This window comes from Tasmannia lanceolata, unplaced genomic scaffold, assembly GCF_043159265.1.
Source record: "Tasmannia lanceolata isolate RefF3 unplaced genomic scaffold, GAP_Taslan_0.1 ptg000004l, whole genome shotgun sequence".
NCBI lineage: Eukaryota > Viridiplantae > Streptophyta > Magnoliopsida > Canellales > Winteraceae > Tasmannia > Tasmannia lanceolata.
Window position 1 is genome coordinate 14010642 of NW_027518681.1, and position 142620 is coordinate 14153261.

Here is a 142620-nt window from a genome sequence, read left to right on the forward strand (position 1 = left end):
CTCAACAGCCTCATCACCTAATCCATCCATCCAGGTGTAGTAGATCTGAAGAGTCCCCTTTAAAATCAGAGTCTACACAATAACTTGCACATCTTTAAAATTTTAGAACACAAACTATTGTCAAGAAGGAACAAGCTGCAAAGGATGACAACCCTACAAACTCAAGTCTTAAGGCTCAGAACACTTCAAAAAGCCAAAGAGAACTATTTCCAAAATGGGAGGTTCAAACAGTGTAACTGGTGAAAGAATTCAATCCGAACGTAGATCTCAATCTTGTGAAGTTTTCGAACAACGTGGCCAAAGAACTCAAACCCAAGAATAGAAATACAGATCTGATCTGAATCTTATATTGAAGCAAAATCCCTAGGCATATTTAATTTAGAACCACCTGAAGAATAAGATAACTAGTCGTATCCATGAACTGGAGAGGAAAAAATCAGCAGAGGTTGATAAACTGGGTGCTGAAAACTACAATCCCTTGATGACAATTAGAAGCTCCAATAAAAGTCCCATAAAACTTCATATAGCCCTTACTTGTATACAAAATAACACTTAGTCTAAAACCCATAAAATTCCCTCAAAATATGTTGCCAAAACACTTTTATTAAGCACATTTGAGGCACCAAAGGGAATTTTTCATCCCAAATATGAAGCATCTAAAACTCATCCTCCCAAACTTGAAAAATTCTAGAAAAAATGCCCAAACTTTCATCACTCAAACAAGGCAAGGGTAAATAGGGGGTTGTCTTTGACCACATGTAGACCTTCTCGGGATATCAACAATGGCATGCGCTGATGTAAGCATGATGTGACTAGTTTGGCATGGCTAGGCCCTGTTTTCTTTGTCCTTTCTGTTGAAATAAGTCGTAATGACTGATGTATTTCTCCATCAGTGGTTGCTTAGGTGACTGTCTAGGCATCACAGCTACCTTGGGATGGCTCTCATCTACCTAAGACCTAGGTGAATGCCTTTCGCGACCGCAGTACCCTTACCATTAGTTTGAACATCATGCACAATTACAAAAACCGAAGTTCCCTCTACAGAGTACTAAAACCAACTTACAAGAAAAAATTACAAGATGTATAATCTTCAGTCATCACTGCAGACTCCTCAAAGGTGACAGTCTGAACACTAAAGCTCAGAAATAATGGAAGCTTGTACCTGAGAGATGCTTCCACATAGATTTTAAATAAGATAAAATGGGTAGAACTCACATGGAAACAACACACGTAAAACACATCTTATTAGTTATGGCAAGGATAGGTGAAAGTTATGAACCCATATCATGGTCATGCCATTTCAACTACAATTTACAACAACTAAATAAAAGTAGTTTCCATCTTGGCCCAGAAAAATACTCACCATCCAGACATAAACTTTTTTTTATGCCCAGCTCCGAATGACTTTAGCAAATGCCTGCATAATAGCATTTGGCTTAAGCTTTCTAGGAATTTAAAAAACGAAGGCAACAAATCTAATACTATGAATATAATACATTTATAAATCATAAGGTTTCTATAGTAATTAAGATTCACAAATTCATGATGGAAGATAGCCAATTACACACTTAGTTTTAATGATGTAATGTATAGAAACTATATGGCAGATGTATCCTCTAGTTTTTGGTGGGGCTGTTGATATTCTGTTTATGTCCTTTTCAACAAACTCAACTTGGTGTGTTGAAAAGAACAGAAATGAACATTATCCGAGTTCAACTTCAGAGTTGCCAACAAGATTTAGCCTTTGGTCCAAGCCACTTGGAAGGAGCTCAAAAGTTAAGTTCTACCCCTCTCACCCTAGTCTACTTCAACCACAACTACATAAGAAATATGCCCAGTCACGTGGATTGAGTGTCCCTAGATAGGAGAAACAAAATTATCCTATGTTATGCATTGTCATTAGTTGAGAACTCAAAAATCATTAGTCACTAATGGTAAAACTCCTTATTCGTCTTCATCTCATCATCAGTTCGTCATATTGAGATCAAATGTCATTCTCTCTCCATATATATGCCATTCTCAAGACAAAACCGTGTAAGATTTTCGTGACGGATCTGTTCTTCAATGGTCCTTAGGATTCTCAAGACATTTACCCTGAATATATAAATTGGATGACATAGGGTATCCATCCCCACCCCAATTTTTAGACATTAACCCTGAATATCACGTACACATTCCAGGTATATCAAAAGACCAACAGAGTGGGAGCATCAATGTTGAGCTCCCTTACTTTTGGGTTACACCTTTGAGCTATTTTAAGGAGGATCTCTTCTTTATAGGCCCTTAAATCCTCAAACCACAGTATCACACAGTCATCCTATTTCACATCCTTCCCTCTGATAATAAATTTCATAAATACCAAATCCTCAAAAGAAAAGTTACCTCAAATCGTCATAATCCCATCGATCTCATTATCCTAACACTAACAGATATAGATCAATGCAAAGGAAAGACTTCCAATATGTCGGTATAGATGTAGTGAATAAGGAACGAAAATTCAAAAGAAAAGAGAAACTAGGCAAAAATAACAATAAATGAGAAATCCAATAGGAAAAAAATCAATAAGCTGCGAATAAAATTTGGTAACACTCAACCCAAACACAATCAAACATGTGAAGACCCGTAGCCAAAACCAGAAGTTTGTACCCACATATCTGCATGAGATTGACGAAAATGAAGAAAAGGAAAAACAAGGAGAGATACCTACCTCTCTGCCGGTGTGGTGGGAAGAAGAGAGAGGAGGAGAATGGGGTGTGGTTGGAAGAAGAGAGAGGAGGAGAATGGGTTGTGGGTGAGGAGGATTTGGAGTCTCCGTAGTCTAGGATTTCTCCCACGGGAATGAGAAGCTCTCGATCTCTCTCCCTCTCCCTGCTCGCTATAGCCTTAGACATGCTGCCACACTTGTTTTTTCTTCCCGCAGAGTAACCAACTAACTCCATCACCACCTTAACGACATACGAGACGCTAACGTGTGCATGCATGGAATTAAAAAATAAATAAATAAATTCGCCCCTAAGATTTTTCAAAAATCAGATCCTTTCTCTTCACACACGAAATTGAGGGAGTTTTGGCCATCCAGTACGGTGGAGATCCAAATCGTTCATCAGTTGGGGCCCAACCTGAATAGGCTGTGAGCTAAAAATAAACTACATATAGAATAATTCTAATGCTCTGATGTTTAAAAGAGGAGGAATGGTAGACTCACAGGCGCCCTTGCAAAAACGGGAGCAAAGGGCACTCTCATTGATCAGATTCCATTTAAGATGGCACAGAAAATTACATCACAACTGTCTTAAATGGAATCTGACCAATGGGGGGCGCCCTTAGTTACCTTATTTTGCGCTTGTGAATCTAGCATCCTTCTTAAAAGAGAGGTAGGGTATTAAAACCTAAACAAACCGGAGGGTTAAGATCACCCTATGGAGATGATTTTTGGGACACGCCCGCTTAAGTCTGGAACCAATTCAAATGAATGATTTGTATCATCAGTAAGGTATGCCTCAATCATTTTTTGATGCACTTGCATGTGCATGCCCCTTGTATGATGACTGTTAATCGGTAAATCCACAACCATGGAATATAGTGGGCCCCTTCTAATCTGCCAACCCTAAAACATAGGAATATAATGGGCCCTAATCCCGTGCCAAACGAAGGTACATTATGCTCGGCCTTATATGGAAGATAAGAGGAGTACATATTAATGATAAAGAAAAAGGGAAGTGATAGATCATATCCACACTTTTTTTCTCTTGGGACAGCCACATCGATTGTATCTATGGCTGCAGAGGAATTTATTTAGCTCGAGTGGGATCGTGGGAGGGATTCAATGGGCCTGATTGCTTCCCATGTAAACAAAATAAGGCGCGAATTTAATCATTCCCAAGAATAATGATAAAAGAAACACCCTTTATGCAGAAAAGACCGTTTATTGGGCCTCGCATATACATCCTTTGCATCATCAGATCCCATAAGCCTCCTAAAATGCCATTGAGAAGTGAGAACATACTAATCGGATGATTAAGATCTTTGGGAAGGAGCCAATCCCCCTAGGAACCCAAAATTTACCTTTTCCCACCGATCGCAAAGGTGACTTTTGTTTGAAAAAATTGAGGGTACTGTTCTTGATAGAAAACAAAAACTTGTTGCTTCAAGACGTGATATCACTTTCCTTAAGACAAGATTCGCCCCCACTAGTAGTGTGCAAAGGGGATCCGCGAATTGCCTCCAAGATACAATGAAGCCTAGTAGGGAAGCCCTACTAATGTTTGATGACGCGTAGCACTAGCGGAATCAAACCCGAAATGCCCTTCCGAAATTTCTAGGTACTTTTTCTGCAGAAAAATAGTATCTAGAACAGTAAACAAAAGAAAAACAGTATATAGAAATACTTGGGGATTTTGTAGGAATGTAGAAGAGAGTATAAAGTCTATCAGAATTGCCAATTCGTTTTTGTGTTATGAAATAACTGAATTCTGCACATTTTGTAGACCACTGCGAAGTGCAAAGTGCGCCTAAAAAAGCGCCACTATGCGCCCTATAGCCCACGCCGTGCGCGCGTGTGCGAACGGTGTGTTCCACCGTCCCGCAGGTCCAACCATGGGTTCAACCCAATGTACAATCAACAAGTATTAGAGAAGTGTAGTGCTTTATAAGCCTTTCTCTCATCCGGTACAGGACTATCTTTTCAACTACACTTCTACATCCTTTTGTAAAAGCAAATCTTTTCAAGAAAACATTTTCTTTTTTCCAAACGCTTTTGATAAAACATTTTCCAAAACACTAAAACATGCAAAATACATGATTTTGAAAATCCAAAATCACTAACAACTTTCTGCACAGTCGTTGTCAATGATAAACTAGGCCTCTATTATGTTGGAATCCCACGTGAGCGTATAATTAAGTAATTAACAGTGCAAGTAATGCTTTGTTTAAACTAAACAATGAAGGAGCAGAGGGGCCTACTTATATATAAATAAAATAGTTTCACTGCCAACCAACCCATGAAGGAAACATAGGAAACATAATGAAGCTAACCTACCCGTTTCCCCATCTTACACTTACATAAACCAGACAACTTAAGACCCCACCCACTTTTTCGATACCCAAAGGAGCATTATTACAGAAGAGATGAAACGAGATAGAGATGTTTTTCTCTTCCACACATCTAAAGAACAAAGGAACCTTACCCACCAAGTTAAGCATAACGCTACAAATACACCACCAGCATTGCATTTATTTACCCGGGTACACTTCAATAATAAAGTCCTGCTTTCCACCCCATCCTCTAAGTTCCGCCAGGGTAGCTACATGGTCCATAACCTATAGAAGGACGAGAGGGAAAAAAACAAGCATCAGAGAAGTAGGTGAGACCGTGTAGGATTAGATTATAGGGAAACAAACATTAAACCTGCTTAGTACATTAATTTTGTGTAACAGCAACAGTAACTCTACAGAAGTTAGGGTTCATTTGGATGCACAATCAAATTGCAATTTGCTGCTAACTCACATGACTAGAATCTGAAAAAACCCAAATGGCAATCTAGAGTTTGGGCCTTTCTAGATTGCACTCTATACATATAAAAATGCAGTCTGAAAATGCTCAATTTAACCATTAAGCTAAACAGCTGCTAAATTGTTTTCAAGGAAGCAGAGGAGGATAAAGTTGTCGTGTAGAGTAGTGAACTTACTAGGGTTAGAGGATGTGAGTGATGCAGTTTGACTGAAATCGCAGTTCCAAGGGTTGCGGCCGGCGGTCTGATAGAGGAGATTCATGGCATAGGCAGCATGGGATTTTACAGTGTTGGGCATGAAGCAAGCGCCCCCGGGTTGGATGGGACCACAGTCAATGCCTAGCCCACAAGCATAATCAAGATCTGCCTGCAATTGGGAATCCGAAATGCCTTCCTTGGGCATGCACCAAGCTGTTGGCTTTCCTGTTGAGGGTGATGGAGTGGCCGGACTCATCTGAGAAACAACCAAAATTCTCTTTAACATATATGAATTATTTTTATACACAAATACAAAAGAGAGAGAGAGCGTGTGTGTGTGTGTGAGATATTAAAAAGTTTTTTTCTCACATCGCCATTCTTAGAGAGTCCGATATCGTAGGTCATGGTGAGATCTGGCCTGAAAAGCCCGAAGGAGCGCTCGGAAGTTGGCCCGGGCTTCAAGTCTTCGTCGTAAAGTGCAAAAATATACGTGTCTACTGATTTTCCCGGCATCAATGGCGTTCCAACTTTGGATCTCAAGTGTGCAACCAAATTACCATTATATGCTTTTGCATTGTCAACACTCACCCCAACCTCGTTGCTATCCCCTCTGTAAGGCCACCCTGTCTCAGCCACCACAATCTCCACATCCTTGAAGCCCATCGCATTCAAGGCCGAATGAATGGCATCCACCTGCGCAACATTTTCATTAGCTACGTTTATTTTATGTAGCAAGAAAGAATCAGCCCAGGGATTATCAATCAAAGAGATGAGATTTCTTACCTGAGCGTCGAACATGTTCATATACGTGATCTTGGATCCGCCATCGAATCTACCCGCATTCTTTTGGAAAAGACAGAAAGCTAGGGTATCGGGCCTCGGATCGCTCCGGTACGCGAAGAAGGGGTACGGATTTATCGTGAAGGGCGAACCTGTCTGTTGCAGGAACCCTACCATCTGCTTCATGGTGTCTCCGAAAGCGGGATTGAATGTGCCAGACGAGGGCGGATCAGATTGCGTGAGCACGGCCATGGAATGGACGGTCGACACCTTGATTTTGCCGGCTAGGGATGCGGAAGCAAGGGCATTTTGGAGATTTTGCATCGCCGGATAAATCTGCGAGATTAGATTCCCGTCGCCGGACGTCAGGACCTCGTTGCCCACGCTGATGAGCGTGATGTTGCTGGACGGGTAGTAAGGGAGGACGTTGGTGGAGATCCATTGCATGGCGACCGTTGGATTGGAGGCGAGGGAGGGGATCTCTCCGTTAGATGCCCCGATGACGATCGCTATACCGGTATTGGCTAGGGCTTTGATCATGGCCGGATCGGTGCCGTACAGTCTGATCTTTCCGATCGAGGTTGACTGCAGGAGGTTCGCGGTCGTCGCCGGAGGGGGAAGATTGTCGGCGACCTGACCGTAATTCACGCCGATAAATGACTGAGATTCTGCCAAAAGAAAACACGTAAGGATTTCCCGGCGAGCGGGTCGGGTCAATTGGTCGTCCATGTCAGTGAGTTGACTCGGATGTCTCACTGAGTTGGCATCATTTTCTTCTTTATTATTATTATTATTTTTTTCCATCACAACCCTCCTTTTCTAGTGTAACGTATCAATGATTACGAGATAAGTAGTTATCTCGGATAGATTTTTATCGGCTACTTATGAACCAAAAATTCAATTATACATTTCTGCTATCGGATGATGAATATAAATCGTTGAAAATATTTAAAAAATTTATATCTCCTTTTTGCTCTGTTATATTAATTATTAATTAATTATGTTTTCTGCCCTAAGATGAGTCGGAACGGACACTTCTGATATCGAGTTACCGAGTTTCTTCGAAATCCCCATCTTGATAATTGGAAAATATCGAAGCGTTGGGGAAAAGAAAACCAAAATTTCGAAGATTGAATAAATTATCCACGGCAGTCGGCAGATAATAAAAAAAGAAAGAAGAATCCGACCGTTACACCATAAAATCATTTAACTGGGCGAAAATTTCAGCTTTCAAAAAATAAACGGTCGCCGGAAAACAGACGTTGAGAGAAGAATTTTCGGAAATTTGAAAGTCCATAATTCAATTTTTTTAACTAGAAAAAAAAAAAAAAAAAAAACTAAATCTAAAGGAGAAATTCAGAGAGGGAAGCAAGTATTTAATTTTCTAAAGACGAACAGTGTGGACAGACCTAAAATCCCAAGCAAATCCAAAGGAAAATGGTGTGAAGTGTGAAACATCGCGTGCCAGTTTTCAATTTTAGTCAAAAAAGTAATCAGCATTGAAAGAGAAATTTCTGAAGAAAAAGAAGGATTTATACTTTTTTTGTAGGTGATGTCAGTTTTTCCAAGACCAACGGTCGAAAAAAATAACAGAACGCATTGAGAAATTATCCAAGGAATTTCTAAAGAAAATGGATGTTTTATGTTCTCGGATGAGAATAAAAATTATTGTCGCCAAAAAAAAAAAGAAATTTCAACAAAAATCCAACGTATTACGGTGAAAGGAATTATTCGAACACCCAAATTTCAGTTGATCAATCGATCGGTGAGGAGAAGAAAATTGATGAAAGAAAGAAGGATTCTGTGTTGATGGATGGAGAAGAGGAAATCGAACTTACTTGCAAAGTAGAAGGCCTGTGAAAGAATGGAGAGAAGGAAGAAGAGGAAGGTCTGAGAGAGGTTCTCCATGGCCAAATAAACCTTTCTCCTGGGGTTTCACAGGATTTCTTCCTGCTGCGACAAATAGAGAGGAGGAAAAGAGGCGAGGATGGTAATACCAGAATTTTACTGTTGGGTTGAAAAATCAATAAAAAACAAAACAGAACGGATGGAGTCGAGTGAGCTGGATGCCCTCCGAGTGGGACCCATCGTCGTTCAAATTCGTCTCATTGTTTTTTGTCTATTCTGTTGGGGGCAAAATAGTCATTATATTCCTGATTAGAGGGGAGGGGCCACCAATAGCATGATCAAAGATCCTCGATCCAATGGCTCTAATCAGGTCTAGATTAATGGTATTTACAGCACTTATGTTGCGATTCGGATGAAAGTGGGGCCCAGTATGTGTCTTCTGGAAGCGCGGAAAGGTGACTGTCTTTTTAACATTTTCCATAAGGTACATTAATTTGTGATGAAGTAAACTTTGAATCGGCAAGCAACACGCAAACACTCAACTTTATTATAACTTGCTTTATTTTTAGTTCCCTAAAGTCCAAACGTCTTTATTAGCAGGTGATTTTGAAAAATCACTACATGTTAATGTTAGCACAAGAAACTAACACCCCTTTTCTCATCTTCTTACAACACTGCCAATCTTTACTTTATTAATTATGAGAAATTACAAACAAGTATAACTAAACAAATCTTCCCTCCCATCTATATAAATAAGTAGTGAAATTTAGAGTTTAAATGGTAGAAGCTGTGATTCTCATTTACCTGCAGTAAGATATATGACCGGAATCCTTCTAATTCGCCATATTTGCTTTCTTCGAGCCCTTTAAATTTCTCAGAAAATCGGAGAGGACCTCCGGTTTGAGAAATGATTACTCGTTCTAAGCTTGTTGAGCAACTCAGAGATTATCAGATTCGATCTCAGCACAAGTGGGCAGCGCTGACAATCTTCTCCTCCAAACCCCAAATCATTTGCCAGTATTTTTTCTTTGAATTTTGGAGACCCTTGGATTTTTTTTATTCCATTTTGGATGGTATTATTTTGGTGATTTAGTGCGGGTTTTGCTGTTTTGATGGAGATAGTGGTTGCTATCCGTCTTTTCACATGAATGGGAATGCCAGGTGTCGATGATTTTCTTTTTTTTTTTGAATGGTTATTGAATTCTTTTAGACTTTAGATGTTTTTTTTTTTGGATATTCTTGTTAATATGACGCTAGGAGTTTTTATCAAGGTTGTCAGGTCGGCATTCGAATTCGGGATTCGATTCGAGAATCGAAAGCGGGATTCGAAGGTTCTGGGGATGGTTGGGAGCGGGATTCGATTTTTCGTCGGGGATTCGCCAGGAGTTGCGGGAGAGTCGTCGGGGATTCACCGGGGAGTCGCCGGAGAGTCGCCGGGGAGTCGCCGAAGAGTCGTCGGGGATTCGCCGGAGAGTCGTCGGAGAGCGATAAAAAATTAATAAAAGATAAAATTTAAGGAAAAATACCTAAAAATCAAAATCTAAGCATTCAACTGTACACGATTAAACATAAACAAGATTCTCCAAATACTGAAATTATAACAGTTTTTCTTCATTCAGGAGCCAGGAGGCCAGGAGTCCAGGAACCGGGACTCCACCATTAAACAAAAAATTCAGTTTCCAAAAAGCGAAATATCAAAATTATTACAGAATTTCTCCAGTATTTTCAAATAAAAAGAAATAAAGTTAGGCTTTTCTCTTTCCCTTCGAATAAGCATGATCAGCTCGTCCTCTTCCTTCTACATTTTCTGTAAATGAAAAGTTCAAATAAATGAATTAATATTTATAAGACTAATATCTTCACTGGGAAATTGCAAGTGTTAAAGATTTTGTACCTCCCCTTGTACGTTCTCCACGCCCCAGGAAACTAGTAATACGACCTTGAGTGTTGGATGGTCGTCAAATTTCAAGTTCCGAGCTACTGACCACTCTTGGAGTCCCAGATCCTGCAGTTTCGTCATTGTCATCTAAGTCGTGAATAGTGAGTGAAGGACTTGAAAGTAATGACTGAGATGACGCACGAAATGTAGAAGGTCTAAGGAAATCATCATTGAGGTCCTGCCATCGCATATCCTCCATTCTGATAGAGGATTCATCCATAAGTGGGAGCTGTGATTTGATGTCCCATTTTCTATTTGGTCCTTCTTTGTATGCAGCCGCATTAAATCTAAATAATAGATTCGAAATTAAATAAATAATCTGACATAAATAATAAAAAACCTAAACAAACTGGAGAGTTTGGGGTGGGGGTATTAAAACCTAAACAAACCGGAGGGTTAAGATCACCCTATGGAGATGATTTTTGGGACACGCCCGTTTAAGTCTGGAACCAATTCAAATGAATGATTTGTATCATCCAGTAAGGTATGCCTCAATAATTTTTTGATGCACTTGCATGTGCATGCCCCTTGTATGATGACTGTTAATCGGTAAACCCACAACCATGGGATATAGTGGGCCCCTTCTAATCTGCCAACCCTAAAACATAGGAATATAATGGGCCCTAATCCCGTGCCAAACGAAGGTACATTATGCTCGGCCTTATATGGAAGATAAGAGGAGTACATATTAACGATAAAGAAAAAGGGAAGTGATAGATCATATCCACACTTTTTTTCTCTTGGGACAGCCACATCGATTGTATCTATGGCTGCAGAGGAATTTATTTACTTCGAGTGGGATCGTGGGAGGGATTTAATGGGCCTGATTGCTTCCCATGTAAACAAAATAAGGCGCGAATTTAATCATTCCCAAGAATAATGATAAAAGAAACACCCTTTATGCAGAAAAAGACCGTTTATTGTAAGGCTGCAACTCGGGTCGGGCGGGTCGGGTTTTGGAGAACCCAACCCTACCCGAGAAATATCTCGGGTCGGGTCGGGTCGGTTTTTTTTCGGAAACCCACGATTCCCAAACCCGGCCCTACCCATGATAAATCTCGGGTCGGGTTTTTTCACATTGACGCAATTTTTTAAGGAAAATTCTTGTTTGGCAAGGCAACTCAACTCATAGAAGTAGAAATTACACTCACATCACACTTGAATCAAACAATGATGTAATTACACTCACATTACACTTGAATCAAACAATGCTGTAATCAAACAATGTTGTAATTACAATCAAACAATGCTGAATCAAACACTTGAATCAACTCAACTCATAGAAGCAGAAATTACACTCACATACAATAACAGTGGGTGCGTGGGTTGTCACTTTTAACTTTTAACAAACAATAAAAAAAAATGTACATACTATAACTTATGTAACTCGGGTCGGGCCCCTTCAAACCCGGCTCGACCCGAGATTCATGCGGGCTTTTGAATGCTCAACCCGGCTCGACCCGAAACCCATCAAACCTGAACCCAACCCAGGCTATTTTCGGGTCGGGTCGATGCGGGTCGGGTAAAACCCGGCTCGAGTTGCAGCCCTAGTCTACATGTATCCTCAACTCAAATTCCAAATATTAAATAAAAAATATATATGCAACTCTATGATCCACAACCATGTACTCTGCTTTACCACCTTTTCTGTCTACCATAGGCTGTTTCTTATTTCTTCATGTAACTAAATATACTCTTACAAAGGAGAAAGAACTTACTGTTTCTTACTTCATGTAACCAAATATACTCATACAAAGGAGCAATAACCTATAATAGATCTATGATCATTCTTTGGTCTTGTCTAGTCTGCATCGATATATGCTTCAACCCGAAGATGCCCATGGTTGAAAATTAGTAAGCCTTTCCCAAGAGAGGACCTCATGTATCTCAATATTCTCTCAACAACCTCACGATGAGATGATCTCGATGCATGCATATACCATCTTACCCCACTTTCTGCATAAGCAATATCAGACCGATTAGTGATAAATATAGAGATGACCAACAAATCTCTTAAGAAGATCACCATCAATTTCATTTAACCTATGATTAGGTTCGATTGGAGTCTCTACTCTCTACTAGATAAGCACCCAAATTATCTGTCTCTCAATAGATCTAGAACATACTTTCTATTGGAGCTAAAGATTCCCCTTTTTGATTGAACTACCTCAATCCCATGAAAATATTTTAACTCTCCCAAGTATTTAATTTCAAATTCAGTACCCAAAAAAAATCTTTTAATCAAGGTACCTTAATCCCAAGAAAATATTTTTACTTTCCCAAGTCTTTAATTTCAAATTTAGCATCCCAAAAAACTTTTATCCAAAAAATCCTTATAGGTTAGTTTCATGTCACAACAATATCATCCGCGTAAATAATGAGTGCAGTGTTAAACTCCCCTGAATCCTTCACAAATAGAGTTTGGTTCTCATGGCATTGAATGTAACCAATCTTTTTTACATGTTTTACCAAATTAGTGGAATAAACCTCTAGGGATTGCTTTAGCCCGTTGATGGATTTCTTCAATCGACATACTTTCCCTTTATTTCTCAGAGACCGAAGACCAGAAGCTGGCTTCATGTACACTTCCTTCTGCAAATCTCCATGGAGAATGGCATTCTTCATGTCTAGTTGGAATAGTTTCCATGACTGATTTGCCATAAGTGAAAATGAGTATCGAATAGAATTCTATTTGCCATATGAGCAAATATCTATTCTATAAGTCCTTGTGTACGCTTTAGCCACTAACCTCACTTTACATTTGTCAACTAATCCATCAGCCTTGTGCTTTGTAGTAAACACCCATATACAGTCCACAACTTCTTTCCCTTTAGGTAGATCAACCATTTCCTAGGTATGATTTTTCAGCAAGGCTTCATTTCTTCTCACGTTGCCTCTTTCCACTTTGGTTGGGAGATCGTCTCTGCAACACTCGTCCAAGAATCTTTGACCCTGATCCAACGAAGTCTCATGCTGTGGAGTAAGGCTGGTCAGGCTTCCAGAACCATGTGTGCCATCTTCGACTCCTCTTCTTCCCGACGAGAGAGATTCCAGCGCATCCATTGGATTTCGACTAGCATCTCCAAACTCAGGGGATGAAGCCTTCAGGCTTCTTCCATTATCTGCAGCGGCGACAATAGAACTTCATCGCCGGGAAGATGATTGAGTCCAGCTGATTAAGTTCGCCACCGAGGAAGTGGGAGAACAGAAAATGTAACCATTTGGTGACTTCAAAGTTCAAACACAACGTCTCATTGAACTCAAAACGGAGTTGTGTCCAGCTCAACATGAGAAAATGCATGCCTTTTTATATCTTGCCCTATTTGGCAACGTCAAACCCCCCACCAGTGGAGGAGGATGACAAAGATGTGTTGGAGATGCAGTAGGCATCGGTGCATCTTGAGAGCTATTGATGTTAGTAATTGCTTGGATGTTCTTACTGTGGTTAACAGTAAGGTAGTGGAGGCGAGAGGATGAGATTTTTCATCGTCATTGGTTGGGAAGAATGTAAGGTTAGAAACCATTGGAACAAAAGAAAAAGGTGCTTATGACAAGCAAAATTCCATCATTGGATTCAACCTCAAAAAATTCGTAATTCCTTAGACTTATTAAAAAGATCATCACCCCTTATGGCTATTTATAATTGTTTCTACCTCCTCATGTAGGGAGTATATCTTTACTTTACTAAGATTATCCAATTACAGCAAGTCTGTCAACTCCTTAGCCAACTCCAACAAATTTGCCAAATCATGCAAAATTGCGGGATAGGATTTCCATTTCAACAATTATACCAAATTCCTGGCAAATCTACCAACTTCAGCAAGCTCTATAGGATAGTCTATCCATTTAAGAAAATTGTGCCAACTGCCAACCCTTATAAATCTCAATATGCTAGCATATGTTGGAAACTCGACATCATCTAGGCGGCACTGTAAAAGGGCCTTTTGTCCCTTTCTCCTCTTCTAATTAGGAGCTCCCGTGGGACCATCCATGGTCCCTAGTTTGAGGGTTTTGGAGTTGCAACAATCTCCTGCTGTTGGAAAGAATTCGGCTTCGATAAGTGCACTTCCTTGTATGGTTGATGAATGAATATAGAGCCAGGTGTGATTTTGGCCCTTAAAACAACCATACAAGGAAGTGATTCCAGGTGTGATTTTGGCACTTCGATAAATTCATCATCAGCCGAATTTTCATGGGGCTTCTATAACCCTACAGCCTACAACCAACAATCTTCACTTCACCCCCTTTTCCTACTATGTCATTAGCCTTAAAATTTCTTTCGCAACCCAGAAGACCTACTAGTTTCAAGAACTCATAAAAAATCTAAACCAACTGGCTGAAACCACCTTTATATCCTCATTCTAATACCTTATCTAGCTCTCAATCTAAGACCTAAACTCACTGCATGAACTTGTTGCAGGATCAAACTCCTGTCAAAATACTTATGGACCACTTCTACCAGCCTGCAATTTACAAACCCTACAGATCAGTCATATATTGACCTGTTTTAGACCCTGTGAATGTGTCAATTTTATCACATATCCATCAGCCCTACTCATGTTCCCTTGTATCTGTTCCAGAACTTTAAGCCTATCGATTCCTCTGTATTGATAGTTTCAAGATCTATTTCCTAGCCCCTTCAGTTACCTACCTTTGCAACAGTCCACTTAAATTTCTTTCGCAACCCATTACACCTACTAGTTTCAAGAACTCATAAAAAATCTAAACCAACAGGCTGAAACCACCTTTATATCCTCATTCTAATACCTTATCTAGCTCTCAATCTAAGACTAAAACTGACTGCATGAACTTTTGGATCAAACTCCTGTCAAAACACTTATGGACCACTTCTACCAGTATGCAATTTACATACCCTATAGATCAGTCATATATTGACCCGTTTTAGACCCTGTGAATGTGTCAATTTTATCACATATCCATCAGCCCTACTCATGTTCCCTTGTACCTGTTCCAGAACTTTAAACCCATCGATTCCTCTGTATTGATAGTTTCAAGATCTATTTCCTAACCCCTTCAGTTCCTTACCTTTGCAACAGTCCACTTCAGTCTTTAACTCTGTTTCTAATAAATACCTAGAATTGCTCTGCTTCTAATAAATACCTTGCCCACCCCACCTCCCATCGACTAGAATATCCTTTCCCTTTACTGTTATGTGCGTAATCTGCCATAACGGAAATAAACGAAAAGAAAATAGAAATGAGGGGGATAGAGGTTGATTTGAGGCAACCGGACCTCATAGCGGTTCAAATCGAGAGGAACCATGAATCCCCTACAAAGTTTCCTTTGCTATAAAATTCTCTTCTCCTTTTCATTCCATTAGATAACAGTCCTTTAAATACAAAAGGCTACTTGGCAATTAAACAATGCAACCACTACTTAAAAACTACCCTAACCGACTGACACAACACTACAACACATAACACCACTACTTTGTAACCACATGCATAAACTTACCCATTACAGACCCATTACCATAAACCACATTGCAAAACAACCAACAACAATACTACTACAACACATAATACCTAACCGCAAACGACTAACTCCACTATGCACGTTTCTAGAAATCTGCTGGCACGATCATAGATGTATCACTCCTTCCCCCTTAGAAACAACCTTGTCCTCAAGGTTGAATTGGTGGAGAAAATATTTTAATCCACCAGGGTCCCAAATCATAATGGAAATGATTTTGTTGAGCAGCATAATTAAAATTGGACTACCATCTTCAAAAATAACAGTTGCGATCTTGGGAACTCCACTTTCCAAATCCGCCGTGATACAGCTAGAAAAGAAATATGACTTTTCATCTTTTTTGGCATCAATTCTCGCAGTTTTCTCTACACGAACAACAACTTCCTCAAGTTTCAACTGTTTATCTTCTTCGCGCATTTCCTTGATCTCCATTTTGATTTTGTTCAAGCTTTCTGCAAATCGTCGGTATTCTTCCATCAATTTTAAAGCCAGTGATTTAATCTCCTGCAAATCTTCACGTATGGATTTCCAAAACTCCGAAGACGCAGCCATCGCGCTAGATCAACGGCTCTAGTACCACTTGTTACGTGCCTAATCAGCCGTAACAGAAATAAACGAAAATAAAATAGAAATGAGGGGGAGAGAGGTTGATTCGAGGCAACAGGACCTCCTAGTGGTTCAAATCGCGAGGAACCATGACTCTCCTACAAAGTTTCCTTTGCTATAAAATTCTCTTCTCCTTTTCATTCCATTAGATAACAGTCCTTTAAATACAAAAGGCTACTTGGCAATTAAACAATGCAACCACTACTTAAAAACTACTCTAACCGACTGACACAACACTACAACACATAACACCACCGCTTTGTAACCACATGCATAAACTTACCCATTACAGACCCATTACCATAAAGCACATTGCAAAACATCCAACAACAATACTACAACAAATAATACCTAACCACAACACACAAACTCCACTATCCACGTTTCTAAAAATCTGCTGGCACGATCATACATGTATCATTTACCCTGCGCAGAAATCCCTACATTTGCCAGTAACCACCAGCCCTTTAGCGGGGTTTAGTTGCGTAGGATTTTAAATCCCCAGGGGAATTCCTGGACAGTCACTCTAGGGAAGTCCAGTGGATTGCTGGTCACTCTAGGAATGCTTGGGACTTCCTCAAACAGGGATTTCAGAGTGATCAAGGCTATCAAGTTTTGTGTTAGACAATCCTAAAAAAGTTTTACATTCTAATTTTTCACCATTACCATAGGGAGTTTGTGGGCCGCCTTTTTTTTTCTTTTTGGGGTGGGCAAATAAAAATATTGCGGGCCCCACTGAAGTGGGTCCAAATATTTCTACTCACATTTATCGATTATCTCTTTCTGAACATATGGAACGTCCGTTTTGGCAGACCCTAAAATTAGTAATTACAGTCACACTTTTCCCTATAGTCCTCATCCATGACCCCAATATACCATTAAACCGGTAACTCTCATCATATCCATTATAACAGGCCACCTTTACCCCTGTTTACCTATCTTACCTTCCCTTCCTGTCCTGCATCAGAAGCTAATGGTGATGGATTACTTTTGTGCGCCCCCCCCGGACGCCCATCCTCCGCGTGTAAAAAGAGCAGTCATACATATTTTTTGTTTCTTTCATGGGTTAAAGATTTGCTTGGTTGCCATAATTCTTATGCATCTTATTAGCATGCCTTATTTCATATTAAGATTACTAGATGAATTCTTGATTAGCATGTCTAGAAATGCTGGTATCTCAGAAATTTCTAAATTGGTCAAGATATGCAGTGCTACTGCATTTTGTGAAGGTATAGTTGCAGCCAGCTTTCTTAATTAGGAAAAGTTGGAAGTATCATTCATAGTATTTTAGGTGTACCTTGTTATAATAGACTAAGTGGGGAAAAACTCAAGTTCCTGGTCATTGGAGATCAGTTGTTATATAACTATGCTGTCTTCTTTACTCAACAATTAGTGGCTTCCTTTTCATTTCCCAAAACAATAGGAGATTCTTTCAATTGCACCATCCATCATCAGTGCATCCACTACCTTTATTTACTCAAGAATTTCTGGATGCTTTCTGTGATGGTGAGTTGGTTCATCAGATGTACATAGGTCAGGAGACTGATGCCGAAGCAAAGGGATGGCTAATATTCTGAAGCTTGGAGCTATTGGGAAGGTCTTGTATTTATTTCTCAGCCAAAATTAGTAGTGGATAGAATGTGTACTTTGACTCTTTTTCCTCAAAATGTCGTAAAGTTCAAGAGATCTCCTTGATGTTTAATAATTTTGCATGTGTAGGCCCAATACGATACCAATGCTCATACTGAATATTTTTATTGGTTTTTTTTTTTAACTGGATCTATACTAGCAAAAAAAATAAATTCTGCCCGGGCATCTGATCGCATAAATCACATGTAAAATGTATTACGAGAAATGCCAGAGAATCCTCCCAACTTGCTATCTGCAACATACAACACTAAAAATGAACTTTATTTGGTTAAAGTAGTTATCATATTTGAATAAGTTTTCTTAGTGTCGCATATTTGCAAATATAATTTTGAGTATTTGAGTCTTATAACTGCTATTCTAAAATTTATTATTAATTCAATCTTCTAAGTTAGATTAAGTTAAATCATGATTTTTTAATACATATCCTATACCGTATGGCATTGGATTTCTGTTCCAGTGCTCATGTCCCTATTTGTATATGGGTATCATATGTTTCCATAGTTTGGGCACTGGTTACTGAATTGTCCAAAAATCCTGCATGATATATTACTGACATATTGTCATGCTGTTGTTTGTAAAAAGAAGAAGAAGAAGAAGAAAATAATGCTATTGCTTTGACTAATGACCATGGAGATGCAAACCATCGTATAGAATTAGATATGCAGATATTTAACATATTGTGGAATGTTATAAATAGATTTTTATATCCAACAAATTTTGTGCAAAATCTATGCAAAATACAAACCCTCCTTCCATTATTCGGTATTACTGATCACTAAATACATAGCTTTTGTTCACCTGGTGCAGGGCCGATAAGGTTGCAGCTCTTTTATGGGCCTTGCTGTTTTGTGTGCTCTTAATATCTTCCTATTTGACCCTTTACTTCAAATATTTTTGGCTGTCACTTAGCGTTACATGCCTTGGAATCCTTCTTCCTATAAGCCTATTTATTTCTAGGCAGAGAAAGCTGGCAAGGAGAAGGGAGAGAAGAATGCTGTTACCGTTGTCTATGTGAATATTTCTACAATACTTGTTGACAGTCCGAAGTTATTCTATCCAGAATTCTAACAGCAGTGGAAAATTGCCCACGGCCCAACTGATTTAGCACATGTGATATAACCTAGATCGGCAGGCACATGATACGTTTTGGGGTTAAGCATGCTCTCTTCTACTGCATACAATGAGGAGTGCTCATGGCAGAAAATGGTGATAGTCGACCCATGTATGCCTTCTCTTTGTTATGTGGTTCCATACATTGATATTGACTGACCATATTTGTTTTTAATACATTCAAATGAGTCTTCTTTTGAATGTGTTGTTAGATACATATTTTCTAGGTTTTTCCAATTCTAATTCAGTACTGCGGCATGACCATGAAATAGTAAGCATCATTAAGAATTAGATTAGGGGAAAAATTACAAATAAACAGCGACTGTTATCGTCTGTCTTCAGTTTTAGATGGGTTGATTGAGTGCAGGAGAATTCCAAGATATTTTTTTAATATAAATATCGGCATATTAGAGCTTTAGCGTGAAATGATATATTAGCTCCTTTTTATCTTACTTGAACAGCCCCCTCTAGTGTGAAAGAGTCTTCATAAATGAAAAATGCACTAGAGGAAGTTAAAAAAAAAAATCACTTTCCCTATTGACAAAACTAGGGCTGCAACAGGGTCGGGTTTTTCAAAACCCTAGTCCAACCCTGGATCCCATTATCTCCACCCTGACCCTGAATCAGGGCCGGAAAACCTCAACTCATTACCCGCCCTATGAGGTATTGTGCTGGCCTTGGCCCGCCCTGATTGGGCAGGGCCGGCCCGGCCCTAATTGACCCTAGTGCAAATACCTGTTAAGAGTGCCAAAAATAAAGCAACCACTTATCATATGGAACAAAATGATCAATAAACAGAGAAAGGGAACAAAATAAGACAATATGAATTCAACAACATGTGGGGACCAGAGACAATTAATAATAATAATCTAAAGAAACATCAATCCAAGATAATAGAAAACATTAGTGTGGACCCCGATCCGAGAGAGGCGGGGGACGTGCCCCCACGCGAGTCTCAGGATCATCCACGTGAAGGAGAGCTCCACCAAGGAACTCTCGAAAGAGTGCCCCTCACAGCATGAGCGGCGATGTAAAGTGAGATACCTCTCGATTCGGGGACCAGCCCGGATTCGAGACGCAACTTAAACAAAGAAAGAGTCGTCATCCAAGGAAGTAGGCCCTGGATCCCATGCTGTGCTCTGTCGCAACAGATAACCAGAGATACGAAAGGTCCGTGCCTGATGCGAGCACCTGGTCTCTTATGCCATTTATTATTAACTTTGAAGAGTTTTGGGCAAAAATCATGTGAAATGGGAACAATCATCCCAGAGAAAACGTCTATCTAAGCATGCATGACCCGGGGATGGGCAAAGAAAGTGAACATTCAAATCCTAACTCATCGCATCTAATCCTAACTCATCATATCTGAGAAAGCAATAAACAATCGCATGCATAGCTACAGCTAAGCAGATAATGACAGATATAATGAGATAAGGAAAGCAAATATTTAAGTTTAGACAGATAATCAAGCTAAGACGAATGGATAAACGCTATAGCTAAGGAATCAAAGCAGTAAAGTAAACACACTAGCATGCGAGCCTATGCAAGAGATAAGACCAAGAAAATGGCAATCGATCGCACGCTAGAAGAACAAACAAACTAGAATGCATGAGAAATCTAAGATAAGCACACAGCAAGCTAAAAGGTGTAAGAAAAGAAAGAAATCGGAAAATCAACAGCATGTGATAACCAAAAATGCCAGGGGAAAAAAGATGGAACACACGATAGGCTCAGAGGGCGATTCAAAAGGAATCAAGTCCAGCGATCCTAATCTGCTGAAGATCGGACAAGTCTCGCGGTCGTCATGACCTATCGTTGGGCTCAGCGAGGACTATCCCTGTAAAGGGACCACGCTACGTCATCGTCCGCCCCAAAACCCGATAAAACGTCAGAAAACCGATAGAAACCGTAAAATCACGATGAAAACCGAAAATGAAATGAAAGGAAGGCTCCGAGTGACCTGGTAATCATTCATCCTTGCCCATTTTGATTTTGGGTGTGAAGGTTTGAAAGATTTTTTTTTTTTTTTTAGAAAATGCTTGAATGATTTTTTTTAAGGGTTTAAATGATTTTATTGAAAAGTTTGACTGAACTTGGGATGACGGTCCCAAGCTGCCTACATACCTTGTGGAAAGGGATCAAGCCAACGTAGTTCGAACGAGATTTTCCTAACTACACTCTTAATGACTCGTGATTTTTGAGATTTTTTATGTTTTTTTAGATGTTTTTGATGTTTTTGACACAGGATGACAGAATCCCATCATCATAAGGGTAGGATAGACTCCTGATATCCCGCAAAGGTTGGACAACATCCAATGCTTTGCGGGGAATGGGACAGAATCACGACTCTGCAAGGGTTGGACAGCATCCTATACCTTGCAGGGGCGGATAAAATCACATGACTTGGTGAGAGGTTGGATAGAATCCTAACCCCTATGATGATAGGACTGACTCCTGAAAGATTGACTCCCTAAAACTGACTCTAAAGAGGAAGAAATCCCTTAACCTGCGAAGACTCTAAGGCAGGAAGGGAAGAGGGTTGGCTCAAGATACATTCTGTCATAGCCTGACTCAGCAAAATGCTTTTATCCTAGAAGAGGTCGTTCAAATGCGAATATTCTTCTACCAGGGATTAGATTCATAATCTTATTATCAAATCGACATTTAAGAAATAAAGACTCATGGAGAAAATCTGAGAAATTGAAGGGGGACCTAATCATGGGTGAAATTAACCTAAAAACATCTAACCCAAGGTATCAAAGGAGAGGACAATTCTCAACTGATGAAATAAGGGTACCAAGTGCTAAAACATGACTCCAAAAAAAATTGTAAAGGTCAACTTCTTGTTCCAAAATTCCCAATTCATAACAACCAACTAAGGGACGGTATGAACGCCAATCCCCGAACAAAACTAAGGAATGGTGTAAATTCCAGCCCCTAAGTCAAATGAGATTAATATGAGCATCTCCATCAATTAAAAGATGTGCAATTCCACTTCAACAGATAGAGCTTCCTGAAACATACATTCGAGCTATAAACGCACACTTAATCAAAACTCTTGACATGCATATAGGGCCTTCACACATATTTCATCAACACTTGGTATGCATACATTTTAACACCCTTCGATGAAACGACACCTTTTTGAATTCCACTAATCCCAATGAGCCCAAGACAGTGAGCTGCCAAATTGGTCAATCCAAATAGGTCACCCTTTGATTCGAATCACAGTACAAGTAAAAATCTTGTTGTAAGGAAATGGAGGCCAACAAATCATCCCATGCATTCATACCATGAGTTAATAGCTTGAATAGTTTACTACCAAAATCCACAGGTAATACAATAGGCCATAAGATGCATAATAGATCCTGTAAAACTATTTAACTCAAGCAGTGCGAGAAATCAAGAATGCAAAGAGAGCATTAGCATTTTGCTGCCTGTCTATGAAATAGGCCAATGACGTCAGTATTATTAGCATTTCCCTTAAAGAATATCACAGTCTCTATAAATGTCTAGATAGGAAATCATTTGGAATAGAGAAAAACAGGCTGAGTTTGCCATTTAACCAGAAATCAAAGCATTTCACCAAGGAAATTAGAAGACAAGGAAAAGGTTACCGGGTTGGGACGGCCTCGGATCGCCTTTGCCGGAGCTCTTTGACAGAGAACCAATTCCCACAATGCCAAGGCAAAATTTCCGAAGCGAAAATCAGGTTGGCGGCCGACGAAGATGAGCCGCCGACCCCTATCTCTCTTCCTCCTCTGCTCAGATTTGGCTCGAGCATAATAGAAGCCACACGAAAATTTTCAGAATATGATGACCAAATCCTTGGTCCTCTCTTCTTATTCCTGAACAGGAAAATTGATCTTTGATTGAGATAGAGGTGGGAGTGAGAGAGCAGAGGTGGGTTGCAAAGGTGTTGGTGACCGGATTCCGGCAGGATCGCCGGAATCAATGGCTGTAGAGGTGAAAGCTAGGAATGGGTTTGCAGAAAATGGGGTTTAAGAGGAGGTGAAGATGGGTTTCAAGGGGATGGCTGGGAGGAGTGAAGAGGGTTTGAAGATAAAAATCGAAGTGGGTTTTGATGAAATGGGTTTGGTAGTGGATGGGGATCGGAGATGGAGGTGATGAGGCCAAAATGGGTTTTGGGGGGAATGGCAGAGGATGGAGAAGACGGCTGAGGAGAATGGTGGTAGAACCGATGATGGGTGAAGGGAATAAAGAGGAGAAGACGTTGGTGGTGGTGGCTGAAGTAGTTGCAGAGGTGGCGGTGATGTTGGGTGGAGCTTGAGCTCCCTATCTCCTCATTCTTCCCTCAATTTCTTCCCCTCTCTGTGTTTTTTTTTTTGGAAAATGGCAGATGGAGGTTTTTTAAGGGAGGTAATGGTGAAGATGATGGGTTTTGGGGTGGCAGAGGAGGTGGAATAGGCTTGCCGAATTCCGGCAAGCTTGCCGGAGAAGAAGGTAGGTTCGGTGGATATGGGTTTGAGATAATGGGGTTTTTGAGGGGAAACGGCAGAGATGGTGGTGGATTTTTGGGTTTTTCGAAATGGGTTTGGATTGATTGGGTTTTAATGGCAGAGAAGATGAAAATCGAAGTGGGTTTCGGGAGGTGGAGATGGTGGAAGGGCCGGAAAGGGAGGAGAGTGATGGTATTGAAGGTGATGGCTTGATTAATGGAGGTGGGTTTGGAAAGAAAAACGGCAGAGGAGTAATGGTGGTGTGGGTGGTGGCGGTTGTCGGGTTCCGGAGGCCTGCCGGAGAAGAAGGTGGGTTGGGGATGTGGAGGTGATGCTCTCCCTGTGTCTCCCTCTCTGTTTTCTCAAACGACAATGAGGCCTCCTCTCTCTCTCTCTCTCTCTCTCTCTCTCTCTCTCTCTCTCTCTGGTTGCTTCTTATAACCTACATATTTTCATGGGCATGATCCTAGCCATTCATTGCAAAGCCCACGTGCCTTGTGTAATTTCAACCCTTGATCTCTTCCATTGCCTTTACAAAGCCTAATAAAAATCTTTTTCACCTCTCATCCTACCCACACACTTTCCTTGTTGATCCTATGGCTTAGAATTATTACTTCTCAAGCAAGCAATGAGAACATCCAAGAATACCCTTAAAGATGGGTTGATTTCCTTCTTGCCCAAACCCCTATTTTGAATAATGATATACTTGACCCCCCTTTTTTTACTCTAGACAGCCCCATCTAGTGTATTTTAACTACTCTTCTCTTTACAGGGGTGGCTCGGGTAGGAAAAGGGTAATACTAAAAAAGTAATGGTAAATTTAACCTCCCATGCACTTACCTTTGATAGCTACTTTCTAGTGTATTTCACTCTCTTTTTACTCTATTCAGGGGGGAGGGTTAAGAACATCGATCAAAAGGCTTGGCGACAACCGTATTTTTCAGGTTTTCTCTTGTTGGTTTCGCACTTCGAGACCTTATTCAACCTCGGGATTTTATTCGAATACGCGGGTTTAGGGCCTTGTCAAAATGGGGTGTCTACAATTAGCAAAAGAAACATGCACAGATGGTTCAATTCTATAATAGAAAACTCAGGGTCGGGCCGGGTTAGGGTACCCGAGGCATTAACCTAAAACCTGCCCGACCTGAGTTAGGGTAAAAAAAACATGAACACTGACCCACCCTCAGGGTTAGAAAACTCAGCCCTGACCCTGGTTCGGGCTTAGGGCAGGTCAGGGCTGACAGGGCCAAACTTGCACCCCTAGACAAAACTGTGGTTCCATTAAACTAATGAGGTCGTGGGCCTACGATAAGTTGAGAAGATGAGAGTACGGTACCGGACCCAATATTGGTTGTCAACCCGAATATAGTAAAAGCGTGTTTAGGAGGCCATGCCAATAAACAGTCTATTCATCTTTGGCTGCAAAATGGCCGCGCAGTCATCTTTAGACTCGTGCAATTTTGTACGCGTGGCCATCTCCCTCCCAATATTAAGAGTCCCGCACAAAAGGAAGAAAGAAAAACCAGTATGAAATGACCTAGTCAACTGATGGAAATGCCACTGCGTTTACAAAAAATTACATAATAAGGGCTTTTAAATTTTTTAAGTGTCCGTCTAAGGGGTGTAGTTTTTAAAGCGTAAAGAAATGTTGTTTTAATCAAAATACATGCAAGACATTCATTAAACGCACAGGGGGTTCGAATATTTTTTACGTTTTGAAGGGGTGCGAATTATCCCATAGGGGGTTCGAATTTATTACCACCAAAATTTTATTTAATAGATTTAAAGTGAAAAAAAATCATCGAGGGCAAGTAGGCTTGTGATGACCAACAATAATAGTAGACCCTATTGTCGTAAAAGTGGCAGTGCGTCTATGCCATTTCCCTTAATTTAGACTATGCTCATCTACGGCTGGCAATTTCACCCTTGAAACAGGGGATCCGCTCCGCCCCGTTTTTACTATGCAAACCATTATCAATATCCTCTTATTTTAGTATTGTTTTAGTGTTTTTTAGGTTAACAATAAATATATTTTTTTGCTAGTGATATTGGCACTACCGTATTTTGCTAAGTGCACAAATATGGCTTGTCTTTTTCTTGTCTTTTTTTTTTATGTTAAAAAGCTTTTTTGAGGTGTGGATTTTTGTGTGAGGCAGGGATGGGGATTAGGTATTCCCAACAGGGCGGGGACGGAGATTCCCCGGCATCCCCCAAAGCGGGGACGGGGAATGCAACATCCGGCACCGCCCCGCCCCGTTGCAAAGCCCTAGCTCATCATAAAAGATATTTTATTTTATTCCTGCATTTTAGATATTCTTCCTCAGGATTACATTTCAAACAAAATAATAAAAGAGAAGATGGTTTAGTGCAAATATCAAAACGCAGTGGTGATATCATTTATTTTCCCTGTTTCAACTTTCAAACACCCACTAGGTATTTTCGTAGTTTTCTCAGAAAACAAGGGCATTTAAACAGTTTTGCAACATGGTGGCTTCATATATACAGCAGCATCTCGTCGTTTGGTTTTCCCTTTTCCCTTTTCCCCGTCGCCGGAACAAAACCCAGAGGAAGAAGCATGTGGCGCCGCTGCTTGTCTGCTGCTGCCAGGAACAGATCGTTTATTGCAGAACCTCCTCTTTCCAGATTCCTTTCCACCGAATCGGTACCCTATTTCTTTACCCCTTCTCTCTCTCTCTCTCTCTCTCTCGTTTAAATCTCTTACAACATCTCGAAATTCATTCTGCCAGTGTTCGCATTCGCTTGATTTTCTCTTCTAATTCGTGGGTAATGTGCTTTTTCTATAGTTTTTAGCATGGTTTTCGTCGATCGATTAGTTTTTGCGTTTCCTATTAATTCGCTGATCAAGTGCTAGCTGTCGACAGACAGACATCTTCATTTTTATGCTTTCTTTTAACAAAAATCTTTCCTTTTTTTCCTATGTTTGAATTAATAGAAATTATTTAATGTTATTTTGTGGTGAGATGGGGATTTCTTCTTCTTCTTCTCTTCTGTTTTGTTTTATGCATTATCTTTGAAGAGTTTGTAGTGTATGTTTATCTTTGGATTTGAGTTTCATGGAAGATGTTTGCTGCAGGTCGCTGGACGATCGTCGTACACTGTTGTTGATCACACATATGATGCTGTTGTTGTAGGAGCAGGTGGTGCAGGGCTCAGAGCAGCTATTGGACTTTCTGAGCATGGGTTCAACACTGCCTGCGTTACGAAGCTCTTTCCTACTCGTTCCCATACAGTCGCAGCACAGGTATGTTGAATTTAAGGGGGTCCTTGACATTTCTTCTGCTTTCTATACTACCTTTTCTTGCCAAGTTCACTATTCCTCACCTATGCTGTGAATTTGCATGTAATTTTTTGCTGATTATTGTTCACTATTTTTGTTTTATTGGAATTGGAAAATGGCATTTATCAGCTGATATTGTTGAATTTTCAAATGCTTTTGAGTTTTAGATGAAGAATTGGAAACTGTCATTTACTGAGTTTGGCAGCTTTTCTTTTCTTTTCATTTTTACTCACCTACCTATATTCCATGTTTATGATTTCTTTTCTTTTTTTCTTTTTACTGCTTGTTTTTGGTTAATGAAGGTTGTGGTTTGTGGTTACTGATAATATAAAAGAAATAGACAATGCGAGAATTCTTTTAAACTAGGAAAAGACAACATAAACTAGTAAAGAGAGGTCTGCTCGAATGTAAGAGTATAACTCCACTCAATTATGCCCATCATGCAGTCTGATCCTTATGGGCATCTGGAGTTCTGTGATGTCAACTGTCATCAGAGTGTGAAAATTTTGACACATTTTCTGTGGAGAGTTGTCATCATTTTATTGAGAAACTGAAGGCATTCTCCATATTTGGAAACACTTTATCACTCAAAGTTTGTGTTTTTTCTGCCCAAAATGGGAATGGGCTGGAGTTATGAACTTATAATCATGGAATTGACTCGATCATCAGATTATAAGTTCATTCCATACCGGACCAGACCGGAATAGGGTTATGTACATTCTCATTATGAGAAAGGGTCATTCGAGTGCATGTAAATAGATACTATGTTTACGGATCTAAACAATCTTGTTTTTTTTTTTTTAACATGAAGAGATAAAGACGCCATTGCAATTGCCGGAACTATGTGAGACCTATTGCTCATGCTCGCCTTGCATGGGTCAACCAACAGTAGAAGTACCCAAGGAGGTGCTCCTGGTCTAGTCAATCTTGCTTATTCCGGTATTTCCCTTACTAATAGGGGGCTTCTGTGCTGAAAACATAGAAAAAATGAATACAAGAGACAAGGATGCTAAATGGATGAAGCGGTGACATGGAGCTTCATAGGATTAGTTTTTTAGTAGCTTGTGATTTAAACTAGCAAGAAGATACACACCATTGATATGAAGTAGTTTACCATGGATGGAATTGGAGATGTTTGGAAGCTAATGCTTGGCATGATAGAAAAATTACCTACTATGTATAATTTGTTTATTGCTGTTGTCTTCGTTGTATATGCAATGAACATGTAACCTGGGCCATCTTTTTTTGTTTGTTTGTTTGGTTGCGCAGGGCAAGTGTTGTTATGGAGAATAGTGTATCAACATTAGGTCACCTAACTGACCTCATCATGGCCTCTGATATTTAAATGGGAATTTCTTGACTTAAATTACCGAGGCATGGGTACTCAGCCTGGAAATTTAGATGGCTATGTTAGAAATCGCACTATAATGTAACCAAGAGTAATTTGAACAAAGAAAATTGTTCCATTCTTTTTCTCTTCCTGTTTAAATACTAAGTAAACCTGTTCTGCCAGGTTTCTTGAAGAATAATAATTAGATTAGGTTTATCCATTTGTTTCTCTTTCTTGTTTAGATACTAAGTAAATATGTTCTGCTAGGTTTCCTGAAGAGTAATAATTAGATTAGATTTATCCATCCGCCTTTAACAGAACTGGTACAGAGTATCAACTTTTTTTTTGTAAGTTGGACGTGTTTGCTAATTTGTGCCAGTGGATTTTGTACAGGGTGGTATAAATGCAGCCTTAGGAAATATGAGTGAAGATGATTGGAGATGGCATATGTATGATACAGTCAAAGGAAGTGATTGGCTAGGTGAGTTACTTTTTCAAGCCATACTGCTTTACTATTGAAATTTGGTGTACCCTTACCTGATTTGTTCAGCAAAATTGTTTTTTTTTTCTGTGTTTGAGTTACTGTGATAAGCTCTATCTTTGATAAGCTTCTTTCCAATCCTGGCTAAGGGAGTTCAGAAACGTTTTCTGTATTTCTTGTTTGTTAGTCTTCTAAAATGCAATTTGTTTGTTTCATCAGGTGATCAAGATGCTATTCAATATATGTGCAGAGAGGCCCCAAAAGCAGTCATAGAACTCGAAAATTATGGGTTGCCATTTTCTAGGACCGAAGAAGGGAAAATATATCAACGCGCATTTGGTGGTCAAAGCTTGGACTTTGGAAAAGGTTGACTGACTCAAATCTGTTTTTTCTTGTCATGTTTACAAATTATCTGAATGGTTTTCTGAAATTTACCACCTTCTGTGTTCCAATAGGTGGACAGGCATATCGTTGTGCCTGTGCTGCCGATCGAACTGGCCATGCTCTGCTGCACACACTTTATGGTCAGGCAATGAAACATAATACCCAGTTTTTTGTGGAATACTTTGCGTTGGATCTTATCATGGATAGTAGTGGTAAGTTACTGCATAAATGATACATGTTATCTCTTCGCTTACTAATATTAAGTATGTATTGTCATGGGCAGTTTATTTTCCACTGATATAAATTTAACATGTTTTTCACTTGATCTCGAGCTATGTTAATCCTTAAGTGCGAACTGCAAACCACTTGGCAACACATGAACCTCAACCTCATCGGTATCCTTCTCGCCAATAGGCCAAGAAAAAGCCCAACTAGCTTGATTCTTTGATCTGCTTAGGGGACCACCAACAACCGAGAGGCTCAGGATTCCAAGACTCGAGTCATCAAAGTTCAATTTCAGAAAATCAGGGGGAGCCCATCTAGGGATCGGGATGCTCTTCTCTAGGCATGTCCAAACTCCAATCTGATCTCTTTTGTTCTGAATGAATTAAATATATAACCCGGTGTTTAAAAATGCGGATGCGGCACGAAACGCGGCCGAAGAAAAATCCTGGTTGACTCGGCACGACACGGTCGAGTGCTTGGTTGACATGGCTGAGTACTCGGCTGATATGATCATAATTCGGGAGAGTCGAAGGAGTTTTTATTGACTCTGTACGGCAAAACGCGGAACGCGGATGCGACGCAATGCGGAACGCGGCCAAGGTAAAAGGGAGTCGACTCGGGGGAGTCGACGCGGACGCAGGGGAGTTTTAAAACTATGATCATAACCACAACGTGGGGCTCATCATCACAACTACAATGCAAACATAAGAACCTTGATAAACACTAGGTAAGAGCATCCTTAAAAAATATTTCTCATTGGATTGGATCTGCATCGACTCATCCAACACCCCCTCTATTGTGCAGGACAGATTTAACTCACAAGCCACTCATCGCAAGATCCAATAAAAAAATAAGAGAACAAATCTGAATTTTAAAGAAAACCCTTTATTTGACAAAATCTCTCGAAAAAGGTTGTTCCCTTAAAAAATCACAGTGGGCATATCTCAACTGCTTAACCTTCAAACCTCTAGGATAGGAGAGGAGTTGTAGTACTCAAGGTTTTAAATATCGAGACCGAAATCGAAATCGGGTATACCCAAAATGCTACAAAATTTCGATCGAAATTTAGAAATTTCGGTCGAAATTTAAGGATTCTTCCTGAAATTACCAAGTTAGGTTACGGAAGAGAAAGAGAGAGTGAGAGAGAGGAAGGGTCGATTTCATTTTAGTTTGGTTTTAGGGTTTTGAAATTATCTTTTCCTGTATTTTCTATATATATATATATATATATATATATATACAGAGAGAGAGAGAGAGAGAGAGAGAGAGAGAGAGGGTTTTGAAATTATCTTTTCCTGTATTTTCTATCGTGTGTGTGTGTGTGTGAGAGAGAGAGAGAGAGAGAGAGAGAGAGAGATTTAAGGAAGGGTAATGATATTTTCCCCCCTTCAACAGATAAAACCCCCCTTCAACCATTCAACGTTATCCCTTAACTTTCAAATGCAAGGAAAAACGTTAAAGGGGGTGAATTTGTCCTCAAGCAGTGAACATTTCTCCCGGAAAACGTTGAAGGGAGGGGTTTTCCCGAAATTTTGTATGAGATAAAATATTACTTTAACTGATTTCGTAGGATTTCTCCCGAAATTTCGAGATTTCTGAAATTTTGGTTTCGGTTCGGACCGAAATGCATTACCTCCACAAATCGTGGGGTCGGGATGATCCTATGGAGCTGATTTTTTGGGCACACCCTATCTATGTGAGGGCCCATCAAATGAATGCTTTGGATCACCCAAAAATGTGGCCCCCACTGTATTTTAAGCTAGTGTGTAGATAACTTATCTACACTTGTGTATAGAAACCGTTTTCTTATATATATATATATATATATATATATATATATATATATATATATATATATATAGAGAGAGAGAGAGAGAGAGAGAGAGAGCATGCATATTTGCTGCGCTCGAGCGCAGCTAAGCTTAGCTGCGCTAGAGCACAGAAACAGCGTGGGCCACATTTTGGGTGGGATCCAAAGCATTCATTTGATGGGCCCTTTCATTGGTAAGGTGTCCACCAAAAATCAGCTCCATTGGATCACCTTAGGGTGTCCATTTGTGGGGCCAAAAATGGACAGATTTGTGAAGAAACAATATCTGTCCATTTTTGGCCCCACAAATGGCCACCCACTGGTGATCCAATGGAGCTGATTTTTGGTAGGCCCCCCATCCATGATGGGGCCTTCCAAATGAATGCTTAGGATCACCACCCCCCCCCCCCCCCCCAATGGCCCCAAAACCCTATTTCTGTGCTTGAGCTCAGCTAGCCTAGTTGCGCTCAAGCGCAACAACCCTTTTCTATATATATGAGAAAAGTGTTTCCGCACACTTGTGCGCAGGGAGCTCCCTGCGCACAAGTTGCTTAAAAAGCCCCCGATTGGTCGCTTTTTGTGGACCCTGCAGAGGTGGACCCACCATACGAACCAATCGGTGGCTTTTTAAGCCACTTGTGCGCAGGGAGCTCCCTGTGCACGTGCGCAGAAACACCTCTCTCTCTCTCTCTCATATATATATATATATATATATATATATATATATATATATATATATATATATATATATATATATATATCCACTGAACTGGATTTGTTGCGACACTGAAATCCTTTCTTTTCTTTTATTTCCATATCGCTTTATCAGAAAGGGGCTTCCTATCTATTAATCAGTATTTTGGTAATATCAAAAGTTTGTGGCAAAAGATGATTGTCTCATTATTTGTGCCTCAGGTACTTGCCAAGGTGTGATTGCACTTAATATGGAGGATGGGACACTTCATCGGTTCCATGCTGCTTCAACAATTTTGGCCACTGGGGTATCTTTGCAATTGAAGTGTTCATTGTCCAATTTTAGTGATTGAATGACGGTCATAACTTCTAAAACTGACCTCAATTTGAATTTGTTTAAGGGTTATGGTAGAGCTTACTTCTCTGCCACCTCGGCTCATACGTGCACTGGAGATGGCAATGCTATGGTTGCACGTGCAGGAATACCTCTTCAGGTAAGTATCTTGGAGTCATTGAGCTGGAAGATTGATGTAGGACGATCTATGGAGGAGGCTCGTCATCTAATAATTGGGAGATGTTGCACATTTGGACCATATCATACTTAATTCCTACTACACCTGGTCGATTTATATTCTTGCAGGATCTTGAGTTTGTGCAGTTTCATCCTACGGGTATATATGGTGCCGGGTGTCTCATTACTGAAGGTTGCCGTTTATTTCAATTTTTGAAGTTCATTAGCTTCTTGTTATATTGAAAACATGAAATAAATGGATGCTGTTTTGTGTATTCTTTCTTTATTCTCTAAAGTATTTGTGAACTCAATAATCATATTTTCGAATCCCATGATGGTTTGAATGTAATATGCCCTTTCTGTGCAATTGGTAGGGTCTCGAGGTGAAGGTGGTATTCTTAGGAACAGTGAAGGTGAACGATTTATGGAACGTTATGCCCCAACTGCCAAGGATCTAGCATCAAGAGATGTTGTTTCAAGATCTATGACTATGGAAATTCGCGAAGGTCGCGGAGTAGGTATGTGCTCATAATAATCAGGACTTATTTTTATCCTGGCAGGCACTGTCACTGTAGGCATATTATTTGTAGATGTCAGATAAAAATTGGTCATGATTACTGGTTTTATTCAGTTGGAAGGTAGTAGATTTATAGTGTTTATGTCAAATCCTTGATTCGACCGGTGGGAATGATTGGATCCAGTTGGCACTCTCATGTTTTGTATCTTTCATAGTTTAAAGAAGACACATCTCTTAAGTTTTGCTGTATGGGCACACTTTTCTTGTCATTTCTTTCACCATCTAGTGTCTGATCTTTGATTTGCTACAGGACCTCTGAAGGACCACATATATCTGCACCTGAATCACTTGCCTCCTGACGTACTTAAGGAGAGACTTCCTGGAATCTCTGAAACTGCTGCCATTTTTGCTGGTGTAGATGTTACCAAGGAGCCCATCCCTGTTTTACCTACAGTTCACTATAATATGGGTGGCATCCCTACCAATTACCATGGAGAAGTAACAATGAAATGGCTTGCAACCTGATGCTGACATTTTCTAGCTGTTATTTTTAATCTATTTTTTTCTAATTTCAATTTCATTTATCCATTTTGGCATCTCAGGTAGTTGATATCAAAGGTGATGATCCAGATGTTGTAATTCCTGGATTGATGGCTGCTGGGGAAGCAGCTTGTGCATCAGTTCATGGGGCCAACCGGCTTGGTGCAAATTCCCTTCTTGACATAGTTGTTTTTGGCCGAGCTTGTGCCAACAGGGTTGCAGAGATCAACAGTCCAGGTAGGTTCCCATATCTTTCGCTTAGATTTCAATAAACCTTTTAGTGTCTAGTGCATATCCTAAATTAGATAATATTCCTCTACTCGTTATCTTGTAGGAGCAAAACAAAAACCTCTGGAGACTGATGCAGGGGAGAAGACCATTGCATGGCTGGATAAATTAAGGAACTCAAATGGTTCATTGCCGACTTTCAAAATCCGTCTCAATATGCAGCGAGTGATGCAAAATAATGCGGCTGTATTTAGGACTCAGGAAACATTGGAAGAAGGTGCTCAATAGAAACTCACCGTCTCCTCATTATGTTGCATGCAACACACCAAAAAGAAAAAGAATAAGACGACAACTAATGTTCCCCAGATTTCTTTTGTTCCTTTTGATCCCCTTATTTGGCAGGCTTTTTGAACACTTCCTTTCTTTATCAAGTAAATCTTTTATTGGGTGGAAGCAATTTTCTTGTAATGAGTAGGACTATTGTCCTCTCTTTTTTTAATTGACTGTCCTCGTTATTGCATTATCTTTGTTTTTTCTACTCACTATAACTTGTTGCCTTGTAGGCTGTGAATTAATTGACAAAGCATGGGAGAGCTTTCATGATGTTAAGCTTTCTGACCGCAGTTTGATATGGTAAATTTCTTTTAATATAATTGGTGATGGTAAATGATAATACGAATCAGCAGGTATTTGAATTTTAACATTTGGTGGCAGGAACTCTGATTTGATAGAGACTCTAGAACTTGAAAACCTTTTGATAAATGAATGTATAACTATGCACTCTGCGGAGGCTAGGAAGGAGAGCAGAGGAGCACATGCCCGTGAAGATTTTACGGTCAGATCTAGCGTCTACCCAAATTTCTCTACTCGCTTTCATTTTCTAAATTGTAAATGCCACATTTTCTGTTTGCAGAAAAGGGATGATGAGAACTGGATGAAGCACACGATGGGGTTAGTCTCTCTCTCTCTCTCTCTCTCTCTCTCTCTCTGCAGTTTGCAACTGCTTCTTTATTAAGGAAGATGGGTCTAGATTAATGGGTGGGGGCTTGGGTTATTTATGGGATGAGGATATGTGAATGTTCACTATGGTGCCAAGGGTCTCCTATGGTTTTATTTGGCGGTTTCTTTAGAGGACTGAATGTTTAAAGTCATAGGGGATGAAATTCTAAAGAATTCTATGTTTTATTGGATCTAGGGGGATAAGTTTGCTTTAAGAACTTGGGCACATATGCCATTCAAAAAACGGAACTTGGGCATCTATCTTTATAGGTTTTAATTTATCTTCTGGTGAACACTTTGTAGCTACAAGTTTGAATTAGCTGGCCGTTGTCCAGTTTTTTTATAATCTCATATGCTCATACATTGTTTAAACGAGGAAAACACGCATAGCAACTGTTTCTCCTTTCATATCCTCCGAGGCGAGAATGAAGTGGCTTATATTGTCGTTGAGGGTGATGTAAGGAGTTTTAGGTCGTTGGGCAATCTCTGCTCGCTATATAACTCTGTGTTTGGTTTTCATTTTCTGTTTTATATAGCTTCTTTCACCATTTCAAAAGTAGTATACACATAGCGATTGCTTTTCTTCTAAGTCCTTGTACTTCTTTTTTACCATCTTTGAGTGGAATTGGTATTTCTTTTGTTCCATAGGTACTGGGAAAATGAGAAGGTTCGACTTGCATACAGGCCTGTTCACATGAACACATTGGACGATGAAATTGAGTCATTCCCACCAAAAGCACGTGTTTATTGAAACCCTTGCTCATTTAGCATGAGCAAGAATCTGGGAGGTTAAACTGCCTACAAGTTACAAGAAGGTTCCAATAAAGTAATGACAGTGTATGATGAATATATTTTTCATCTCAAATAATATGTGGGCTTTGCATTTACCTGTTAAATAAGTTGTTTCTAACTCTTGTGAACTTACACCATCGGTTTTATTCATTGTATTTTCCGGAAATTATAGACAACTTGTATTTGATGGATACATATACATATTTAAGCTTAGAGCATTTTCACTGATACTGGAAGGAGAACAATTTATTCCTGATACAGAAGACCATATACATCAAAATCTTCATAACTGTCACACTTACGAGAATGGTAGTATACATGACATAATTTACTTGACCAGTCGTCCAATATAAATCAGAGGAAATCTTTGCTTTCCTATTTCCCCGTAATGTAATCTCTCAAGCACCAGAGTATGAAACACTGATTATGTCGATGTGGTGGAACGGAAACAAACGCTACCTTCACGAGCTTACAGCTTTGTTATACTTGCTCTGTCCACACTTAACTGTAAAAGATCCCCAGTAATCTCGTCGATAAGCCTATTCAGCACATGCTTCTCCAATTCCCTGATGACTTCATCTTTTTCAACATGTCCAAACATTGTGCACTTCCATCCAAAATCCCACATACAGTTCACATCTGGGTTCCTGTTCTCGATGTCTCTCTTGAGCATTTCATGCAGGCTACCTGCAGCATCATAATCACCCCCCTTGCCCTCTCCAAATAATTTTAGATGATTGAGGTCTTCATTCAATTCTTTAATCAAATCATCCAAGCATTTCACCTTCACAGACACAATTGGTAATTTCCTGGAAGGATGGAAATTGAACTCCTCTCTTCTGCCTTTTCTTTTCATTATTTCATATCCACAGTCTAGCAGTGGCTTGCTGTCTTTATCTTGCCATTTATGACAACTGGCATGTAAGATGCCAACGGGAATCTGAAGTTTGAAAAGTGCCTCTGCCGCATTAAGGAAATATTGACTTTTTATCAGTATCTGCTTAAGATGGTTCTCATCCTCAAGCAACCCTTGCTTCTCAGAGTTGGAAATTTCTAGATTAGGCTGTTGTAAAAAGTTGGAGTTATTGATCCCGCCATTGTCAGTTGTTCCTGTAATGTGTAAACATTAGATCACCGTTAGTTGTCTCCTTTATTCTTGTCTTTATTTCCAATGTTGTAGAAATGTTGTAAAACCTCAAGAGGCTCAAGTCAGCTTGGGCAACTTGTGGTTGACTTAGTGCACCTCCCCCTCCCCCCTTTACAAAAGTATCAGGTGAGTTTTCCCGAAGTCTTTTGACTTTTAACCAAGTTTTCCAAGGTATGAGTGGATTCTTTGAGTTAGTGAAGCTTCACCCAATTTTTCAAGTCTTTTGAGTTGTGAGAAACCGAATTGTAGGGAAAAATAGAATTTGGCTTTGAGCGAGTTGGGTTCTCAGGTTACTTTTGAGTTGATCCGGCAAGTTTCAAAACTGCCATTATAGGTTATTAAAAGTATTGCTATTACACTTTCTATTATATTTTTATTGTATTTTTGACCTCGGAATGGCAGACACAGATATGTTCATGCACTTGTAGATATGCGATGCAGGTAAGATATCAGAAACGAATGATTTTAGTTACCTTTAGGTTGTTTTGCTCTAGAGTCGGTGGTCTTTACTGCTTGCACATCGTGAAAAGAAATTTCTGAGAGCTGCAGAGCAGCTGAGTCTTTGCTGGTTATGTCAGGGCTCTGCATATCAGAAAAGGAAGCTTAGAAACAAATTGCCAATTGTATCAGTAAATCTATAATGATAAAGAGACTTAGCCATATGCTACTGCTTAATTTTCATGATCTAGCACAATTGAGTTGCTGAAATATAATAAAACTGGAGATACTGCTTAATTTTCATGATCTAATATCATTGGTTGGGTGAGATTATGAAAAAAAATTGACTTTTATGTCATCTTGCTTGTTTTGTAGAGATTATATAGTAGCTGGTTGTTTTCTTATGTAAGGGTACTGCCATCACTTTTTAAAAAAGAAAGGAGTAGAATTGGGGTGCTTTCATAAACAAACAAGGTGTATCTGTATATAAGGGAAGATAAACTTACACTGGTATTTTCTGCTACTGTCTGGTCTGTTTCTGTTAGCCTTTCACCTTCATCTTTTACAGGATCATGTGAAGGGGATGTAGTGGTCGCTTTGTGCTGAGAATGTTGCACCAAATCGTGGGGTCGGATGCTTACTTTTGCTTCTTTTGTCTTATTGATTCTCTCAATCCCTATCTGTTTAAGTTCGTTTAGCTGCCTCAATGGATGGACCATGGCACTTGGGGATCCAACTTTTATGTTCCTTGTCTCCTCTGTCTTTCCATTCTTCTCTCTTTTAAGTACTGCTGCTTGTGTATTTTGTACCTTCTTCTGTGTAGTTGGAATGTGCATAGGATCCATACTCACAATTGATGGACCGGCAGCTGCTGTCTTTTTCACTTCTGTTTTTGTAACAAAGGTTCTTTGTTCCTCCATGCTCCCGTTTATTGATTTCTTGTTTGATTCAAGGCAAGTAGAGCTTTCATATCCTTTAGCTTGCATTGCATTGACAATTTCTCTCCTCTTATTGGTCATGGCTGTCTGGTTCTTATGTCTCAACTCCATTTCTGGTTTTGCTTGAGGGCCATGTTTCAGTGAATTCTTCAGCACGGCATCACTTTGCCTTGGATCTTTTCTTTGTAACTTGACTTTTGGATTCTGTTCTGCTTCTTGCATTGCATCTTGAGATTTGCGAAAGTTATGAGGCTGCTGGGATTCATTGTTATATATGGACACTTGTTGTTTCCTTGTCACTGGAACTCTGTTCTCTACATTTTTCTCTTCTTTTTGGCATAGGCTCCTATTTATTCTTGATTCTTCACTATCCGCAGCTTCTGGGTATTCATACCTACCCAGTACCTTCCTCTGGAAATGAATTTCAACAATTGGCTTCGGGGTATTGCTAGGCATGTTTTTCTTTCCCTTGGGATTTGTATTCTCCCCCCTTCCTTCTGCATCCTGTTTGGCTACTTGAGCTTCCCTTGCTTGGTTCGTACAGCTCATGTTCATCTGTGGAGTAACTTCAAAGGTGGGTTTCTGTGAACCCGTCAAAATTGAATTCATATTTTCCATGCTTCTCAGTTCATTTCTACTTCGGTTTCCTTCACTATGCACTGTCTTAAGGGTGACATTGCTTGTTCCTGTGCTTGTTCTTGCTTGCAACCCCTTCACGTGCTGATCTATACTGGAGATGGGCTTCTCTAAATTTGTTCTCAATAGAACTTCTTTGGTACTATACTGTTCCTTTTGCTTCAAATTTTCATCCTTAACAGTTTTTTTCTTGGAGCCTGGAGCTTTCTGATCTGCATTGTTCTTTGGCTCTGTTTTTGGTGGGAGCTCTTCAAGACCCATTAGTTTTGCAATAACATTTGGAATTCTCCCTTTTAGCTGTTCAGAATCCCGAAAATTCGGCTGCTCAATCTTCCTGTTCTTGGGCACCATGGCTGTCATTGAGTTTGGGGGGCTTGAGAACTTCTCAGAGCCAAATTCCCTTTTCTTAATGCTTGAGAATGCCGCAATGGCTGTGGAGTCCAGATCGCAACTAGCCGATCGCCTGTGGGAAACAAAATCTGGGTTCATCTTAGAGTGCTTATCGGGATTGAGCTGATGGGTGTTCGAGTTTAGTGTGAGCAGTTTTTGCTTTAAGGGGCTGGTTTTTGTGACTACTCTGACATCCTCGGGAGACTTTCTTGAGGACCCATCAAAAGAAAACCTCGGTCTGTCTGATGACATCTGACCCTTCACTTCAACCTTGGATTCATCTTCATCTTCGAGCTCAAGCAATTCAAGTTTCTTTTTTCGAGGACTCACCTTGTATTCCGAAGCCTCTTGCAGATTGACGAGCATTCTTAAAGACTCTTCTAAATCTATGGCCCCTCTCAGCAGCTCCTTGCCGATGTTTATTGAGTATCTATCGCAATTAACTCCCTTAGAGCATGCCTTGAGGATCTGATTTAACTTCTGGGCGCCTTTTGATATCTCCCTAATATGTAGATGAGAAAGTGCAGGAAATTGAACAATTGAAGATCGATGCATATCTGAAATGTGTCTGCTATCCAACTCTCCATAGTTGATTGATTGCCTCCCAAAATGGTGTGAGAAAACCTTAGCGATCCCTTGATTGCTGGAAAATTCAAAATTTCCTAGCCTGCCGCCATTCTCAAGTGCGAATGCGAGAGCCATATGCAAATCAGCTATGTACTCAGACCTTTGGGCTCTTCGGATAGGAACTATATCCTTGGAACTGTATTCTGCAATGCTTGATTTATGGCGTCCAGGATTGATCCTGTTTTCGCGACCGCTCTGCAACATGATAGAATCCAACTGACTGAACTTGATGCTAGAGTTCTACTTCTGTACGCAAGAGAATACAAAGATTACAGATTATCACTCACATTTATGTGGACATTTCTGTCTCTGGATCCATGATAAGGCTGTCTGCTTTCATCTGTTGACAAGAAAATCATAACAAATGCATAGGATTAGTGGGGAATTTGTTGGGCTGGACCTTGGCCTGGATGCAGCCCAAACTTGGGAGTTTGTAAAATTCTAAGCCTAGCAATCAAACCTAGGGGTGCAATGGGCGGTCTAACAGGCTCGCGGGCTTGTAATTGATGTGTGGTCTGGGCCCAGGGTCATAGGTAATATTATTTTTTGACAAAACTAATACCCATATTTGGCCCTCTGTGAACCGTACGGCACTTTGATGTTTCTTTCCCTTAATTTCGTGGTATTTGGTTGAGTAAAAGCGAGGGGTTTAATAAAGACAAAATGCGAGAAGCAAAATATGTTAATAAAGTAACAAAGAAAGTAAAGAGAATGTGTGGAAAATGAAGATGAAGGTGTAGGAAGCCTTGTTGGAAGATAACGAGAAGCCGGTAGAAAGAGATGGTTAAGAGTTGATGCAAGTGCTTCATGAACATGAAGAGGGTAGAAGTTTAATTTGATACTTGAAATGAATCTGTATGTTTTGAAGAACTAAAAACAAAACAGTTTTCACAGTTTTCTATGAAAAAAATAGTCACCTAAACTGGAAGTGGGATGGAAGTTGGCTTTTGTTAAATTTGAAAAGCATGAAGAATTCAGCTTCCAAACCGAGCTTTCGACCAAACTAGGGAGCTTCCAGTGACTAGAGTTTTTATTAGTTTGTACAACTTATAATAAATCATAAATTTTTATTGAATGGATAATAAATTATAAATTATTTTATGAAAAACGATGGAACTGACCAAAATAAGAAGATGAAGATCCCTACTGTCTCGTGAATAATTGGTTTGTTCAAAAGTAGAAAATATGTGGAATCAAGACAAGAAAATATATGCAGTTGATGCTCTTATATTTTGTATTCCCGGTGGCATCTTTTTATATAAAATATTATAGCAAATTAAGTATTAGAAGATAACTCTATCGCCCGATTTTTCTTGCAATCTCACTGCCCCTTTATCACCATCCCTTAAATTTCATATCTCTTTTAGCATCTAATGTTGAGAGAGAGAGAGAGAGGTCTTACACTTCTTGTCTTTTGGGATAGATAAGTGTGCAGTCTTACACTCTTTTGGTTAAAAACTTAATAAAAACACACTCCAATCCTATCAGGTATGAAATGCAATTAGGATCTGTGTTTTGACGCCAAGTTTCTCTTCTATTTTGTTTTTTCTCTTCTTCTCCTGTGGTGTACTTATTGTAAAAGTGTATAGATACTTTGAACAACATTTTCTAAGAAGGTACTCTCTTATATCCTATATAACTTTTGTTTTCTATGCTTTCTTTATTAAGTATTAGAAACAAGAGATTCCAAATTACTAGGAACAAAAGTCGGATCCTGGTCTAGAAATAGGATATAAGAGATTATAAATTTATGGAGCATTAATTATGAGAGCCTCAACTGTAGTTTGTTATGAGAATGGCATTGAACATGATAATTAAAGTTCCCCATGCCAAATATTAGGTGGGTTTTTTATAGACAGTTCCAGCCTTGGTCCATTGGTGTGGTTGGGATTCAGTTATCAGTTTTGGCATCCCCTAGCAATAAAATCAGATACAGGAAAGAAAGGAGCTTACCGGAATGAGTCCGACCCATGGCTAATTGTTCCTTCCGCATGCGGAGGTCGTCTAACAATTTCTGTGCAAAATCAGATTTCTTAGCCATGTTTGACAAGCTTCAAGAGATCAGGGTTGGGTCTCGGTCTGAAACCACTTTCAGAGTGCAATTTTTTCATCTTGAAGATGCTAGTGAGTTCTTCTCTCTCCCCTTTCCTATGTTTGGGTTTTGTTCTTCCATACGGAAAAAACAGTTGCTTCGTCTCTAGTTGCAAATGCTAAGGAAATGTCTTTCTTTGGTTGCTTTGGGGATTTTGTTTTTACAGATAAGTAAGAGCAGTTGGCATGGTGTTTTCAGTGTGGAGGTGAGGTGGGCAGTCTCGTTCAGGGAATGAAATAAGTGGGGAGAATTTAGGAAGTTTGACGTGAACGTTAGTTCTTGTGTCAGTGTTCCATAATAAATTCCATGACTTCCATTCCAATCCAAGCAAGGCTCCTTGTTTTCCAAAGCCTTCTCTTCCAAGCCTTTCTCTGTACATGAAGTTTCCATTCCAGTTATTCAACAGATCTATGATTAATAAATCTCTCTCTCTCTCTCTCTCTCTCTCTCTCTCTCTCTCTCTCTCTCTCTCTCTCTCTCTCTAAGTTGGGCACAAAAACACCATACTATGTGATAATGTGAACATCATTCAAGCAAAAAATGTGTCTTTATGAGGTAAACACAGAGACTAAAGCTTGAGAGATTAAATTTACGAGTTCACTGCGCAAACAATAATTTCAATAATCCACCCTGGGACACAAAGCATACATGTGTGATCAAGACCATTGATTTGGTAGATCCCCCATGAGTCGACCTACGTGATCTTAGTCCCATGCCCACATGTACGTCTCATTTGTAAGATCAGCGTCAACCTAAAACAGCGGTTTAACTTCTAAAAGTGGGCTCCTAACGATGTTTTATTTGATCATGGTTGTAGGATCATCCAATTATAGACATTTATGAGGCATAGAGCCTCTTTTCTTTGTTTCCTCTTTCCTTGTGTGGTGTTGCATGCACATGTGTGACCTACATCTTGGAGTTATTCAGTGTAAGATACTTACATGTTTTATTCTTCTTTTTTACATATTTAATTCTACTTATTTTAGGTGATTTTGTTGCTATCGGTAGGCTATTTGCATACATCTAAACGCCATTAGGCGGATATGCAGCTATTTTTAAGAAAAGGCACACATGAAGGGGTGGAAATATCATTTTCCACTATTATATGGTTGTTTGTTATGTGAGGCATTTGATAGCTATAATGAAATGTATATTTATAAATTATTCAATAGCTATAAAAAACTACCATTTACAAGATATTTAATATTTATGAAGAAATTTACAATAACAAAGTATTTAATAGCTAAAAGGGAGATTTACATTTTACGAGGTTTTAAATAATCCTCGGGGGTCCACTTAAGTTTTCCTATCACATATGCTATGGAGATTGTGTGCGAGCGCGTGTGGATTTGCTAGGGATCATTGCAGCCACCATTTCAGAGGCCGGTTGTTGCATGAGAGAGCAGCCACCTCAGATGAATTAAATGAATAAGACAAAATATGTTGAAAAGTGAGCCTATGTGGTTGCTCTCTCATGCAACAGCCGGCCCTTGAAATGCCATCTGCGATGGTCCCTAGCAAATCCTATATATCTATCTATATATCTACTAAAATAAGCTGAGAGGAAAAAGCCCAAGCTTTTTCAAATTTTTTGAAAATTCGGTGGAATTGACACCTCACTTTTTTTAAACTTTTGCTAACAAAGGCACCCATTCAACCCACATATTTTCAATCCTACCCCTCCTTTATACTTTTTAACAAAAGCACCCATTCAACCCACATATTTTCAATCATACCTCCTTTATGCTTTTTAACAAAGGCACTACCAACCCCAGGCTGGACTGGTAGCCACCTTCTAATTAAGCTGGGTGGTCGCATGTGCAAAGTGTTGGACGTTTCCTAAGTTTGAAGTTTCAAAACTCATAGTTTCCTCTTTGTTGGGAATTCTAGAACATAGGTTTCTAAGTTCTAGAGTTGCTAAAATTGGTGTGGCTTTGCATTCTAATCCACCTTTCTTCAATATAAGGTAACCCTTTGGTTTCGGAAATGTTTTGGAAGGCAACTTTGCAAAATTACACTTGCTAACTTATGCCTAAAGGATTCAAACGAATTTAGGCAATAAAGGAAAGTCCTATGGGAGCATTTTGCCTACAAAAGAGACCATTGGTCCCTCTTCCTATTACCATACACGTTGAGAGCTTGCCGAGAGGATGAGAGTTTGTTGAAATGAGGTTACCGAGTGGTGTGTGAAGGAAAAGAAGAACGGAAGGGTGTTTTTGCGACTTCGCTGTGCTCGGAAAAGGACGGAAGGATTATTGGAATACAAGCTTCTAAGTGGTGGCCATGGTGAAAGGTACATCAAACCCATCTCGTTCAATTCAAGTTTTTCTTTGATTTTTCATTGCCAAAGATCCAGAGGGATCATTAAGTAATGTTTTAGAATAACACAAAGAGCACTTTAGTTTCATATTTACATGTTATCATGCTTTGTGCCATCCATAGCATGTTTAAGTTCCATTAATATCATGTCCTAGCTAGATCATATATTCTAGAGGGTAAGAATTAAACATGTAATATTTGACTTGAGTTATGATTTAGAAGTAGAGACTGACTTCAGCCGAGTGGCATTGGTGGCAAACTCATTCTATACCAAATCTCGGTTTATAACATATGCCAGGCGTTACAGAGTTATAATTGAGGTACTGAGTCCTTTAATCAAGGTAAAAATTCAATTAATTTCCATCCCCAAGTTGGAAGATCTAGGAGTGAATTCCTACACCATGCTTTTTAGTGTGTACTATAGATACGAGGCTGACTGTGATTGATCTAAGCTAGTTATATTGCAGACCTCACCTTAGATGGTTTAATTCCCAAAAGTAAGTCATAGTTGGTGATCCTAGCTGCATCTATACGTTTAAAAGTAGCTGAAGTGATAAACACGTGTGTTGTGCTTAATGAAATAAAAAGAAAGAAATTTGTTCCTCCAACGCTCAGTGTCATATCAAGCGCCAGTATAAAGGGGTCCTCCACACAAATTATATGTGAAAATGCACACTAGTGAATGTATTGCAATTGGATGGTAGGTAGTCTGCCTTAATCACATTCTTGGAGGCAATTCGAACCTATCTTCCTATCTACCTCACAGTGGTTGACACAGTGCCCAAATACAATCCTAAATTTTCTGTCAAGTGCGATTTTGTCTCATGGAATATCGCTTGTTTGGATTGTAGGAAATTTTCTCTCGTCGAATATCCCTGTTTGGATTGCAGGAATTTTCCAGAATTTCCTGCTTTTCCATTGTCAGATTTCTCGTGAACGAGAAGTAACTCGTACCACCATCCATCAAATTATATTTAGAGGGACCTTCGATCTATAAGTAATAACGATACCATTCCCACTTCTCTTAAAAATGTTCTAGGAGACTTTTTTTGTGCCAAGCAATGCTATATCGACCAGTTCCTACGCATTATTATGGTTGGTGCAAAGAGTAAGGTCACTTCTCATAACTTGTCCATAGCATTTCTTGGCACAATAAAGCACCTCAATACAAGTTAGCCTTTATCTCGACACTTGGCCCATTAGCAACGTTAGAGCAAGCAGACATACCCCACAGGAGCAGACAAGGTCAATCATTTACTGCGAATGTTAAAGCTTATGGTATTTGGTCTAAATTCTCTCATACGCCCAAATAAATTCTCTCTTTCATTATCACTCTGACTAAACATTACACTTATTTTTCCTTTTCTTTTCATTCAAAGCCTAATGCCTCAAAATCTTTGCTGTTATGATGGTATGTTGAAAGTTCGATTCTACCATTGATGATACCATTTTTGAATAAAAGGCAGTAAAACAACGGCTGCATCATTTTTCACTAAATCAACGTGCATTGTTACAATGTTCTATCATGCTCCTTGGCTGCCACACCATTTTAATACTTCCTCTTTTTTTTTTTTTCATATCTTACCCAATTTTTTGATCGATCTTCATCGAGTTAAATGCAAATCACGGGGTTTTCTAGTGTTGGAAATTAAAGCTTCTTCTTACTCTTGCCTGCTACCCAAGAGGCATTAATTCTTCTCTATGTGGATGGCCCCCTCCTGCAGTTTGGGTACAAGCCTATTTATGTTTTGGTCCAACAAATGAAAGGCTTGGATCATCCTATGAAGTGGCCCCACTGTACTTTTTGAAAATTAGGAGCATATGTACTTAGAGGACACCATATAAAACCTCCTTGCACAAAACAGTACTAATTTATTGAACAGATAGTTTGAGTTATGCTAATTCATGTAGCAGGGTTCAATCACCATTGAAAGCATTAAAAGAAGTTTATGAATGTTTGTGATACGTGATTAGTGAACTGCTAAATTTTATTTCAGCAAGAAAGTGAGTTTGTTGGAGAGCTCTTGTTTGAAGCTTTCAAGCTATCAATTGTTGACTGCTCAACAACTAATTTTAAATCAAAATATAAAAATGTAAATTAAATACAATTATGGCCTCTTAAGATAGCGCTAAAAGTTATTTGCATATAATCTTATACGCAAATGGTTTTGAACCTAACTATTATTATTTGCAAATGATAGACTAGAGAGTTTTAAAATTAATATAAGAGGAATGCTAGACTGAAGGGAGCCCTTGCACAAATGTAAAAGTCAACGAATGTTTAACGCGCATGTGCAGCCAATTGGAGAGCCCTCTCGTCTCATTTTTCCAAGGGCTCCCTTCTTTCTAGCATTCCTCATAATATAATTAACAGCTTCCAAAGGGGTTTTAATGCCTCATTTACAAATAAGATGAAGCCAAAATAATCTTATATGCAAATAAAAACCACTTTTGGTGGCATCCAAAGAGACCTAATGTCTCCTTTATAAACCGGAGATTAAATCAAAATAATCTTATTGGCAAACAAATGGATTAATCACCATCCTATTTGGATTCTATTCTGATTCTCTTATATATGTAATGGAAAAAGTTAAAATTAAGATTTAATTCAAAAGATTCCAATAAAAATTTCAGTCCGACCGGAGCTAAATCAGAATACCACCTCCTTGAGCGGGAAACTGATTTTGGCATTTCCCCCTTTAATTTTGCCCCCGTTGATTCTGTTCATTTAATCTCAGAATAGTACACCGATCCCAGAGCCTGATTCCGGCAATCCTAACACATAAAGCGTATTTTCGTACCTTGACTCCCACCGTTTGGATCTAAAGATGCTCCCTTGGATTTTATGGCTATGTTTACATTCCAAAATAATTTTGAACTCTCGGATACGGATCCAATGGATATGGTTCGTAACCAATTATTGTGCTTAGATCCTATCCATTCTCATCCATTGGATCTATTATACCCCTAATCTTCCAAAATAATTCATGTTTCCCAATAAAATCGTTTAAAAATAAAAGGACGGATTTACCGATTGGAATAAAGGTGTGTAAGCATTAATTTCCTTGGAGAATATATTTTTATTATTTTTCTATTTATTTTTAGAGGAACGATAGATACATGGGAGCCCTTGCATAAAGAGCTGCAAAAGGGCTCTTGATTGGATCCACATCATCAAATGTAACTGATTTTGCTTTTTCAATTGATTTTAAAATGTAACTGAAAATGACGTGGATCCAATGAAGGGCCCTTTTCCAGCTCTTTATGCAAAGGGCTCCCTTGTATCTATCATTGCTCTTATTTTTAAGTGACCGAGTTACACTTTTAAATAACATGGATCTTTAGGAGAATAAAGAGACAAAGCACAACTTATTGTGGGAAAGAACTACCCGTAGTCTTCCTTTTCTATGCACATGGTAGATAAAACCATAGAGATACATTAGAAGATTTTTCTCCCCAGAACAATTACAAGAACAAAACTCAGTTTGGTTGCACAATATCTTGACTTTTGTAGGGTTTTATGTTGGTTTTGTTGCCCACATCAGCAAAAACCTTTGTTGATTGTATGTAGAGTTTCAAAGTACCCCAAAACTACTTGGATTATCTTCTCCTTGTATGCCTACGTGACATCAGTATGCTACTAGCCAAATTCCAAGCAAAAAAACACAATCTTGTGATATGATTGATGCTCTTTCTCTCGTCTAGTCCGATGGATGCTATAGCACCGACCTATTCCGCCTATCACTTATGAAATTTGTTTAATGACTTTCGTGAATCAAAAGACGATCGAATGGATGGAGATCGTCATCCCCGTTGTGAACTCTTGACTGGCAACCACTAATGCATAGGCGAGTAGCTTTGTTGCCGGTTAAAGATGTACCGGCTTCTTCTGTATCTGCCGGCCTATCCGGCCTTCCTCAGTTTTTACTCCCTCCTTCTGATCAAATGAAATCAAGCTTCCCGTATTTGTCTGTGCCTTCTTCTAACGTAAGCAACAACGACTACTCGTGCCATTGAAAGCTGTCCTCGTTTCTATATATTGGTAACGACACCCTCTACCACTGCTCTATGAGGTTGACAACCAAACTCTACTTACCACTACTCTACGAGGTAATAAACTAAGAGGAGGGTATTTGGCTTGTCACCTCCCGGTTGACGACCAAGTTTTGATTCACCCCTACTCTACGAGGTAGCTACGTGCGTGCAAGCAACCAAACTAGAAATGCCTAATTCAAGCTTAATAGGGGCAGCGTGGGTTATCAGTTATTTGTTGACATATAGGGGGAGAGTTTGGTCAATTGCCACGTTAGTCTCACAGCATGAATGAAGCTGCTTTTGTGTAATTGGTATGCAAATTTAAGTAGTGGCATGAAACATTGAAAGTGACAGGGCTCACACTCGTCACCCAATGATAGTGATGTATTTAATTTGAAGCTTAAAAACCTAGACATTGCGTCAGAACTGACGCACCTGAAGATTTTATTTATGTAGATGTTTCATATTAATTAATGATCAACGGCCATTATTAATGTTTATTAACTTTATTTTAATGACGAAAATGCCCTCTTTATGGTCAGAGTGGCTGTCCCTTTATAACCACCGAGTTTTTTGCCATTATAGCTCTTCTTCTTTTGGCCAAAACATGTCTAGTATAGTAAGAGAAAGCGACTGAGGATTGGTGCTATTCTTGTTTTGGCCAGCCGTGATTGAGTTCTCCTGCCCTGTTGTTGCCCCTTGTTTTAATATTAATATTGGCGCTCCTCTCTGGTTGGCTGTAACAATCACGGAAAGAAAGGTATGAACAGCCAATTAGACAAGTTTAAATAAAGAGGTGATCTTATCTCCTGTGTCTATCCATAATCACCGTTTGGTTGGCCCTATTGTGACGGAGAATTTTGCCATTGGTCAATTTTTACAAGGAAAATGGCTATTAGGATCCTTCCCTTGTGTCATTTAAGCTTCTCCAGATAAAAGGTAAACCGTTGGTTTTTGGAGTCCAATGCTGATAAGACCAGGGCCGTCAGTTTCTTAATGATGTTCTACAATATCAATGGTCTTCATTTCACGAATATGTCCCCAATAGGGCCAAGAAATTGCTTTCACGCGTTGATTCTGATAATGTTTTTTTGCTAGGTGTGCGATTGGGGTAGTGTCTGGTTGAGCTTTTGCTAAAAAATGAATTGGAATCAACCCGAACCCCACCCAACCCGATTTTATGGTAAAATCTCAACCTGAATTCCTGAAATTCAACCCCAGTTGCACACTTACTTTCTGCCTAGAAACGTTGCATGGCAAGGGTGTAATATCTCCTTAGAAATATGCTAGCAGTTAAGAGCATAAGTAGGGTCCACCCATTTGACGGCCCAAAATCATTCTCCGTAGACTGTTAACTAGAGGTGCAACTTGTGTCGGGTCGGGTTGGCTTGTGCTTTTGCTAAAATAAAATAAAAAAAGGATTTGGCATCGACGCTTTTGCTAAAAAACTGAATTGGCATCAACCCGAACAGGAACCAATTTGATGGCAAAAGCTCAACCTGAATTCCCAAAAATAGACCAGAGTTGCACCCCCATACTGTTAACTTTTAGATTGACTCGCAAGGCGGTGCCAATTTCCCAAAAATCAACTTGAGCTGTTCCCCTATGGTTCATTTTTAGAGATTGACTAGCAAGACATCTCCTCTTAACGAGAGAAAAAGATCATGTTACAATGGGCACATCCCATCGGGCATCAGGATGGTTGATCTGAGGGTCCATCGCCGGGTGACCCACTGCTACAAGTTTGGTGCAGAACCAACCGTTAAAATCAATAGCAAAACCACACAGATGTTTAGAATACAATCATAAATAGAAAATGATGTGTAATTTGATTGATGATTGAAGATCCTCTGCAGCGTTTGACAGACGATCTTCTACTGCCTATCTGTATGACTTGATCTTTGACGGCAGTTGACAACTGCTAGTATTTCACCCGTTTGTTTGTTTGTTTGTTTGTTTTTTGTTTTTTTGAAATGGTGAAACTTTATTAGAAAGAAATGGCCACGATCACTAGTGTTTCACCCAACAATTTAACCAAGTAATAATCTTGATGTAGTTAGACTAAGAGCTATGCTAAATAATCGCATCTTAAAAGGATAAGGTGCATTGTTTACCCTTATACCTGTTATTGATCACTTTGGGCAATGAGTAAATCAAATAGTTTCACGCTTAATCGCATTCATAATTCATCAATCTAAATTGATGATCTAAGATTAATGATTTCCTACTTAACGTCTTAAACAAAGATCTTTTTGCAAAATTAATGGGGGCGAAAATCAACATGTTTGGCAAAGGGTCCAGAATATATGCTCCGATAAGACTAGGATAAAAACAATAGTAATGACCAACAATTTTTATACGCGCGCTGTAGTCTGTACACATGGAAGTGGACCCAACTTGTGGAGGTATTATTTAAGTATTTATAGTTAAACAATGAGTTTTACTCATTTTAGGATGTCTTACTATTTTTTGGAAAAAAAAAAAAAAAAACTATTATTTGTTGCAATTAGGATTTTGAGCCATATAGATAGCGTTGTGACCAAAATGAAATCAATTTTTCTCTCTAGATAGCGTTGCCCAATTCTTCTGCGAACATTGAGTAAGAAGAAACTGCAATTTTGAATCCAATAATCAGTTTTGGAATCAAAATCAATCCTTAAAATCCGAAAAATAAAATAAAATTTGGGTCTCAATTGTGCTTACTGTCGTCATCGCACAAGAAACACAAACGTACATAGAGAGAGAGGGGGGAGTGGTCAGTGTGTTTACAAAAGCTCAGAAAATTTTGAATCCAAGCTCAGAAAAGTTCAGTAGACGTTCCCACATAATCAGGAACGGAAGATGAAACAAATGATGTTTTGGCCTTTGATTTCAACTCCACGGCACTAATTACACGGTGTCAATCGCGTCTTTTACGTTTCAGCAAATCAATCATCAATAATTATTCACTTTGACTATTTTGTATAGGAAGGGGATATAATATTTCACCGCCTTTCCTAGCATTTGCACCCTCTTTTGTTTTCATTTCTCTAGGAAGAATACAAAACAAAAATGAGGTTAGTTTGGAAAGGGGGTGGAATATGTTGTTTGGAGGACTCTCCAAACCACCTCTTATTATTCCTATTTAAAAGTCTTAAGCTCATCTCGACTTCATGGAGTTTAAAAAGGCTCTTATTTTCACCACATTTTATTTAATTTTGTCAGGGTACTAATCTTTATACTAGTAAATCTGAATTTATTTGAATTAATGAGGTTTTGGATCACTTGATAATACACCACCTCCTTTATCAACAATTTAATAAAATAAAATGGAATTAGCCGCAGGAACACTTTCCTTATATATATATATATATATATATGAGGAAAAGGATTGTGAGCTTGAGCGTTGGAACCTTATGGTAAGCTTGAGCTCTCAAACCAATGAGGCCCACATTGTTAGGATGATCCAAAGCATTCACTAGAAAGGGCCTTACACAGATAGGGTGTGTACAAAAAATCAGCTCCATAGGATCATCCTAACCCATCCATTTGTGGAGGTCAAAATGGACAGACCACAAATCTACCCATTTTTGCCCTCCACTTTTGGAGGGGTTAGGATGATTTAATGAAGCTGATTTTTGGTACACACCCTATCTATGATAGGGCCTTGCAAATGAATGGTTTGGATCCTCATAGAAATTGTGGGACCCATGTGAATGGTGCACTCAAGCACACCATTCGGTTCCAATGCTCAAGCGCACGAACATATTCCTCTCTCTCTCTCTCTCTCTCTCTCTCTATATATATATATATATATATATATATATATATATATATATATATATATATATATATATATATAATCTTAACCATTACCTATAGAAAGAATGGGTTGGATGAGTCAAACAACTATGGGAGATGGTGTATTTAGTGGGTTGCTCAGGTTGAGCGATACCTCAGAAACCTTTCCTTATATATATATATATATATCGTCTCGTATGTGAGTTCGGCTCATTATCAAAACATGAGGTGTAATAGCTTCTGACAGCTTGCCAAATAATAAAAGACAAGGTGAGTTTGGCTTATTATCAAAACATGGCAGTGCCAATATATATTGCAAATAGACACGAACTTAACTCTCTCTCTCCCTCTCTTTAGTACGTGAGTTCGGCCCATTATCAAAACACGAGGTGTAATAGCTTTTGACAGCTCACCAAATAATAAAAGACAAGGGGAGTTTCCCTTATTATCAAAACATGGTAGCGCCAATATATATATTGCAAATAGACACGAACTCAACTTGACGCATGTGCTTCGGCTAGCTGTCAAAGACTGACTAACAACTTTTGGGGGATTATAATAGCTAGCTAAGCATATAGGACAATGTGAGTTCGTGCCTATAATCAAAACATAGTTGTGCCCATAACCATTGGTTACACCTTTTGGTTAAAGAGTTCAAACCAATAAGAAGATGTAGCTTCTTGGAAAGCTTGGCTCTAACACAGCTGGGAATAGAGGAAATCATCATTCCTAATATAAAAAAAATCATGAAGGTGAGCTTGTGCAAGTGGCCTACTAATTGGTATAAACTAAATGTTGATAAGGACGTATTATTAGAAATTATCTGGGCAAGGTTTTCTTTTCTTTTCTTTTCTTTTGCTCATTTTTATCGTATATCTTCGAATGTGGTAGCTGAAACTGGAGCCTCATTAGATGAGCTAAGATATTGCAAAACTTTAGACCTCACCAATATTTGGGTTGAATCTAATAACCAACTCCTGGTTAATCTCATTAAAAGCAACAATAAGCATCCCTGGTTTATCCATTATTTTCTCAAAGATATATTGTCTCTCATTTCTAGTATGAATTGTTTCATACCTCACAAATATAGACAAGGCAATTGTGCTGCAGATTCGTTGGCTAATCATGCTTGTTCTCCTCGACTTAATAATACTTTTTGGAACTGGTCTGATCTCGGTTTTTAGAGGCAAGGTGACATGTCCTCTTGTACTTCTTCATCTCTATTAATAAAATATCAGGTGCCGCACCGGGTTCCTAGATAAATTCCGGGTTAAAAAAATAAAAAACTTATCATTAGAGAGTGAGTGAGAGAGATCACTGGAAAGGGTATTTTGCTTTCAAGGTATTTTAATTCCACATTTTAAAAATTTCTTGATGTTGTAAACTTAAAACCCCAAAACAGAAATCGTTAGTGATGGATTTTGCTGCAAAACAATGAAAATAGAACCATGCTGAAATGGTACAATTTCAAATAGAAACTCTATTTATTGGGGGCTTCTTCTTCCTCCTTTCTCTTTTTTCCCTGTTTCAACTAAAACACACGGGAACCTTTTGCATATGTTCTATGAAATTGTAGGTTTTTCAAACCCACGAGTCAATCAACCTTCTCAAAACAAAACCCATTGTAGCTCCCATATTCGCTAGAGATGATAAAATATAGAAGATGTGCATGCTTTTTATGTGTTATCAACTATCATGCTTTCTATAGTTTATCAGGAGATTATGCCTGAACTGAAGCCTTAGAAACTTCTTAATCAAATGGTAATCAAATCTCAGCATATTCAATCATTTAATCTAATCTGTGTAAAATTCTTCACTTCAACCCTTTCTTCTCTCCCTTTTCATTATAAATTAAGGAAAATGATAAGGGCAATTTTTGTGAGTAGAAAATAGAGGCAGACCTTCTCAAATGTCAGTTATTTAATAGCTATAACGAACTTTACATCTATAAGGCATACATGCGGTTTGTTACACATGCCGGGCGAGCAGCCATGGTCCTGGTATAGGTCCCCCGCCATTCTCTCTCTCTTGTATCTTTTACCTAAGATATTTAATGCTAGAAATAAATTTACATTTATAAGATATTTAATACTCATCGGATGTACATTTGTAAGGTTTTGTATAATTTCGGGGCCACTTATGAGATTTTATATGGTGTGTGTGAAATCCAGTCGTTTTCAAGAAGTATTGTGGGGCCCATTTCATAGGACAAATCCGAACCGTTCACCTGTTCGGCCGCAACCTATTTACATTGTTGCCCAACACCAACAGTGAGCGGGTTTGGAATGTGTTAAGAAAAATTCTGGACTCTCTCACTCCTACACAGTTGACAGTACACACCATATAATGGCTACTGATATTGGCACTACGATGGGCTTTTTGGGAACTGTAATAAATTGTGACAGCTTGTTTAATGATGAAAGACAACATGAGATAGTGTCAATATCAGTAGAGCCCATAAAATACGTAGATGTTGTATAGGTATATTGTAATTTTTGTTATGGACGCAATCTCACCTTGTCCTTTCAATTTAAAAAGCAGGCGAAGCAGGGGCGTCAACATTCCCGGGTGGGGGTGGAACGGGATCGGCGATAGAGATGGTCAATTCTGAATTAAAGAGAAGAAAGAAAGAAATTGATAAAAAGGAAAGGGTGAGAATTGGAGATAAGCCTCCGATAAGCCTCCGATAAGCCTCCCATCAACTCGATTGCGTGTCAAATCGCTCCACCCAGTGACGGCGACGACGTGATTCGCCTCTTTCTCCTCATTTTTATTTTAAAGGGATTTGGGGCTATTTTTTATTGATTACATAATTCTTTTTTAGAAAATAACTGAATATTGCTTTTATCGGAAAAACGTCACCCTCTCTTTGTTTCATTTCAACCGTCCCGCTCCCACGGTCCCACCACTCCCTTTGTCTAATTATCTCCTCCTCACTGGGCCCATACGCCGTCCAAAAAGAAAAGGATATAATTTACAGCAAGCGGGCGGGCTAACTCGCCGCTTTCCGAACGGGAGAGCGAGAAATTTTTACTCTCATTTCTAGGAACCTTTTTTACCGTGGTAAAAAGGGTTGGGTGGGACCCACAAATCGTCAGCCTTTCGTTAGATCTGCAAAACGGACGGCGAAGATCATGTGACTGTGAAAGAACTATGATGAGGTAAGCGAGACGTGACAGGTACGCCGTATACGGACGTGGCAAGTTGATATTGGGCGTAGTACACGTGTCAGCTGTATTCCGGTGGTGTCACTTCACTGAAAGTGGGGACCACAGAGAGAGTGGGACGCCACGTCATGCTGTGCGCACAACATGGGAGGGCCGATGGCTTCTGGAAAGCAACTCGTGCATGGCCGAGAAGATAGGGTTTCCCCTTTCTTTGATCACTGCCTACTTTCTTTCTTTTTTCGAAATTTTTTTTTTTATCGGTTGGGTGGGGTCCCGTATGTGTTGTCGGTTTTCTCTTTTCCGACGACTTTCTCTCTCCTGCCTCTCAAGGCGTTGGATTTTTGACGCTTTTTTAAAAGCAAAGCCCTCGCTTCCCTTTCAAAACCCCTCTCTCACTCTCTCTTTCTCTCTCCCTCCAGCAAAGTCCTCTCCCTTGGGTTTCAAAACCTCCTCCACTTCACCCTCTCTCTCCAAAAAACCCAGTCTCTTCTATATCTTATTCTGTTTCAGAAATCTAAGCCCCACTTCATTTTATCTGCTCAATGCGAGCACCTACTATCTTAGTCATGTTTCCCAGGTAAATATCATCGGAGCAGTAGAGTTTTCCTGTGGGTGAGAAATGGCGTATATGTGCACTGATAGTGGGAATCTGATGGCGATCGCACAGCAAGTGATCCAGCAGCAGCAGCAACAACAACAGAAGCAGCAGCAAGAGCATCAACAGCAGCAGCAACAGCAACAGCAACATCTCAACACCTTCTCCTTGAACCCGTGGGGGCCACCATCCAACCCTACCACCACCCTCTTCACCAAAACCACAGATGACCGTTTCGCTTTCGGCTACTCCGACGCTTTCCCTTTGGCCGGACCATCAGACGCCGGCCCTTCTTTGTTCCCACAACTCGACCACGTGGTGCCCGGTTTCCGGATGTCAGATTTGGGCGCCGACGGTGGTGGGTTCGAATCGGACGAGTGGATGGAGAGTCTCATGGGCGAGTCCACCGAGAGCTCTGAGATACCCACCGAGTCGTGGCACCACAACAGCAACCACTTCTCTCCCATTCTTGTCTCCGACTCCATAGTCTCCTCCTCCTCCAATCGACTCGCCCCCGATCTAAATCGAATCGTTTTCTCTGACGCCCAGAAGAAAAACGCCAATCAGATCCACCCACCTCCTCCTCTGCAAATCCAAACTTGGCTACCTCCGCCTCCACTGCCTATGCTGAAGGAGACTTCGTCCTTGCCTCCGGTGACTCGGAAGAAGAATGACCCGGCCATTTCGCCCAACTCGCCAGAAACCGAGTCGCCCACCTCATCGCCACTTCTCACATCTCTCTTGGACTGCGCCCGGATTGTGGACTCCGATCCCGACCTCGCCGCTAAAACCCTTGTCCGTCTCCGTGAATCGACGTCGGACCGCGGGGACCCAACGGAACGCGTGGCGTTCTACTTCGCTGAAGCTTTATACGGGCGCCTTCTCGCCCGGAAAACGAGTCAGCTCTCTTTCGATTCCTCTCCCGAGGATTTTACCCTATCCTACAAAGCCCTCAACGATGCCTGCCCCTATTCCAAGTTTGCCCATCTCACCGCAAACCAAGCGATTCTGGAGGCGACCGAGTCAGCGGATCGGATACATATCGTGGATTTCGGGATTGTTCAAGGCGTTCAGTGGGCGGCGCTCCTTCAAGCTCTCGCCACCAGATCCGCCGGAAAGCCCTCCAAAATCCGTATCTCCGGCATTCCAGCTCCTGCACTAGGCCACTCTCCCTCCGCCTCTCTGCTCGCCACCGGAAATCGCCTACGCGACTTCGCCAGGCTGCTCGATATTAATTTTGAGTTCGAACCCGTTCTTACCCCGATTCGCGAACTTGACAAATCCAACTTCCGAATCGACTCGGACGAGTTCTTGGCTGTTAACTTCATGCTCCAGCTCTATAATCTCTTGGGTGAGACGTCGGACGAGGTACAGAGGGTTCTCCGGTTAGCCAAGTCGCTGAACCCCAAGGTTGTGACGCTTGGCGAGTACGAGGCGAGTTTGAATCGGGTTGGGTTTTTGGATCGGTTTAGGAACGCGTTGAGATATTACTCGGCGGTTTTTGAATCGCTGGAGCCAAGCATGGAGAGGGAGTCGGAGGAGCGGGTCCGGGTGGAGAGACTTCTTCTTGGACGGCGGATCGCGGGCGTGGTCCGGCCCGGAGAAGGAGAGGAGAGACGGGAGAGAATTGAAGAGAAAGCAGAGTGGAAATCAATAATGGAAAAGTGCGGGTTTGAATCGGTTTGTCTCAGCCATTACGCTATAAGTCAGGCTAAGATCCTCCTCTGGAGCTACGATTACAGTTCTAGTTATTCTTTGGTAGAATCCACTCCTGCTTTTCTTTCTCTCTCATGGAATGATACACTGCTTCTCACCGTCTCCGCTTGGCGGTAGACAAACAAATTCCACCTTTAATCAACATATCCTACCTGGGATTTGTGTTCTACAAAATGATAAGTTTCTTTTCTAACATTTCTCTTGGACATTACGAAATTTATTCCGCCATGAATGGGGGTGTGGATTATCCGGAGCTTTTTCAACAAGGTAGTAGCTTGTTAGGGAAACAACTGGTTATCTGGGTTCGGCGTTTCTTTGTGGAATAAGCAAATCTCGCCATTGATTGGCCTGTTTGGTGCTTGTTAAACCAAGCAAATGGCATTTTATTTTGACAGAACATTTTTGTTTTTGCTGCAGATTTGTGTAGTAGGACTTCAAGTGTAAAAAGAAATGGTTTTTCTTCTCTTTTTTTGTTGTTTTAGGGTCTGTACATAGTTCTGATACAGTGCTTGATTTTAAAAAAGCAGATAACTTTGAGCTTAGTTTTCTATTTCCTCCATCTCTGGTTTGCAGAAGATTGGGTTGTGACGATTTTCATGTTCCTATTTAAAGTAGTTGGTCAGAGCAATTGCATATCACCTTTTTCACTATTTTTTTTTTATTGTTACCGTCCATGGCTGAGTAAGACTTGTAAAAATGAAAAGGGTCCTTTCCTCTAGGGTTTGTATTGTGCTAAAGAAGGAACAAGAGAGAGATGATTTCAGGCTACCTTTTTGAATTTCCATCTTTCGGTTGGAAAAGGATTGGGTAGTCGTCATTTTCAGGTTCCAATTCCAGATATTTGATCGGGTCAACTACTAGTTGTTTTTACTGTTCCTTTTCATTCATTTAAGAGCAGCAGTAAAAACAAGTTCTACCTTTTGCTTTTTTGAGTCTCTAAATAATGTTCATACTGTGCTCACTTTGGGTTCCATGAATGAATTAGGAAATACACAGATTGTTGTTAGTCCAGAGGTGTCTGGGAATTTAGTAATATTTTGAAAGTAATTGGGAGGAGGGTCCCTTATTTTGTGGGAGGGGGATTTATTTAGCGCTCTCTCTCTCTCTTGCAGCGTTTGTATTGTGGCTGTCGCTGTTGATCTGCTAGTGCGCTAAATACATAAATCTGAAACTTTGCCCTTCTTCGGTCTTGTCTCCGTTACCGTTTGATTTTTGGTTGCCGAGAATACCCTCATTTGCCTAAAATCAACGAATTTACACCGTCAATCTCGGAAAGAAATGAAAGCCGTTTTATTTTTACTCGAAAGTGAGACGGGACCTTTGGCTTTTACCAGAAAGTGATTCGGTAAATTTGACCACCCGGGAAAACTGTACTCTTCTACAAGAAATGCAAGTGCCGTCCCCACCCATCGGTCAAACCAAGTAGCCTACCTTTCAATTTCAGGGCCCATAGTTTTCAAACTGTGGTTGTGATTTAATCTGACTTACTAGGACGAACCAAAACATGCTTATGGCTTATGCCTCCAACCTCTCTCTACTCATTACTCTCAGACGGTAGAAATGTTACAATTGTGCCCATTGGATCCATTCAAATTTATTTTGAATCCTATCCAGAAAAGAGCCATAAAATCAGTAAAAATCAGACGTATTAGTAAAAATCCTCCTATGATCGCACCCATACACATAGGTAAGACCCAACGCACTCCAATGGACTGTCCAATTAAAAAAGCGTCGAGACCAAGACTAGGAAACTAATATCAAAACAACACTTTTAAATGGATCCAACATAAACGGATGTGAATCCAATCCGAAGGGGATCCGTTCATCCCTTGCTTCGCTGCTACTCCAATAGCAAAACCTTATTTATTTAAAAGGTTTATAATAGTTTAAAAAAACTTTTCATTTAAAAGGTTCTAAATAACTTCAGCGCCCCAAATGTTTCCTATCAAATAGTATATAAGTTTATTTTACTATCTTTTATACCACAAATACAAATATCTATTACTATGAGACAAAACTAACCATTAAAGATGGACCCCATACACACGAATAGGCCCCCTAATCCTCTAAAGATGGACCCCACATACCTCTCCGGAAAAAAAAAAAAGAAGCTAACTGAAATCCCCGCTTCCCCAATCTTCACCTCCAATTCTGGACTCCCCACAATCGAATCATAGGGAAACCTCTCTATATGGACACCCAAACTGCTGAATCGTCGAGACTAAATTATGCTAAGATGAGCGACCAAGTGAAAGCTGATCAACCCCTCCTTCACTCCATAAACTTTAGAACTACATCCGGAGTGGTTAAGCAACCAATATTGTATGACTGGATATCCATGGCCTGCACAAATTGTAGAGAGTTTAGCCATAGCACAGAGGAATGCAGCAACATCCTCGATCAAAAGGCCCCCTCAGCCTAAGATGGAATGGAGGGTGGTGATAAAATGAGAAGAGCGAGACAAGAGAGAGAGAGAGAGAGAGAGAGAGAGAGAGAGAGAGAGAGAGAGAGATGGGGGTATGTTGATTTAAGATATTAGGGGGTCGATTTATCACTGCCCAAAATATATTAGAAGGCACGCTAGTAGGGTTCAGGTCTTTGGTGATTCAAACTATTCTTCTTTTAGGCACTATAAAAAATGGTTGTCAGACATAAATCCAATGAATTGAACAATCTTAGTCCCTTGATTTGTTGAGTATTTAATCATCGTTTTTTCAACTTTTAGCCCATTCATTGATGGGTTCTTATATGATGCATGCACATATTTTCCACGAGAAAAAAATGTGTGCAAAGATGTATAAGTGGGACTGGTTTGTTTGATGATACAGACCATTTATCGGTTTGGCCTTGTTAGGAATAGGCCATGAATCAAAATCCACACCCATGATTCTAAATGAGGTTGGATATTTTTTGCATGGGTTTCTATAAAAATGTTACGTGCAGATTTTTCTGATTTTTGTATTAGTTAGGATATTAGTCGTAATTAGAGAAGGAAATATCAATAAATACACGCAGAACTTTGTTCTAGAAACTGTTTAGGTACCAATTCGGGTGCGTAACAAAATAAAGAGGCCTGAGAGAGAAATGGCACTGAGAATTGTACGAGTAAAACCCCACTTATACTTCTACTGAACAAGTGAACATATATTTTGGCATTCATGGTATAAGAACCCCCCTCAATACACACCCAACAACAACAATTATAAAATATTACAATCATCCAATGCGAAGACAGATTTGGGACCCCGAATATCTAAGGTAAGCCACCAACAAATGAATGGTTGAAAAGTGTTTCTCGCTTTATTTTCACAGGCGCTTTTCCTACAGAAGAAGACACTGTTATAGAATTTTAGGGGGTCCCGTCGCCCTGGAGGTGCGCAGAACCGATCGATCAGTTCCCATTATAATACTGAGATGAAGATTGTAGATATTTCTCTTTCCCGGTCCTACATCACATACCTACCAAAAAAAGGGGCGGTGAGAATCACCAGTGGCTTGATTAAGACGAGTGATTTGGTGAGCCACCACATGAGTGGGACATTGCCCAAATTTCTTAGTCCTTGCAAGACCTAGCTCCCCCCCCCCTCTCTCTCTCTCTCTCTCTCTCTAGGCTATTCGCCTCCTACTATATTCAATGCATATTGTTGCGTGTCTACTTGGAAGAGATAAGTTTGTTTAGATTTTGTTACTTTTGAGATTTGCTTTCTAGTTGTTTAGGATAAGTAGGAGTATTATTGATAAGGTCTAGTTAGATTAGAGATTTTCTATAAATATCATGTACGCAGACTTTTAGAGGAATGAAGAAATTTGTTACAGAAATTGTATCTCGTGCCCAAAGGAGGATTGATCCTTCCCTCGAAGTGGGTCAAGAGGCTGATCTTCCCTCTAAGAAGATCAAATCTGTTGTGAACCGGATCGGGTTCGTAACACATATATAGTCGGATGTCTCAATTTCAAAACTTAGGTAGTGTAAGAGATGGAAGTCACCTCTCTCTATCGGGTGCGTCCTACCCTACAACTTGGGTTCACAGATTGAGTTGCGTGGGGATTGTGAAAAGCAGTCCCAACTCATTCCGGAGGAGATGCCAGCTAAAAAAACACCGCTTTTACATGGGAAATGATATCAGCACAACCGGGTTTTGATATTTTCACCGATGCACCTTGTCTTTTAGTCCTTTAAGAGCAGTCAAAAGGTTACTACAGATCCGAAAAAGTTGTTAACAGGCAATGCAAAAAGAAAAGAAAAGCTAGGTCTGTGCAATTACGAAAACTAAATTGGGTGTGTGAAAAGAATGGGCAGCAATAAAAGCCTTCTCTCTCCGGCATGACCGGGCGACGACGGACTTGAGAAACTTGATTAGCAGGGTAATGGACTTTGCTACCGTTTGGTTTTGATTATTTCCACCCCTCTTTGCCTTTGGTATATACTAGTAAAAATGCACGTGCATCAATCCATTTAAATTATCCATTTAAAATTGTACATGCCACATCATAGGTTGATCTAAACCGTCCATGTGATGGAACACAACATCAATAGGTTATGCCCGTAAAATCATTTCCATAGGTTGATCCTAGCCCTCCAATCTATAGAGGTTTCCATGATTGTTGTTCCTCTTAAGGTGCTCAGAATTCGTCAATATTTTTACAGGTGTCCTCCATTCGTAATATCAAGATTTCTGTAATTTGAACCGCACATAGTGAATAAGGAAAATTAGTTTTTTCGTCATCGTTAGGGGTGCAACTTGGGTTGACGACCCAACCCAATTCAGGTTGGGTTGGGTCGGGCTGACCCGATTTGATATGGCACCATTTGTTGACCACCTCAACTCAAGCCGGGTTGTTTTGGATTTTGAGAACCAATAGTGAGTCAGCAATAATCAGTTTTTAACTTACAATCGGTTCTCAAAATCCAAACCAAACATGAACTAACAATTAACAAAGGGAAATATTATCTGCACTACTATATTTTGATGATCACACTCCTCACTTTATTCAATTACGGTATGGGCCGCACCACAGGATTATCCAAACCATCCATTGTGGACTGTGGAGACTATTTGAATGTTGAAAAATAAAAACACACATATACAGAACTTCTTCAGATGGAACCCAAATTCGGGTTTCGGGTCGGGTTGGGTTGCCCAACCCGATTTCCAATTGGGGTTGATTTTTCCCAACCCAACCCAACCCGATTTGCGAAAAAGCTTAACCCGACACAACCCAAATTCAGGTTGAACCCGTCGGGTTCGGGTTAAACCCGACCTACGTGGGAACATCCAAGTAACAACGACGGTTTGAAATTATATATAGTGCTACTGTCCTCACTACCATATTTTACAATGGCACTACTCACTGTATTTTGATGATCGCACTCCTCATTCTATTAAAATGTACGGTATGGCCCGTACCCATGTCGGTACTTTTCGTATGTAGATTACGATTTTACCCTGAAATAATTTCTCATAGAGATAGAAGTTAGATATCAGCAAAGGTGATAATGGTAAAACAGTAATGCTGACGTGTAAATCCCAAACTACATAGGTTGTGCCCCAAAAATAATTTTCATAGGTTGATCCGAACCCTCCGATCTATAGAGGGTTATAGGTTGTTCTAAACCGTCCATGTGATGAAACACAACATCAATCGGTTGTGCCCGTTAAACCATTTCCATAGGCTGATCCTAGCCCTCAAATCTATAGGGGTTTCCATAATTGTTGTTCCTCTTCAAGTGCCCAGAATCCATCAATATTTTGCAAGGGTTCTCCATGAGTAATAAAAAGTAGTTCTTTATCATTGTCATATGTATTTACTTCTTCTTGGTAGCTTTTTGCCGTAATTGTCATAGATAGGTACCCTATGTCGATACTTTTGTATGTAGATTACGATTTTACTCTCAAATAATTTCTCATAGAGACAAATAGATATCAGCAAATGGGTTAACGGTAAAAGAGAAATGATACGTGTGGATTAAACGGTGGGATACAAGCAGAAATAACGGCAAATGATACAAATGCCCTTACATGTGGGATATAATTGGAATTATGGCAGTGGGACACAAGTGGAAATAACAGCAAAGGGTAGAAGAACTTAACCCATCATTTTGCCTTTGTATATAGTAGTTAGATTAGATTAGATTATTATAAATATAAAGCTGTTATAGTAGTCCGTACGAGGGCCTGCTATCTCCGTATGCAGTTGGAAATGTCGCGGAGCTTTTCTTCTATTTCCGGAGTTTTGCAAGTGTTTGGTGAAATGAGGGGGTCGCTGAAAAATTAGGGCCGTAGAAAGAGGAGACCCAAACACGCAAACCGTGGCGGCATGACATCATCCATCTGCCTCATTGGTTGGTTGGTCCTTCTCTCCTTGGACAATTTCCTCTCACACGTCACCTACCACTTAGGCCCCCCGTTGGTTTACGGTTAGACAAGAGTCTTAATAAGCTCTGACATAGTTATAATATGATTTCAACGGTAGAAATATGCGAGATATTTAGTCCCATGCCACACCTCCGTACTAAATAATCACCCCCCCTTAATTTAGGGAAATGATATATCACCACTACCGTATATTGATGAAAAAGTACGCTATGGCCCGCACCATATGATGATCCAAACCGTCAATTAGATGGGCCACAACCTAAATAGGAATCATTTTCATAGGTTGATCCTAACCCTCCGATCTATAGAGGGTTAGGATCAACCCTCTAATATTCAGTCCCACTAGGGTTAGGCAAGGGCCCAACCCGAGTTTTTAAGCTTACTAAAAATATGTTGAAAAATGTCGGGTTTCACTCGGGCCAGGTTGCCCAAGCCCTCAACCCAAACCCAACCTGGCCAAACTTTTTTTTCGGATTAACCCAACCCGAGTTGTACCCCTAATTACAGTGGGTTGGGGTCAATCTTCCCTTTAATTATTTCTTGTACAAAAAAATTTAGGGGTGGCCTTAGGAAGAAAAGGGGGTGATTAAATCATTTTCAAAAAATTAATATCTAATGCGAAAATTATATTTATAAGGTTTTAAGTAATCAAGGAGCACATCTAGGATGAGTGAGAGAGTTTTCTTATTTATTTGATTTCATTGGTATTAAAATTGTTGGAAACTGAGTTGGGATGAACCCGGTGGTTGGCGGGTGGAATTCCATTCAAGTAATTAGATTGAAGTCCATTGTTTGCATTGGTATTAAAATCTATTCAAGATCAGTTTTACTAATTGCAACGTTATTCTCGGCGGTATACGATGTTGGGTGAGTGATGATATAAAATGTTTAATTAGATTGGAGGACTACGGCAACATTCGTGCAAGATATTCCTGACCAAACAACGGAGCAGGTTACTTGTAAAAAGTGATATCTTAATTAAGGTTTATTTTCAATTGCGACAAGGGTTTTAAATGAATTTGATGATATTAAGAAAGTCGACAATTGAAATGACTACGAAGGTTTGATTTGCGTGCTTCAGAGTATTGGAAGAAAGATTTTTTGAGAGATTCCCACACGTCTTTGAAAGTTGTTAGTTAAAAAACTGAAAACTAATAAATTTCAAAAGCTTGAATATGGATGTAGGCAGAAAGTTAGAAACAATGTGCTGATCAATACAGAGTAATAAGCAAATATGGATTGAATTTAGGTGGTGCAAAATGACGGATTGAACGTTGGAGTTCAAGATACCAAAAGAGTCTGAAATCTAATTGTTAGGCCTAATATTGGTAACAGATATGGCAATGTCGTAAGAGCTGATCTGGCGGGCCCAAGGAGCTGAGCTGAAGAAACTGAAGTCCTGCACAAGAGGGCACGAGGTCAGAAGACCAATCCGGAGTCGCCCTCCGGACGAACCCTTCGACACTCAAGTCAGTATGAGCAGAAGTGCAGAGCAAAAACTTTAAGAGTGGTGGTTCAGAAGTCATCCACTTGTTTTGAGCCTTGAGAGGCCTTTTATAGAGAGAGCCCTGGGGTGGTTGAATTACCTACCCCAGGACAGGTGGGCCCCTTTGTGAGTTTAGGTTTACCTACTCTTAGGTAATTACCGAGTTACCCCTGGGCAGGTGTTGGATTTGTGGTGGGCCCTTTAAGGGTCACGTGTTGATAGCTGATTGGTCGTTGCTTTTCGTACCCCATCACTAATGACGTAAAATAGCGAGATCGGAGTTTTCTCCTTTTTTATGATTTATGATAAAATGGGTAGGTGAACACAATGGCAAGAACATGAAAGATTAACCTTTATGAAATAATTCAGAGTGTTGAACTGTAAAATAAAAAGATAAAAAAAACAGTTTGAAGGGTGAATATAATGAAATATATTAGAGTTGAGATTGTTTTGTTTAAATGAGAAATGTGTGTAAATCAGTTTGAAACAAAGGGTCCTGAACCAAAATTTCAGTCTTCACAGTGATCAAGTAAAGGCTAAGACAGCATCAAAGTTGTAGGTCAGTTGAATTATATGTTGCTGATTGAAGTCAAAGAAGCAACTTGTTAGCGCAAATTATTATGCAATGATGGAGAAAATCCAATGACAGTAAATGAGTCGAGATAATCAGTATTGATGAGTGTAAATCAGTATAAATGAGAGTAGGACTTGCCCTTTTGCAGCCTTCCGAGTTGCAAACCAACGGTGAAGCCGAGGGAAGTGGGGAAGGAGGTGGGTCTTGGAGACTCTGTTTGAAGGCTTCGAGACGTTGTTCGAGTCGTTGCCCCAGTTTGAAATGGCAAAAATTCAAAGGAAAAAAAGAGGAAAGTAGAAGGAAATGCTTGAAAGAGAGAGTTTGTTGCTTGTTGATTTCTCGTGTGAGAAAGTTGTTGTTAGAGGAGGACTCCTAATTGGGTACTTAGTGCGTGTTTGGCGTACCGTTTAAAACACCGTTTGGCGTTTGAAACACCGTTTTGGGGCCAAACGGCCGTTTGGGAGTGTTTGGGTGCGCAGCCACCGTTTGAAATACCGTTTTGAACCCTCAAAACGGTATTTTACAAACGGAGGGGGGGAGGTCCGTTTGCAAAACGCCGTTTTGAACGAAGTTTTGGGGCTGTGGGTTTTTACATGTTTGCCCTTACCAAAACCTATTTTTACGTATATGCATGCGATTTTATGCGTTACGTCAAATACCAAAAAAGTGGGGGTGTTAATATCATTCTTGAGGACACAAATTTGTTAAATTGTTAATATTTAATTCAAAACAACGGGCTGCTGATATCATTATATGATCTCTTAATTTTGATTTTTTAAAGACAAAAGAATTAAAAGAAACTCTAGTTTCTTACTTTCTTCATCTACTTTGCAAAGTTGTAAACCCTCTCACGCCTCACTGCCTCAGCGCCTCCACTCGTCCGTCAAATCCGGCAATTAAGAAGAAGAAGGTGAAGAACCCCAAAGGTATAGCCTTTTTTTTTTTTGGCAATGATGTTTAATTTTAATAGTGTTTGAATGAGATCCTAATGACCTTTTAATATTGGGCCTGATGAGAGAGTAGTTGAGTTACATTCAGGCCAACCAAACAATGCCCTTTTTTGTCATTTTACCACTAAAACTCCATTTTGGGGCATTTGCAACCAAACACACAATACATCCGTTTGCCGTTTAAATGCCGTTTTGATTTGGCCAACCAAACATGGAAACGCCGTTTGGCAAAACTCCGTTTTGAACCAAAACGGCGTTTTGCACAACGGCGTTTTAAACGCTATTTCAAACGGTACGCCAAACACACCCTTATAGATGAGGAATGGGGAGAACTAGCCGTTGTAACAAATCTTCTCCCTTAGCTGTGAAAATCGTTATGTGTTAGGGATCATTTAGGGCAATATATGGGGGAAGCACATTTTGGCAAGATTGAATGGATATTGGGCGAGATCCAAGCGTCTCTACAGCTGGAATATTTGAAAAGTTCCTTTTGGGGATGAAAATCGTATTTGGAAAGGGAAGAATCCCGTTTTTAGGTCTTGAGTGGCAATTTTGGTAAATTCAATGGATTTGTTGGTTATGTTAATACTTAAAGGTAGAGGGGTTGGATTGTAAATCAATAGAAAACCAAGGGAGTTTTGGTTTTATTTTAAAGAGAAGTTCTAAAAAAATGACGTGCTTACAAAAACTATGAGTCATTCGACGGAAAACTTGATGGAATGATCAAGTTTGTCCCATTTAGACCTGGCAAAAGTGACCCGGACCCGCGGGTCCACCCGGCCCGCCCGTAAATTTCCGGGTCCGGGTCACCTATTGGTGACCCGTTAGAAATTGACCCGCGGGTCCACCCGGCCCGTCAAAAGTGGGCCGGGTCGGGTGGACCCGCGGGTGCCCGTAAAAAAAGTGCAAAAGACTGTTTTTTTCTTATAATTGTCATATTGTTTTACTGTTTTCCGTAGTTTTCTCGGTAATTGTCATATTTTATATGTAATTATTTTACTTCTGACCTTTTTGCGGTAATTTTTCATTTCAAACTTACAAAATTCTGAGAATCTTTTAAAAATCCGTAATGATTACTTCTCTTTATTCTCTGTATTGCTAGCCACCTTTGCCGCAGACCGTACTTCACCCAATCTTTGCAGCAAAGGAGAGGCTACAAGCCGAAAAATAGCCCAGGAGAAGGTGGCTAGCAAATCCCTAAATAAAAAAAAAACTCTTAAAAAATACGTCAACAATCCGGGTGACCCGCGGGTCGACCCGGCCCGTACGGGCCGGGTGCGGGTCCAATGTCAATGACCCGTAGAATTTTCCGGGTCACTTTGACCCGGCCCGTTTGACCCGGACCCGTACGGGCCGGGTCAAATCCGGCCCGGCCCGCCCGTTTGCCAGGTCTAGTCCCATTGAGTGAAAGTTGAATTTTGTATGAAGGACTGGTTTTGGAAGGAATGCATATGGATCCATCGGCATAGCGACTCCATTTAATCATTCCACATGAGGTAGTTTTCACTATTTAGTTTCACCAGAACATTAACAATGTTCGTAATTGTTGGGATCCGGTTAGAACTCAGACTAAAAAGCTAGAAAATAAGCTGTTAGAGAAAGGCGTTATTTATCTTTTATACTTTAACACTCTTCCGCACATGTGGCCCACTTGGTAAACACGTGGCACATGTGACTTTGATATCATGTCAACTTACCAACTTCTCCAAAAGCTTAAGCTGTTAGAGAAAGGCGTTATTTATCTTTTATACTTTAACACTCTCCCACACATGTTGGTATGTCAACTTACCAACTTCTCCAAAAACTTAAGCTGTTAGAGAAAGGCGTTATTTATTTTTTATACTTTAACACTCTCCCGCACATGTGGCCCACTTGGCAAACACGTGGCACATGTGGTCCCACTTTGGGCCGGCCATCGCATGTGAATTTTTGCTATCCGGGAGGTTTGAACTCGAGACCTTTGGCTTTGATACCATGTAAAATAATAGAAAATTATATTAATCTTGGATAAATTACAAATAGAATTGATGGTGCTTATATAGAGCACTTACAGGATAAGTATAGAATGAAATCAAGAAAACTATGGAAAGAGATGATAATAGAAGATTCTAGTCTAGCCTAATTTCTAATTCAACCTTATTGCTTAATCTAGCTAGGTTACCTCTCTTAACCTACTTGCCTAATCTACACCAAGACAATCCAACGGTGAATCTCAACCAAATCCAATGTCTCACATATTCCAACACTTTTGCATGGAGCCTCCAACAGTAATTATCAGTAATCGGAAGGTTAGTGAAGCCGTCCATATAAGGAATGCAGATAGGGAAAAGGGGAAACAATAGATTATTAATGAAGAAGAGGAGAACGAAGGAGAAGTGTTGTAGAAAAAAGTGTGGATATTTTAAGAAGTCGTGAGCCAGGACTAAAGCTCCGATACCATGAAAGATGCCATGGCTGGTAGAATCGTCGACAGATTCAATCCACTCCATGTTCACCTACGAGTCCAATGGCACTCTCATCAAATTCCAATATTTCAGAATTGAAACTTCTTGAAAAGTGCCAGGAAGTTGGCTTTTATAGACGGTCCCTACAACCCTTGAGCTAGGGTTAGTCTCTGATTTCCCAATTTGTGAGGAGCAAATTGGATATTTAACTATTGCTTTTAATTACTAACTTAGCCATTATCAGCCGGTGCTCCTATAAAAGTCGAAAACATCCACTTTACGTCGCAAGAAAAGGAAGGCACTATTTTTATTGCAGGAATTTTCTTGAAAAGTATGGAAAAGAAAAACTTTTCCAAAATTTCATGTTCTCTTAGCATTGTTTGATCACATGTGAGAAAAAGTAACTTGATACACCACGGTTCAACTTTTTTTCGGAGAGACATTTAATTTATATTGGCAACCCTTTATTTAATTAGGAGATTTTATATAGCGTGCTTATGAATTCCATTATTTTTCAAAAAGTACAACAGGGCACAGTTCTTAGGGTGATCCAAATCGTTCATTTGATGGGTCACAACAAAATATGTTGTCCCAAGAAATAATCTCTATAGGATGTTCCTAGCCTTCGGATCTGTAGAGCTGTAATGAGGAAACAAAAAAAAATTCATGGAATTTTTTTTCTCAATAATTTTTTTTTCCTAGAATCCAAACAGGTTAGGAAAAAATTTCCCTTTGAAAGATTTTTACCAAATGCTTGGAAATTCTTTATCTAGGGAAAACATTTTCCATGCATCCAAACAATCTCCTCTTTGGATTGCAGTAATTTTATGGAATAGTTTGGGAAGAACAAAAAACATTTTTGAAAGTTACTACTTTTTTTACACACCAAAAAATATAGCTTGAGCTAACCTTATTCCACTTTTATGTTTAGAGGGATATTATCATAAATTGAAGGTCCACCTACATAAAAGTGGAATAAGGTTAGCTCAAGCTATATTTTTTGGTGTGTAAAAAAAGTAGTAACTTTCAAAAATGTTTTAGGTGGACCTTCAATTTATGATAATATCCCTCTAAATTAGCCATAATCATATTACTTCCCTCATAATTTTGAGATCTTCTAAAGAAAAAGTATTCCATAAAAATTGTTTTCCTTGCAATCCAAACATTTGTAAAGAAAAATTCAAACCAAGGTTTCTGTAGGCCTTAATCTTCTAGATGGGATGTCCAATCAACATGGGAAAAGAGTAATCTAGGTCCGCTCACGATGGTTTACTGGGGCGATGGTGTGGGTGATAGGAGATGGACAGTGTGTTGAATTTTTTAGGACCCCTTACTAATGGCCATTAGCCCTGACGAACTACCTAATGCAATGCAGGTTCATCAAACAACGCTTTTTAGCTTTCTTCAGGTGCCTACCAGCCATCTCCTTCAACCCCATCCATCCTCTCTTCACCCTCCGAGACTGGATCCGCTACCGCTTTTTGGATTCTGCCTGACCGTTGGCTCTTTTGGGTAATATAGTTGGACCAATCGTTTCATCGATCATAAAGAGCCACCCACTCATATACTGGTTGAATATACCTAGTGGCATAATGCAGTGACAATAAGAAGTTGATCGAAGGCTAGGTGGTCATCAGAGTAGTACCCATTATACGTGAGATGAAATATTAGCCCCCTTTTTTTCTTGAGGCACACCTCGTTGAGTGTAAAAGGTAATTGTGGAGCGGTCATGGTTTTTAAAATCCTACCCTACTCGAGAAACTATCTTCGGGCCTACCCAAGATAATTTCTCGGGTGAGGTCGGGTTTTTCTACATTCTGTATACTTGCAACCAAGGTTTTAAATTTTGGTTTCGGAATGCATTTCGGTCCTCACTGAAACCGAAATTTCAGGAGGAATTTCGAATTTCGTTCGAAACCCATCGGAACAGGATAAAGTAATATTTTATCCCCTATAAAATTTCGGTGAAATTATAAAGTAATATTTTATCCCCTATAAAATTTCGGTGAAATTACCGAAATTTTGGCCAAAATTTTAGAAATTTTGGCCAAAATTTTAGTAATTTTGGCTAAAATTTTGGGATAATATTAAATAATGAATAAAATTCAGATTTTTTAGGGATATTCCTTAAATCTCGGCCCAAAATTTCGGGGAAAACGAAATTTCAATCGAAATTTTGTAACTTTTCGATTTCGGTCTCGACCGAAACCCGAAATGTTAAAATTTAAAATCTTGCTTGCAACATAATTTATGTTCTAAGAGTTGAATATATGGTGCATGATCTATTCCTATCGAACGACTGGACTTATACATTTAGAACACATCTTGGTAAACATATTTTTTTTCAAATGACCTCCCCCAATATGATTAAAACTTCAACACTCATAAAGGCGTGTATGATGCATGATGCCCACATTAAAATGATGTTTAATCTTCGGTCTTAAACCTATTTGCACTAAGAATCGCCAGGACCCAAGAAATTATTGTTGGTGCATGGAGTGGTAACACATCATCATCCTTATGGAAGTGAAAGCCACAAAAATTGGAGTTGCAGCTTACATCAGGCGGGTCGGTTTATTTTTAAATAATCCGAGATTGCTAAAGCCGGCCCACGGTTTGTTCTAGGCGTGTCAACGGATCCACTTTGGGTCGGATCCACCTATGTCATAGTCACGATCCATTCAAATTCCTTATCGGTCGGGTCGGAGTCAGATTGTTCTTCAGATCCTACTTTCCCCGTCATGATCACGATCCATTTTTATTCGGACTGTCCATCGGAGTGTCCTATTATATCCCACTAAGCTAAGTAAACAATTATTATTTTTAAAAAGAGATAGAATGGCGGTCCACTATTAGTGTGTCTCTATGCATTTTCTTCAACTAAATTAAAAATGTATCTATGTTTAATCTATGTGTATAATAATGCTTGTAAACAATAAAACTAATCAAAATTACATAAACAAATATAATGTATAACTATTATCAAAGAATATGATGCATACAGAACAAAACACTCTCTCTTTTCCTTCGTGAAAGTATAAAATGAATGAAATCGCATTCCCATACGATTCATTAAGTGATGAGAGGTTTTGACCAAAATACCCTTCATAGAACGGTTAGCATTAACGAAATTTGGAGGGTATTTTTGTAAACCATTTCAGATTGTGACTATTCAATGGGCATCTGTGGTGTGCCCATACACAATCCAAAAATTTTCGGACCCCAGATTTGATGATCCAAAATATACCCATGGATCCTATTCATATGTTTAGATCCCATTCATTAAGGTTCGGATTCGGACGATCCATTAGACCGTTTGATCCATTGAGACCCTAACCCGACCCAAGTTGCAACCCTAATAAAAGGGTCAAGGTGGCAAACGGGCAGTGCCGGCCCGCGGCCCGGCATGCCATGGCACGAATAGCTACAGTGAGCGTGCTGTGCCGGGCCGGCACGGCATGGCCCGCGAGCCCAGTTCCCCATTAGAAAATGCATTTTTTTTGTAAAATCTGAAAATACCCCCCCAAAAGTTGTTTCAAACGGCTAGTTTGTGTGGTATTTTCGTCCAAAACATATTTTTTCATATAATCTTGAAAATACCCCCAACAACTCTTTTTTGTGGATATTTAAGTCATTTCATGTCTTTTACCAAATTAACTCCCCCAACAACTAGTTTTGGAGAGTATTTTGGATTTTTATTGTCTAAATATTTTACCTTCCCTAAATACCCTCCCCAACAACTCTTTTTTTTTTATATATTTAAGTCATTTCATGTCTTTTACCAAATTAACCCCCCAACAACTATTTTTGGGGGGTATTTTGGGAAGTAAAAAAATAACTCACCCAATCCTATAAATACAATTTTCCACCCCCTTTGTTTCTCACCAAAGCTCACTCTCTCTATTATCTAAACTCTCCAATTAACTTCTCTCTCTCCCTAATCAAATCCTCTCTCTCCTTAATCAAGTTGACCCTCTCTCTCTCCCAATCAACTTCTCCCTCTCTCTCTCTCTCTCCAATCTACTTCTCTCTCTACTTAGTAGCACTAAGTACTCATCAAGAAGGCGACGATTGACGATTACCACGAGGGCGGCGATTGGCGGCAATCAACAAGAGGGTGAGATTTTGTTCAAATAGGTTGAGGTTGGTACCCATTTAAATATTCAATTATGATTCTCCTTTCATTAATATTTTTTAAACCTCTCTTAATGGCCGATTCGGAAGAAGTTTTGTACCCCAACATTGGCCATGACAACAACCAAGTCATGGGCAATGATGAGTTAAAGGAAGCTTGTTTTGGAGGTCAGTGGAGTGAAGACGAGGTTAAATTTAGAGTCGAAAATGAACCCAACCTTAGTACTCGTGGGAGCCAAGCTCATTCTCGCTCTAAAGTTAAAAGGGGTAGAACTTCAACTGTTTGGTCTACCTTCACTCGTGAAGAGATAACACGTCGAGATGGGAAAGTAGAAGTTAGGGCAATTTCTAAACATTGTAAAAGGGATCTTAGTTGTAATGTTTCGGGTGGAATGGGCCACTTAAAAAGGCATGCCGACGCTTGTGGTAAAAAGCATGGCCCGTTAGACCCGAAGGAAACCCAACTAAGTCGCACGTCTAGTTCTATAGGAACATTTTCCTACTCTCATGATAATAATAGAAGAGAAATAGCCACATATGTTACACACTCCGACAACCATTTGTTTTTGGAGAAGATAAACATTTTGAAAAATATGCTAAACAAGCTTTAAATCCTGCTTTTAAAAAGGCACCTTGAACCACTCTAAAATCAGACAGTTGTAAAAATTTTAATGAACGTAAACAACAATTGATTTCATATTTTGAAAGATTTAATGAGAAAATTGCACTTACTTCCGATATTTGGAGTCCCAAAAAGGGTTATTCATATATTTGTGTAACCGCACACTATATTAACTCTAATTGGCTTTTAGAAAAAATAATTATTAGCTTTAGTCTTATTGATTACCCACATACTGGAAATGTTATATCAACAGATATTTTAAATACTGCTCGTGAATATAATATTACAAAAAAAAATTTGTTCTATAACTCTTGATAATGCTAGTAATAATATTTCCGCAGTAGAGTTATTAAAAACTGAATTGAAACCTAATTTAAGTGGAAATTTTTTTCGTATTAGATGTGCATGCCATATTCTAAATTTGGTTGTGCAAGATGATTTAGCTCTTATTGACCCACAAATAGAAAATATTAAAACTTATATTACATTTATCAATTCTTCAATGTTTAGAAGACAAGAATTTGCAAAATTATGCAACACTTATGGAAAAGAATTTCCTAAATTCAAATTAGAAGTTAGACATAGGTGGAATTCAACTTATTTAATGTTGAAACATTGCCTCCCATATAAAATTTTAATTCAATCATTTGGTAATGAAAATATACTTCAACCTCTTCGTTAGACTGTAGGTCTCCCAGATTGGAACACTTGTGAGGGTTTCATGAGTTTTCTTGAAGTTTTTTATACTACAACTAATGCTTTTTCTCTTGTTTACAAACCAACCTCAAACATAATTATGAGTACTTATATAACACCACGCTTACTTTTAAAAAAAATAAAACTGAAAGACATGAATAAATAATTGAAGTCATGGAGGCTAAATTTAAAAAATATTTTAATAAAATTCCACTTTTATATTCCTTCAGTAGAGTAATGGACCATAGGTTTAAGTTACAAGGTTTAGAAGTCTTGCTAGAAGAGTGCAATAACAACCTAGGTAATGATCCTGAAGATTCAGGGAATAATATAAATGAAATTGAATCGTTATTAAGGTTTATGTATCATATATATGAGGTGGAACATGGACAAAGAAGATTCAGTTCTTCTACGAGCTCGGGGCCTAAAAATAATCCAATTTTTACTTTAATAAGCCTAAAAAGAGCAAAACCTAGTAGTGTTGGTGAAGCATCTTGCAATGAGTTATCATTGTATTTGGAAAATGAACATTATATCAATCCCGAAGAATGAGAAACTTTTGACATTTTGTCGTGGTGGAAAGCAAATGAGAAAACATATCCAGTACTATCCATCATAGCACGTGATATACTAACCCTTCCGGTGTCTACAGTAGCATCGGAGTCCGCTTTTAGTGCAAGTAACAGGGTTTTATAAGACAAAAGAACCAAAATGTCATAAAAAACATTGGAGGTATGTGTATGCTTGAAGGACTGGCTTGATGCAGATTATAGGATACAAGGACTGGAAGGCTCAAGCTCATCATCTGAAGATTGTTGAAGACTTTTAATTTAAAAGTTGTATTTATTTTTTTCTCTTTTCTTTCCTTTAAAGGGTTAGAGGCAAGGTTCTATGTCCTCCTTAGCTCATCTTTTCTTTTTATAATATTTGATATTAATAAAATATAAAGGTGCCACCCGGGTTCCTGGATAAATATTCTGGTCACAATCGATCTTTGTTTCTAAATTACTATTGTAAATAAAATAGACAAAAGGGGGGACCAAGAAAATTGTTCAGAAAATATGGACAAAAAAAAAAAAATTTGAAAATAGAAGTGTTCTCGGAACTCCGTGGTTATCCCTCGGAGTTTTGAGAAATGTTCTGTTTCAAAAAAAAAAATTCTCGGAACTTCGTGGTTATCCCTCAGAGTTCCAAGAAAAATTTTAATTCAAAATAATAAAAAAAACACGGGCCGGCACAGCATGGCACGACGGGCCGCGGGCTGTGCCGTGCCTAGCCTTGAGGATTTCGGCCCGGCACGGCCCGTGAACCCTTCTGTACTGTGCCGTGCCGTGCCCGGCCCGCGGGCCTTCCCAGGCCTCATTTGGTCGTGCCGTGCAGTGCCAGGCACGTTTGCCACCTTGATAAAAGGGTTGTCATTAATACAGAGGGCGGGGCTAGCCCATGTAAGAAAAAAGGAGAAATGTATCACTTCCCTTCGGGCCCACATTTTGATCATAGATCCGAAGAGTGAATGGCTGAGATTAATGGATTCAGAATGATATTTTTTCCACGGCCGCAGAAGTCGCTGAATTATTGATTTATTGAGGAAGAACAATGGTATTTTCGTTTTCCACTTGAGGCGTTTGGCGTGTTCCACACGACAACGGCAACGTCCTAAATGCCAGCTGTGCTTAAGAATTACGCTTCGACACGTATCTGTCTCCTACAATGATAAGAAAACCCCGCCCCATAACAACCGTTGATCACTTGGAACCGCCTTAGTGGAAAACAAGGTACAGCTGTTTCCACGTGGACATATTATAGCCGTGGATACCCACCGACAAAGACTTAATCGAACCGTCAATTCCTCCGGTGATTTCAATAAATTAGGGCTTCCGTTTCTTCTTCCTCACCGTCTCTCTCATTTCTTAACCTTCTTCGTCCGTCTATGCTTCTCTTTTTCATTGCTCTTTACTTCTTTTTTCCTTATTTGCCCATTCTTTGATTAGATCCTTTTAGATTGGTTGCCGATCTACATGCTTCAATAGTTTCTCTTCTTTTGTCTGATTTATTGAAATACGGTAAATTTGACATCTCTGGTTTCGAATTTCATTTGGTTTTTCATCTGTTGTTTTAGATCTGTTTTTGTTTCTTTTTTTTCGTTTCATCCTTTTATGTTTCTTCTTTTTTCTTGAGATCTGCTGTTTTTCTGTTCCCTCCTCATATTTTTCATCTGTTTTCTTGAGATCTGCTGTTTTTCTTTTCTATACTATTATTTTTTTATCTGTTTTCTTTAGATCTGCTGTTTTTCTTTTCTATCCTCTTATTTTTCATCTGTTTTCTTTAGATCTGTTGTTTTGTTTTTGTTTAATCCTTGTTTTTCATCTGTTTTCCTTTTATCTGCTGTTTTTTTCGTTTCGTCACCCGTTTATCTCATGTTTGGCCTGAAAATTGCAGATCTATGATTTGACCGTTGCTTTAATTGTTTCGTTGTTTGCATCATGTTGTGGTAGTTGATTTTGCAGGTTCTTTCGTTGGTTTTCTATTTAATTGTAGACGGAGCAGTAAGAGGATGTTGCAGGCGGATGCATCCAACCAGATGAGTGAATCGGCGAGCCGGATCTGTCGATTTTGCATCATATCATCTGAAGATCCCGTTCTCTGCTCGATATTTCGGATTTTTGCGAGTTTCGCTGGTTCGTTGCAGATGGCTGTAGATAATGGTTAATTGATGTCTGTGCTAATTTTTGTGGTGATGAAGATATATTTGTGATAGTTAATGGGTTGGAGGTGTAGGTGAGGTCGTCGTGAGTAAGCCCCTGGAAAGAAGTTGTGTGTCATGGATAAAATTTTGTCCCGAGGCCTTTGCCATGTCAGGTGCGCTTGCATGGCAGGTCACAAAACCCTAATAAAAATTCCATTTTCTGTTTTGGAGGGGAGATCGCATGGGGCATTCTCGCCCGGGGTCTCCTCTCGTCTTGTCTTGCTGTCGCCTACTTATGTGCTTTGCCTTCTGTACTAGCTTCTATACTCGCTTTGATCGATCAAGCACACCGGATCGACGACCAACAACAGCAAACATCCTTAGGCCTCAGCGAAAGGTACTCTAAATAGAACCCGGTTGTTCAATTTTTCTTAAGCATTATTCACGTATAACTTTCTAGCTTTCTGCAAGAATCTAACGAAACGACGCATTTCGTTTTTACCCTTCACTTTTTCGATTGCAAGAAGATTATTTTCTGACCGGACTTTTTCTTTCCTCAATTATGAAGGAAATAATATGATTATGGTTAATTTAGAGGGTTATTTTTTATAAATTGTTGATGCGCCCCCCGTACAAGGGAAAAAGAGAGAAATTCAAATGTTTTTCCTTTCCTAACTTTTTTTTTTCTAGAAAATTCTTACAAATCAAACAGGGGCCTTTAGATTAATTCATCGGAGTTCATTTAATAAGGTATTTATATAATCGGTGATAATACCTTATCTAGGTCATGTTGATAGATAAGAGCTTATATTGGTTAGCCTTGTGTAGCTTGGAAGAAGTCTTCTCGGTTTGCTTGTATTAATTAATTAATTAATTTTCCGCGATAAGAGCTTATCATCGGCTGCCTTCCTTTCGTATAAAGGGAGAAGAAGTGCCTGTCCTTTCGCGTTGCCTTTGCCCTTGGGCAGCCAATGTATCCGCCTTTCCCACAATTTATAATCACATGATGTGTGGCTGCTAATTTGATTAATGAATGTGATTCGGTAACTTAATATCTTATGAATGTTGAAATCTCCTATATATGACCGACCGATCATCAAGCGAAGGAAATTACTATCTCATCAGTTATGTATTATACTGGTGCTTTTCATTTTGAAGCAGTTGCGCTAATAGGCAGTATTTATGATTGTTTTGAAATTTGTTGGCTAGACATTTTGCCTTGTAAGGGGAGTGGAGTGGTGTTATTTGTATTTTGTATCCTTTGGGTTAGATGGATTTATGTTTATGTTATCATATCAAATAGTTGATCATAGTGGTTATTTCATATATCATTGAAAGCTCCGATGCCGATGAAGATTCCCAAGAAAGTTGTTCGTTGGTGGGGAATGTCCTGACTTCTCTTAATTGGATCGTGATTAATTAAACTGATGGGAACCGATGGTGCTGTCGACTAAACAAGTGGTGGCGATATGTGGGGTGCCTTTTGGAGGGAAGTTGTTGATACGTCTCATTAGATTTGCTGTTTTGCATTTCTGGTTGTCAACTGCTGGCGAACAGTGAAGCTTGCTTCAATTATTTCTATTTGTTTGTATAAACCAATGTGTTCTGCCATGTACCAGTATGGCATTGTAATTTTCTATGATAAACAGTTACTGTTTTACTCCTGATATTTACAGGCGAACTATGGATTGGACGGTGAGTGCTGGTCAGAAAAAGTAACGATCGCTGATCCTCTTTCCCTACCTGCTTCAGCTCATAGCAAAGTGGTTTCAGTAAAGTGAAACTCCCACCCGGGGATTGTGATGGGGTGAACTTTTAGAGTTGTCTTGTGAGTTCGTCGAAATTTGCAATGGTATGGTTTTTAGATATGTTTACTTGCAGACATTCACATTCTATTCTTATGCGTTAAGTTTCATTTGTTTTATTGCTTATTTTTATCTCTACACTAGGTGCCATGTTTAGTGAGTTCTATGGCCCGATAGAAGTGATCCATTTTTGTAGAATTAAACGTTTAACTTTTTAGTGACCTTAAACTTTTGTACATTATAGTTGCTTAAAATCTCGTAACTTTCTTCTAGTTGTCATTCTTGCCCAATTCATTTTGTTGGTGTGTTAGCTTTGTCTCACGACAAAGCAAGCATGGCATAGTTATAAGGATCAAACCAACAAAACAGATACAGAAGGAATGCTTAGTTTCCAGCTCACACACAGCAACAGGGCGTGCGAGTGGGCAAATGTTAGAACTTTCTTGATATTTTTGAATAAGTTACAAAAGGACTGTGCCAAAAAGGTCTACAACTCTGAAGGGTTGGGTCATGATCATCACCTGTTGACTAGAATAGAAGCTAGGATAAGCTCTAGGGCGCCACTCAATGGCCAACTAAGATCATAGCTGCTGCTTGTGGCGAATGAGTTTGCCTCTTGTTTCTTTATTTTTGTTTAATGTTATAATATTTTTTGTCCGTTATATGTATCTGCGATTATAGAAAATGAATTATCTAGAGTAATGATGAAAGAGTAGTGTTGTCTCAAGCGCTCGATCATTTCTTGAATATTGATAAAAATTCCGTCATGGTAAAATGACCAAAATCAGTCTTAGAATAATTAAAAATAACCTTAGTGGAATGATAAATTATTGCAAGATTCTGCTCCGGGCGGTTACTATTGGTGGATTTTTGCAATAGGGGCGCCTGTGGAGGAAATTTTTGCAAGGGTGCCCTCCATTCTATCATTCCTGCAAGAGACGAAACATTGGAAAATGTCCGCTATAAATAATACTATTCATATGAAACTAATTATATTACTAAAACACCTCCTCCCGTGACGTTTTTGGTATTTTGATATCTTTCCAGTGATGGTTTCAATTTTGTAAATTCTTTTGAGATGAAGCGGGGTTACAAATCAGGAATACGTAGTAGTAGTACAGGAAACTTGGAGTTTATATTTTAAAAATTCGTTTGTATATAATATTTAGTCTTCTGGGGTATATTTGTCATTTTTATGAAATGGAGTTTAAAGTCTCTAAAATAAGCTTTTTGTTATTTTATGAGACGTTAATGTGGTAAAATGTATTTTTCAAGAATTCGTTTGTATATAAGATTTTTTAAAATGATAGATTATAATTTTCATTTTCTCTCTCCGGGATAAGTGGAACAATGAAAATTCTGTTTCTTTTCTCTTAGTTTTCACTTGGTTAGACAAAAGTGGAGCTGTTTTTGTCCAAGATGTCTTTAGCAAATTCTGAATAATCTCATTCTGGTGTTAGTTATGACTTATGACATCAACTTGATTTTACTAAGCCTTTGTCCCAAACTAATTGGGGGTCGACGAATGAATCCTTTGCTCTGTTTGGTTGCCGGGTTTTTGTTTTTTTTTTTTTTCCCCACCTATCTTCCAGGGTATTTTTTTTCTCCCACATAACCAAACATGGGATATTTATTTTCCCACCTATCTCCCAGGGTATTTTTTTCTCCCACATAACTCCCAGGAACAAAAAAAAACCCGGCAACCATACAGAGCAATGAAGTTTTCATGAAGGTGAAAGAATCTGGCTGAAGAACCAAGTCTTTTCGTACTGTTTCTACCCAACTGTTTCTACTCAATTTTTGGTCTACCCCTACCTCTTATTACCCAGTCTCCTTGGCAAAGTCAAATCTTCTTACTGGAGCATCGAAAGGCCTATGTTGGATATGCATAAGCCATCTTTAGTGGTGCTCTCATTTTGCCCTCAATTAGTGCTATTCCTTAATATTTACCAATGTCTTTGTTTTTAATTTAACCTCTTTGGCCACATCTCCGTCGAAGCATTCACATCTTTGCTACGTTGATTTTATGCCCATACTGCTTCTTGATGGCCCAACATTCATAGTTTGCGTAATACCTGTCTTATAAAACTTGCGACATTGAAGTTATTAAGCATGCTTCCACTTCAACGAGTCTGCTCTTAGTCTTACTTATTACATTGCTTTGAATGTTGGGTAATATCATTTTTTAGGTCATAACTTTAGTATTTATAGTTAGTTCTGACATAAAAAAATGATATTTAACACCCCCTTCCTTTCCCCCGACATTCGAAACAATGAAATCTGAATGGAAACGTGGGTGCACTTTAGGACTTAATTGTTTCTGGAGATGCAGAATATGCCAAGAGTGATTGTCTCATCTGCTGTGTTTGATACTGCTCCCCCTTCATCTTGGCCATCCAAGCTGTTAATATACTTGATTCGTGAGCCCTTTTTTACTTCAGCCTTCCAAAGCTTCAATATTGTCAATAATTTCATCTGTAGAGATTGTCATAATTTACATTCTTATGTAGATTGAAGGGTTATGTTCGTTCGCTAATATGTTTTGGGACAGAACCTATTTTACCTCGAATGACCATACGCTTAGGTGCAATCAGCCTATGCATTTGGCGTTCCATTCTTCAGTACTATTTTCCAGACGCCTTTTGTATTTATTTTTGTTTCCGGTTCAAAGAGGGCATTTTAAATTTGAGTAAAACATTAGCCGGTTTGAGCTGTGTTTATTTCTTTTTGGGTAGGCTTGGAAGCCTCTGAAAAGTAAACGTTTTTACGCATTGTTATGTGCGTCGTATGATAGCCTTTTGGATCTTTAAGCTCAAAATGGTAGAGCGCTCAAATTCCTTTTGGGAGGATGGTGGTTCGAATCCGCCAGGATCCATTTACAATGGGGAGACATTATCCCTCCTCGGGGTAGGGTAGAGGTGAATCATTGACCTAATGAATAACATTACTTGCAGTAGAATTTTTTTTGAGAAAAGCACGGAATGGGTGTAAAAGTTTCGAGAAATTACGGACTTCGGTTACTCATTAACATAATCATCAAACACGATGATTCTTCAAAAAAAGGTGGGAAAAAGACCTCAATATCCAACTTTATTTAATGTCCATTAAATTGGCGCGCTTCGCAAGGCTTATTTTGGTTCGCCTGAATGTATTTGAACCAACAGAACCTTGGGTTCGTTTCTATATTGGTTGTTGGAAATAACTAGAGACAGATGGAATAGTGGCGCCTTTTATGGTTATTTACGTTGGTATACACATTATTTCTGTTGACGTACCCTGAATTCTGCCGGCATACATTGTTTCCACCAACACCCTATTTCGATCGGCGTACCCATTGCTATTTCCGGCGGTTTTCTCGATATTCCGGCGGCGTACTCAAGAATCAAACGGCGTATTCAATATTTCGGTGAAGTACTCGATATGTTTGGAACATATGTTTGAACCTAGAAAATCCGGCAGCGTATTCAATATTCCGGTGGCGTACTCTAGAATTTGGCGGCGTGCTTAATATGTTTGAACGATGGGCGTACTTGATATTTTGGTGGCATACTAGAGCGTTCTTAGCCAAAAGAGATGTGGGAAATAATAAAATATTCAATAACATCGTTGTTCTAAGTCAAAAGAACGTGAGAAATAATAAAATATTCAATAACGTCACCGTATTCAACCAAAAGAGGTATGTAAATAATACAATTTTCAATAATGTGGCTGTTCTCATCCAAAAGAGAAGTGAGAAATAATAAAATATTATTTTAAAGATAGTGATAGGCGTTCTCATCCAAAAGAGAAGTGAGAGTGATTAACATCTCTACTGTTATTATTGTGATTTTTTGTGCTTTATCTTTGGTAAATACGGTTAGTTTTTTTTTATGATTGACGTTTCATAAAAAATCTGGTGTATATATTCAACTTTAGTTTTCGCCATTATGGTCACAAGATTTGTTTTAAAGAATAATTATCAAAAGGAATAATTTTGCTTCAAACTGGGACTTTATGTACCATTGCATATATGCTTCTGCCTGGATCAGCGAGAGAGAGAGAGAGAGAGAGAGAGAGGCATGGTTAATTCAGGTTGGGCCTCTTTGGGATACAGCCAAGATCGCTCCTTACCCACTTCATAACCACTTCTCAGTGGTAAAAGTACCGGAGTCATTATTTGCATAAAACATTTGCGAATTGTTGGTGAGTATTCCCTGTGATCTCACCCATATTTGTGAGAATTCCACAGATTCCCTCACTCTCATAGCTAACATTCATTAGAGGTGTAAGCTCGCTAATGTTCTCGTTTTAAAAACCATAAACGCCTCTCACGTCTCTGTTGAGAATTTACGGTATAATACGGCTTACCAGATTTCTGTTGAGGAACAAAAAAACAAACAAACAACGTTAGTGAAACCTTTTCCGATGTGGCGAGATGAGGCACGGACTATGTCGCTCTCTTTAAGATGAATTTGCGTCTCTGCGGAAACCAATTCCGATGCAGCAAAATACTGGTCACAATCACCTGTAGGATACAACAGCCCAGTGCACCATTGATCTCCAAGAACTGCAAGATCAAAGAGATTTGAACCACCCGAAAACTCCAATTGCTTAACAAAATACGTAAAATAGGAAGAGAAATAAATAAAACTCAGTTTACAGTAAAGTAATGTAAACAAGAAGAAAACAGTAAGCTTCTGTAAGGGTTTTCGTTGTTGAAGAAAAACACAGAGAACTTTGTCTTTTATAAACCAAAACATGTCCGTTCAACACACGCCGCCCTTTAAGAAAGTAGTCGTTTAAAAGACGTTACAGATGCACGGTGACGTTATTTACCCAATTATTCGATGTTCCAGTAAACAGGTATACCTAGGTACGCCGGCTTACCTAATAACGTCGGTCCACTTGGTGGATCATGCGCGTAGGCCCCCTTTCTCCTCTTCTCATTCACAAAGCTAAAGAAGTGAAAAACTATATAAACACATGAAGCTTTTATCCACTTTCTAATAAGGGACTATTCGCTTTTGTGAAGGAAGTGAGCAAACTCATTTTCCAAAACCAAAGTGGCTTCTTTTTTTTAAACAAAACAACTTTGTAAAATACCAACAGTCTCACCATGTATGGGGTGAGATTGGTACAATGAATCAATTAGCTCACAAAAAAAAAATTAAAATTTCAAAGACATCTAGGATGGTAGCCTCTCTCCATTAACAGGATAACATTCGCACTCCTCATTTCTTGTCGGCTCTTCCTCTTATTTGATGATGAATGATTGAACATTGAGTCTGGAATTCGGTTGGGCTTCAGCATAGGTGGTGGGGAAGATGTTTAGTCTGGAGAGGCAATTGGTTGTGGAGGAGGACTTGCCAAACAAGTCTTTGGCGCATAGGAGTGTCAATGGATCCAGACGGTCTGATGGATCGTCCGAATCCGAAAGTTAATGAACGAGATCTAAACGTACGAATAGGATCCATGGGCATATTTCAGATCATCAAATCTGGGATCCAAAAAATTTTAGATTGGGTATGGGCACGCCACAGATACCCATTGGATAGTTAAAACCTCTCTTATCACTTAATGAATCGGATGGGAATGCGATTTCACTCATTTCAGTCGTTTCATTTCATAACTTTACGAAAGAAAAGAGAGGGGTTTTAGGGTTTTGTTCTTTTGGCTACCTGGCTGCTATTAACAACAACGGTGATCCCAAATCCCAATCTCTCTAAAAAGACAAAAAACTCAAGAGGACTCTATCGAGAGAGACTCCCGTTCGTAGATCTTACATTGCCCTAGGAACATTGTGTTTTTGAGTCTGATAATTTTATTTATTACTTTGTGGTTACACGAATCTTGTCAACTTTTACAGACCTATGTATTTATGATGTGTTGCTGTTGTTATTAGTGAACTATTTATAAATGATTCATTTGACTTGTTGTCTTGGTCAAGCGTCATTTTTCCTATTATAAGTTTCACTATTTTAGTTGAAAAGTATACACAATTCTTAGAATTTGTAGGAATTTAGAAATGGTTTAGAAGAGCAATACTATTTTTGGATGGTTCCGTGTCATGTTGATGAGGATTATCATGGTAAGTCTTTTTTTCCTTGATTCATTTTCTCAGTTTTTACTTTCATTATGCTAGTCTATTGAACATATATGCCATCATGAATATATTATTAGTTCATCATTTTTTTATTACTGAAAGTTATTGGTATGCATCATATTCTTTGATAATAGTTATAGATTATATTCGTGTATGTAATTTTGATTAGTTTTATTGTTTACAAGCATTATTTTACACATAGATTAAACATAGATAAATTTTTAATTTAGTTGAAGAAAATGCATAAAGACACACTAATAGTAGAATGCCATTCTAACTCCTTTTAAAAAAATTAATTGTTTACTTAGCTTAGTGGGACATAATAGGACACTCCTATGGACTGTTCAAATTAAAATGGATCGTGCTCATGACGTGGAAAGTAGGTTCCGAAGAACAATCTGACTCCGACCCGACCGATAAGGGATTTGAATAGATGGTGACTATGACAAAGTGGATCCGATCCGAAGTGGATCCGTTGACACCCCTATTGGCACATAATAGCAGGAGGGCCCAACAGGACCTCCGAAGCTGACGCCCGAGTAAAAATTTGTGCCCATCTTGTTTTCTGTTTCACACATTTTACCCAACAACGAGAGGTTAGAGAGGGATTCATGGATCCTATTGCAATTAGTAGCTATACCCATCCTCCTGTTTTGTTTTGAATGGCAGAAAAATGAAAAAATAAATCGTAAATGTTGTTTTCTGGTTAAAAGATCAGACTTAAAAACTATGATTTGTAAAAAATCAAGGATAGCTGAAATCTAGTTTGCATATATAGTGTTATGGTATTCTTCTGATTACCAAAGGGAAATGATTTCTACGCGCCAATGTTTTGATAAGCATGTGCTCCACATGTTTGTTGTGTAGTATTTAAAGGGCTTTAAGAGCTTTTTGAGAACCGTAATATTCCTCTGACAGCCTTTTAAATACTACACTACAAAAAATGGAGCGCATGTTTATCAAAACATAGGAGCGCAGAAATCATTTCCTTCACCAAATTTCAAAGATGCGTAAAGTCAAAGTCAGGGCTAGAATAGATTAGAGCAAGCTATCTTTGGTGATCTTTTTGCTAACTATAGGGATCTTCTCCTCTGAGTGTGTTAGGTACCTAACCGATATGCCAAAAGCTCCAGAGCTGATGGAACGTGTAAGGCTAGGCCCTTTAACCCTGTCTCATATTAGGTCGGTCTGGCCTAGTCTCATACCTGAGCAGGTCCTCACGATCCTAAGAATTATGTCTGAGCTTACATCGCTAGAAAGGGCATTTCATCATTTTCATTCTTTATCGCGCTAAGCCCAAACAATAGGGAGATGATTTTTTCACCGCCATTATAAGCCCCCCTTGTAAATGTGATTTGACATCCAAAAAGCATTAATGTCTGTCACAATTCACTCTAGAAGGGGGCGCATGATAGTTTGGTGGGTGGGGTGATGAAAAAATCATCTCCTAAACAATATTGTGCATCTTTTGTTTAGGTAAACAATGTTTTTATCACCAGGTCCAAATTCTATTCATCAAATCAATCGTCTGTCAATTATTTTTCGAATTTGTAATCAAGGATCTTGAGCTCCCTAATTATTTCTAATTAATTCTTAGGTATTGAAGCCTTGGACTCAAATGACCCAGACCAAATAGGAGCAAAGCCCTCATCAGCCATGCCATTGTCTTTCCTGTCAACAAAATATTCCAGCTTATGCAATGGGCCACTAATCAATGGACCAAAGTCAAATGGCAATTGAGATATCTAACAAACATTATTACTCAGCACATATGATCAAACTATCACCAACATATCTACAAATAAGGTATTTGTATTTTCTTTGGGCCAAACACTATCTCTTGGAACTCAACTCCAACTGTTTAATGGTGTGATAATTTGAGACATAATTATCTGCTAATCTTATGTTTGGTGCCCACAGAAAACATGTGTAGAATGCTACTGGAACCTGTAGCTCAATAGGTGAGACTTTGTTTCTCAACCCCGAGGTCGCATTTTCGATCCCAGCTTATCTACCCAAAAAAAACATGTGGAGATCTCCAAACAGCAATCTATTTTCACTTTCAGCAATCCTCGATTTCAAGAGCTGAGATACAAATTGACCACCATTGATGGGCCGCTCAATTTCGGTTTTTGTAGATTGCAAACACAACCACCATCCACTACTGTGACACTGTCTCCTATTTCTGGGATATTTATGTAGATATCTAACCAGCTAACAGACATTTTCTGTATAATCTTTGTGTATTTTTCATTCTAAAAAGTATACCTCGCATGTCTCATCATCTATGGGATGAGATTTACTAGAGCAGATCAACAAATATATATAACTGCCATTCAAAAAATAATAATTCAACAAATATAAAACCAAGCTCTCGTGTCTCATCATCTAAGGCATGAGATTCACTGGAGTGAATCAACAAATATATAACCTCTCATGTCTCATCATCTAAGTGATGAGATTTACTAGAGTAAATCAACAAATATAAGCCATTAACAGGGATCCCTTGTCTGGGGACAACTGGCTTCCCCAATTATAGCTCGCTGGTTGAGATCCTTTTTTTTTTTTTTTTACTGAAGTGATAGGAAAGATTTTATTAACAAGAAAAAAGGGAAACACCCCTTCGACGGAGATTACACAACAAATAATAGAAGCATGAAAAGATACAATCCTCTCAAGGAGGTAGTCAGAAGATCTCAAGCCTCTCTCTAGCAATCTCTCTGTCTTATTTGGCCTCTTTAAATAAAAAATTAGTAATTCTTCAGATAAAAAGGAAAACAAAATAGAGAATGTACTCATTTTATGCATGATATATTATCGACAAATGGATATAGGTGTTGCTCTATGAATTTGTTATGCGTTGGTCATTATGCAATGCTTCATTTGACTGATTTCATCAAATTTATGTACACGCAACACATGCTTGAAACTGATGTTGTAACTGGAAAAAAATGAAATATAACAATGAAATCATAAAAGTTAATGGAAATTTACAAACTACAAAATTATTTATCATCCTTTATACCATGATTTAGAGGTTGCAGCTCATCTGCACATGGATCTATCGAAACCGCCTCCTGTAGTATTCTCTGATGGGAGTGGAATCCTGTCAGCAATACCCAAACCAGAGCGGGCTGAGCGAAGGGCGGTTTCTCGGGCAGGCCGGTGCTCCTGTTAAACATGTAACCAACTCTCATTTGAAGTGTGCTAAAAAAATTTACTAAATGTTATGCTTAGAGCTTAGTGGGTTTCTGCAGTACAGATTTTTTGACTGCACTCAACTCTCATTTGAAGTGTGCTAAAAATTTTTACTAAATGTTATGCTTAGAGCTTAGTGGGTTTCTGCAGTACAGATTTTTTGACTGCACTGATGTTATGCTAAAAAATCTTGTCCCTGTTTTATGTAATCTGGTTACAGCTGCTATTAATAAAACTGTTACCATGCCAACAAAAAAATCTACACTAGATGTTCTACGCAAATTTTGTAAGGGATGGCAAATGGAAATATGCTAAATAAATAAGAATATGGAAAAAACACTTTTTTATAAGAAAGATAAGTAATCAAACATCGTTAGTGGTCTAGGCGCGCTTCATAGATTTAGAATATTGAAGTTTCTTCCTCCCAAAGGATGCATCATGCTTCATTTTGGCAATCATGGTTATGTAGCCAAATGAGATAAATTTGATAGTGATCTATTGACTCTTAACATAGGAGGTGGTATTTCTACAATGTGGAATCCATTTGTGAGATTTAACTTAAAACAGATGCAGCGCTTTTGAGGCATGAGCTGTGGTGTCTTAGGCTATTGGCGAGGAAGAACAAAGAAAATGAAAAGGAAGTGAACAGGAAGGAAGAAAGCAAGATATGTAGATGTAAAGTAAATGTTTCATTAGCCACGGGAACACGTTAAGAACATAATTTTATTGATAGTGGGTTTAAAAGGAAATCAGAATTGTAAATTTGTAATACTTCTTGAGCATGTAACAGGAAATCAGAATCATAAATTTGTAAATCATGAGATGTGCAAAACAACACTTCTTCTCTTTTTCTTCTTAGTGTTAGGGTTGGGAGTTTTGTTCTTTTGGCTACCCTGCTGCTATTAACAACAACGGTGATCCCAAATCCCAATCTCTTTAAAAAAGACAAAAAACTCAAGAGGACTCTATCGAGAGAGACTCCCTCATTCGTAGATCTTACATTGCCCTAGGAACATTGTGTTTTTTAGTCTGATAATTTTATTTATTACTTTGTGGTTACACGAATCTTGTCAACTTTTACAGACCTATGTATTTATGATGTGTTGCTGTTGTTATTAGTGAACTATTTATAAATGATTCATTTGACTTGTTGTCTTGGTCAAGCGTCATTTTTCCTATTATAAGTTTCACTATTTTAGTTGAAAAGTATACACAATTCTTAGAATTTGTAGGAATTTAGAAATGGTTTAGAAGAGCAATACTATTTTTGGATGGTTCCGTGTCATGTTGATGAGGATTATCATGGTGAGTCTTTTTTTCCTTGATTCATTTTCTCAGTTTTTACTTTCATTATGCTAGTCTATTGAACATATATGCCATCATGAATATATTATTAGGTCATCATTTTTTTATTACTGAAAGTTATTGGTATGCATCATATTCTTTGATAATAGTTATAGATTATATTCGTGTATGTAATTTTGATTAGTTTTATTGTTTACAAGCATTATTTTTCACATAGATTAAACATAGATAAATTTTTAATTTAGTTGAAGAAAATGCATAGAGACACACTAATAGTAGAATGCCATTCTAACTCCTTTTAAAAAAATTAATTATTTACTTAGCTTAGTGGGACATAATAGGACACTCCGATGGACTGTCCAAATTAAAATGGATCGTGCTCATGACGTGGAAAGTAGGTTCCGAAGAACAATCTGACTCCGACCCGACCGATAAGGAATTTGAATAGATGGTGACTATGACAAGGTGGATCCGACCCGAAGTGGATCCGTTGACACCCCTATTGGCACATAATAGCAGGAGGGCCCAACAGGACCTCCGAAGCTGACGCCCGAGTAAAAATTTGTGCCCATCTTGTTTTCTGTTTCACACATTTTACCCAACAAGGAGAGGTTAGAGAGGGATTCATGGATCCTATTGCAATTAGTAGCTACACCCATCCTCCTGTTTTGTTTTGAATGGCAGAAAAATGAAAAAATTAATCGTAAATGTTGAACTCTTATGTTTTCTGTGCAAAAGATCAGACTTAAAAACTATGATTTGGAAAAAATCAAGGATAGCTGAAATCTAGTTTGCATATATAGTGTTATGGTATTCTTCTGATTACCAAAGGGAAATGATTTCTACGCGCCAATGTTTTGATAAACATGTGCTCCACATGTTTGTCGTGTAGTATTTAAAGGGCTTTAAGAGCTTTTTGAGAACTGTAATATTCCTCTGACAGCCCTTTAAGTACTACACTACAAAAAATGGAGCGCATGTTTATCAAAACATAGGAGCGCAGAAATCATTTCCCTTGCCAAATTTCAACAGAAATCATTTCCCTTACCAAATTTCAAAGATGCGTAAAGTCAAAGTCAGGGCTAGAATAGATTAGAGCAAGCGATCTTTGGTGATCTTTTTGCCAACTCTAGGGATCTTCTCCTCTGAGTGTGTTAGGTACCTAACCGATATGCCAAAAGCTCCAGAGCTGATGGAACGTGTTAGGCTAGGCCCTTTAACTCTGTCTCATATTAGGTCGATCTTGCCTAGTCTCATACCTGGGCAGGTCCTCACGATCCTAAGAATTATGTCCGAGCTTACATCGCTAGAAAGGGCATTTCATCATTTTCATTCTTTATCACGCTAAGCCCATACAATAGAGAGATGATTTTTCACCGCCATTATAAGCCCCCCTTGTAAATGTGATTTGACATCCAAAAAGCATAATGTCTGCCACAATTCACTTTAGAAGGGGGCGCAAGATAGTTGGGAGGGGGGGGGGGTGATGAAAAAACCATCCCCTAAACAATATTGTGCATCTTTTGTTTAGGTAAACAATGTTTTTATCACCAGGTCCAAATTTTTATTCATCATATCAATCGTCTGTCAATTATTTTTCGAATTTGTAATCAAGGATCTTGAGCTCCCTAATTATTTCTAATTAATTCTTAGGTATTGAAGCCTTGGACTCAAATGACCCAGACCAAATAGGAGCAAAGCCCTCATCAGCCATGCCATTGTCTTTCCTGTCAACAAAATATTCCAGCTTATGCAATGGCCCACTAATCAATGGACCAAAGTCAAATGGCAATTGAGATATCTAACAAACATTATTACTCAGCACATATGATCAAACTATCACCAACATATCTACAAATAAGGTATTTGTATTTTCTTTGGGCCAAACACTATCTCTTGGAACTCAACTCCAACTGTTTAATGGTGTGATAATTTGAGACATAATTATCTGCTAATCTTATGTTTGGTGCCCACAGAAAACATGTGTAGAATGCTACTGGAAGCTGTAGTTCAATAGGTGAGACTTTGTTTCTCAACCCCGAGGTCGCATTTTCGATCCCAGCTTATCTACCAAAAAAAAACATGTGGAGATCTCCAAACAACAATCTATTTTCACTTTCAGCAATTCTCGATTTCAGGAGCTGAGATACAAATTGACCACCATTGATGGGCCGCTCAATTTCAGTTTTTCTAGATTGCAAACACAACCACCATCCACTACTGTGACACTGTCTCCTATTTCTGGGATATTTATGTAGATATCTAACCAGCTAACAGACATTTTCTGTACAATCTGTGTGTTTTTTTCATTCTAAAAAGTATACCTCGCATGTCTCATCATCTATGGGATGAGATTTACTAGAGCAGATCAACAAATATATATAACTGCCATTCAAAAAATAATAATTCAACAAATATAAAACCAAGCTCTCATGTCTCATCATCTAAGGCATGAGATTTACTGGAGTGAATCAACAAATATATAACCTCTCATGTCTCATCATCTAAGTGATGAGATTTACTAGAGTAAATCAACAAATATAAGTCATTAACAGGGATCCCTTGTCTGGGGACAACTAGCTTCCCCAATTATAGCTCGCTGGTCGAGATCCTTTTTTTTTTTTTTTCTGAAGTGATAGGAAAGATTTTGTTAACAAGAAAAAAGGGAAACACCCCTTCGACGGAGATTACACAACAAATAATAGAAGCATGAAAAGATACAATCCTCTCAAGGAGGGAGTCAGAAGATCTCAAGACTATCTCTAGCAATCTCTCTGTCTTATTTGGCCTCTTTAAATAAAAAATTAGTAATTCTTCAGATAAAAAGGAAAACAAAATAGAGAGAATGTACTCATTTTATGCATGATATATTATCGACCAATGGATATGAGTGTTGCTCTATGAATTTGTTATGCGTTGGTCATTATGCAATGCTTCATTTGACTGATTTCATCAAATTTATGTACACGCAACACATGCTTGAAACTGATGTTGTAACTGGAAAAAAATGAAATATAACAATGAAATCATAAAAGTTACTGGAAATTTACAAACTACAAAATTATTTATCATCCTTTATACCATGATTTAGAGGTTGCAGCTCATCTGCACATGGATCTATCGAAACCGCCTCCTGTAGTATTCTCTAATGGGAGTGGAATCCTGTCAGCAATACCCAAACCCGAGCGGGCTGAGCGAAGGGCGGTTTCTCGGGCAGGCCGGTGCTCCTGTTAAACATGTAACCAACTCTCAGTTGAAGTGTGCTAAAAAATTGTACTAAATGTTATGCTTAGAGCTTAGTGGGTTTCTGCAGTACAGATTTTTTGACTGCACTGATGGGTCATCATGTCCCTGTTTTATGTAATCTGGTTACAGCTGTTAATAAAACTGTTACCATGCCAACAAAAAAATCTACACTAGATGTTCTACGCAAATTTTGTAAGGGATGGCAAATGGAAATATGCTAAATAAATAAGAATATGGAAAAAACATTTTTTTATAAGAAAGATAAGTAATCAAACATCGTTTAGTGGTCTAGGCGCGCTTCATAGATTTAGAATATTGAAGTTTCTTTCTCCCAAAGGATGCATCATGCTTCATTTTGGCAATCATGGTTATGTAGCCAAATGAGATAAATTTGATAGTGAATCTATTGACTCTTAACATAGGAGGTGGTATTTCTACAATGTGGAATCCATTTGTGAGATTTAACTTAAAACAGATGCAGCGCTTTTGAGGCATGAGCTGTGGTGTCTTAGGCTATTGGCGAGGAAGAACTAAGAAAATGAAAAGGAAGTGAACAGGAAGGAAGAAAGCAAGATATGTAGAGGTAAGTAAATGTTTCATTAGCCACGGGAACACGTTAAGAACATAATTTTATTGATACTGGGTTTAAAAGGAAATCAGAATTGTAAATTTGTAATACTTCTTGAGCATGTAACAGGAAATCAGAATCGTAAATTTGTAAATCATGAGATGTGCAAAACAACACTTCTTCTCTTTTTCTTCTTAGTGTTAGGGTTGGGAGTTTGCATAAAGCTGGGATCCTACCTGTTACATCAAAGTTTGCAACATGGGGCGCGCTCCAAAGTAAGTAAAACGAATCATAACATATCTCACTATCAGATCATTCAAAAAAAATCTTACTATCAGGTTGGCTGATTTGAGGAGTCCCTAAGAGGATTTTTCATGAGCAAAGCACAATTTCATTTTCCAAAAAAGGAAATAATCATAAGATATGTCAGTTTTGGGGGCTCTAGCCTTCTAGAAAAGCTGTGACCTCAGAAGTTGCAACAGTCCGCCACACGAAAAAAGTATTTGGAAAACAAACTTTTATAGATGTAACCCGACCCTCGTCAGATTTTAACTTACCCAAATGCGATTATTTGCAAGTTTAGCATAGCCAACATAACAGATGTAGACATTCAGTCCTTGGGAAGTCACCACTTCTCATGTTCCCAAACTGATCGTCAAGATGGCCCAGCTATGTTGCATACTTACATAGACACATGAGTTATCTATTCCGTTTCATTGGCCGTATCGGTTTGGTCAGTGGAATGGAACGTTTCGGAATTTGGTTTCGGAAAAGACGCTAAGAAAGGAGAATTTTGTTAATAGTTAATTTTTAATAAAAAAATGTTAACAATTGAACAACAGGGTCATCCTCTGCAGTCCAATCCATCATAACATCAATGTTATAAAGATCCAACATTTACTTAAAGAAAAATCAATGTCAATTGAAATGCCTCTCTTGACTAGTGCCTAATTGGATGAAAAAAAATTTGAGACTAAAATATGAGATTTTTCTAGGACTTTTGAGATTTAATAATGTTTGGACACAATAGAATTTATAAATTTTTAAAATTAGACAAATACCTCATCGTTTGGAAGTTAAGATTTTGGAGCCGGGAGGGCAATCCTTGGTTATATGTTTCTTCTTTTTTTCGTTAACCGGTTTCGGCTTAAGGGTGGTTTCTTGACTACTTTGATAAAGCTTTCCTTGTGGGATAGCGGTATTTTTAAGCGGTGAAAGTCAAGTTCCAGCGCTCTACGAAATCCTATCTTTCGGGATTGCTAGTTACGGCTATCTTTCCTGTTCAAATAAAGCAAGCGGATCACATAGAAAGTGTCGCAGGACCAAGACCAAAACGGTTCTATAGAAAAGGTTCAGGCTTCCATTGTTGAAGTCAGGGCAAATGATCTGATTCAAGATTTCATAAGAATTGACTTAGTGAAGTCCCCTATTTCGTATAGAGTCCAAGTACGATTGCTATGAAGTGCATCAATCTCATCTTGCATGGCGGCAACCAAAAGGGGATCTTTAGTGGCGGCGGTAAATGTAGTAGGCTTGGCTGTCTGATGTAATACTGAGTTGAAGACCTGATGAGAAGGCGAGTTGGCCGGTGAAATAAGCGAGCTAACCGGATGTCGGGTGGTTGAATGATGATGTGCCAGGGCAGAGAGTTTCACCCCGCCCCGAAGAAAAATATGTGTCAAGGAACGCTATGTGAATAGGGTCTTTAAACCCCCACCCAACATCTATTAGTTCAATCAACATACGTTTCAAAAAGAATTTGGAAGCCATATAGCCACTTTGACTCCTTGAACTGTTCGCATTGCTCTCTTCGGTGTCGGTTTCCTCTAAAAGATCAAACATAGGTTTCCTTTCTATTCGACCTGAAATGACTGAAAATGGTCAAATTTTGTACTAGAACTAGAAAGTTGACTTTTTATCCTTTTAGAATTGAGTCTTGAAACTATTTTTAATAAATCCAAATGGTGGGTATTCCAATATTTACAAGTAAATCATAAGTAAATGGACATTAAAGTAGTAAAGACATATACTTAAATGACTTTACATGACTTTACATGTAGATACCCAATTCCCAATTTTAAGAAGAGAAAAAAGGTAAAATGTAAATGTTTCGGCCGAAATAAGGCATTTTGCCTTGTTTCAGACAAAACAGAACGAAACGCCTCGTTTCGGACAAAACCCAAAACAAAATGAAATTGGGGACGAAATGGTATACAAGGGTGATCCGTTCCGGAATCCTGGACGAAACGGAACCAAGGTACCTAGAACGCAGTTCGTACTGTTTCGTGGTATGGGAATGGGTACGGGGTACAATGGTAGCCCGGTACGCAGTATGATGAGGGTAGGCTAAGTCGGTTCGCTATTTCGGGTTGCGGATCGATTTGGAGCGCATATCTGGATCGCTATGCTACTCAACTCAACTAAGCCTTTGTCCCAAACTAGTTGGAGCCGGCTAATGAATCCTTTAGAAAACTTTCATGAAGAAGGTGAAAGAATCTACCAGACTCAAATTAACTAAGTCTAATCTTAACACTAGTTGGGTTCGTCTACATGGATCATTTTCTTCCATTCTATCCTATCCAAGGTCATGTTCTCTATTATGTTCCTAGCCATCAAGTCTTTCCTCATTGTTTCTACCCAAGTTGTTTTCGGTCTGCCCCTTCCTCTTTTTACTTCATCAACTTGGCACGAGTCACTTCTTCTCACTGAGCATCCAAAGGCCTACATTGGATATGCCCAAACCATCTTAAGCGGTGCTCTCTCATCTTCTCCTCAATTGGTGCCACCTCCACCTTTTTACTGATGTCTTCATTTTAGTTCTATCTAACCTCGTGTGGTCGCACATCCATCTAAGCATTCGCATCTCCGCTACACTCATCTTATGCACATGCTGCTTCTTGGTGGCTCAACATTCTGAGCCGTACAACAGGCTGGCGTCACAGTTGTCCTATAAAACTTTCCCTCAATTGGATCGCTCTGGTACTCTATATATAATTTCACATATTTTTACAAGAATATCATTCTATAGTCCATACTACATACATTTGATAAACAAAACCAAAAGCCATGCCATTCATATATATTCAAAATAAAAATTCCAGTTCCAATCCAATCCACAATATATAAAATTTGAAGAAAATTTAAAAAAAAAAAAACACTATTCTTTTGAGAATGCAGGCAATATTTAAGTGGCTGTGGTCGGATCCTTAAAATATAGTATTTCTCACCCTTTGATAGCTGTTTAAAAAAGAGGTGCCAATATCAATTGGCTTATGCCCTCGCTTAGGGTTTTTAAGTGGTTTTATTCTTTCCACAATTTCCCTTCTTGTTTATCTCTTATGCCTTTTAGAAACTCCCCTTGCAAAAACAAGGAAGTTGGAAAGGATGTTTTACAATACTACGTGGATTGTATTTCCAGAGGTGATCTTCAATGGAAGTTTATGTCGGAACAAGAATCAGGTCAGTCTCTACCTCTTCTCTGTTTCTTCTATTTTTCCATTTTTTTGCCTCCAATCGGTATGATTAGATCAAAGTTAGATCTAATGCATCTCTTCCAGAGGTGATCTTCATTTTTTTGCCCCCCTTATTCCCTCTCTATATGCATCTCTCCCTTTCCCGCGGGTCGCCTGGGTCACAATTTTGTGGTGATCCGGGTCGCAAACGACCCACGTTTCGGGTCATGCGACCCAAGATCGCGGATCATAGGGTGGGAGGGTGACCCTGGTAACATTGAACGGAACGTTTTAGCAAAAAAAAAAACGAAATTCATAACTTAGATAGGACCTTAAATGAGAGTTGCACCTTTTGACGACTTTTGGACTACTATAACATTTCATTAGATTTTGTAACCAAAGGCCAACTAGGATGTGTTTGGACAAATTATCAAAGTTCCATTTGAATCCTAAACATTATTGCTGGTACTTAAGAATAATTGTATCCTCTAGAAGTTGATGAATACACTTTGTAAAACTGCGTTTCACTGACTAGGGTTCGTTTAATCTGTTTTGTATCCAAAGAAAAGAATCATTATAAATGATTAAAGGATGTAAATACTAAAAGGCCATGCGAGTATTATGATTCATAGTTCACTGAAACATCTGAAAATGAGAGTCGAGTTCCTAATGTTGAATATAAAAGAAAAAAAAATCTAAAGTCATACCCACCTATCAACCTTCAAAACTAAAAGGCCTCATAGTTTACTAAAAAATCTAACATGAGAATTGATGACATGGTTCTAATATATAAGAAACAAATCTAAGGCTATACCACCGATCAATGTTAAAAAACATCCATATTGAATATGAACTTAGCTACTAGAACGGGGCTTTGTGCAGGCTAGGCACATTTGCCCATAACTTAGAAATCAAGGACAGTTCGCTGTTGAGTCATCCAAAACATGCCCGTTTTGTATGCAAATCTTGGTAAAAAACTAGTAAAATCATGGAAACAGATGAAAACAGACATTTAAGATGAAAACAGACATTTAAGATGAAAATTCAAGTAGTGTTGGAATAAGCACAAATATACACTAAAAACCATCAGATAAGCAAAAAACTTCATGCATTTCAGTTGGGATGGAGAAACAGAAACATTTCGATTATTCCATGTCGGTTTCAGTGAAAATTTAAAACCATGAGTTATCAGACATGCCGCATGTCTGATAATTCATAACATGCCACATTTCATATTTAGTTTTGGTTTTGGTATGTGTTTCGATTTTGATATGCATTTCAGTGGGGATAGAAACAGAAACATTTCGATTGTTCCATGTTGGTTTTGGTGAAAATTTAAAACTATAAGTTAACAGGGACCACCATCTAGCAGGTATTTCAGTAGGGATAGAAACAGAAACATTTCGATTGTTCCATGTTGGTTTCGGTGAAAATTTAAAACTATGAGTTAACAGGGACCACCATCTAGCAGGCATTAGCACAAACTCTGAGTTAACAGGGACCCCATCTAGCAGGTATATTAGCACAAATTCGAGTACTCATCCAGTCATTCTCAATCTAAGACGACAAAATGAACATGCTAGTGGAAATCAGTATAGACCATGCAAGTATATCCAGTGAAATAGGTGCAATCGTGCCCTAAATGTGAGATGCTAAACTAGTTGAGAGAGAATGAACTAGCTGTAGATAAAAATGATCTTTAAAGTGCGGAATTCAAGAAGAGGCATCTGCGGATCAGGCTTACTGTGAGGAAAGGAAACTCATCTGCTTCCAGCATGTGTACAACTTGCCCCATCTTCGGTCGCCTTTTAACATCCAAATCTATACAGCGGAGGCAAACCAACAACACACGCTTTAAAGCCGTTGGCAGGGGCTTGACTTTGATCAATGGATCCACCGCTTCTTCTCCACGTCGACCTCCTACCATTCCTTTAAACCAGTCAACTAAGTTTACCTACAAAATTCATTTGAGGAGCACAATTAGGGATGCAAGTCACAATTATAAGATTGACAAAAACAGAGAAATACAGACAGATCTTATCACCTCTCCAGCTGACCGACCATGATCAACAGGGCTCCTTCCTGAAATTATTTCCATAAGAAGAACTCCAAAACTATATACGTCACTGCCTTCATTAAGCATACCAGTACTGGCATATTCAGGAGCTACATATCTGCACAGACAACATATATAGATGAAAATATTATATTTTCCATTGATGAAAGAATTAGAGAAAAAATTCACATTAATGACAGCATGTTCTTGACATGCATCCAGAATTTAAAACCACGCACGGAAAAATTATTAATTTAATAACAGAAAAGAAACAGATAGCATTGAAATCTACATCAATGTTATTATGATCAAAGTCCTATATATTTAAAAATCGTGACTCCCAAATCTCAGGGGATGCAATATTAGAAAAAACAAAAAATTACATGAATGTTCGGATATTATTAGATCTATTTTGGTGGTGTTTATTAAATTCTTAAGTATAATTGATTTTGTAAAAAAGCATCTAAATTACGATCAATTTTAGGGTTTGAATTGACGTCAATTTTAAGAGCCACTACATTAGAAGCTTAGTAATGACATTTAAAGGAAAGCATTCAGCTAGAGTCAAAGGACGAACCCAAATGTTCCCATTACACGAGTAGTCACATAGCTTGAATCAGATCCCAACAGCTTGGCGAGTCCAAAATCAGAGACTTTAGGGTTCCATTGTTTATCCAGAAGAATGTTGCTGGATTTGATATCTCGGTGCACGACTTTGGGCTCTAATCCTTCATGCAGATATGCTAATCTGCAATCAGATAAGGTTTAACATTTCATGAACAACAATGGGCGCCACAAAAGTGTGTTAATAACATTTAACAAAAGAACCATTCTGAACAGACGCAACACGAAAGTAGAATTCGTTACAACATCACATTTCCTCAAGAGTATACCAATGAACAGAGTGCCCGAAATAGAGATTAAAGTCTCAAAATGTTCAAACAATGTTAGCAATACACCAAAATTTAGATGTTGGTTTGATAAGAGGGCGAGCCTTGGCGCAACGGTAAGATTGCTCCATTGTGACCTAGTGGTCACGGGTTCGAGTCATGGAAACAGCCTCTTTGCAAAGCAGGGGTAAGGTTGTGTACATCTAGCCCTCCTCCCCAGACCCCACAATGGCGGGATCCTCGTGCACCGGGCCGCCCTTTTTATAAGTCATTTCATGAAGCTGGACGTAGTATTTATGATTTTCTTAATTGGAATGTCAATTAAATAACTCTGGGTTTTGTATGCGCTTAACACCCTAAAAGTTGGAATCTTGCACTCATCTTGCCACAGAAAAGCTTCAGGACTACTATGTCAACTCTATAAATTGAATTCAGCAACACAAGCTGTGTAATACTTGAATTCTTTCAAAGAGGGCTGATTACTAGAATATTGTTCTTAATCACATTTAAAATGACGGGCTTACTGAAAAAAAGGCAAGCCCCATCTATTTTGGTTTACACTTGAGGGATCCTGAGATCTGGACAAACATGAATTAAAGGGTTATGGAAATGAGATATAAGTACATACCCTTTTGCAGTTCCAATGGCAATCTTCATTCTAATATCCCATGTCAACGGGCTTATAGGCCCAACATCACCATGCAACCATTGCTCCAAATTTCCATTAGCTACGTATTCATATACAAGCATCCTGTATCACCAGCACAAGTTTTCAGGTAGGTCCAGGGCAGACAATAGTGTATTATTCGAATAAGAAAAATGATAATACAAGTGGAGAATCAACAAGGAAATACCTTTGGACACCTTCTGCACAATATCCAATAAGCCCCACCAGGTTCTTATGCCTCACTTTTCCAATTGCTTCTACTTCCACCTTGAACTCTCTCTCTGCCTGACCCCTACAAAATATGGTAGTTGCAACTTATGGCATTTGATGCGGAATTATGAAATTATAAAAAAGGAGTAACATGAACAAACTTAATTTCTTTCAGATAACTTAGTTTTCAACAGAGAAAATGTGCCCACGTATAGAAAGCAGTAATGATGTGTAGGAACATCCAAAGAAAAGGGAAAACCAAGAGATGCTTACGAAGCGCTTCACATACTAATAACTAAATAAATTGAAATATTTTATTACTTTGTGAAAACTTCGGCCTCCTTTCAAAGCTAGTGAGAAACTAACAGAAGTTTCCACAAAACACTTGTCTAATGAAAATCATTTTTCTTAATTGAAAATGATAAGGGAAATCAGAATACTTAATTGCCAAATACATCATTAGCTTTCCATTATCCGAATGTACTTTCTTTATGTCTCAATATACTATCATATTTTCACAAGAAAAAATCAGAAGGAATTTCTGAATATGTATGATTTGTGAGAAAAAGAAAATTCAACACAACTTTCCTAGATGTAAAATAATAAAATGCCCAATTGCCATCCACATTCCTTGTCATGAAATGAAGATATATGGCTCATACCGAAACTTAATAATAGATAATCTCTTATTTTCATTAAAATCAGGAGCTGAATTTGTGCATGTAAGATTTGTAGGTTGATGATAAGATAAATAGCAAAGAAATTAGAGAAAGGTGAAACGATCAACTAGAAAATGGGGGAGAAATCAAGAAATTAAAGAGTGGAATGGAGCATGTTCAAAACTGAGTGATGTAGTGATTGGTCTTCTGAAAACTACGAAAGTCTATTCCTTGCACAAATTTCAGCATCTAAAATTGGATGCACAAAAACTAGACTTATTTTTTGTTGTTCCTTTTTTTTCATAAGTAGACATTTTAATGGATTCTCATTATCAAATCAGATAATTTTATATAAAAGAGTGGAGAAGAGGGAAAAATAAAAGGAACCTAAAAAAAACTAAAATCACGGACAGGATCTAACATTCGCAGAAATACAACATAAGAATTTTTTTATTAAATAATTAATAGAGAGAGAGAGAGAGGGTGACTTGTTGTTGAAGAGATTCTTGACCGCAACGACGGAGGCGTCTGGTAAGAGGCCTCTAAAAACGATGCCATACCCTCCTTCTCCAATCACATTCCCACTGCTGAATCCCCCCGTCGCATTCTCCAGATCTTTCAACGCATACCACCGTCCCCATCCGATGATGATATTCGAAATATCCGCCGAAGAAACAGCTGACGATGAGCTCTCACTTCCGTCCGATACAATCCCATACCCATACAACCCCCCCTTCTCATCTTCCAAACCTTTTTCCCTCTTTTCATCCATCATCATCGCCTTTGTGCCCATCACTGCGATTACATCACATCCTCCGTACTTGATTCCCCTTGCAGCTTTTCGATTCCAGTAGAAAACGAGCAACACCAAAAGCGCCCCGGTTATCACAAAAACGACAAAGATTATAACAACCACGTACAGTTTCAAACCTAGAATCGAGCTTCTCTCCCACAGCTTCCCGGACTCTCCACCACCGCTACTCTCATTTCCGGAGGTCATTTCCGCCCAAACCCTTTTACGACACACGCTCTACCTACTCAAAATTGGAATGCTTTTGCATTTTTTCCTCTCTCTTTGCTTATTCTTATGAAACACCTCACGAGTCTTCGTATTTTTGTTTATGTAAGTTCAACGTAATATATATATATATATATATATATAGCCGTTGGGATCGTGACGCCTCAACGGCTACAAGGAGGCGTCGCCAGGGATTTGACTGCTTCGAGATCACAAACACCAAAAGCAAAGCAAAGCAAAGCAGAAACTCTAAACCCCTTCTTTCTTTTTCAGACTCCGGAGTTTTCTTTTCAGAAACAAAGGCAAAAAGCAACGCATTCCCCACCCTTTTTTGCTTTGCTCTCTCCTCCACTCTCCAACCAAAATAATAATTAAAAAGAAATGAAAAAAAAAGGAGAATGACGAAGGCTATATTACTTTAGGTCGTGTTTTCAACGAAATAACTTAAATGCCACTCACGGCACTTGTGGTATGACGTACGTGGGTTGTATGAGGCATTGCTATGGATGGGTTAACATCATAATTCATTCCAATCCAACGATTCCACCTGTCCCATTTGTGCGGATGCAAATTGGAGGGTTAGGATCCTCCATTGTCGGTGGATTTTGATGAATGCTAATTGACTTAGACTTATGGTTGCATGATTCCAATCATACAACAAGTAGGGCCCACCTGAACTTTTACCCCATTCAGTGGGTCAGTGTGTTGTTTTCTGTCGTTTTAGGAATAATGACGGAAAATCAAGCGTCAATTACGGTGACTTCGTAGAAAAAAAGAGCTCTTTTTTAATTAGTAAACCTCTCTCTCTCTCTCTCTAAAAATAAAAATAAAAAGGCAAGTGAAAACAGGTAAGAAAATTTTGAGCTATTGATACTCTTAGTCTTGCTACAGGGATGCAACTTAGGTTAGGCTCAACCTAATTTTGGCTCGGGTTGGGTTGGGTTGGGATCAGGTTGGGAAAAGCCAAATTGATTTAATTTCAGGCTGCGTGAGGTTTGAGGCCTTGGCAACCCAACCTCCGTCCCCCAATTTTAACGTGATTTTCTTAGGATTATGTTTTTTCTTGTATTTATTTGTTTGGCACTAGGAGAACTGGAACCCAAACCGACTCAACGTGTATGGCCCCATTGAAAAAAAAAAAGGGGAGTGGGGGTTGGATGGGTTCGGTCAAGGTTGAGAGTTTTAGAAGCTGGTTGGATTAGGCTTGACCAACCTCAACTGGAGGCTCAGGGTGGCTCGGGTTAGGGCTGAGGGAATGCTATATTGGGTTGGGCTAGGGTTGGCCTCAACCCTACCTGAGTTGCACCCCTATCTTGCAATCCAAATAAACGTCCAAAGTTATTTAAGGAAAATATTGAGTGAATTTTCTAATGGATATTTTGTCCATAAAGTTTGGTCGAGGGGTTTTTGGCACCTATAGGCTCTGGTAACAATGTTAACCTTTTATTTAGTTCTTACGGAAGCTCTAAAATCTAGACATGGATGTATGACTCCTAGACAAGAAGGAATAAAATTCAGGGCCTCATCAATTTCCTATGAGATGGATTAGTTCCTTAAATTCTACAGTCATTTTATTAGATTTATGGCTATCGTTATACATCTTTTTTTTTCATATGTTATTTATTTTTTTATGTTTTACTTGCATAGTTTTTAGAATTAACACAAGTCAATGGCTTCCTTGGCATCGACAAAAGACTATTTCTTGTGCGCTACTTTCTAAACTCCTTAATGGATTTGTCGCAGCTTTTATCTTGGTATGGATATCGTGGATTCTATGGACCTCGGGCTTTTAAGTCGCACAAGGAGGGTAGAGCCGTAGAGATGGGAAGGGAAGGGTAGGGAAAAGCTAAGACGGCTTTTGATTTGATTATTGCCCATTTCTATTAAGAAGAGAAGGGGATGTTAGGTGCTAAACCAATCGGTACCCTTTAAACTTGCCTTGTACCAGACTGAGTTGCACCTAGTCCTATTCCTAAGCATGTCCTCACCAAGTTACCTAGGCATGCCCTCACTTAAGACCTTAACTATGGAAGAAAAGGGAAAGGGGTCATTGAAATCTCAAGTACCAACTGAGATTTCAATATCCTCTCTCGGGCATTGGCAATTGAACAACAGTCATGGGGATATTACGAAAAGTGAGAGAGACCGTTCTCTTCTTCTTCTTCTTCTTCCTCTTCCCTATTTCTAATAGCTGAAAGATATTTTTTTCATTTCTTCCTTGTTTCTAGTGGACTGGCGATCAACCGCTTCAAGATAGGTAGGTATACATGGATAAAAGAAACCCCATGCCGAACAACTACATTATTGGAACCTGGCTACTCTCGAAATAAAAAGATTGTTCACTAATGAGATAATTAAAATCCTTATGTAAATAGTTGGCCAGTATTGTTATCCTTGTTGAATAAGTTTATCTTATTCAAACAGATTGTAGATGCATGCAAACAGATTGTTACCAAATATCCAAAGGGCTGTGAGTGTTATCCATCACCTAATGATGGGGAAGATGTGCTCCCTAATATTATATTAGGTACAATTAATGATGTCATGGAAAAGTTGGTAGAGACCAAACCCTTGATTTTTCCTTTCATTAATTACAACAAGTTTTTATGCTGATAAAAATTGATTGAAAAAGAGGGTATTGAATATGGACATGCTCGACATTAAAATAATAAAAAGAAGACAAAATATATTTATCAAACTTCTTAATCCTTATTAGCAAAATTAGCAGAACTAAATAAATGTAAATTATATGAATAAAAGATTGATCCAGAACCATTTCCTTCTATGTCTGCTCCTTTGGATGAATGCAAGCAGCAACCTCTTGATGTTATAATTTATAGCATTGTCTATACGAGCTAGCCTTTATATTAATAATTGTACAAACATGGTAGTGCCAATATAAAAAAGCTAATGATATTGGCACCACCCTATTTTGATATTGCACTTCTCAACTCACCTTGTCTTTTACTATTTAATCATTGGCTGTTACAATTCCTAAAAGGCTATCGGCAGCAAATTACACAATATAAGACAAGGGGAGTTCGCTACAATATCAAAAGATTGCAGAGCAAATATGATTAGCCTATGCACACACACACACAGCCAAGCCCGTCTCTCGGTCTCGAAGCTCCCATCCCACTCTTTGGCCTTGGGGGGCTAATTAAATCAATTTCCAAGTTCGGGGGTGGACCAACTGACCCTTTCACCCCTTAATAAAATCCCAAAATATCTTTGGCGTGTTCCTTCCCGCCTTTTGCTCGTATATAATATGGGAAAACATTTGTCATTTATCAATGGCTACTAATATTCGCAATAACATGCTTTGATAATTGGGCGAACTCACCTTTTCTTTAAGGGAAATGATGTATTTGCCCCTTTTCTTACTTGGGACATCCCCTCTCTAAGGCTCTAGTGTAAAAGAGAAGTCATAAATACACTAGAGTGGGCTGCCCCAAGTAAGAAATTGGGTGAATCTCCCTTTTATTTTATCAATTAAACAGCTGTCAAATGCTGTTACCATTCCCAAAAATCTCTCCACGGCCAATTAAAAATAAGAAAAGACAATGTGAATTAAGCCCATTATCAAACATGGTAGTGCGAATATTAGTAGGCTTGTAATATTATAAGTGAAATTATATGGTGTCCACACGTTGCTGCTTTGTACTGGGAGCGCCACGTATAACATCTATTACCGTCTTTAAGATATTTGGGATTTGCTAGAGAATTTAGCTGAAAGGCATTTCGCAGCTGACTTTTGCACGAGAGAACAGCCACATAGGCTCACTTTTCAACAGATTTTGTCTTGTTCATTTAATTCATCTCAGATGGCTGTTCTTTCATGCAAACTTCATCCCCGAAATGCCTTTTACTTGAAATTCCTTAGCAAATCCCATGATATTTTATTAGATACCTTAACCCGTAACATTGCCTCAAATGGAGGAAGAGAGGAAGAAAAATTACTAGGAAAAGGGCTTTACTGTAATTATATCTATATAACGAAGAGTGGTTTCGTTTGTTCACGTCCCCAAGGAGCAATGAAGAAAGAATTGAATGAACTCTCTTGGTAAATGCGTGGGTGTTTGAAATGTATAATACAATAAACATACATTTATTGGAGGAGCGTCTGTTCAAATTTGGAAATTAAAAGGAATCACATTTACTACTTCTTCACTAGGTTTTAAGAAATTTTTTTATGAAATTATAATGTGGAAAACCATCTCAGTTTGTCGAGGGTGGGAAATTGTCTTTTGCAATCCTTTTGTTCTAAGGAAATTGCTAGCATCCTTCGCAAAAGGCATTTCGCGGCTAGTCTGTCGCACTTCAGACCAGCCACCTTTTGTCTCCAATCAGGAGGTGGCTGGTCTGTCCGGCCACAAAATACCTTTTGCGAAGGACCCTAGCAAATCCCTTGTTTTAATAGGGGTATTAATTACTTTATTTGATGGGTTTTGCTAATGAGTGTCATTAAGCATCATTTAATTGACCTTGGGATGTTGAATTTACACATACTTAGAGGAAAAAGCACTTGTTTTGAGTTTTTTTCCTCAAAATATGTGTAAATTCAACATCCCAAGGGTAATTAAATGATGCTTAAAAAGCAAAAACCTTATTTTAGGGTGCTGATAAATTCGCTATTGTTACAAGATAAACTCGCTCCCCTTTCCCGGTGTTGTGAAGCCACAACCGTACGACCCATTAACTCTCTCTCTCTCTCTTTTATATTATTACCCTCTCTTTCCTGCTCTTGAATCTTCTGTTTTCATTCCTCTCTTTCCTTCTGTCAAATCTTCTGTTTCAAAGAGAATACTGGAAGTGACTCCGAATCGAACCACGACGCTTCAAATGATTACTAACCCATCTCCGAAGGGCTCTAGCTCCCCTTACAAGATAAATTTGCTCCCCTTTCCCGATTGTGAAGCCACAACCAGTACGACCCATTAACTCTCTCTCTCTCTCTCTCTCTCTCTCTCTCTCGTATTATTACCCTCTCTTTCCTGCTCTTGAATCTTCTATTTTCATTCATCTCTTTCCTTCTTTCAAATCTTCTGTTTCAAAGAGAATATTTGAAGTGACTCGGAATCGAACCACGACGCTTCAAATGATTACCAAACCATCTTCGAAGGGCTCCCGATAAAACCATCTCTGACAAATCATACTTCTTCAGACGGCACGAGATTCTCCAAATTAAAGACAGTATCATCATCGCCAAGAATGAGAACCACCAAACACCATGGAGGCGAAGGCGAAAGAACTCGAAGACAATTCGGGAGATCCGGAGGACGGAAGGATGACTAGTCGGGTTTGTATAGTAGAATCTGAAAAACCCTAATTTCAGGGAGGGAGACGTGATCAATTTCAGAAACCCTAATTTGTTCATCAAAACCGACATGACAACGTCGTTTCAAAAGATGAGCAGAGCATGTTGCTGAAAACGATGGGGTTTATGGTTTGGGGGTGTCGATTGGGATTTTGGAGGGGTGTGGAGGAGGTTTTGGTGGCGATGGGGTCGGGTGGTGGGCACAAAGGGGAAGATTGGGGGTTGGATTCCCCAATGTTAGGGGGGAAGGAAAGGGTAGTGGTGCTGGAGAAAACGAAAGAGCCAGGCAGAGGTGGAGACGATGAGGACAATGAGAGCTATAATGGCGGTGGAGGCGTGACCCTGGCGCCAACGGCAGCTGTGGGTTTGAGCTAGGCAGCGATGGTGGTGGTCGTGGTGGTGTCATGGTTAGAGAGTATTGTTACCATCATCGGCCAGAAGGTTCATTTTCCGCACTGACGGTGCAATGGTGAAAGTTGAGAGTGGAGATATTTATTGGGCAGCTAATTGTGGTGGTGGTGGTGGTGTCATGGTTAGAGAGCACTGTTACCATCATCGTCCAGAACGTTCATTTCCACACTAATTGTGCAATGGCGAAATTTGAGAGTGGAGATATTTATTGGGCTAGATTACATAACCAAAGGAAAAGTAAGAAGATTATGAAGTTGGGTTTTGTTCCCTTTCTTCTTAGATTTTCTTTCTAACTTTTAGATTTATGCTTCCATTACGATGGGATTGGAGATGGAAAAGGGGGGACGATGATGAGAAGAGAAAAAGGGAAGAAGAAGACAGGTTTTTAGTCTTTTTTTAAAATTTGAAGCAATTTGGCTGCATTGTGGGCCTCAGAGAGAGAGAGAGAGAGAGAGAGAGAGAGAGAGAGTTACTGGGTCATACCGGTTGTGGCTTCATAGTTGAGAAAGATGAGTGAATTTATCATGTAAGGGGGGTGAATTTATCAGTGCCCTTATTTTATACACACTTTTAATTTGTTGTTGAAACTTTGTAGGGATCTGTATATTTGTAGTACCGTTGTCTCAAACAACTCAATTGGTGAGTCTAGAATAAATAGTAGAGTAATATTCTGGAAACCTATAGGGAAGTGAATTTATCCTAGAAGGGGGTGGATTTATCACTGCCCCAAAATTATTTCCATTCTGTCTCAGTTAACGTCTTGTTTTCAGCAACCAGGATTGTAGAGGGAAAATGGTATTTTCACTCTTAAAAGGGAATTGTCTGTTAGCTAAAAACTCCCTAAGACTATTCCATGGCAGTCGGCTACCCAACAGGGCACCTCGGCGCCTCCCATTTGTAACCTATTTTTTTCCGCCTAACCTCTCTAGAGCACACGCATTCAGCAGCAACCACACAAACAAGCAAAAGGAAGCGATGGAAACACAGAGACAGAAGGAGTACACAATTTTTTTCAGTCGTTACTTAGAAAAGTTACAAGAAAGACTTTGTATCGTTACTTACAAAGACCGTTAGACACTACATCCATGGTCGAGACCCAGGGATGGATTTACACTGAAACAGAGGAGCGGGCAATGAAACCTTTGCTAAAGAACCACGAGAGCCGACCGACTCCTCCAATTCTCTACATCACCCCTCTCTGCCTCTACACAACTGAGCATCCCCCTTTGGGTTCTCACCCTTAGATGGAAACCCCGGAGGAAATGAGAGGACGACCACCATCTCAATCTGCCCTTCCAGCCGATCTTCCGCTTCGCCCCCGCTCCACTTCACCAGGACACCCCCTGAGAAGTCTCCATCAGTCCAAATTGACGACAACACAAGAAGAGAAGGAAAGACGGGGATCGGAAGCTCGCACGGACGGGATCCACTAGAAGGTTCGACACCTCCCATATTGGGTCCCTAAACTGGCACAAGTAGCATCAGATAGACTATCCCTAGAGGCTGACCCTCGCGGGAGGGAGGCCGTGAAGACTAATCGTGTGTTGACCTCACTTTATAAACACGAGACGGCTCTTTCTAACACAGTCAAAACACGTGACAAACTACTATCGCCTGTAGACGACAACACACCCCACGGTCAGACTCCATCTGTCACGCCCCGACCCACTGTGTAGATATTGTCCGATTCTGGGTCATCTAGTCTCCCCGGTTTTATTTCCAGCAACACTAACAGGGCATGACCCACTCATCGAGGCCCGCGCCTTGGAGATGCTGAAAACGCGTCTACACAGGGAGAGGGAAAATCCACATATATAGTCCATAAACTTTTCCTCCCTTTCCAATGTGGGATCTCACAATCCACCCTCCTTGGGGCCCATCATCCATGCTGGCACACCGTACTAGAGGGAGGTCCCGTTCTGATACCATAATGTCACGCCTCGACCCCACTATGTAGATATTGTCTGGTTCTAGGTCGTATACCCTCCTTAGTTTTGTTTTCCAGCAGCACTAACTGTGCCCAACCCACTCTGCGGGGCCTGCCCCTTGGAGATTCTAAAAACGCATCGACACAGGGAGAGGGGAAATCCACATATATAGCCCAGAAACTTTTCCTCCCTTTTCGATGTGGGATCTCACACCATCCTTCGCTTGCCCTCTCACCCACGGCCACCATCAGAAATAGAAAAGTGTGGGCCTCCTTGAGGTAAAGAAGAAGAGAAAAAGATTAAACATTGAAATAGTGCTGAAAAACGAAGACCGTGTCATTCCTTTTAAATAACGCTCTGCATCATTCGAAACGTGATTGATCACATTCGCAGCGCGGATTGCGGCTCCTAGAATTCATGGCTCTGATCACACCATGTGGTCCTTCTCATCGTCTTCACTGTAACCGTCGCCACCATGGCGTTCCACCTTCTCTGAGCTTAGAGTGCTAACTCCTACGCATCATAACTCCTCAACCATTTCAGTGCGTGTGCTATAACTGCGCCCCTTTGGTTCGAGGACCCTCCGATGACTCCAGAAATTGAAGCGTTATGCAGGTCTCGAGGCAACTATCACTACTTCCTTGGTTCGGGTTGAGTAAATGGTTCCTCGGGTTGGGTTCGGGTTGGCCCCAGCCCGACCCGAGATGCATCCCTAAATTAAGAAAGATAATGGTCCATGTGAGTCTTCCTACTTTTTAAAATTGAAGTTAAAAGAAGCTTTTAATTTACCAAGATCAAGATGTTCTTTAACGTGAAGATATTGATCAAACTAAGGGTGGCATGCCCGTTGAATTGAGTTGAGATATCATACGCTGCTTTGTCTTTACGGGGGACAAAAGAAAAACCACCTGTGGATAAGATCACACACTAAGCAAATCTTTATTTATTAACAAAAATAAGAAAAATCACCCCTCTTTCTCAATAAATAAATTCACGTCTTCCGTTTCCTCCAAAGTCGGCAGTCCACATCCATCCATGCCTCTTCGATCCTGTTTGATTTAGAAATGATCGGTCAGAAGAAAAGACAACGCGTAGGAAGCAGCAGCCGCATCTCCTCCTCTTCCTCCATCGATTTCCCTAAACCCGACGGATCCCTAACGGAAACCTCCGCCAAACCCCTCCTACCTTCCATTCCCGGCGGTTTCAACGACCCCCTCACTGCCGATGTCATCCTCTCCCTCCAAATCGATTCCGATTCCGACGATTCCGACCACTCCTCTCACCATCTCCACCTCCACCTCCATTCCAATGTCCTCCGCCGCTCCAAATACTTTGACGCTCTCTTATCCGACCGATGGCAGACAAATTCCGCCGACGACGACGATAGGACTTTCCGGATCAATCTGAAAGCCGCCTCGGCCTCCATGGATCCTTATCTAACCCTCCTCCAGCTCCTCTACTCCAATGATTTCTCTACCGCCATCCTCACCCCCTCCATCGCCTTGTCCCTACTTCCCGTCGCTCTCCATCTGCTGTTCGATGAATGCATTAGGGCTTGTATTCAATTCTTGGAAGCTGTACCCTGGAGCGAAGATGAAGAGAAGGCCATTCTTACTATAATCCCTTCTCTAGGGCATGAAGAGTCTCGGGAGCTTCTCGCTAGGGTTTCGCCACCCCGTAACAATTCCTCTGAGGAAATGCTTCACAGGCTGATTACGGCCTCGATTGGTAACCATCCCTACGTGGCTTCTGCCAAGGTGAAGTCGTTCGTGGCGAAGATGCTGAAAGATTTCCCATCGAGGGATTCGGTGCGGCGCGTGTTCGATCGGGCGTTTGAGGCCAGCTTGAAGACGGTGAAGGAATCGCTGGAGAAGTATTCGAGTCCGGATTTCAGGGGAGACCACGATGAGACAGAGGCAATCCAGAGACTGAATCTGCATACGGCTGTGTACCACGGCAAAGATCTTTTGTGGTTGGTCGAGAGAATGATCGAATTGAGGATTGGTGATACAGCGGTGAAGGAGTGGAGTGAGCAGGTATCGTTTGTGGCGGATCTACTGAGGGCATTTCATGACGATGTTTGGAGGAACATAGCACCTGGGCTCCCTGCGCTTGTGCTCCGCTGCACTGCCCGGCTCGCCGATGCTGTTGCCACTGGTTCTGTTTTGGCAGCAAGAGAGGTATGGTCGATTGACTCATTGTTATGTGCATGGAAAGATGGGAAAGTTATGCTGGGCATGATAAGTTTAAAAAAGGTTGCTGCTTTGGTTGATTGCTGCTATTAGTTAGGTGTATAAAGTCAGTAGGTTGCTATTAATTAGAACTCCTCTTATTTACAAAGTCTTTCTTATTTGGTAGGATAATTTCCTGTTTTATTGGTAGCTAGAGAGTCTTCTGTATATTGCTTGATTGTAATTGGAATAGGATTGTTGAATGAAGAATTTTAACCCAAAAATTGTGTTTTTGCACACAAAGGTGGACAAAACCCTTCCCTCAAACTGATTCTACTCTGTAACATTTGGTATTAGAGCAGCATGATCCAGACCCATGAAGAAGCAAACCGAAGGAACAATGGATCCGTAGGATGAGACTATCAGAGAGGTCAAAATGCATCTAGCTTCTATGAATGCCAAGTTCAACAAGATAGCACCGTCGCTTGGCGTGAAGATAGAAGAACCCCCCTTGTTTGAAGAAGTTGAATGAAGAGTTCAACGAGAGCACCGTCTAGAAGGATTGTCTGACGAAAAAGAAAAGAAATGAAAAAAAGGAAGAAAAGAAGAAGAGCGAAAGAAATCAGATAGAAGAGAAAGAGAAAAAGCCACAAAAGAAGGCGATCAACATTATCAGTGCCGTCAATTTTAACAAGTTCGTTGCCGAAAAATCTATTGTTTTGCTCAAATTAGTCAATACCGTCGAGAGTATCCTCACCCACAATCATCCGTGCATCATCCCAATCACTCAAAAAAAAACACAACGAAAGAGTTTTGATGAATGACACGATGAGATTGATTTGAAAATGAAGGTGCCTCAACCATTGATGGTGACATACGAAATGGTGACTAATCACAAGGTAAAGCGAAGAAAAAAGGGAATGAGAAAAAAAAAACGAGAGAAGAATTTAGGAAAGTCCTGAGCAAGATCTCATTTTCTACCAATTGACCAACTCTTAATCTCCAACCTTGAGGACAAGGTTGATTTCAAGGCGGGTGGAATGTTACGTGCATGGAAAGATGGGAAAGTTATGTTTGGCATGATAAGTTTAGAAGGTTGCTGCTTTGGTTGATTGCTGCTATTAGCTAGGATAATAAAGTTAGTAGGTTGCTATTAGGATTGATTGTTGTTATTAATCAGTGCTCTTATTTAAGAAGTCTTTCCTATTTGATAGGATTGTTTCATGTTTTATTGGTAGCTAGATAGTCCACTATATATTGCTTGACTGTAATTGAAATAAGATTATCGAATAAAGAATTTTATCCCAAAATTGTGTCTTAGATCACAAAGGAGGACCAACCCTTCCTCGAAGCGGGTTAAGAGGTTGATCTTCTCCCTAAGAAGATCAATCTTGTTGCGATTCGGGTTCGTAACACTTATTTATTCATGAATTTGATTTCATTCTTCTCTTCTTATTCTTCCATCTTAAAAAAACAAAAATTATCGAGTTATGTTATTGGCTTTTGGTTCGATGGTCATTGCTTATTTTAAGTTATGTTGTTATTGTTAGATGAAGCAGTGCAATTCAATATCCAATTAAGGGTATTATGGACATTGTACTTGTTACCCTAGTGATGACACACACACACACACACGTGTGTGTGTATATATATATTACATGTTATGAGAGGGAGAGCTATTCGACTCTCTCAGCTACTTTCGCCCTCACTCCCGTTCTCTTCTTCTTCTTCTTTCATGGAAACTAGGATACGTCGAACATGGTATCAGAGCTCCAGGTTCTGATTCAGGAGTAGTTCAACAACAAACACACACACACACACACACACACACACACACACACACACAAAAACCTTAACCCTAACAGTGCAACCCCTCCTCCTTCCAAACCCTAACCCTACACCTACAGCCCCCATTTGCCTAGCCGCCATCACCTCCCCTTTCTTCCTTGTGTAGCCCCCCATCCCCACCCTCCCAAATCCCTTTTGAAAACCCACCTTTGGGTTTTCTGTCTACCGAAACCCTTTCATTTCCCGTCACTCACCACCCTTTGCTATTTGGGTTTTTTGTTTCCCTCCTCTAATGGTCTGGAAATTTCCCTATATCTATTCCTTGTTGTCGTGAGCTTCGGAACTATCCCATCCCTCCCACCTGCCACCATCACCTCCCCTTTCTTCCTTGTGTAGCCCCCAATCCCCACCCCCCCAAATTTCCTTTCAAAAACCCACCTTTGGTTTTTCTGTTTGCCGAAACCCCTTCTTTGGGTTTTTTGAGTTCCGATTCCCCGTTACTCACCCACCCTTTGCTGTTTGGGTTTTCTATTTCCCTTCTCTAATGGTCTGAAAATTTCCCAATACCTGTTCCTTGTTGTTGTGAGCTTCGGAACTATCCCCTCCCTCCCACCTGCTGCCATCACATCTCCTTTCTTCCTTGTGTAGCCACCCCCCCCGCCCTAAAAAAAAAAAAACCTTTTGAAAACCCACCTCTGGGCTTTCTATCTACCGAAACCCTTTCTTTGGGTTTTTTGAGTTCCGATTACCCGTCTCTCACCCACCCTTTGTTGTTTGGGTTTTTCGTTACCCTCCTCTAATGGTCTGCATATTTTCCTATACCTATTCCTTGTTTTTGTGAGCTTCAGAACTATCTTGTTCATAGTTATGTCGTGTTCATTGGATGGTTGTGTGTGTTCTCGGCTTTCATCTGTTCCGGAGCCGTGTGATGCTGTGTTGGGCTGATTGTTTATCGCCCTGTTTATTTTTTCTTCTTCGTTGTTGTTTGTGGATTTCCTTTCGCCTTTGCTGTTTGTGTTTTCATGGCTACTTCTTTTGGTTCTACCTCGATGTAGCTTCCTATGGTTCAGATGACATCCATCAAATTGGATGGTTTTAATTATCCCTCGTGGCGTAGGGCAGTTGGGATGTTCCTTCTGGGTCGGGGCAAAGTTGATTATCTTGAAAAGGATGCTCCTCTTGTTGATGATAAATTGTATGGCAAGTGGCGCCAAGAGGATGCACATATTCAAACCCTCTCGTGGAATAGCATGGAACCGAAGGTTGCTAATATGATTCTATGGGTTTCTTTAAGGTAAACCAACCTCCTAAACCAAAGCTTGAAGAAAATCCATCATGCCTTATTCAATCAACTAGTCTCTCCTAAATAGAGAGATTTACAGAAGGAAATAATCTCTCATAAATGGAGAGATTTACAAAAAGAAATAACTAATATAGAAGTTCCCAAAAGCAATAAAATCTAGAGAGGAAACCTACCAAACTAAGGAACTAAACATGGCATGAAATAAAAGCATATCAAGAAGATCTTCTAGATCTTCTAGCCGGTCCACGATTGCTATTAGTTGCTGGCCCGGTGTTGTATCTTCACTCTTCCAAAGATGTTTGGAAACGTGCAAAAACTCTATTCCGGGTTGAACAACCTCACGCGGACCTGTGATAAGCTAGTTTCCGAGCATTACTCCCAGTTTGTGACATTATGTCAGCAGTTCCTGGATTCCTTAGGACCTGAGTTTCTCCTCATGCGTAATTTGCTGAATTTTTTGTGATTTTTTCTTTCTTTTTGTAAACATTTCTTTTTTTGTGGTTGGTAAGCTGGAATAGGACCATCACCTTATGGTTAGAAACATGGCACCATCCAACTGAGATATTGATTTCCATTCTCAATATAATTTTCTTTTCAATTAGTTGAAATGGGTGTGAGGGGAGTGGGAACAGCAACTTCCATTTGGATGCTATGACCTTCCGGCCCCTTAAACGTAAAGACTTGTGGTGGGCTCTGAAAAAAAATTGTAATGTACACCCAAGCCACGTCCCAACTAGTTGGTGTGGCAGTTCAATTGTACTCCAATTTCTCACACAGCACAGTTTAAATGCACTGGGTACATCACGTGTGAAGCACCATGTCAAGAAGAATACATGTTTATTTGTTGGTATTCTCGTCGACCTTGCCTTTAGCATTGGCTGTCACTTGTGCTGACAAGCCTTCACCAGCCCATGATCTTCCTTCTTTTGACTTGTTATTTGGCCATGATGACATACATTCTGTTACAGGATTCTGCATGTTATGTATTTTTTTATGACTTGCAACTTTCGAAAGGGATTCTAAATTCTGCATGCTCTGTTTCTGCATGCTGCAAGATAATGCTTTCCTCTCAGGCCAAATATGGCCAAGTGCTTCAATCAATTTGCCTCGAGCAGCCCTCTCATCCTGACCTTGTAGACCCATATAGGAATGATCCTGCTTGTCAAATTGGATGTGTCTTAGATCTTTCCATTCACCATCCTTTTCAATTTCTTTACAATGAAAGGCTATAGAAAATGCCTCTAACCTCGTCTTTTTGTAACAAACCTCTGCACATAAGGATTGATTCTCACTTACCAGATAAGCTTCACATTAGTGATTCATCTTATGTTTTCAAGATCAATAACAATTGATTTGCTTGGTTTACTGGTTTACGAGCACAATTGGCTGGCAAAGTCTGTCTGCTTGATCTGCTCTTGCTTGTGGGGAAGTTTAGCAAATCATGCAATTATACATTGTTCCCATTTGGAAGTGTTTCTATTTCTGGTATGTTTTGTATAGCTGTGCTCCCTCTTCAAAACTTGGTTAATGAGAACCATTCATGTTTTCACCTACCGTAAAATTTTGATTGAGCAACATATGATCCACCTATGGGTTTTTGCATGGAAGATGGCCATTGTTGTTGGTTTGTTGAGGTAAGACAATTGAATTTGTCAGTCATGGAATTCTTCTATTAATAGTAATGTTGGCGACGACTAGAAAATTGGAGAAAGTTGGCATCTCCCTGCAGCTAAAACACCCTGAAGACAGAAATTTTCCATGTATGTTTGAGCTGTTTCCAGGTGCCGGAGTTTTACCACAGGCTTTCTGTTTTTCCAGGTTCGGTTGAAGCTTGTAAGTGTTTGGCTACCGGTGCTCATCGTTTGTCGGGAGAAGAATGTTTCACCAATACCTTCTGGTCAGAAACAGCTGTACCAGGAATTGGAAGAAACGTTTTTGAGGATCATCTCCACGCTGCCCATGTCAGACGCTGAGCTATTGCTGCATCATTGCCTCAGCTTTGCCACCCGCAATGTTGAGGATTGCCCACACTTGGTCTCAGCATTCAATACTTGGTTTCGTCGGGCCACTCGACCCCCACATGATAATGAGAATGCCACTTGACCATGCGTGGCTGGTTTTGCCATCATGCATTCATAATTGTTGCTAAACTTCACTTTTGTGAGGTCAGATTCAAAACTGCCTGCTGTTTTAATCTGAACTGCCAAAATTTGTGTATATTGTAACTTTTGACTTCCATAGATGTGCTATTTGTGTCCCAAAATTAATGTCCGTCTGTGCACAGCAGTGTCTTACTGTATTTTCCTAGATGTATGAAAACTGTCCTCTTGTGTTGTCAAGAACTATGATAAGGGCTTTGTTCTTCTAAGTTGTTGTTCTTAATATAATTTTAATCTTCATATATCTACATATTCAGTCGGGGTTTGAATGATGGAATCATTTAAAGTGGAAATCGAATATCCCAGAAAAAAAGTCTTACTAGGCACAAGATGCCATGTTTCCACAGCTTGAAAATGTCGAACGGGGCTACCCAAAGGTGAGTTTTTATATGGTTGCAAGTCGTGCCTGCACGGTGCAACACAAAAAATACTGTGGGTCCCTCTTTACTGTCCCTTTGGAGGATTTGGCACTAGACGTAGTAAGAAGGCAAAAAACATCCCTTTTGTACCGACTAAAATTCAGTCAAAAATCAGAAAAGAAAGATTAACAATCCTGGGGTTGAGCCTCTACCTCAATTATTCTTCATCTTCGTGGTGGGTGTAACACCCCACGCATACACAACAACAAAACAGAATTTTTTTTTTTTTTTGGGTCTTAGCTTGTATTTTATTACCATGGAACCATGGGTGCAGAAATCATCAAGTCCGCTGAGAGCAAGGAATATCTGCTCTGGTCTGGCCTCCTGAATTTGTTGAAAGACGGTCCGCTAAGTGCTTTTATTTTGCGTATTCACTTTTTGTATCATGAGTAGATGAAGATGAAATCATCAAGGTACAGGGGTAGATGAAGATGGCATTAAAAGCGAATTTTAGTAAGAGAGTGATTTCTGTCTCTATCTCAGCATGAGATTAGAGAGAGAAGCAACAGGCTATATATATATATATATATATATATATACTAGTAAAAAACCCCGTCATACCGTCAAAGAACTGTACGGACCACGTCATAGGTTGATCCAAACCGTCCATGTGATGAAACACAACATAAATAGGTTGTGCCCCAAAAATCATTTCCGTAGGTTGATCCTAGCCCTCCAATCTATAGATGTTTCCATAATTCATCTTAAATCGGATGGTTAAGATCACCCTATAGATTTTTTATTAAAAAACCATAAAGGAGGGGGGTAAGATTGAAATTATATGGCTTTAATGGGTGCCTTTGTTAAAAGCATAAAGGAGGGGGTAGGATTGAAAATATGTGAGTTGAATGGGTGTATTTGTTAAAAAAAGTAAAAAAAAAGTGACTGTGTAATTCTCATAAAATTTTCAAAAAAATCAAAAAATTCTCTTCTTTTCCATCCAGCTTATTATAGTAGATATATATAGATAGATGAGTTTCTATACAATGCTCAACCATCAGTCCCAGGTGGAACTGCCCTTGATATTTGATCCAACAGCAGCTCATTTTCTAATAGGCTGCTGTTGGATCAAAGGGTGGTACTTTTGTCGTATAACCCACATGAGACTGGATGGTCGGGCACCATATAATTTCTCTTTTTATAGATGTTGAGTACAATAGAAAATAAAATATTCCCTTGTAAATAAAGGTAGGTGAATCCCAAAAGCAGAAGTGGAATCAAGAGTAGGGAAATGCGAAACCAGTGTGGAGTCATTGAGGTGAAGAGAAGCGAGTCAACTCGGTCGAGGTGGGAGACGCGTCTCTGGGAGTTTTTAGTTTTGAGTTTTGAGGGCATGAGTAGTCTCATGAGTCATGAGTCATGAGTCAGTCATGACATAAGAGCCAAGAATCGGATAGTCCGTATGTGGGCCGTTACGGCGGCGAGAATCAAAGGAAACTCAACCGAAAAGTCAAAAGGAATACGAATCTCTCTCTCTCTCTCTTAGACATATGAATCTCGCTTGCCAATTAAATACGTGATTTTATTACTGTGAATGTGGTCACGAATAGGGCTGGCAACGGGCGGGTCGGGGCCGGATGTTGGGGTCCCCTAACCCTTCCCCTCTGCGGGGAATTTTCCCCCTCCCCTTCCCCTTCCCCTTTGCGGGGATGGTGGGGAATCCCCCTCCCCTCCCCGCGGGGAATATCTAATCCCCTTCCCCTTCCCCTTCCCCTCTCCGCATCCTTCGGGGACAAAATCCCCTCCCCGCCCCACCCCGCATCCTTCGGAAACAAAGGGAATTCTCCTGATTCCTACCTTAAACAAATTGAAACTACAGGGGTGTATTTGTCACATTTTAAACTATAGGGGTGGAAGTGGATGTGTCAGAAACTAGAGGGGGTGTAAATGTAATTATCCCTATTATTTTAGTGTCCATTTGATATTCTATGTGTTGTGTCTCTCAGTCTCTGTGAAGGCCGTTCAATACCATAGTCATACCATCTAATTACTGATTTACTGGGGAGTGGGGAAATGATACATCTCAATCTAATTACTGGGGAAATGATAGAACCATCTAATTTGGGATGATTTTTGGCCGTTCAATACCATACCAAATTAGGGACTAGCAAATGAACAATCCAGATCATCCGAAGCGAGTCATGTTCTGGGTTGTTGTTTTTTGTGATCTAATGTAGTAATGTGGTACGTGGCACACACGCAAGGTGATCCGAGCTGTTGGTATGGTTTGGCAATTGGCACTTTGGGCCTTTGGCCACCGCCTACTAGATTTGAGATTAGCTGATCCACAACTAGGGGGCGAAAAATCATCTCCCACAAATAAATTGTACATTTTTATTGTGGGGCTAGGATCGTTCAGATCAGTTTTAAGCCGTTTCTTTCGTGGGAAGGAATTAAGGAAACCCTAACTCCCTAAGTCCCTAACCAAAATAAAAATGCAATTTATTATTTTATTTTCGCCACCGATATTGGGCCTGTTGGCACTACGATTTTTTGATAATTGCATACACTCAGCGTCTCAGCTTGTCTTTATTATTTCAACATCTGTGAAAAGGTTATTATAGTTCCCAAAATGCTCTCAGAAGCTAATTAAAAGGAAAAGACAAGCTAAGTTTATGTTTGGGGGAATCTTGTAGCCGATCCACAGAGTTTATAGTAGTTTTTCTTAAAAAAAAAAACTTAAAAATTTACAAAAAAAAATGGCATTGATTATTTGATTAGCGGGGCGGGGCGGGGCGGGGCGGGGACAACTCCATCCCCTTCCCCTTCCCCTCCCCGCACCGGGGAATTTTTATATTCCCCTTCCCCTTCCCCTCTCAAATCGGGGAATCCCCTCTCCAAACGGGGCGGGGCGGATCCCCGCTTTTTCGGGTGAAATTGCCAGCCCTAGTCACGAAAGAAAAAGACAAAGGTAAAGTCTGAGAGCGCACCAAAAGTCTGGTGAGTTAGTGGTCTCCCCTTCTCCCCAAATATCTCCTCCCCATTGCCCCTGCTGTTTTTCCTTCTGCTCTCCTCTGCTCCTGCTTCCACCAGGTAACTGTACATTCTCTCTTCTTTCTTCACTATTTTGTTGCATCTAGATCTAGGATCAGTGGTTCCATTTGAGAAATTTGAAACTTTTTAATTCCCTTGTTATTTGTTGCCTGGAATCAATCTTCACATCTCCCTCTCTCATTCTGTTTAAACCAGACATTTTTCCTTTTTTTTTGGATCTATTCATTCCTCCCTATCTTGAATTCCTGATTTCTTTCTTTTTGAATTGGCATGTTCTTCTTTCTTATTTCCTTTTCCTCCTTGGGGAACTGCTTCTTCACTTGACTCCGAATGATCGAAAATGTCATTCTATTTTTTCTTTTTCTTGTCATTTAAATCCATCCGAGAGTGAGAGCGTTACATGGAAGCATGCTTTGTTATCTGAAAAAGTGCTACAAGTGCCGTTACTTTTTCAGATTTTTAAGATTCTTGAGTTTGCTGATAGTCATTTAGATTGAGCTACGACCCCTTTTTTTTTTTACGATATACTGTGCCGTGTTTTGTCTGATCTCATTACATCATAAATCTGAAGTTCTGAACCACTTCACTTTATCTCATCCCTCTTTCATATATATATATATATATATGAGAAAACGGTTCCTACACATATGTGTAGAGAGTTCTCTACACACTAGCTTAAAATACAGTGGGGCGGTGGATACTCTTTAATCTTGATAAGAGTAGAATATCTGAGGAAAATTAGGGCCTGTTTGGATGCTGAGAAGATTTTGATTTGGATTTCTCACATTTGCAGCCCTTTTTGCTTTGTGATTTGGATCCGGATCAAATCCTTTGATTTCCAAATCAGACACTGATAGTGAAAAAAAATCAGATTTCCAAATATGATGTGGAAATAAGTAATTGGAAATCCACAGATGTGGCAGTTTCCTTCACCCTCTTTGCTCCTCAACCTCTCCCCTAAAGCAGAAAGTACCCCCTTTCCTCTCCATCTCCCTCAACATGAGCTGGCGGATCTATTCATTTTATATTCAAAACTCAATTCCAAATCCAAATATAGAATGTGAGGTATCCAAACGGGCCCTTAGGGTACGTAAACTATGTTAGTAGGTGGATGTTTTGAGAAGTTCCTATCACGTGGATTCTTCCTCATACCAGTGTCTTGATCAAGGAAGCAGGATTCTTCCCTGGGAGCCTTCGATTCCCGCTTCGATTCCCGTTTCGATTCCCACTCTGGAAACCTTTAGTAGGATTCTTCCCTGAGAGCCTTCGATTCCCGCTTTCGATTCCTACTCTGGCAACCTTGGTCTGGATGACTAATTCCGATCGCAGTCACAGAAAAACCGATTCCCTGTGGATTTCTAAAGTTATTCATGATGGTCAGGATTATATTTTGTTTGAAGTTTGAACATTGATATGCTGTGCTGCTTAGATAGCTGACTAAATTGTGCAGGCCTTTAGGCTTTGGGTTGAAGTAATATCAAATTTGGACAGTACAGCCTCTCTGTATGGAGATGAAAATCAATTTCTTGCTCCTTGGTCTCTATATCTTAATTATGATGAGATTTTGCATTATTTCATGACCTCCAATTTTATAGACCTCCAACATGCAGGGGACAAAGAGTTCAGTGATAGGTTGCTTGGCTAATCATTAACACAGTGGCAATTAGATATGTGTGGAGAGTTCACTGTCATAGCTTTGAGGTTTTTATGCCCCAAAATTTTCAAGTGTTCTACTTCATTCCCTTTGTGTAAATTTCTTTTAGTACTGAATGATAAAATGATCTGAAGTTTTCCTTTGTATGGGACAACATGCATGACTTTTAGGAATGGAAGCCGTATCTAATGATTTCTTGATTTGTCATTTTGACTGACGCTCCATATATTCTCTCTAATAAGGTTGTGAGATTTTCAGTTCTTGTGAGTTGTGACCTACTATCTTCACCGCACTCATGGATGTCATCAGAGTCTCAAACAACTAGATTGAGAATTTTAAACCTTTCAGCAATCAATTGGTCAGCCTGGTACCTTTTTAAAGGACAACTGTGGCAAATGCTTACCTAAGAAAACATGCCAAGTTTTACTTTTTAGGCTGTACTTCTTTGCAGATTATAAAGAGAGCACCATGTTCCGTAGATGGCATAATGCTCATGATCATCAGGAGAACAATTCTATACTCCAAGAACAAAAGGTAATTGAAATTTAGTAGACACACAAATAAAGGCATAAATCTATTTGCTTTATTTGGGTTCATGAAATTTCAAGTGTGAAGTTATGTAGATATTGTTATTTCTGTAGAAAATTTAAAATTTAAAGCCCTCCTCCTTTTTGATGGATCTGCATATTAATATATTATGTTATAATATTATAATAGCATAGATAAATATGAAATTTGATTTTCTATTTACGTCTATCATGTAATGGGGAAACGCAGGTGGTCCATGGATGTTTAAAACCCTCCTCCTTTTTGATGGATCTGCATATTATGTTATAATATTATAATAGCATTGATAAATATGAAAATTTTCTATTTACGTCTATCATGTAATGGGGAAAGGCAGTGGTCCATGGATGTAACAAAAGTAGCTACCAGAAGAAATTTTGAATGACTTGATTTTATTGTACTCTTTGATTGCGAGGAACACGAGATGGGAATCCTTCTCATTTGTTTTTCTGCTATGTATAGAGCAAAAATTTATTGTACTCTTTGATTGCGAGGAACGCGACATGGGAATCCTTCTCATTTGTTTTTCTGCTATGTATAGAGCAAAAATTTATAAAAATCCCTGGAAAACATTATCAATAACAGTGTGTAATTTAATCTGTCTTCAATTATATGTGTATGTGTGTGTGTGCAAGCGTGCACGCGCGCGCGTGTGTGCGTGTCCCCAAAATTCTTTTGAGCAAACTAGTCTTTGCTCCAAGATTTTTTCTGGCCTTTGAAAAATAAAAAAGAAATGCGTGTTTTCTCTTATAAAAGCCTTTTTCCTTTTAGCTATGCTCCTTATTTATTCTTTGCCCATAAGTAGCATCTGGAAGCTCTCTAAGAGGCAAGTAGAGTTCTCATCCCATGTTTTTTCCCTTCTCTCTTCATGTTCTTCGAAACTAAAGGCAGTATAAGATGCAAAGAAGAATTATTAACAGCCAAATAAATTCTTAAGACACTATTTACAACAAATTATTCACTTGAAATGGCAATATTGCAGGTAACGGTCCAGACCGCACCTTAATCTCTGACATCTAAGACCATACCTGAAATATTTGCTGTTCTTGACTTCTTTTGTTACTCGTAACCATAGTTGTAAATTCCGTTTCGGTCGCCATTTCGTTTTGGCCACCAAAACGAAATTTCGGTCATTTCGGTGCATTTCGGTCGAAACTTTTCGTTCACACAAAAAATATATTAAAAAATATGAGAAAAATCCAAAATAATAAAAAAATCAATAGAAAAAGATGAAAAACTAATAAATAGTCCAAAATATGTGTCCCAAAAGGCATATTCATTAGTTAAACACATAAAGTCTTGCACAAGTCCAACTGATAGTCTGATACATTGAAAAACATAAAAAAAAAAAAGAGATACATGAAAGTGAAACATAGACAATAGCTAGTAGCAACAACTCTCAGTCATCATAACTCGGATGATCATACTCAATGTCTTCTTCTTCGTCGTCGTCGCCGCCGTCATCACCACCTAGACCACCAGTAGGGACATCTTCAAGAGGCATGAGAAAGTCGTCGTGGTCATCCCTGACCCCAACCACAGCAGTAGGTGTTTCAAGATTTTCCCACCAAATGTCTTCCGGCGTGAATATGACATCTTCTTCTTCTGCAACCCAATCCATCATGACATCCAGATGGTCTATGCTCAAAGGGTCACTAGTGGTAGATGATTTCCTCAACAAATCCCTGAAAAGGAAAACATTAAGTTTAATGTCAAAGGTTAAACTTAAAAGCTTAAAGTGATGAGGTGAGAGTTGAAAACATTATATTACGTTGTATACCTTTCTCGAAACTTAAGATTGTAATGGACAAACACCAAGTCATCGAATCTTTGGTGCTCCAACCTATTTCTCTTTGCAGAGTGAATGCGTTCGAATGTGCTCCAATTCCTTTCACACCCAGTCGCACTGCAGGTCTGACTGAGGATTCTGATCGCAAAGGTCTGTAATTCTTCCACGTCACCTCCGAATTGATTCCACCATGCAACTGTAAAGTAGCAAATAGTAAAGCATTATTTGTTGAGAAACTGAAAGTTAAAATGACTTATACTTAATTAAACAAACAACTCAAATATACCTGGTCCCAACTTCGTTCGGTTGCGGATTGTAAGCTTCATTCCAAACATACCCTTAACCTCTCGATAATTCTCAATCTGATTGGTGATGAGGTCTTGTATACCTTCATCAGGTACTAGTCGAGTGATGCATGCCAACAAGCCTCTGGTTACTTCACTGTGCCTAGAGAAGGTAAGAGTGAAAAAGAGAGCAGGGTTAAGAAAATATCCTGCTGCATGGAGGGGACTGTGGAGTTGCCTATCCCATCTTTGGTCGATGATCCTCCAGATGGGATTGTAATTTGATTTTCTCTTCAACCTCTCCTTGATGTTCTCTTTGGCCTTATCCATGGCCTCATATAGGTAACCCATCGCCGGTTTGTCCTGCCGATCTACCAAACGCAGCACTCTCACTAAAGGCTCGTTGATGTTTTGAATGTACTTGCATTGGTCCCAAAAAGATTTATCCAACACAGTACTAACTACCCCTTCACTCAGTGGGTATTGGACAAACCTACTAGTACTATACTCATCAGACACAAACATCTGCTGAAGTGCTTTCCGATTCAACACCAGACTTTGTATGCTAATGAAATTTGTAGCAAATCTGGTTGCAGCAGGGCGGCATAACTCCTTCCCACCTGTGAACTTCTTCCTCATCAAATTCAAGAGGCTTCCATGGTTGTAGATGAACTTTGTAATCGTCCGAGCCCTCTCAATTGTGGTTGCTATGTGAGGAAATACAATCGGTTTGCACAGATGCTCCAAGATGAGATCTATGCAATGAGCTGCGCACAGAGTCCAGAAGAATGTACCAAACGCGGCTTCTAGTCTTTTCCCAGCAGCTTTGTAACTTGGCTCACTGTCAGTTACAAATTGCACCACATATTCCGGATTCACCTCTCCGACAATCTTTTCAAAGATATTGTGTAATTCATCGGCATTCTTCACTATGCCAGATGTATCAACGGATTTGAGGAATATGACTCCTTTAGGGCAGTACACCAAAAAGTTGATTAGGGAACGTTGTTTGGCGTCTGTCCATCCATCTGCCATAATGCTACAGCCAGTGTATCTCCATGACATCTTAATCTCCTCCAAGTAGTTGTTTACCTCATCCACTGTATTCTTCAAAATGGAACCCGTTAAAGCATGATAAGTAGGTGCCTTATAACCCAAACCCACGGCATTCACAGCATCAAACATAGGTTGCCAGAAAGGTGAATTGGCAACATTGAAAGGGAGATTGGCATCGTAGCAAAGCATGCCAACCGCCATGTCTGCTCTATCCACTGTTTCTTTGGTAGCCAAAGCACTTTTAATGCTTGGCTGGGCTCCAGGGGTTGTTCGTGGTGCAAAGAAATTCCTGATCCCTCTTGTGATTCCCTTCTTCTTCCTTTTTGTACCACTCGGTTCTACAAGAACTTCCTTACCCCTTCGTTGAGGCAATGGTGTGCCAATGTCTTCTTCATCCTGCTATTCTTCTTCGTCTGGTGTGCCATAAAAACCTCCAACCTCTGCACTGGATAGGCTCATCCTAGCCCTTTCTTTTCTCTTTGCATCTAAAAGTTGCTTCATTCGATATTTTATATCTTCAGTCACTTTTTTGCATGATGCTACTTCACCAGGAACAACCGCTAAATGTTCTTTCAAGCGGGTTATACCTCCACCCGATATGACTTTGCCACAAAATATGCAAGTTACTTTATTTTTTTGACCCGGAACCAATGTACCGTAAGCCCATGCCGGGTCATCCGATCTAGCTGGTGCCGAACCAATAGAGGATGCTCCTGCAGAAGGTCCCGAGCCCGACCCCCTCATTCTGAAATGAAGTATAAGACGGGGGAAAATGAATTAGAAGAAAGGAAATTGAAACAAATTACAAAAAAATGAAGTAGAAGGGGACAAATGAAGTAAGAAATAAAAGAAAGGAAATGGAAAGAAATAAAGAGAACCTTGAGGTTGAACTTGATTTGAAGAGAATAAGATAATATTAGCCTCCCCTCTTGAAATTTGTAATGTAACTTGAAAGCCTTCACTTGAAATTTGTAGTGTAACTTGTAATTTGCAAGCTTTAGGAAATAGTTCTTGTAGTTGTAAGTTGAAGGTAGGCCTTCCCTTTGCTCCAAAATGGACTTGGATTGAGTTGAAGAAGAGTGTAGACTTGTAGGAAATTTATTATAATAGATAGTGTAAGTGAAAGTAGAAAAGAGAAGGATAATCACTTATGTGAAGGTGGAGGAGAAGAAGGTAGGGGAAAAGCTATTTATAGAGTTTTTTTATTGTTTGTGCAAGTAAAAATGACTAGAATACCCTTCCCAACAGCTATAAACGGTCACATTTGGAGGCTAAAATGGTCAAAAACCCAAAAGAGCCGTTACAGGGGCATTGATGTAATTTCTGCAAAACAGTCAAACTAGCCGTTATAGCCAATTTCGGATGAAATTCAAAATTTCGTCCATTTCGGATGAAATCCGAAATTTCGGTCAATTTCGAACGAAATGACCGAAATTTCGGACGAAACGAAATTTTGAAGATTTCGTTTTCGTTCCGAGAACGAAAACGAAATGTTTCGTCCATTTCGGACGAAACGAAACGAAATTTATAACCCTGCTCGTAACATCGAACATGTAATTTCTTTTAAGCAATATTGCAGATAATGGTCCAGAGCAACCTTTGTCTCTGCTAGATGCAATCTTTGACCATGTCTGAAAACATTTGTTGTTCTTGATTTTTCCTGTTACTCGTAACATCCAAACATTCAATATCCTTCTAGAAACAGAATTCAGTGTCCTAGGTTACCAAGTAGCTTTTGGTTACCTGGGGTTCAGTTAAGTTGATGACTAATTTGGTGCAAGTTTGGTAGAACCTAATGGACGTTCATTTTTAAAAGTTCTCTCGGGAAGACGATGTCATAAGTTGAATTTATCGTGTTGGTACATTTGTAAATACTTGTTCATATCCTTATCCTACAAACAGGTCAATGAGCTCAAAGCTGCTATTGGACCACTATCCGGACGCAGTTCACAGTTCTGCACTGATGCATGCCTGAGGAGATATTTGGAAGCTCGGAACTGGAACGTTGATAAGGCTAAAAGAATGTTGGAAGAGACACTCAAGTGGAGATCAACCTATAAGCCTGAAGAAATCCGCTGGGTAAGTTTCCCCAACCTGGCTTGCTGGATAGCTTTTTTCTTGATCCTTGAATCATATGGATATCATAAAGTTATTTTCCTCTCTTTTACAGTTTTTCTTTTCATATATTCACGGTAAAAGTATTAAATGGTTCCTCATGAACAAATATATATGCCCTTTTTCATGTAGGATTCATGTAACGGCGCTAATTCTAATTCTCCAGAATGTGCGCTGCAAACTGGTCTTTGTACAGTGGGTATTACCAGTGTATCTGTGATGGTAGATGCTTATAATTTTGAATAGGGAACTGATATTTCTGCCCCTTTATCTGGCCTCCAGCCCCTTTATCAAACTTTGACTGGTTTTGAAGCACTTTTTTTTTTTCATTTAAGAGCGCCCTTCGTTCTAAAACAACTCAGTCACAACTCACAACTGGTCAAGACAGGTCAAAGTGGCAGGAGGGGAAATATCGGGGGTGGAAACAGCAGCTCCCTTTTGAATACTGGAATATGCTTCTCCATTTATGCATATTTTGGCCTGTATTTAGAACTTGATCTGATACTTGAAAAACTCACCAAGTTCATCAACTTGACCCAGACTCCACTACATTTAAAGTCGTAACCTGGTTTCTCTAAAACCCCCGAAAAAAAGTGGAATGAGTACTCAAGAAACTACATTTTAAGTCGTAACCTGGTATTCATGTGTAACTACGAGAGGAGCTCAATTGCCAGTCATTCTATCAGTTTCAACCTTTTCTATCTCAAAAGCTTGATAAGGTACTTGCTCAGAATCCAAGTTTTTTTTTTTTTTTTTTGTTTTTAAAAGGAAGCTCAGAATCCCTTTTAACTCACAGAGTCATTTTAGATGTATTGACACATGTTTTTGAGATAGGCTGATCCCTTTTAGCAAAAGTTTCTTATCATTTCTTTCTATTCTTCAGCTACTATTTATACAGTATTTATAGTTTTACATGTACTCCTTATGTGAATATTAACTTCTCTGTTTAGTACTTGAATGAACTAGCTATGGTATACATTTATATCTGTACATGTGTTGTAGGTCAGGTTTTCCAATGTTTCCACGTTAAAACGTGCACTTGTTGTGTAACACTTTCTATTTCAGCATGAAGTAGCAAGTGAAGGCGAAACTGGAAAAGTGTACAGAGCAAATTTTCATGATAGAGTTGGGAGGAGTGTTCTTATATTGAGACCAGGAAAGCAGGTTTGAGTTTGAATTGTTTCTTGTGAGGAGTTAATGTAGTTGTGTAGGTTGAGGAGGAATTTAATTTTGAACTGAGTTTTCTTTTCTTGTGAAGAACACGACGTCACATGACAATCAGATCCGTCATCTGGTATATCTCATAGAGAATGCAATCCTTAACTTACAAGAAGGTCAAGAGCAGATGGTGTGGTTGATAGACTTCAGCGGATGGTCATTGACAAACTCAGTGCCCATCAAGACTACCCGAGAAACTGTAAATATATTGCAGAATCACTATCCCGAGAGGCTTGCTGCAGCATTTCTCTACAATCCCCCAAGGATCTTTGAAGCCTTTTGGAAGGTTTGAGTTCTACTCTTCTATATGTATATGGGATTTATTGTTAGAGCAAACTCAAACACCACCTGATAGGAAATGATTGGAAAAACATTATTGATGCTTTGGAAAGACTGAACATGTACCTCTTTCTTTTTCAGGCTAGGCCTTTTTTACACTGATTTTTACTATTAAAACATTCTGAAAAGAGGTTTTAAATATCACCCACTGGGTTAGGTAATTGGCAGATAAAAATTGGAAATTCAGCTTACAGTGATGTCAAAAATGCTTGGAACTGAGTGTATGATTGTTGGTTTTTATCAATGGTAACCTATGACATGATATTTAGTTGATAATTGCCCGCTAGGTCGCTCCCTACTTTTCCCCATTGTTGCATTCATTAAAATCCTACTCTTTTGAACCGTATACAGAAAAAAATGATAAAGAAAATGGCAGAAGTTTTTAATTCAGTTCCTCCTCCCTGTTTTTTCCTTGAATGTTTATGACTGTTTTCCAGTTAACTCAGAGATTTGGACATCACTTTTTAAAACACTGCCATTTTTTAAATTCAGTAATCACTACCGTGTTTTGGCAGTATTGTGGATATGGTGAATGTTGGGTGCGCTTTTGTTCTATCATAATAAAGGAAAGAAGAGGAGTCCCCCCCTTTCCACTGTACTCCATCATAAATTCATAATCAACTAAGAATTCTACTCTGGCGGTGCAGGTTGTCAAATATTTCCTGGATCCAAAAACTTTCCAGAAGGTGAAATTCGTTTACCCAAAGAATGAAGAGAGTACAGAACTCATGAAACAGAACTTTGACATTGAGATTCTTCCATCAGAGTTTGGAGGTAGGAATCCAGCACAGTATGACCATGAGGAGTTCTCAAGATTGATGGCCGGGGATGATGTAAAAGCTGCCACCTTATGGGGAATGGACAATAAGCGCATCAACTCTAGCAATGGGTATTCAGCAGTAGAGGTGGCTCCATAGTAGGAGTGCTGAGAATTTATCTCAATTATATGTCACCATACATGGCTCACAAGTATTCTGGATTCTATGAAATAATGTGTGTACATCGTAGTATGATTTTACTGACAAAAGCAGGATCTGAAGTTCCATTTCCTGCTGCTATAGGACTGTTGAAAACAGAGAGAAATGTTTAAGTTTTGTTGGCAGAGGAATGACTATATATTCTTCGAGTTTTTGGTATATTTATGTTTATCTTTTGTTTCTGCTAGCTTGCTGTAGGATAATGTTGCTTTGAAGTTGGATCAAAGCAGGTCGAGGAGGGTATAGCTCATTGTTAGGCCCAAAATCGGTTAACAGATATGGCAGTGACGTAAGAGCCGAGCTGGAGGGAAGTAGAGTCCGGATGAGCTGTGTGCTGCACAGGAGCAAACGAGGTCAGAATGACCGACCCGGAGTGTACTCCGGACAGGCCCTTCGACACTCAAGTCAGTATGAGCCGGAGTGAAGAGGGTGTTTTTAAGAGTGGTGGGTGAGAATTTCAATACCCGATTTATGAGCTTTGGAAGCCTTTTTATAAGGAAAGTTTGGGGTAGGTAGGGAGTTAATGCCTCCAACGCAGGTGTCGACCAGCTATAGGTTCAGGTTCACCTACCCCGAGGGAATTACCAAACTACCCCTGCTGGCGAGGGTCCTGCGGTGGGCCCTCCTCTAGCCACGTGTTGGAAGCTAACAGGCTGCTGCGTTGTCGCACCCCATCAGTTGCCCCCCAGTTCTCCAAGTTATTATGGTGACTTGGGGAAATATGGTGGGGTACGCTTCCGATTGGAAGTGGTCGAGGCTTGTCCTGTGGCAGTCCTGAATCTGGAGCAGTCCGGAATCTGTGGTAGTCTGGATTTTGGAGCAGCCCGGAATCTGGGGGCAGTCCGGATTCGGGAGCAGTCCGGAAATTGGGGCAGTCCGGAAATCGGAGGAAGTCCGGAATCTGGAGGCAGTCCGGAATCTGGAGGCGGTCCGGAATCTGAAGCAGTCCGGAAATCGGAGGCGGTCCGGATTTTGGAGGCAGTCCGGAATCTGGTGGCAGTCCGGAATCTGGAGGCAGTCCGGAATCTGAAGCAGTCCGGAAATCGGAGGCAGTCCGGAAATCGGAGGCAGTCCGGAATCTGGAGGCAGTCCGGAATCTGGAGGCAGTCCGGAAATTGGGGCAGTCCGGAAATTGGGGCAGTCCGGAAATCGGGGGCAGTCCGGATTTTGGAGGCAGTCCGGAATCCGTGGCGGTCCGGATTTTGGTCAGTCCGGCTTTGACCGGACTAATCTTTGTCGTTTAGCGACCCAGTCCGGCTTGGGCCGGACTGATTTTTGTCGTTTTTGCGAAACGCGTCGTATCCAGTCCGGCTGGGGCCGGACTGCCTTTTGTCGTTTAGCGACCCAGTCCGGCTTGGGCCGGACTGCTTTTTGTCGTTTTGCGAAACGTGTCATATCCAGTCCGGCTTTAGCCGGACTGCCTTTTGTCGTTTAGCGAAACGCGTCGTATCCAGTCCGGCTTGGGCCGGACTGCCTTTTATCGTTTAGCGACCCAGTCCGGCTTGGGCCGGACTGCCTTTTGTCGTTTAGCGAAACGCGTCATATCCAGTCCGGCTTGGGCCGGACTGCCTTTTGTCGTTTAGCGACCCAGTCCGGCTTGGGCCGGACTGTTTTTTGTCGTTTTGCGAAACGCGTCATATCCAGTCCGGCTTGGGCCGGACTGCCTTTTGTCGTTTAGCGACCCAGTCCGGCTTGGGCCGGACTGCTTTTTGTCGTTTTGCGAAACGCGTCATATCCAGTCCGGCTTGGGCCGGACTGCCTTTTGTCGTTTAGCGACCCAGTCCGGCTTGGGCCTGACTGCTTTTTGTCGTTTTGCGAAACGCGTCATATCCAGTCCGGCTTGGGCCGGACTGCCTTTTGTCGTTTAGCGACCCAGTCCGGCTTGGGCCGGACTGCTTGGAACTCGTCTCGAAGTTTGTGCCCGCCATTAATACAAGACACGTGGCACCCCTCGGGCGTCCTCGAGATGTGCGCCCTTCATTTAATGCACACCGCCTCAGAGAAATCTATATAAGAGTGGGTTTTGCCTTCTCACTTTCACTTTTTACTTCTCCTTCTCCCCCTCTTTTTCCTCTGTCGGTTCGGCGAAGCCCAGTTCGGCGAAGGTCAGTTCGGGCCGTGTAGTTTTTGTGAACGGCGGTGGATTCGGGAGCATTCAGTGTGATCCGGTAATTTTTCTTGAGCGCGTCTCATTCATTTCTTTTCCTGCTTTCATGTCTAGTAGCTCTAGTTCTGAGTCCGGTTCGGGGGAGTCGTCTTCTAGTAGTTCAGGGTTTAGATCGTTGATTAGGATCGAGGATAGGCCTACTTGGTCACCGGCCCCGAAAACGGCGAGTGTGACTGTTATAGGTAGTGATGAGGAGGGGGAGGACGAGGCGATATTAGACTTGAACACCGCTCCGCTTCTAACGGATAGTTACGTCCCACAAGGGGGGAGTGTTGGTAGTGACGCCGGCGAGGCGTCCACAACGTTTCACCCAGGCCGGGCCGTTGAGGTCGTAGCACGGGCCCGTATGGATGCCAACCCTACCTACAACATACAGGCTCTCAATGAGGAGAACTACCTGGATGAGTCCGCCATGGCAGTGATTAGGGATAAGTACTGCATCCCATCCAGGTTTGGACTGAGGGAGGCGACGGAGGGAGATAGAGCCTGTAACGAAAGCTCCGATATTTGCATATATGACGAGTCACTGAGGGCCGGACTCCGATTTCCTCTACACCCCTTCTTCGCTTCGGTGCTTCAGCATTACGGGCTAGCTCCGGCCCAAGTGGCGCCGAACTCGTGGAGGCTGCTCACGGGGTTTGTATACCTCATTCGGGGCCGGCTTCGGAGGGACTTGTCAGTACCGTTGTTCCGCGCGTGTGCGCAATTGAAGAAGCACAAGGGTGGGGGTTGGATTTACATTAGCCAGCATCCGGAGATAAAAATGATCACTGGCATTCCCACCTCCATACACCTGTGGAGGAACAGGTTCTTTTATGTCGAGGACACAGAGTCCAACGAGCCTTGGCCGGTCCCTTTGAAATGGGGAACCCCGGATACAGTCGCGATGAGTCGCAAACCGTTTCTCGAGGGTGAAGATGCGAGAACCCTCGCTCTACTTCGGGAGGTGCTGGACCGGGAGGGGCCTGTTGATTGTTCAAACTTCCAAGGGGAAGAGGTTTTGGTTGGGTTGGGCCTTAGTACTGCGACCCGGGCACGTACGTAGATAGCCTCCTTTAAAATTCGTCTCTCCACCTTCTTCTTTTTTTTGTTGTCTCTGACTGGTTTCGTTTTCGTCTATCTTTCAGAGATGCAGCAGCAGTCGTTAGTGGATAAGATGAGGAAGGGAGCCTTCGGGACGGTCCGTCAGGGCCAGAAAAGGAAGGCCCCAGAGACGGCGAGTCCGGCTCCGACTCAAAACGCACCGCCCCAGCCCAAGGCCAAGAGTTCGGTGAAACTGGTGAGTTCATCCGGCCGGGGCGCAGGGTCCTCGAGGACCGTGGCGACGTCTGCTGGCACCCTCCCGCCCCCGACGAGGCACGGTGATAACGTTTTTCGGTCGAACTGGGCCGTCCAAAAGACTGATTCCGGCCTTGGAGAGAGCCGGGTGGCTGTAGAGATTCAAACTAAATGTATTCTTGACAAAGACAAGCAACAGGTTCTCCACGAGCCGCCAGCTACGGCCGAAGAGGCCGTATTCTCTTCTCTTTATCAGGTAAGATGGCTGACGAGTACGCTTACTCTTTGCTCGCCTTCTGCTTTGTTTGCTTGTGTTAACACTTGCTCCTCTGTATTTTTACAGATCGGAGTGTACTTCAATGATCTGCGGGGGAAGAGTAAGAAATTCTCTGATGCTATAACTAAGTCTGAGGAGGAGAATGGGAAGCTGAAAAAGGAGGCGAAGGAGCTGAAGAAGTCCGTAGAAAAATCTGCCGAAGAGATCAAGCGGCTGAGAGAAGAGTTTGCCGCTCAGCTGGCCGCGTAGAAGGAGGAAGCGACGGAAGCCCTCAACGCTCAGAGGGAGAGAGCCCTATCGAGGCAGGCGACTGCCGTTCAGGAGAAGGAGGACGAACTCCTTCTTCTATCTAGTGAGGCCTACAAGATAGGGTTCTTTGACTGCCTTGGGCAGGTCAAGGATTCCAATCCGGGCGTTGACCTGTCGAGGATGGTTATACCTGATCCACCGACGCTCACTGGCGAGGAGCCGGCCGCAGCTGACGCACTCTTGCCCCCGGGGGCAGATCCAGCGCGGGATGGGGGCGATGAGGCGCCCTGAGTTCTTTTTCTCCCCTTTTTTGGCGATTTCTTGATTCCTTTTTGTAATGGCCCCTTGGAGGCCCAACTCCCTTTTGTAATGGTCCTCTGAGGCCCCAACATATGAATGGAAAGAACTTTTGTTTGTCTAACTCTTCAATGCTTGTCCGTCTCTAGTTTATACTGCTTTTTTGTATGATGCGTAACTATCGCTCCAGGTAGGATTCTTTGCGGAGACGAACCGTGGCGAACCAAACGTCGAGTACCCTAGTTTTAGTGAACTGGGTTTCGAAGGAGCTTTGGTTTTTTGCATCCGGGCTGGTTCCGGACCAGAAGTGGGCTCCCGGTCTTTGCGGAGACGACCCGTGGCGAACCGAACGTTGAGTACCCTAGTTTTAGTGAACTGGGTTTCGAAGGAGCTTTGGTTTTTGCATCCGGGCTGGTTCCGGACCAGGAGTGGGCTCCCGGTCTTTGCGGAGACGAGCCGTGGCGAACCGAACGTTGAGTACCCTAGTTTTAGTGAACTGGGTTTCGAAGGAGCTTTGGTTTTTGCATCCGGGCTGGTTCCGGACCAGGAGTGGGCTCCCGGTCTTTGCGGAGACGAGCCGTGGCGAACCAAACGTTGAGTACCCTAGTTTTAGTGAACTGGGTTTCGAAGGAGCTTTGGTTTTTTGCATCCGGGCTGGTTCCGGACCAGGAGTGGGCTCCCGGTCTTTGCGGAGACAAGCCGTGGCGAACCAAACGTTGAGTACCCTAGTTTTAGTGAACTGGGTTTCGAAGGAGCTTTGGTTTTTGCATCCGGGCTGGTTCCAGACCAGGAGTGGGCTCCCGGTCTTTGCGGAGACGAGCCGTGGCGAACCAAACGTTGAGTACCCTAGTTTTAGTGAACTGGGTTTCGAAATCTGACGGACACGAAGGCATTTGCAAAAAGAAAAGGTTCTTTCGTTCACATTCAGGAGATATTTACAAAGTTTTTTTTTTTGTGTGTGTCGGCTACTTTGCTACTGATGATATTTGCGAAGGTTCTTCGAGTTCCAGGCATGTGGTAATAGTTGTTCCTCGAGTGTTTCCAGTCTATAACTTCCTGGGCGAATCACCTCTTTTACTCGGTAAGGCCCCTCCCAGGTTGGGGAAAGCTTTCCGGCCTTCTTGGGTTGGGAGATAGCAGCTTTCCTTAAGACAAGATCTCTAACTCGAAACTCTCTAGGGCGTATCTTCGAGTCATGGTAGCGAGATACTTTCTGCTTGTAGGCGGCGACTCTTATTCGGGATTCTTCTCTGGCCTCCTCTAATAAGTCAAGATTCGTGCGGAGCCCGTCACCGTTGAGCTGTTCGTTGAAGTTGGAAATTCTAGCGGACGGGGTGCCTACATCGACAGGTATTACCGCCTCTGTTCCGAAGGACAGGTTGAATGGGGACTCACCCGTTGGTGTGCGCGGGGTGGTGCGATAGGCCCATAGGACGTGATACAGCTCATCTGCCCATCGACCAACTTTTTCGTCCAGTCTTTTCTTGATCCCTTGCAGCAGGATTCGGTTTGTGACTTCTGTCTGCCCGTTGGTCTGTGGGTGTGCTACGGAGGTGAACCTCTGCTCAATTTTCAGGTCGGAGCAAAACTTCCGAAAGTTTCGGCAGTCGAACTGTTTGCCGTTGTCTGTTATCAGGGCGCGAGGAATCCCGAATCTGCAGACTACTAATTTCCAGAAGAAGTTCTGCACATTCTGTTCGGTGATCTAGGCTAGAGGTTCAGCCTCCACCCATTTGGTAAAGTAATCAATAGCCATCACTACGAAGGTGCGCCTTCCGGAGGCCGGTGGGAAGGGGCCCAAGATATCCATCCCTCAAATAGCGAAGGGTAGCGGGCTGACAATTGGGGCCATAGATACGGCGGGCTGATGAATGGTGGGGGAGAACTTTTGGCATTTCTCGCATCTCTTTACCAGGGTCAGCGCGTCTTGTCTCAACGTCGGCCAGTACAGACCTCTAAGGAGGACTTTGATCGCCAGGGCTTTGCCCCCCAAGTGCTCCCCGCAAATACCTTCGTGTGTCTCCTGCAGGGCATACGTGGCGTCGCTGGGCCGGAGACACTTTAAGTATGGGAGAGTATAGGATCTTTTGAACAAGTTCTCGCCATCAAGTGAAAAACGGGCTGCTCTTTGGATCACCTTGCGCGCTTCTCTCTTGGCCTCAGGCAGTTTCCCACTACGCAGGTAGTCGACGATCTCATCCATCCAGCAGGGCTCGTGTTCCACCTGCATTATCTCAGCAGCCTTTCTTTCGATACTGGAGGCCTGTAGGAACTCCATGCATATATTCCCGAGAGTCGTGTATCCGGATGCGGCCAGCTTGGACAGTACATCTGCCTTTGTGTTGTCCGTTCTGGGGATTCTGACAACCTCAAAACTTCTGAACTTGGAGGATAGTTGCCGGACCTGGGAGAGGTATTTAATCATTCGCTCGTCGCGGGCTTCGTATATACCTTGGATTTGGTTGGCGACCAACTGGGAGTCACAGTAAGCTTTCAATCTCTGGGCTCCGGTCTGGACTGCAAGATTCATTCCGGCGAGGAGTGCTTCATACTCAGCCTCATTGTTGGAAGCGCGAAAGCCGAACCTCAAGGCGTAGTCTAGTGTGAAACCGTCCGGCCCGGTTAAAACCAGACCGGCTCCGCAACCAGCCTTGTTTGAGGATCCGTCCACGTGCACTTCCCAAAGTGCTTCGGCGATTGAAGGATCATGCTCAACCGGTGGCAGGGGGATGGTTCCTGCTCTGGCTCCATCTTCTGCTGGTTCTCCGGCTGTAGTAGCACCTTTCGCTGCTGGGGCTTGGGCGATTTCAGGTTCGGCGATCTGCTGGGGGATGGAGCATTCAGCTACGAAATCTGCCAATACTTGAGCCTTGATCGCGGGCCTGGGCATGTACCGGATGTCAAATTCACTCAATTCCACGGCCCATTTAACCAATCGTCCTGAAGTATCTGGCTTGTGGAGGACTTGTCTAAGCGGCTGGTCAGTTAGGACCTTTATCGTGTGAGCTTGGAAATACGGTCTCAACTTCCTGGCCGCCATTACCAGCGCGTAAGCCAATTTCTCGACCCGCTGGTACCTTATTTCGGCGTCGTGCAAGGCTTTGCTAACGTAGTAGACCGGTTTTTGTTGGCTGCGCTCTTCACGAACTAGGACCGCAGCCAGAGCCAGGGGGCTTATAGATAGATACAAGATTAGCTCCTCACCGGGCTCCGGTTTTGTCAATAGCGGTGGAGAGGACAAATATTGCTTCAGCTCCTCGAAGGAGGTTTGGCATTCCTCTGTCCAGGGCGAGGTTTTGAGGCCTTTGACTGCGTTGAAAAAAGGGAGACACCTCTCTGCAGATTTTGAGACGAAGCGCCCCAGCGCGGCTATCATCCCTGTCAGTCGTTGCACTTCTCTGATGGTTTTCGGCGGAGCGAGCTCCACCACGGCCTTGATTTTTTCTGGATTGGCCTCTATCCCTCTCTGGCTGACCATAAACCCCAGAAACTTCCCCGAGCTGACCCCAAAAGTGCACTTGGTGGGATTGAGTTTCATCTTATTGTCTCTCAGGACTTGAAACGTTTCTTCTAGATCGGAGACATGATCTTGCGAGCTTAGGCTTTTCACCAGCATGTCGTCGACGTATACTTCCATGTTGCGGCCAATCTGATTCCGGAAGAGTTTGTTTACAAGCCTCTGATATGTGGCCCCAGCATTCTTCAGACCAAAGGGCATGACACGGTAGCAGTAAGTCCCCTGATCCGTTACGAAGGAGGTCTTCGGGATATCTGACTCATACATTCTGATCTGGTTATATCCAGAGAAGGCGTCCATGAAACTGAGCACTTCGTGACCTGCGGTGGCATCGATGAGCTGATCGATTTTTGGGAGCGGGTAGCTGTCCTTTGGACAGGCTTTATTCAAATCCGTGAAGTCGACGCAGGTTCTCCATTTCCCATTGGCCTTTTTCACCAGGACTACATTTGCCAGCCAGTCCGGGTATTGGATTTCTCGGATGAAGTCAGCTCTTAGGAGTCTCTCCACCTCTTCTCTGATCGCCATCTGCCTTTCGAGGGCGAAGTGTCTCTTCTTCTGCTTCACCGGCCTGCAAGTCGGGTCGACACCTAGTCTGTGCGAACTGACCTCCGGGTTGATGCCGGGCATGTCCGTGGGGGCCCATGCGAAGACATCCGCATTGTCCTGGAGGAACTGGGTGAGGTTGTGCCGGACGCCGTCGTCAAGAGAGGAGCCGATCTGGACTACCTTTTCATCATCTTTCTCGCACAGGGGGACGGGGACAAGGTCTTCGGCGGGCTGAGTTCCCTGAGCTTCGTCCCTCAAGTCCAGTAGCTCGATTGGCAACGACTCCGTCGCATTTCTGCCCTTAAGCGCCATTGCATAACATTCCCGAGATTGCGGCTGGTCTCCTCGAACTTCTCCCACGCCATTGGGCGTTATGAACTTCATCTTCTGGTGATAAGCAGACGCGACGGCGCGGATCAGGTTCTGGCCAGGCCGTCCTAAAATAGCGTTATAGACCGAGGTGGCCCTCACTACTAGGAAGTTGACCATGGCGAAGGCCTGGCAGGGCGGTTCTCCGACGAGGACAGGGAGCTCGATTTGTCCCTCAACCTTGACTACTTCTCCTGAAAAGCCGAAAAGATCTGAGTTCGCGGGCTTTAAGCGGTCGTCACCTATCATCATTCTTTCGAAGGCGTGATAGTACAGAATGTCGGCTAAGCTCCCGTTGTCTACCAGGATTTTCCTCAGCTCCCAGTTTGCGACGAGCATAGTCAGGACTAGGGCGTCGTCATGTGGTAATATCAGGCCGTCAAGGTCCCGTCCGAGAAGGAGATCTCATTCTCCGTCTTCGCTTTCTTGCTGCATGTATGCGCGGCATTGACTCGGCGCGCATATGCTTTCCGAGCAGCGGAGGAGGTGCCTCCAGCCGCCGGGCCGCCCATGATTGTGCCAATGACTCCTCTTGGTTGGGAGCCGTGTGCTTCTGGCGGTGGACTGGGCGGCGATGGAGACTGTCTTCGGACTGGGGGCGGTTGAGACCGCCGAGGGCTTCGGCCCTGGGGACCCTTCTCCTTGGGGTCACTCCCGCGGGTGTCACTCCAGACATATTTTTTCAAGTAGCCTCTGCTGATTAACTGCTCGATCTCCTCCTTCAGCTGTCGGCAATCGTCTGTATCGTGTCCGTGGTCCCTGTGGAACCGGCAGTACTTCGATTTGTCTCTCCTGTTTCCCTTGGAGATCATTGGAGTTGGCCATTTTATGAACTCTTCTCCGCTGATGGCCGCCAGGATATGCCTTCGGGAGGTGTTGAGAGGGGTGAAGTTTTCCTCCCTCCTGTGCGGGGATTTGTCCCTTCTGACGACCTTATCGTCCCTGCGCTGCTTAGCATGGGGCTTGTCTTGGTTCCTGTCATCAGAGGTTCTCCTCCGACTCGAATCCAGAGCTGCCAGTGTCTCTTCTACAGATATGTACTCCTCTGCCCCGGACATTAGGTCTGCCAGGGAGTGAGGATTCCGGCGGGCCACTGCTCGGCGGAAATCATTCGATCTAGCACCCGCGAGAAGCGCGTTTGTAGCGGCCGAGGGGTCCAAATCTGGCACTTGGAGTGCCTCCCTGTTGAAGCGGCTGACGAAGGCTTTGAGAGGTTCATTATCCTCCTGCCGCAAGGTCATCAGGGATGCTGCTGTTTTCCTTGGCCTGCGGCTGCTCATGAAGTGACGAACCAGGTCTTCCCCGAAGTCCTCGAAGTTATTGATGGAGTTCGGTCGGATCCTTGAGTACCAATCCCTAGCTGCACCTGTGAGGGTTGTCGGGAATGCTCTACAGAGGAAACTGTCTGACGCACCGTGGAGGAGCATCAATGTCCGGAACGTCTCCAAATGGTCGATGGGGTCAGTGGTCCCATCATACTGCGGGATAACTGGCATTTTAAACCCCATTGGTGCTGGGGCACTCATCACATCGTCGGTGAACGGCGTTCTGCTCGAGAACGCCCTAGACACAGGCCGGCTTTGATCCTTAGCCAGCTCTTCGATTCTGTGGCCCATCTCTTCTATCCTTCGAATCACCGAGTCGTCTTTGTGTTCTGGTGACCTGTTTCTCTCCACGGATTGGCCTGCGGCAGAGCCGGAGTGGCTCTCCGGACTCCGACGACGGGACCCTGATTTCGCCTGTGGCGCGCGCTCTTCATGAGCTCGGCGCCTTGGCGCAGAGCGAGACCTAGACCTCCTACGGCGGTGCGGCTCTGTCTGCGCATGCCTGGCTATGGGGTGACGGACTTGTCCGGGGGAATGGTGATTCCGGTCTTCACTACGGCGCGACGACCCTCCCCTGTGGATTTCTGGCCTTTCGAGGACAGGTTGTGGAGCTTCCGGAGGAGGTTGGGGGGCGCCTGGAGCAGCTGCTGATACTGACCAACGAGAGCGGTCATCTGTTGGAAGAGGGCTTGGACTTGCTCTGGAGTCGGCATGGAGTTAAGATTTACGGAGCGAGGCTGGTTTTGTTCAGCCGTGGCGGAGGCTGCCACTACCAGCGAGGCGAGTCGCTCACTTCGAGTCCTGCCGGGTAGCACGGCTCGGGTGGTCCGTGCGGTTGGCACCCGCGCACTCTTGCGTTCTGCCATTTTTGTGAAGTGGTTGGAACAGCCTTTAGTTCAGCGGTCCCACGGATGGCGCCAATCTGTTAGGCCCAAAATCGGTTAACAGATATGGCAGTGACGTAAGAGCCGAGCTGGAGGGAAGTAGAGTCCGGATGAGCTGTGTGCTGCACAGGAGCAAACGAGGTCAGAATGACCGACCCGGAGTGTACTCCGGACAGGCCCTTCGACACTCAAGTCAGTATGAGCCGGAGTGAAGAGGGTGTTTTTAAGAGTGGTGGGTGAGAATTTCAATACCCGATTTATGAGCTTTGGAAGCTTATAAGGAAAGTTTGGGGTAGGTAGGGAGTTAATGCCTCCAACGCAGGTGTCGACCAGCTATAGGTTCAAGTTCACCTACCCCGAGGGAATTACCAAACTACCCCTGCTGGCGAGGGTCCTGCGGTGGGCCCTCCTCTAGCCACATGTTGGAAGCTAACAGGCTGCTGCGTTGTCGCACCCCATCACTCATATACACCTTTATTTCCTCTGATTGATTGGTAGCAGATAGTGATCAAATAGATGGTTTGTGGAATGTAGAGCAAATTGAAGACACTGAAAGTGGAAGCATAAATCAAACGATCTCGTTCTCGGCCATGACAAAATACACGAACTGCTACCATTAAACTTTGGCAAGTTTACGAGTTCAAATACTACAATGATATTTTGGTTGGAGATGCAGGTGGGCGTGGGACTTACTGTATTATTGCCTTTTGCCGAAAAGAAATTTGAAAGTTCATCCGAGGTTACTGTGTTTTCATCAACTGGATGGAACATCTCTTCAATGGATTTCAAATCACCAGTGGCGGATTCTTTTT

At 40.5% G+C, this 142620-nt stretch overlaps 9 protein-coding genes and 1 long non-coding RNA gene across 23 annotated transcripts; 5 read left to right on the forward strand and 5 right to left on the reverse strand.

Annotated features, from left to right (window-relative positions):
- Window positions 1-4941: 4941 nt before the first annotated feature.
- Window positions 4942-8486, reverse strand: LOC143875600 (glucan endo-1,3-beta-D-glucosidase-like). The gene is made up of 5 exons (XM_077377202.1): window positions 8327-8486; window positions 6492-7156; window positions 6078-6401; window positions 5688-5964; window positions 4942-5319 (listed from the first exon to the last, which is right to left on the reverse strand). Exons 1-5 carry the CDS (start codon window positions 8394-8396, stop codon window positions 5285-5287), a joined length of 1371 nt encoding a protein of 456 aa, XP_077233317.1. The 5' UTR covers window positions 8397-8486; the 3' UTR covers window positions 4942-5284.
- A 1437-nt stretch (window positions 8487-9923) lies between these two features.
- Window positions 9924-23983, reverse strand: LOC143875601 (uncharacterized). The gene is made up of 3 exons (XR_013250152.1): window positions 22752-23983; window positions 10231-10562; window positions 9924-10143 (listed from the first exon to the last, which is right to left on the reverse strand). It is a non-coding gene; the product is annotated as an uncharacterized LOC143875601 (long non-coding RNA).
- Window positions 23984-26110: 2127 nt separating this feature from the next.
- On the forward strand, window positions 26111-35630 carry LOC143875599 (succinate dehydrogenase [ubiquinone] flavoprotein subunit, mitochondrial). The gene is made up of 16 exons (XM_077377201.1): window positions 26111-26256; window positions 26689-26856; window positions 28616-28703; window positions 28923-29069; window positions 29159-29299; window positions 32038-32123; window positions 32217-32309; window positions 32456-32519; window positions 32701-32844; window positions 33154-33341; window positions 33446-33620; window positions 33718-33888; window positions 34175-34244; window positions 34326-34446; window positions 34525-34562; window positions 35259-35630. Exons 1-16 carry the CDS (start codon window positions 26170-26172, stop codon window positions 35359-35361), a joined length of 1884 nt encoding a protein of 627 aa, XP_077233316.1. The 5' UTR covers window positions 26111-26169; the 3' UTR covers window positions 35362-35630.
- On the reverse strand, window positions 35264-41881 carry LOC143875598 (uncharacterized). Its single transcript, XM_077377200.1, has 5 exons — window positions 41532-41881; window positions 39866-39918; window positions 37494-39773; window positions 37023-37131; window positions 35264-36512 (listed from the first exon to the last, which is right to left on the reverse strand). Exons 1-5 carry the CDS (start codon window positions 41617-41619, stop codon window positions 35872-35874), a joined length of 3171 nt encoding a protein of 1056 aa, XP_077233315.1. The 5' UTR covers window positions 41620-41881; the 3' UTR covers window positions 35264-35871.
- Window positions 41882-55340: 13459 nt separating this feature from the next.
- LOC143875602 (GRAS family transcription factor) lies at window positions 55341-57830 on the forward strand. Its single transcript, XM_077377204.1, has one exon. It carries the CDS (start codon window positions 55591-55593, stop codon window positions 57397-57399), a length of 1809 nt encoding a protein of 602 aa, XP_077233319.1. The 5' UTR covers window positions 55341-55590; the 3' UTR covers window positions 57400-57830.
- Window positions 57831-76340: 18510 nt separating this feature from the next.
- LOC143875604 (uncharacterized) lies at window positions 76341-87334 on the forward strand. 11 transcript variants are annotated; one of them, XR_013250159.1, is made up of 5 exons: window positions 76341-76628; window positions 77061-77243; window positions 77570-77648; window positions 78590-86944; window positions 87059-87334. XR_013250159.1 is itself a non-coding variant. In XM_077377208.1 (5 exons), exons 2-5 carry the CDS (start codon window positions 77120-77122, stop codon window positions 78672-78674), a joined length of 369 nt encoding a protein of 122 aa, XP_077233323.1. In that variant the 5' UTR covers window positions 76431-76628; window positions 77104-77119; the 3' UTR covers window positions 78675-78918. The 11 variants fall into 11 exon arrangements, 4 of the variants coding, with proteins under 4 accessions (XP_077233323.1, XP_077233324.1, XP_077233322.1 ...); XM_077377208.1 differs by lacking the exon at window positions 87059-87334 and adding an exon at window positions 77344-77424 and having other exon boundaries at window positions 76431-76628; window positions 77104-77243; window positions 78590-78918; XM_077377209.1 differs by lacking the exon at window positions 87059-87334 and adding an exon at window positions 77344-77424 and having other exon boundaries at window positions 76432-76628; window positions 78928-79783.
- A 587-nt stretch (window positions 87335-87921) lies between these two features.
- Window positions 87922-102762, reverse strand: LOC143875603 (putative receptor-like serine/threonine-protein kinase At4g34500). Its single transcript, XM_077377205.1, has 8 exons — window positions 101878-102762; window positions 100708-100812; window positions 100482-100604; window positions 99541-99711; window positions 98952-99081; window positions 98652-98861; window positions 92723-92868; window positions 87922-88309 (listed from the first exon to the last, which is right to left on the reverse strand). Exons 1-7 carry the CDS (start codon window positions 102387-102389, stop codon window positions 92743-92745), a joined length of 1377 nt encoding a protein of 458 aa, XP_077233320.1. The 5' UTR covers window positions 102390-102762; the 3' UTR covers window positions 87922-88309; window positions 92723-92742.
- An 8113-nt stretch (window positions 102763-110875) lies between these two features.
- Window positions 110876-117693, forward strand: LOC143875606 (BTB/POZ domain-containing protein At3g05675-like). The gene is made up of 2 exons (XM_077377210.1): window positions 110876-112243; window positions 117144-117693. The coding sequence occupies exons 1-2, from the start codon at window positions 111128-111130 to the stop codon at window positions 117426-117428; spliced, it is 1401 nt and encodes a 466-aa protein (XP_077233325.1). The 5' UTR covers window positions 110876-111127; the 3' UTR covers window positions 117429-117693.
- A 3105-nt stretch (window positions 117694-120798) lies between these two features.
- LOC143875607 (uncharacterized) lies at window positions 120799-131055 on the forward strand. Of its 4 annotated transcripts, XM_077377211.1 has the most exons (7): window positions 120799-120936; window positions 122810-122909; window positions 122986-123085; window positions 128150-128326; window positions 129428-129526; window positions 129621-129866; window positions 130567-131055. In XM_077377211.1, exons 2-7 carry the CDS (start codon window positions 122851-122853, stop codon window positions 130834-130836), a joined length of 951 nt encoding a protein of 316 aa, XP_077233326.1. In that variant the 5' UTR covers window positions 120799-120936; window positions 122810-122850; the 3' UTR covers window positions 130837-131055. The 4 variants fall into 4 exon arrangements, with proteins under 4 accessions (XP_077233326.1, XP_077233327.1, XP_077233330.1 ...); XM_077377212.1 differs by lacking the exon at window positions 122810-122909 and having other exon boundaries at window positions 123003-123085; XM_077377214.1 differs by lacking the exon at window positions 120799-120936 and having other exon boundaries at window positions 122841-122909; window positions 123003-123085.
- A 5922-nt stretch (window positions 131056-136977) lies between these two features.
- LOC143875670 (uncharacterized) lies at window positions 136978-138204 on the reverse strand. The gene has a single exon (XM_077377276.1). The coding sequence runs from the start codon at window positions 138202-138204 to the stop codon at window positions 136978-136980; it is 1227 nt and encodes a 408-aa protein (XP_077233391.1).
- Between the last annotated feature and the right edge of the window lie 4416 nt (window positions 138205-142620).

Coding starts and splice junctions, on each gene's coding strand:
- LOC143875600 (XM_077377202.1), bottom strand. CDS start 8,396: ATGGAGAACCTCTCTCAGACCTTCCTCTTCTTCCTTCTCTCCATTCTT. Junction 5,965..6,077: donor GACTCTCTAAGAATGGCGAT/GTGAGAAAAAAA, acceptor GTTGTTTCTCAG/ATGAGTCCGGCCACTCCATC. Junction 5,320..5,687: donor ACTCACATCCTCTAACCCTA/GTAAGTTCACTA, acceptor GTCCTTCTATAG/GTTATGGACCATGTAGCTAC.
- LOC143875599 (XM_077377201.1), top strand. CDS start 26,170: ATGTGGCGCCGCTGCTTGTCTGCTGCTGCCAGGAACAGATCGTTTATT. Junction 26,257..26,688: donor GATTCCTTTCCACCGAATCG/GTACCCTATTTC, acceptor TGTTTGCTGCAG/GTCGCTGGACGATCGTCGTA. Junction 34,447..34,524: donor ATGCCCGTGAAGATTTTACG/GTCAGATCTAGC, acceptor TTCTGTTTGCAG/AAAAGGGATGATGAGAACTG.
- LOC143875598 (XM_077377200.1), bottom strand. CDS start 41,619: ATGGCTAAGAAATCTGATTTTGCACAGAAATTGTTAGACGACCTCCGC. Junction 39,774..39,865: donor ACAGAAATGTCCACATAAAT/GTGAGTGATAAT, acceptor ATCATGTTGCAG/AGCGGTCGCGAAAACAGGAT. Junction 36,513..37,022: donor TAGAGCAAAACAACCTAAAG/GTAACTAAAATC, acceptor TACACATTACAG/GAACAACTGACAATGGCGGG.
- LOC143875602 (XM_077377204.1), top strand. CDS start 55,591: ATGGCGTATATGTGCACTGATAGTGGGAATCTGATGGCGATCGCACAG.
- LOC143875604 (XM_077377208.1), top strand. CDS start 77,120: ATGTTGCAGGCGGATGCATCCAACCAGATGAGTGAATCGGCGAGCCGG. Junction 77,244..77,343: donor GATTTTTGCGAGTTTCGCTG/GTTCGTTGCAGA, acceptor TTGGAGGTGTAG/GTGAGGTCGTCGTGAGTAAG. Junction 77,425..77,569: donor CGAGGCCTTTGCCATGTCAG/GTGCGCTTGCAT, acceptor CTTCTGTACTAG/CTTCTATACTCGCTTTGATC.
- LOC143875603 (XM_077377205.1), bottom strand. CDS start 102,389: ATGACCTCCGGAAATGAGAGTAGCGGTGGTGGAGAGTCCGGGAAGCTG. Junction 99,082..99,540: donor CGTGTAATGGGAACATTTGG/GTTCGTCCTTTG, acceptor TTGTCTGTGCAG/ATATGTAGCTCCTGAATATG. Junction 98,862..98,951: donor ATGGTCGGTCAGCTGGAGAG/GTGATAAGATCT, acceptor TGAATTTTGTAG/GTAAACTTAGTTGACTGGTT.
- LOC143875606 (XM_077377210.1), top strand. CDS start 111,128: ATGATCGGTCAGAAGAAAAGACAACGCGTAGGAAGCAGCAGCCGCATC. Junction 112,244..117,143: donor CTGTTTTGGCAGCAAGAGAG/GTATGGTCGATT, acceptor CTGTTTTTCCAG/GTTCGGTTGAAGCTTGTAAG.
- LOC143875607 (XM_077377211.1), top strand. CDS start 122,851: ATGTCATCAGAGTCTCAAACAACTAGATTGAGAATTTTAAACCTTTCA. Junction 128,327..129,427: donor AGCCTGAAGAAATCCGCTGG/GTAAGTTTCCCC, acceptor TTTCTATTTCAG/CATGAAGTAGCAAGTGAAGG. Junction 129,867..130,566: donor TCTTTGAAGCCTTTTGGAAG/GTTTGAGTTCTA, acceptor CTGGCGGTGCAG/GTTGTCAAATATTTCCTGGA.
- LOC143875670 (XM_077377276.1), bottom strand. CDS start 138,204: ATGGCGGCCAGGAAGTTGAGACCGTATTTCCAAGCTCACACGATAAAG.